General features: G+C 37.4%; 3 protein-coding genes and 1 long non-coding RNA gene across 14 annotated transcripts in view; 3 read left to right on the top strand and 1 right to left on the bottom strand.

Moving 5' to 3' along the window:
- Positions 1-538, top strand: part of LOC110350781 (uncharacterized) — a 6,261-nt gene extending 5,723 nt beyond the window's left edge. Inside the window, exon 4 of the long non-coding RNA XR_002397643.2 lies at positions 1-538. This exon is cut by the window's left edge and continues 2,207 nt beyond it. This is a non-coding gene — a long non-coding RNA (uncharacterized LOC110350781).
- A 50,434-nt stretch (positions 539-50,972) lies between these two features.
- On the bottom strand, positions 50,973-77,336 carry Gtpbp8 (GTP binding protein 8). 5 transcript variants are annotated; one of them, XR_002397131.2, is made up of 7 exons: positions 77,001-77,336; positions 75,366-75,464; positions 73,314-73,444; positions 72,274-72,373; positions 70,288-70,406; positions 61,270-61,372; positions 59,829-60,016 (listed from the first exon to the last, which is right to left on the bottom strand). XR_002397131.2 is itself a non-coding variant. In XM_013075351.3 (6 exons), the coding sequence occupies exons 1-6, from the start codon at positions 77,334-77,336 to the stop codon at positions 59,839-59,841; spliced, it is 963 nt and encodes a 320-aa protein (XP_012930805.1). In that variant the 3' UTR covers positions 50,973-59,838. The 5 variants fall into 5 exon arrangements, 3 of the variants coding, with proteins under 3 accessions (XP_012930805.1, XP_012930810.1, XP_004835778.1); XR_002397133.2 differs by lacking the exon at positions 61,270-61,372 and adding an exon at positions 66,656-66,715 and having other exon boundaries at positions 59,902-60,016; XM_013075351.3 differs by lacking the exon at positions 61,270-61,372 and having other exon boundaries at positions 50,973-60,016.
- Positions 51,340-65,441, top strand: Rmp64 (ribonuclease MRP subunit p64). 6 transcript variants are annotated; one of them, XM_087215474.1, is made up of 10 exons: positions 51,340-51,510; positions 53,356-53,510; positions 53,610-53,693; positions 56,647-56,726; positions 57,059-57,190; positions 57,811-57,888; positions 59,301-59,662; positions 59,976-60,037; positions 62,355-62,614; positions 64,810-65,441. In XM_087215474.1, exons 1-10 carry the CDS (start codon positions 51,405-51,407, stop codon positions 65,276-65,278), a joined length of 1,788 nt encoding a protein of 595 aa, XP_087071600.1. In that variant the 5' UTR covers positions 51,340-51,404; the 3' UTR covers positions 65,279-65,441. The 6 variants fall into 6 exon arrangements, with proteins under 6 accessions (XP_087071600.1, XP_004835773.2, XP_087071613.1 ...); XM_087215477.1 differs by lacking the exon at positions 51,340-51,510 and adding an exon at positions 51,800-51,925; XM_004835716.3 differs by lacking the exon at positions 53,610-53,693.
- On the top strand, positions 77,276-139,999 carry LOC101724227 (cell surface glycoprotein CD200 receptor 1). 2 transcript variants are annotated; one of them, XM_087215505.1, is made up of 9 exons: positions 77,276-77,391; positions 98,512-98,692; positions 109,284-109,592; positions 132,171-132,236; positions 133,845-134,162; positions 134,281-134,532; positions 137,594-137,699; positions 138,205-138,250; positions 138,898-139,999. In XM_087215505.1, exons 3-9 carry the CDS (start codon positions 109,526-109,528, stop codon positions 138,967-138,969), a joined length of 927 nt encoding a protein of 308 aa, XP_087071631.1. In that variant the 5' UTR covers positions 77,276-77,391; positions 98,512-98,692; positions 109,284-109,525; the 3' UTR covers positions 138,970-139,999. The 2 variants fall into 2 exon arrangements, with proteins under 2 accessions (XP_087071631.1, XP_087071639.1); XM_087215513.1 differs by lacking the exon at positions 137,594-137,699.
- Positions 140,000-144,179: the final 4,180 nt, after the last annotated feature.

The following is a 144,179-nucleotide window of genomic DNA, read 5'->3' as shown; positions in this document are numbered from 1 at the left end:
AGGAGGGGTAACTGCTTTTATTTTTATTTGAATAATCTTAACGACTACCTTCTTCAAAGATACGAATTTTTAAAATATAAAAATTCTTTGGAAGATAATTCACTGTGTGTGGAGAATCATTCTTTAAGATGTAATAATAGCTGTTTTCCTAATTTCTTATTTAGTGTAAGCAGCTTTAGTCCATAATATCATTAATAGAAGGAAAAAATAAATGTACCTTCTTATAAAAACATGAGACTACTCAATAAATAAAATGTGTCATAAAATTAAAATTGGATTTTAGCTCTGAGGATGAAGTTGTAGGAAGTTGGATACTTTTGATTCTGAAGTGGGCTTTTGTAGTAGTTTTCTGAACCCTTGAAATAAAGAGAGTTGATTTGCGATGGAATCTCCAGGCCCTGCAGTCATATATTACAATATGTTGTAAATCCAGAGGGTACAATATAGATTTCACAGGGGGCCCTGGGGTTAATTGAAATTCCATCTGTTTCTTCTGTGTGGTAGACATAGTATCGTAAGATATTCATTCAGGATAAAATATGAGATTTATAATTTTTTATTTTTAAACTCAAGTATAAGATTTCCTAAATCTTTCCTTTCTACTTTGACTTCCTACCTTTGATTAAAGAAAAAAAAGTTTAAGACAGCCTTTACTTTTCCCACAGCTGCCCCCAGGCAGCCCCCCTTTCTTGCAGTGCATGCTGGGTAATGCCATGTATTCTTAGGCTCCCAATGGCCCCCATTACTGTCAATTAGTTACGGAATGCTACAGAGATTCATGCCTGACAGCTCGGGTAAAGGCAGGAGAAATGGGCTCAGTAGGGAGCAAGGGGCCTGATTCTTTTTTGTCCACAAGAAATACCTTTCTCAGCAAGGCTTTTAATGGCTTTGCCTTCTTTCTTTCCCTCTGCCTAGGCACCCCACCACACCATATACACATAAACTCATATATTCATATACTGATGTGTTTGTGTGGATATTGCACAGGACTGTGAGAACTCTGAGGAGGAGACTCTGAAATGTCCTTATAGCCACTGAAGATAACAAGGGCTTTAAAGCTCCAACTTATAGCCTTGCTATAATTTGATTCCTAACTTCCTTTCTTCAGAAGGTTTCTTGTTACTAAGTGCCTCCTCAGCCTCTGGCTTCTTGGTATATTTTCCCTCAGGTGCTCTCTTCCCTCCAAAGGAGAAACACAGTGTCTTTGGCCATAGTCCCTGGGTAGCGAGCCCACTGCCCTGTGCCACGTGGTGGCTTGGACAGTGGACTGTGGTTGGCCATGCCTCCCACATCTATGTCCTTCTGACTTCTTTCTCTACCTCTTGTCTTTCTCTCCTGTATTTTCTAACATTTCCCCACTTCTCACCTCTCTGTGCCTAGGTCATTCCACTTGCTCTGAAGACTTGAGGCCAGGGATTTTGTTTTGGTCATTTGTCTTCTCTCTCTCTTTTCTAACCTATCCCAACATTATCACAATAGGACCTTCCTCATGTTCTTTGCACTCTCTGCCCCTCTCGCCTGGAACAACTGTTCTAGATATTTGGATAGCTGTCTCCCTCTCCTCATTTAAATCTGAGCTCAGATGCCACCAATATAGAATCCTTTCCTGACTTCCCAACTTAATGGAGTCTTAATTCATGCTCATCACTATATTTTATTCTCTTCATAGCCCAAATCATGATCTAAAGTTGTATTCTTCATATGTTGACATGCTTATTGACTGCCTCCTCCATTAAAATGGATTTTCTTTCATGAGGACAAAAGACTGTTGTGTTCACCAGTGAAGCTCCTCTTCACAGAATACTACCCACTGTGAGTAGGAACATGTGTGTTGAAAATGAATGAATTTAAAAACTGTAATGCAAGCTAGGCATGGCGGTACATGCTTGTAATCCCAGCACCCGGGAAGGCTGAAGCAGAAGAATCACAAATCTGAGTCCAGTGTTAGTGAGACTCTGTCTGAAGGCCCAAGTTCAATTCCCAGTACCTAAATGAATGAATGAATGAATGAATAAATAAATAAATAAATAAAAGGTAATGCCATTGATTGTTTTTAGGATTAAGGAAAGCCCATGATTTGTCTGGTTTTGATCTGTTGTCTTTTTTATATGAATGCCAGGTTTTTCTTAGGATCAAAACCAAGATGCACTCAGGAAAAGCCTAATAGGAAAATAACATAAGCTGATAGAAGCTGATACAATGCTTAAAGTGATCATACTCTTCCTGATAGGTTTGAGAAAGATGACAGGGTAATGACAGCAGAAGATGACACACTAGAGAAAAACAGTCTCAGACAACTTCTGACTGGGCTATTCATAGTTTTACTTCTTTCTCTATTGGAACTGGCCTAGTGAGGGAGTCATCCAAGGGTAGTAGCAGGAAAGGGTTCCCAGCCTGTCTCATCCAGCCATCTGTTGGAGAGCAGACGGAGGAGGCCCAAGAAGAGGGCAATGTGGTAGAGACAAGTGAAGGCTAGGGGCAGGAATGTGACTCTTGGAGCCCAAGGGTAAGGCTGCAGGCATGTATTTCCTGGCTCCTGTAGTTTGGGGAATAATTGGGGGTTTTTTTGGTACGGAGGATCAAACTCAGGTCCTTGGGCTTAGGAGGCAGGCGGCAGCACCACTGAGCTAAATCCCCTGACCAGTCTGGGGAATAATTGAGAAGATACTAGCCAGAGGAAGACTCTAGTCTGAAAACTGCAGCTAGTTTATATTTTCAACACATCACCATCCATATACTGCTTAAGGTTGCTACGGAATCATCAAGCTTTGGATTAATGCCATATGAGAGAAATTTTCAATGCTGTTTGGCCAGAAAATTGGCCTTACTTCAATGCTTTTTAAACTTTAATGTGCATGCAGATTACCTGGGAAGCTTGTTAAAATGCAGATTCTGAGGCAGGTCCTGAGATTCTGTATTTCTAACAAGCTCCCAGGGGATGTCCTATTGCTGGTCACCGACATATCCAGCAGCAAGGCATCAATTCACCATCTTGGCCAGAAATGGAGGCAGTTATGTAAAGATGAGCTGTCTCTAATCTGAACTGAATAAACAAATTACATTAGTAACTACTGTGGTTCTACAGATAAAGAAAAAAAAGCTGTATTTATATCTATGATTCTTATATCTTTCATTTTTGGTAAATGACTTTAGAAGGAGTTGGGAATAAATTAATTTCTGACCTAGATATATACTAATGCTATTTTGTCTAATGTAAATGTTTATTTTTTCCATACACATGAATCAAAAACTGTTACAAAGTTTCCATCTCTTCCTTCTCTCTCTCCTTCTCTCTCCTGTTTCTTTATCTTACAGTAATGGAACTACTTTGGCATGAAGAAAGACATTAATTATTGCATGGTAAATGAGGTTACTTGGAAGAAAACAGACTTGCTATCTACCTTGCTCCTGCTCTACTGATCTGATAAATACAGAATGTGATATATACACAGTTTCACACTGTTATGGTTTGAATATTTGTTCCCTCCAAAACTTATGTAGAGGGGCCGGGGATTTAGCTCGGTGGTTCTGCCGCCTGTCTTGCAAGCACAAAGTCCCAAGTTCAATCCCTGGTACCAAAAAAAAAAAAATTTACGTAGAAACTTAATTGTTATTGTGACAGTATTAGGTGGCACCTTTGATAGGTGATTTGAGCATAAGGACTCTGCCCTCATGGGTGGGATTAATGTCATTAGGAAAGGACTGGATATGGCTCCTTCTCTCTCTCTGTCTTCTGCCATGTGATGCTTTCCACCATGTTATAACACAACAAGAAATCTCTCAGCAGATGCTGGTACCTTGCTATGGAATGTCCCAGTCTCTAGAACTGTGAGCCAGGACATTTCTGTTTATTATCCATTACCTAGTCTCGGGCATTCTATTACAGCAGTGCAGTGGGACTAAGACACACAGGTGGTCAACAAAGATTTGATTTAGAAGGAAGTACAACAGAGTACCCAGACCTACAGACATATATATATAGCTAATACTCCTATAGTGTTTGCTGTCATAAACATACAAATTTAGACTCAATTTACAAAGGCAATTTATATTCATAAATCCATGGAAACTTGAAAGAGGACAGGTCATGTACTGAGTCTGAACTAGGTGTCATTTGGAATCCAAATCCAAAAGAAGAAAACAGTCTAGATAAGAAAATTATATAAGAAAAAATTTAAGCTTTAATTCAATGTATAAACTGCAATTTACATAATTTAATGTGATTTGAGAAGAAGAGATTAATTTTGACCCACATGGCCCAGGAAAGTTTCATGAAAGGTGGGATTTAAATTGCAATTTGAAGAAAATTAGACTAGGAGAGATGGGAATAAGTGGGATGGGTGTACCAGGAGGGTGAAAGGACATGAATAATTGTGTGACAATGAAGGAACACAAAATGTTTGGGAACTTTAAAATAAAAATTTCGCTGGAGTGATTTATTTGTTTAAGGAAATTTGACAGAGGGAGAAATGTTGAGACTGACTAATTTAAGATTAGATTAAAGAAATTTTTGAATATTAGGCTAAAGAGATTGGACTTGATTGAGTAAATAATAGAGAACTATTGGAAGTTTGATAAAAGAGTACATTTTATAGTACAAAAGTATTTTAACAGATTAATATGGCCATGGGGCCACACATCTGTAATCTCAGCACTTGGGAGGATAATGCAGAATGAACACCGTAAGTTCAAGGCCAGCATGGCTATATAGTGAGTACAAGGCCAGCTTGAACTACATAGTAAGATCCTGTCTCAAAACAAAACAAAACAGAAAAGAGTATTTTAACAGATTAATTTCAGTAGTCCATGGGCGGAGGATAAAGGCCAGAATTGGAATTGGAAGAAGGAACTGAAGAGATAGGATAGAGAACAGAGCTAAAAGAACTATAGACTTTCGTGACTGATGGAATATTATAATAAATGGTTAGGTAGAGATCAAGAGGCTTGAAGTTAGTAGATGAAAATAAATGTTTGGAGAAAATATATTCAATTTGAGATATTTGAATTTTAATTAATAATAAAATAGACATGGCAAAATCCAATGGAAAACTGCAAGAATGATTCTGCTTAGAAGTAGACCTAACTGAAGCCATAGACGGGAAAGTCATGTCTAGGGAAAACCATGCAGAGACTGAATCCTGGCAAATTCTTGGATGTGAAGCCTAGGTAAAGACACAGCAGAAGATAAAGGTACACAGAGTGCTAAAGAAGCAAAGGGAAGGAGTGTCAGGGGAGGGCGAGGCCTACGGCACCACAGGCTGCAGAGAAACCATGTAAGATAAGAACAAGGACAGGCTCTTGTAGGCCATGGGGGCCTTTCCCAGAGTGAGCAATACAGAGTGTAAGGGTAGAAACCATATGAAGAAATTAAAGAGTAACCAAATCATACCAACTTTGGAATTTGTGGACTTCCCTTTGGAAACAAGGAAAAATAGCATGGAAACCGGAGGTAAAGGGGGAAAATGTAGAATCTTTGAATTGATTACATTATTAGGAAACTGGCAAAAAGTGAAGAAAAAGTATTGCTAAGGAGGGCATAGTTGTGCACGCTTGTAATCCCAGCACTCCAAGAGGCTGAAGCAGCTGTCCAGTGAGGGCACATTTCAGTTGTGAAAATCTAGAAGCTATTGCATCTCACAAGACAAGGATGATTAAGAATGGTGACTAAGAACAACTGAGAATGTTTGAGCCCTGAGCATTCCAATTTAATAAATACCTGTGAACAAACTGAAGGACAATTCCTCACTGAGTGTCACATCAGCATTAGACTTGAATGTGTTGGGTAGAGAGAAGTCCGAACAGTGTTCATGTCTTCTCCTACCCTTGAAAAGCTGAAGTAGTAGGGGAGAGGAGAGGAGTACTCCTGGACCCCTCAGAGTATCTGCTGCATCCAGCAGAGGCAGAACTTGGATACTGTGAAGAGCTGACTAGTTCCATTGAACAGCACCTGGCTGGCTGAATGAGAATCAAATCACCTCCTCACATCCCAGATCCTCACAGCTGAGTCACAGCCAACTCACAGCCGTACCTTCAAGGGACTAGATATTTAATCAAGGAAATATTAACTGTGATTTTCTTATGCATGGGAGAGACCTGGAAGTTATACTCACTCTCCTGCTCCATGTCAGATAGGAAACCAATGCTCATTTTCCTTCTCTGCTTGCTGCGGGGCACTTTGCTCAGCCCAACAAGCTGGATTAGGAGGAAGAAACAAGATGATCTGTGAGAGATCAGGAGAAGTTTGAAGTCCTTGATGAGGAAAAAAATGCCAGGAACCACCCCATAGCTTGCTGACAAGAGTGCGGAAGCAACCTTGAGGAGTACCCCTATGAGAGAGAGGACAGACTGCTCCTGGGCTGTTCTCACTTTCATCCCTGTATGACCTGGGGTCTCCCTCTAGTTCAGGTCATTGAAGCCTATGGAGAAATTCTGGCTCCACTACTTATCAAGTGTGTGACCTTGAGCAAGCTGCTGAAGACAACCAGGTCTCATTTCTCCCCGCAATGGGGTAAAGATCTTTGTAGGAAAAGTGCTTGGCACTAAGCAATTATTTGATGTTATTTTCAATATCTCTTACCTTTCTCTTCATTTCTTGATAATAAAAAATAAGCAGAGATTTTTCCTTCATCCAGCCAGAGTGCTTGGTAGCAGAGATGGATCTGTCTCAAATAATGAGCCATTTGTCTAGCTCTGGACTGGTGACTATTACTTGACTACTGTCACTCTGATCTAACAGAGGGGGAACATCTTACTCAGTATTTGAGATTTGCAAATGGCTATGTGCACACAGATTGATCTCTGTCTCTCTTACACACACGCACATGCGCACGCGCGGACAAGCACACACATACACACACAGAGACTCATTCAGAGCTGCTGAATCAGAATCTCGGGGAGGTGAGCCCTGGAATATATTCTTAAAAGCTTCTACCCTTGGTTAAGTATGTTCTAACTATTCAGACTCAGGCACCCTATGAGAATATGTAAACAATATTGTTGGAAAACTGATGGATTATTTTCTTTAAAAAAATTTTTTTCCTGTACCGGGGATTAAACTCAGGACCTTATGTTTACCATGCAGGTGCGGCACAACTGAAGTACATCCCTGGCCCTAATTTTATTTGTATTAGTACATGTTTTCAGTACATAACATTTACACCCCTTGTGTAGAGTTGGTACATGTACATAACACATCTTTAATTCATTTTTTCATCCCGCCCTCACCCCCCATTTCTTGATCCCTGTCCCATTTGAGACAGTAAATTCAAAGGCTGTGGCTATTTCAATCTTAGACTTAGGAATGAATTGAAAGGGAATTGTCCTACTAGAGACTTAACATTTTGGAGGAGTCCATTATTAAAAAAATTTTTGTTGTTCTTTTCTATCCACGAACACAGTCAAAAAATCAAGCTTGGGCTTTCTCTAATCTTTTGTTTTTGCCTGTATTGGTTGCAAATCATGGATCTTTGCTTTACCTGTCACCATGTAGCTTTCGAAAAAGAGTCAAGAACCTCCTCACTCTCAGCCTCTCGAATTTCTGAGGTTTTCAGGGAAGGAGGGAGAAGGGGTGTGAAATGGAAAGGAGGGATCAGAAGGAAGAAGAGAGGCAGAATGGAGTGGTAGAGACTGGTGTGAAGTGAATGTAGGTATGTGGTGGGCAGAGGGATGGAAAGTGCAGCAAACCTCTGAAGAGACATCTTTTCAAACATTTCTAATGTTTTGGTCACTGTCCATATGTGTGTGTGTATGTAAGTGTTGGGGAGGTGGGGTGGCTGTATACTTAGTGTTGAAAATAAAAAGGCTCCCTCTATTGACTCCTGAACGGCTGAGATAAAGAGAACCACATGGGTCGAATTGTGAGAAAGGAGAGCTCAGAAGCTGGCCTCCTTTTCCCATTACTGTGCTCTTCTCCTTCCCCCTACCCCTCCCACCTAAAATGTTCCCCCAGCCCCCACCATTCCTTTCCCTCGCACAGCCCAAAGAACCTCTTTTCAAGCTCTCACCGCCGCCGAGGGCCCCTTAACGGAGCCCAAGACCTCCATTCAGAGTCACTGGTTTGGGTAAAATCCCTTATTCACCCCCTACTCACCCCTCAGCCCCATCAGCTGAGCCTCAGTTCAGACTCACAAAACAAAACAAAACCAGCCCATATAATTGATGGTGGCTGCTGGAGGAGCCCTCTGTGCTCTCCCCCCAGGGGCTCCTGTCCTGGCAGCTCCTATTCTCAATGTTTCCCTCCCTCCCTGCCCCCAGCTCCGGCGGGATTTTCCTAGTTAACAAGTGCGCACTGGTATTATTGTGCCCCCTATCATATTTATCCTCTTTCAGAGCTGATCTGTGCTTTTGTTGGCGGCAACTGGCACATCTTTGACATTTCAGCCTTTCTGTCTGCTGGGGGGCGGTGAGAGTGCGTGGCGGGCGGGGGGGGGGGGGGGGGGGGACAGGGGCAACCCCTGCTTCTGAGATGGAGCAAGCAAATGCAGAAATTAGGAAGAAGAGAACAAAACCCCAAAATAGGGGCGGGGGAAGGCAGGAGAAAAACATTGTAACTTGTTAGTGACCCAATGGGAAAGTGGTCAGGGGAGGAGGGCACTAATGAGTGTGATGGCCCTCGTATTTAAAAGATTTTACTCCTGCCTGCAAGGTGGCTAACTTTATTATGCTCTGCTAAACTTCTTTTTCGCAAGTTCACTAAACCTTAGGGAAATGAGAGAAACAGAAAAAGTGATAAAGAGTGAAAGCCAGAGAGATTATGAGAGCAACAGTAACAAAGAGTCAACTAGGAAGAAAGAGAGAGAGAGAGAGAAAGAGAGACAGAGAGAGAGAGAAAGACATTTTTTTGGTTTCATCTAGCCACAGTTTTTAATCGAAACACATAATTGAAAGGGGCCAAGAGATTGGGTAAGTTTCCTTGTGCCTTTTTAAAATACAAAGCTTAGGAAATGTCACTAGAATCCTCAAACTTTTTTAAACTTCCCAGATCCTTTCATGTTCATTTCTATTGAGAATTTCAAGGTCATGGGAGAGAAAGAACATTCACAAAGTGCCGTCCAATTAATGACTGCAGGGAGTGCTGAAATATCAATGGAGAAGAACTTAAAGAAAATACAGCTAATTAATTTTCACTTGACCTACCAGAGAGTGGCATTTTTATCCAGTTGTGTGGATGAGGAAATTGAACAGCTCCTTGATTTTCACAAGGGCCCAGGTGGAGAGAGGCATCAATCACATCTGGCTGTTGGGCCTGCAGCCAGCTTCTCTCCAAACTGAACTTTGGTCTTCCAGGGCCCCGTTTCTAGAGAAGAATGTGTGCTGATTAGGGAATCTGAGTGCCAAGATTCTAACTTCTCCTGTAGGAGAAGAGCATGCACCCAGAGATGTTAAGGGGAAAAGAAGAGCTCCCCAAATTAGTCATCTGACTTGGTTTTCTTCCCTTATATGACTAAAAGAGGAATCTCAGAAAAGGCTTCCTAGAGGGAGCTGCTCCAAGTCTTCTCTGATGGTGTTCTTTCACTTTTTAAAATACTATGTTGCATTCATAAAAGTTCTTGTCCTTCCAAATTTCTCAGAGCATTTACAAACATTAATTCAGGTTCAGGACCTTGGTAGGTGGTGTTTATTATTATCTTCAGCTTTCAAATGGAGAAATTTACTTAGAGAAATTAAATCTCTAGTGCAAGATTATTTAGCATGGTCAGATGAGGACCAGAATCCATCATTCCTAGGCTGAAATACACCATTGTTCTCTAAGTCAACATGTTCTTCAACAAAATTTCCAATAGTTCGTCCTTACTTTTATGCCCAAACTCTCTCTTTGTGTCTTTTTTTTTTTTTTTTTTGGTACTGGGGATCGAACTCGGAACCTTGTGATTTCGAGGCAGGCGCTGGACCCACTGAGTTAAATCCCTGGCCCATGTGTCTTTCTTCTGTAACCTTTAAAAGGGGCCAGTGATAGCTTTTATGATCTGCTCTGCAATATGAAATCTAAGATTTTTACAGGTTTCATTGCAGAATAAACCCTTCAACCATTATTTCAGTTTCAAATGATACAATTTCCACTCATAGTAGGTTTGACTTGCTTCTGCCCCAAATCTCCTTCCTGAAGATTATGGGGCTAGTATTAGCAAACACACACAGACACACAGGTACAGACACATACACACACCACACACACAAATGGAAACAAATAAAGCTACTACAAATAAGCAATAAAACACAACAACCATAATAATCGGAACAATAAAAAACAAAGATTACCTGGTGACAGCAGTGCATTGCTTCGTAGTTTATAAAAAGATTTCAGATAATCTTTCAGATGTACATCACTACCACCATAAAAGTTATACACGTGAGGAAAATGAACCTGGCTTAACAAGGTTATATGGAAAAACAACACAACAACAACAAGGTTATATGTCCAAAATCTCACCGCTAGGAAGAGTGGAATTGGGGGAGAGAGGTGAGAACCCAGGTCTTCTAGGCTTCAGGTGCAAAATATTTTGTGCTAGCGCTACAGAGAAGCGTTAGAAAACAATTTTTTTCTACTGGTAGCAGTGAATTTACCATCAGCAACATAATGTTTCAAAATAATTCAACCTCAAAGAAGATTTGTAGATTTGATAGAGTAAAACATTTCCCAAGCCTTGCTTAAAAAAAAAATAATACAACCTAATATTCAGAAACTGAAACAAATGTAAGGTTTACTATAACATAATTTTGATATGAGGACCAAAGATTTGGAAAAAAATGAAAATTCTCTGTTATTTTGTGGGCATAATTGTTTTCAAGTAAACTATACATTTTGGGGTCAGACACACCACTAATTTTAGAAAATACTGTGTGTTCTGTGCATGGAGGGTAAAAGTCTTAATATATTAATTAGCCCAGCTGTTAATATATTGTTCAAATCATTTATGTCTTTACTAGTCTTTTTGTGTAATTTTTATCAGTTGCTGAGGAAAGGATGTTAAAATGTCCAAATAGGACTGTGGACTTATCCATTTCTCCCTTTCATTCTGTCCATTGGAAGTTCTGTTATTAGATGCATACTCATTATTTTGTCTTTCTGATAAAGAGACTCCTTTATCATTATGAAATGTCCCTTTCTATCACTGGAATTACTCTGTCTGGAAGTCTAATTTATCTGATATTAATGTAGGTGGTCCACCCCTCTGTGCTTACTGTTTGCATGACTTATCTATTCTACCTGGTTACTTTCAACCTTTATCACCTACTCTGACTCAATACTTCTAAATTCTTGTTTATAGATCAATCTTTTGTGAATTTTAGAGTATAGTCATCTCTGAGTAAATCAGTAAGAGGAAGTCTCTGAACCTAAAAACATCAAGATCAGGTACAGGTGGCCCAGCTTACAGAAAGTGGCCAGCTCCTTTGATCTGTATTAAAATCTCATCTGAGCTCTCCATCTTTCTCCTCTCTTCCCACCCAGACTCAAGTTTTCTCACACTTCTTATTGTCACCTTTTTCTTTTCCTCCAGAAACTAAACCCTAGTCTGTGACTTGTCACCTCTACCCATGATAATTAAGGTTTTCTCCCCTCAGGTATACTTGTCCCTTCTCTCCACTCTCCAATCAAAAGGCACAAGCAGAAAATTTCATTGAGTTCTTTCTTTTTCTGGGGCTTTCTTCTCAATGCTCCTTTTGCTTTGCTTTTTTTAAAAATTTTGGTACCAGGGATCGAACTCGGGTCCTTGCGCTTGCGCAGCAGGCGCCGAAACCACTGAGCTAAATCCCTGGCCCAAACTGAGAGTTAGATCATTTTTTTTTTTTTTTTTTTTTGGTACCGGGGATTGAACTTGGGTCCTCGCACTTGTGAGGCAGGTGGCGGAACCACTGAGCTAAATCCCCAGCCCAGCTTTGCTTTTTTTTAAGCCCTTGATTTGGTAATTTTTCTTGAATTTCTCTTGAGAAATCCCACATTTTTCATGTTCCTTTTTTCTCCTTCAAATCCCTTCATAAAATTCATTTTTTTCCTTTTGGTGTTCCAGTTGTTTTCCTCCTTTCCATCCACATCAACTCAACTTGGATGTCTCATTGTTTATTCAATGTTTTGTTTATGTCTAAATCAGACAGTCAATGCCTTGAGGCTGGGATTTCATTCTCAGAGTTCCACTCTTTGCAAAATGCCATCTTCACTTACAACAATGGTATAAATAATAAATAATCAGATCCAAGAATCAGTAACCGGGTGCCAGATCACTGATTAACCTAAGTAGTCAACACATTGAAAGACTTGCTGCTCTTGCTGCTGAGACAAATACTTTTTCTCTAAGAAAAACAGAGAGGTGAGAAAGAACCTTGGAGAAGATACTTGGTCACAATTCAATCTAGACAAGGAAGAGGACAAACTGACTGGAGAGGAAGGCTCCCAGGGCTCCTTCTCATCCTGCCTCTTAAAGGAAACTTCATGAGGACTAAGACCTTTTTCTGTGTCTTATTCTTCCTCTGTACCCGGGCACAGTACATGGCAGGAAGTAGACATATAATAGATATATTTCTTGAACTGTTCCCCTGAACATAAAGAGTTAACATTCAGCTAATTTCAATGCCTAACTTTGGAATTATTCATGAGATGGATCTCACTCTTGATTAGCTTCTAGGCATACTTCAGTTGCCACAGGAACTTGTTTATTACCTTAAATCACATTTGGTATTCATAATTTGACACTTAAAACTGGAGCAAATTATGTGCAATAGGCTCTAGTTAAGGAGTCAGATATATATCTTGTTAGGAAGGGAGGGCTAGGAAGGTGATTTACAATATACAGTTTTGGCCATGAAGAGACAACTTTTGAAGATCACTCAATGCGTCTTTGCTCAAGAGGCTCTGGATCTGTGAACCAGCTTATATATAGGAATCAGTTGAGGGGGTCACATGACTTTATTGTGGCAATTCAGCTCAGACTGGTATTGAACAAACCTAGAGCTTTTCTTCATTTACAAACTAAGTAACACTTCAGCAGACTGTTTTTCTAGTAGGTTGTAGGATCACCAGGATTAATCACCTCACACTAGTGACCTTGAGTTCAAACCGTTCTGTGAACCATGACTGTACCACATCCACCTTGTTTTTGGTGATGAATTCTACCACTAGGTTGCTGCCATCTCTAAATCCAATCATTCACATTGAATTCGGGGGGACCAGTTAGATGGCAACACAGCAAAGATCAAGGCTGTTGGAGTTCATTTCATTAATATATTTCTTACAGACTTGCTAAAAGGAGTGTCCTCTGAATTTTCTTGGGAGAAATTTGGAGTGGATAGGTTTTAAACAGTAAATCTGCACTTCAAGTCTCATTAAACCTGTGGATACCTATCTCTGTGATAGTACATCTCAAATATTTTAGCTTCAGACTCCTTTGTATTCTTAAAAATTATGCAGAGTTCCAAAGAGTAGTTCGTTTATTTGGTTATATCTATTTTTATGCAAATTAAAAATTAAAGCTGAGAAGCTTAATAAATGTTCCTTTGATACAATACCAAAACCTGGTAAATAACATTTTCTTTTCTTTTCTTTTTTTTTGTGGTGCCGGAGATCGAACTTGGGACCTTGTGCTTCCAAGGCAGGTGGCAGAACCACTGAGTTAAATCCCCGGGGCAAATAACATTTTCTTAAAGGTTAATTACAACATGAAATTGAAACTTCATCCATGAAAATTATTTTACTCTGTTGAAATCCAATGATCTACCTTAAACTTTGAGTGGATCTTTTATGGCTTCTTAATATCATCCACTGAGCACTTGCAAAATATTGGATATGAGATACACAGATCTTCTCAATATTGACACATTTCACTGTAACAAGATTTGTTAATATCAAAAATAGAAAAGTTGTCAAAGCTTGTAGGGGCAGATGCAAGTTTTTCATGATGCAGTTTTACTTTAAATTTCAATTTTTTATTACCAAAAAATTTTATTAGTTCTAATAATTGAAATAAGATTCACTACATTCTTTTTCAGAAAAATGTCTATATTTTGTTTGTTAGTCATTCTTTCAAGTAAAATATGCTATTGCATGAGAAAAAATTGGATAGCTCAGCTCAAAACTCAAGTAATCACAGAAGTGTTAAAATTCACAGATGTTCTCAAGACAACCATAATCATACTTCAATACATAGCAAAAGTGCTTTACAAAAACTTTCCACTTTACTACACAGAATATTTAAGAGATACACCTTCAAGTGTTGAAATTTAATATAATTAATATTTTCATGACTTCATAAGGATATTCTTTTTTTTATATAAGGCTATTCTTAAGTGAAACTTGAATTCTCCTTTTTATTGTTAGCGTGTAGCAGGGCAGATTACAACGACTACCTGTACAATTTGGTAATGCTGCCTGGATTCTTGATGTTAATGCAATAGCAGCTTTACCCATTATTACTTTTGCGCCATCAGTGGAACTATCAATATAGTGCAAAAGGGCAAATAACATTTTATGAAAATAGTACCAATCTTATATACCATGTAAGATGGTGTTAGAAAAACCCACTCTCAGTGAACTACATTTTAATAACTGTTGCTTTACAGTGTATGAAGGAAATTTTGGCATTTTATAGGATAGGTCACCTTTGGCTCCAGGTTTCAATGAACCAACCACTATTAGAGGCATTCCCAGGCACTCTCAACTGTGTAGGCTAGTACTTTAAATCCAGAATTTCTGTGTAGCACACCCGTATCATTCGATTAGGCCATGCCCAACATTTCTTCCATCCTGATCTTCCACCTTTAGGATCCATCCCATATATTTCCCCAAGTTTCTATCCATAAAATGGGTAAAACTGCATTTTGGGGGTATATATTATATCTTCCAGTGTATCATCACCTCTATATTATCTTCTGGGCTTGTCAGGACTTGAGTCTTGTTAGAGGTTTAGAAACAATGAGAACATGTTAGGATAGGTTTAAAAAAGATCAGCAATCCCCAGCAAAACAACCACATCAGGACTGGATATAGTGGTTTCTTCAGACAGGGAAGAGTAATCTCAGATAGGAAAGGAAGAAATGCTTTTTCTTGTGAAAAATCGGCAGAATTGGGGGGATAAAGGTCCTATCTTTGTCAGAATTTACCCATATATCCCCATTACAATGTAAGCTGAACATTTAAGGCCTGAACTCATCATTTTCATTCTTTCAAGTCCTCTAGCACACTAAGAAGCACCCAACTGTCTCCTTTGTACCTATTTTTACTAGAAATGTTCTATGGCAACAGCTGCTTTGTCATGAAGAAGCCTTGACTTCTGAAAATTGACTGCATGTTTTTGTAAGTTGTAGATTATAATATAAATAATTTACCTCATCTTGCCAGTCGGTCAGTATTCCTTACCACTGGGAATAGAGTAATTAATGCCTTTAAATCTACTCAGATCAGAGTTACAATTCCAGAAAACCCAAAGTTAATTCAAAGGACCCATCACAAAGTTTTCTGTGAAACCAGAAATCTCGTATCAATTTCTATATTTGTTAGAGTTTGATCAGAGAAGCTGAATGATGAGTTATATAGGGTAAGGGATTTTTTTAACAGAGCTAGACTTTCAATAGGTATACAAGCTGGTTAAGCAATCTATTGAAGGCTATTGATTCTGTATCTAATGTTAGGCCCAAAATCATCAGGGCCAGGAGTAGGGAAGGAAGCCAGGCATAAGCAGAGGGAGAAGCAAGTATTTGTTAAGTGTTTACTATTGTGTTTCCTCTATTCTATGGGACCCATAGTAATGTGCTCTGTCTACCTGATCACCACTGGCCTTGCTGGCATTCATGTCTAAAGTCAGTGAGTTACTCAGGTCTTTTTTGGCTCCAGTGGGACAATAACCATTCCTAGCATATAGACTCATCTGAGGACCCCTCTGTAATTGTTCTTGATCCAGGCAGTCTTTTCTTCTCAAGGCCTTCTTTGGCAAATTCTCCAGAAAGATTATTAGGTAAACTTTAGTTGAGCAAGCAAAAACAGAATAGGGATACTAAATTTAAAGTAACACACCCCATGTTGATCTAAGAGGTGATATTCTTCCAGAGCTTCAACTAGAAATCAGAACAAAGATTTCTTTCTGTGGAATGCACTGCTTAATTAGGTGCATCTAAAACACTCTTGTCACTGTAGCACATAATTTATGTGTGTGTGCATGCACGCATGCGTGAGAGAGAGAAAGAGAGAGAGAGAGAGAGAGAGAGAGAGAGAGAGAGAATACGCAAATTAGTACTCTACAACCAGCAGTGTGCTGTGTGCTGGTAGCTACAGCTGTGGAAATAGAAGGTCCCGGTTTATAGGGTTGGCCTATTTCTGTGGTGTAAGCAGTCCCATTATAGGTGATTTCAAGCTATTAATGATTTAACAATCTGCTCAGAAATTTTCAGAATGTTTTACTAGAGATCTTGCTAACCAGTAGAAGCTGACTCTTGTATTCTGCTGCTTGGATCCTTCATCTGCCTTTATTTTCCTTTCACTTACTTGTCTCTTCTCACAACTAGTCAGGGAGAAAGAATGGACTTTCTTGTTTTTTTCAATGTGTCACATCCTTCTTCTATTATGGGGTGGTAAGCTTCTTGGCTTGGGGGACCATGTAACTTATCATTTAAACAGGACTTTTTTGAGAGTGAAAGGGAACATTAAATTATTTATTAAGACAATAAAAATAAACCAAGACTAGAAAACCAGAATGCATGCTTCCCCTGTTTATGAACTATTTCTTCACAATCAGAAAATTATGGCTTTTGTAAAATGTGAGATATACTATCATCTGAGTTCTCCATGCTTTCTTCCCAAAGAAGGTTGGGAAATCTTCTTTCTTACCCAAGCCTGGGTGGGTTTGTTGTTGTTGTTGTTTGTTTGTTTGTTTGTTTTTGAGACAGAATCTCTCTGTGTAGTCCAGGCTGCCCTTGAACTGCCTATGTAGGCCAAGCTGGCTTCAAACTCCCTTATCCTCCTGCCTCAGCTTCTCTAATGCTTGGATTACAAGCCTGCACCATCATGACCACCTCCAAGCCTGTTTTTAAAGGCTCTTTTCTTCTTAGTGCTCATCATGAAGGACTACAAAGAAATATCTACATGTTTAATATTTTCACACCTTTTTAAAAGGAAAGTTCCATCTTTGAAGTCTGACTGGAATACAAATTCAGGTCCTGCCATCAAATAGTATGTCATCTTGAGCAAGTTTCTTAATTTCTTGGAGCTTTAATTTCCTAGTTGATGAGTTGGGAGTTCAGGTTTAATGGCATTGTCAACCCTTCCCAGTTTACCCGGGACTACTCTGATCTCAAAACTAAGATTCTGCATCCCAAGAACCCTCTTGGTCCTGGGGAAGGTGGGACCCTTGAACCTAGCTGAGTTGTTACAAAGTGCACATGTGTGTAAGAGTCCAACTCATCTACACAGAGCTGCGGTCCTTACAATGATCTGAGGATAACAGTATAGTAAATGTTTCCAGTTTTACTTTGCTGTAGTTCCATTCAACTGTGTGGGGTGCACCATCTTAACCAAAAGGCCGAGAAGCAATAAGGACAGGTTCACCATCTGTGGACATATCTGTAGATGGCCCATTAAATCATCTCAGTTATATAATTATTAGACACAAAAATTTTTGAACATTAATCTGAGATAGTCCTTTTTCCTTCATATTAGTCTTCAAAAATGACCTTTTAAAGAAAACTTCTGTAATCTTCATGTGAAGGAAAGTCCACACTGCCCAAGGTGAACCTAATTCTCCTCTGCTGCTTTTTTTTGGTAACAGGGATCAAACTCAGGATCTTGTGCTTGTGAGGCAGGTGTGATGCCACTGAGCTAAATCCCCGGCCTCCTCTGCTGCTTTTGTGGGAATAATCACTGCAGAGAAGCAGCAGGACAGTTGAACTGTATAGTCCATCCATACCTCTAGGAACCAGCATGGAGTTGTTCTTTCACAAAGGCTTTATTTAACCAGGCTTAAAAAGAATCTTTCTTTTTAAAATATAACATGAGTTTAATGCTGATGTCAGGAGTTGGATAGCATGTACAAAACCAAATCTTCTATTCCCTGAGAAGACACAGCTGGTGTAGCCACAGCACAAGTCTCTCTCTTCAAAGTGAGAGGCACAACACTGACAGAAAATAACTCTAGAGGGGCCTGTTTGGGCTCAGAGACTCATTCCAACTCAGACACCTCTACCTTAGCTGCCCCATTATTCTAGGTAGAATGAAATGACTCTTACAGAGGCCAAGCTCAGGATGACATCAACATTTTTCCATCTGGAAGGAATTGCGATCACCAGCTCATTTTTTACTAGTCTCCCAGGGAGTAAAGGTTGTGATTTAAAATTACGACTTGGAACTCAGTTCAGAACAAATGACCCTTTATTTCAATTATACCATCTGGTACACACTCAGCATCTTCATTATTAGCTCTTCAGCTAGACATGGCCTTTCTAACTTGGTGGGTAGGTCCTTTGTAGTAGGAATCAATAAACCTGGGAGGGTGAGAATAAACAGCATTAGTTCTTTAAATTCCTTCCATCTCTCTCTGTGAGTAGCTAGAGGTAGCACCAGGAAGGGCTAGGATTAAGAACCAACAAAGCCCCTGGCATACAGTAGGGATAACAAGTGAGAGACCAGGTTTCTAGTTCTGTCAGTGCCACTTAACTAGCTATATGACTTTGGTCTCATTTTACTTCTTTGCAAGTAAGAGGGTTGTATTGAGTCATCTTTGAGACCCTTCTGCTCTCAAGAGCCAATGAATTCTGTGTATCAGCAGCTTTTCTACCATCCCTTCCTTGGCCTTCTTTGTGTTCCTCTCTGCCTTTTGCTAGAAACTGCATAGGCTGATGGGTCAGCCCTGACTGGGGAGGAGCATGATGATGGTTAAGTTTGGCTAGGGTAGAGAACAGATATTCCGTTCCTTCCCTATCCATAAGTGCTGTTTCCCATAGGAATCTTTCATTCTCTCTTGACACCTAATGGCTTTGCCCCCTTCTGGTGACTGCCTCCAGAGTGATCATACTGACCTTTCTTGTGCAGATCTTGTGTTTCTCATTGCCGACCTAGGGGTGTCTGTATGCTGTCAATGGGGTACTAGTGAACTGGCTGTCTGAAAACAAAGTTACGATTTGTAGCATTTGTCCATTTTCATGGTTTAAATATTCCTTTTGTGGTCAATTTCACGCTAACAATAGCTTAGCAACCTGCTCAAGAATTTTCTGAATATGTAAAAATCTCTCACAAACCAGTCTGAGCCAATTCCAGCACCCTGTTGGTCTGGCATAAGTTTTATGTCAGAACCAGACCCTATTTCCTTTATTAGGGCATGGTGCCAACAAAATGCAGTGTGCTTAGTGGGAATTCAAGGGAAGCCCCTTAATTGAGCTTCTTTATGTGCTGGCAAGTACAGTCTTTTTTACCTTCATGGTCTTTCTTATGGAAATCAATTGTAATAATTTTCCAGCTAAGTGGTGGTCCACAACTCCAGTTTTTTTCCCCCTATTTATTATGTCATTCTTTTCAGGTCACCAAATAGTCTGGTTTGTTCCTTCCTTTCTTCTCTGAATACTTGTTTTTTGATGTACAAATACACATATATGGAAACAAAATAACATCTGTGGTTCCCTGCTTCTATCTTAGAAAAAGGTAGACTCTAATTCTGCCTCACACTGGAGTCTTCTTGGGATCCATATTCATCTGTAATTTACTCAAGGACTTCTCTTGCAAGGCCCTGAATGGTGATTTCTGGGAACTGATAGGTTGGAGGAAGATCTCAGAGACCAACCTGCTGTTACTGGCAAACCAGATACTTCTGTAGACCTTTCTCAAAGCTTTAATAAATTAAAGAGTCTCCATCTGTTGGGGTTTTTCTCTTTTCAGTTCTTGTTTAACTTTCTCCTTAACTTTATTGTGCAAGTTTGCTTTTGAAGGCTGTACCAGTTATAGCTCTGGGACAAAGTGTTCCTTTTCCAGGCAGAGATGTTTCATTTGGAGCCAGCCCTGACTTTACTTTCAGTTATAATGTAAGCATGGAAATATGAAAATGAATAGCACAAATAAGGTTTTATGGCTTTTCCAGCAACATATGGAGCCAGGAAAGGCAATAACAGAATTCAATCATTCACCCTCCTTTCCTATTAACTTGATTTTAATTTCTCTTCCAGAATAAATATTTGACAAATTTCTTCATTCGTGTGGAGCTGGAGGAAATGCAATAACTTTGGCTTAGGTGGATTAATACTGCTCTGCTTAGGCAGTTCTGGCCTGTAGAGTTCAGAGTTAGGTTTATGATTCCTGCCAGGCCATACGTCAAAGAATAAAGAAAGACAGCGGTGAGGTTGCTGTGTAAGGGTCCGAGGTTAGGACAGCCGAGAGCAGAACTTATAGGTCAAAACTGAGGCATTGGCAGAGATAAGCTGAACACAAAGCTGCACATCCAGTGCTTATACTCATTCCCTAGAGTACAATCCTGTCCCTATGTGAAAAAGTACAAGACCTCTAGAAATGAAGGGAAGCCTTCAATAAATTAACATCAGTCATATTCTTCATGGACCTTAGGAGTCAAAGTTAGATTAGGGAACAGTGACTCATATGCACACTCCCAAAGGGGCATATGAGAATTCTGAGAGGGCACAGTCAGGGTCAGCTGGAAACAAAATTATGTTTTTCTTGGCATCAGCTGCTTTTGCTATTCTATCATCTATTATGGATTTAATGTTTTTTTCTCTCTCAAGTTCATATGTTGAAGTCTTAATCTCCAATGTGATGGTATTGAACAGGGGGCCTTTGGGAAATAGTTGGGTCATGAAGGTAGATCCTTATGAATAAGATTATGCCCTTTTAAGTAGAGACTCAAAGGCTGTCTCACTCTTCCTTTACCATGGCTCCTCCTCATCATGTGAGGATGCAACAAGAATATGTCCATCTACAAATCAGTAAGCAGGTCTTCACCAGATACTGTATCTGCTCACACCTTGGTTGGTCTTGGGCTTTCCAGCCTCCAGAAATAAATGCGTGTTCTTTAAGGCTTCTAGTATATGGTAATTTGTTATACCAGTCTGAACTGACTCAGATGGACGGACCATCATTTCCAGGGGCCTTCTCTCTCCATCCTTAACTGTGAAACACTGACTCCTTGCAAAACTATTGTGTTTCTAGGACAATGTCATATGATGAGTTTGATGGTTGGTCCTTATGTTTAGATACAAATATTGTCTTTGTACTGGTCCTCTAATCCAATAATGTGCAAACCTGCCTAGGTGCTTATATTCATTTGGGAAATCCTTTAAAATACAGATCCCTTCCTTCCTTTCCCATCTTTGTATAAAGAAGCAGGGCAGTGAGGAGGAGTATTTGTGATCACAATGTGGGAGGTAGCCAGATGGCTGGGGACAAAAGTGGGGAAGATGCAGAGGTGGCGTGGAGAAGCAGCAGCTAGAAGGTGGGGACTGGTTATATTCAGCAAGCAAGTCAATTAAGGAAATAGTTAGATGTACTCAGGATAGTCAGATCTGTGTTTCTTACTATCTGAGATAAGGTTTACAAAGATGGAAATAGGAAAGGCTAGAAATAGTCTAAGGGGTTGGATTAAAATTGAAAGTACTGATATGAACTTATGAATTTCAAAACACACACACACGTATATTAGAGAATAGTCATAGATCCATGTAGCAATAAATACATCTAGTATCCATATTTTGGCTTTTAAATATACCCTCCAGTAATATAAGCCAGTTTTACCTGGGTGTTTGTAAGGTCAGGGCAAAGAAAGAACAAGATGAGCCTGAATTATCTCAACAGAAAATAAAGAAGTGCTCAAAGAATGAATAGATAGGATCATGTCTGAAGGAGATAGAAGTCAATATGAAGAAGCTACCACTGACCCGAATTAGGACAACTAAAGTATCAAATTAAATAATGAAAATATTAGATTAAAATTAATGAATAAAATAAATATTCATGAGACCACATGGAGATAAATAAGTGAAAGTACAAACAAATGAAGAAGAAAATTTCTTTCTTACAATAGGATGTCAACTACTGAATAATAGCAATAAACAATCTCCATTTGACAGTCAACACAGTGGTAGCTGGTAAAGGCAGGAGTCATTAATGAGTAGTAAGCTGGTGGGTGGAAGTTTTATGATGAATAGTAGATAGGGATAATCTTGGAATATGTCCCCCAAAATGCTATTCATATGCAAAGTATAAATGATGGCTTCACAGGGGACAATTTGGCAGACAAAAATTGGGGCAAGTGATGAATGCTGATATGTCCAGTCATGGGGCAGATTGGTTAGAGTACTGCCTCCTGGTGACATGCTCACCAAAAAGCACAGCATCATTTCTCCAGCTTTTCTGCCATGAATCCAAAGCTGGAGCCTGAGAAAACATCCAGTGAATGCAAGTCTGGGCTCCTTAAGATTGCCAGGGACATAGAACCAGAGCCAGAGAAGGGAGCAGAAAGCACTCCAGACTGAAGGAGATCAGTGAGACAGTGGTGTTTCTGGAGAGGAGCAGGGAAGAAGAGATGGTACTGGGACAGTTGGGGGAAACTTGCATGGAGTCAGTGGATTGGAAGACAGTGTTGTGTTGATGCTGCTTTTCAGGCTGGTAAGTGGTATGATGGCACCACAGAAGAGTGTGTTGCTTTAGGGGGAGGACCTACAATCATGAACCACAATAACATTTTAGCCAAGGACAAGCTGCACAAGCTGAGGGCTGGGGCTGTAGCTCAGTGGTAGAGCCCTTGCCTACCATGTGAAAGGCCCTGAGTACTCCACACACAAAAAAACCCAATCCAACCCAAATCAAATCAAACCAAACCAATTTGTGAGGCACAGTGGTACATACCTGTAACACCAGCATTCTGGGGGGCTGGGACAGGAAGATCGTGAGTTCAACCCCAACATGTGCAACTTAATAACAGCAAGACAATGTCTTGAAATTAAAACAATAAAAAAGGACTGAGGATGTAGCTGAGTTGTGAAGGCTCTGGGTGCAATCCCCAGTACTGGGGTAAAAAAAAGAGCTGCAAATTCTTATCACCTAGTGATATCTATGATGTCTGCACAATGAAATCACCTAAAGATGAGTTTCTCAGAAGGTATCCCTACAGTTAAGTGATGCAGGAGTGTCCTGAGATCTTTAGGAGTGATGGTCATGATGTCAGAAAAACAGATTACATATATGAATTTGATTCATTCTTCTCTCTCTCTCTCTCTCTCTATATGTGTATATATATAAACACACATATGTGAACAAATAAAATATATAATTTATAAGTATATTTATAAATAAATTTAATAAACACCTAAATACATATCTATGTATATGCATATTTATGTATGTGTTTATATATATTCATCTATGCATATAGCTATATATATGCATAAAAGGGGAATATACTTTTTGTAATTTTCTGTTTAAAAATATTTCAAAGATATTCTTAAAATTAAGTAATAACACTTAAAGTCACAAGTAGTATTCATTCGCACGACAAGTACTTACTGTGTACCAGGCTCTGTTCAAGGTCCTTGGATCATGTCAATTCCCTTACAGGGGTCAATTTCCCTGCCCTGTAGTTCTTCTGTGTTAGGTGGTGACTATGTGTGTCTGTCCCTTCTTGCAAAGTTAAAATGGAAGATGCTCATACTCTTCCTACCTGTAAACCTTTCCACAATCCCAGGAAACCCAGATAAATGCTTTTAAAGCATAACCAGAGTTCCTTGTCATCTGTACATGCCACTCTCCTGTCTTTTTGACTGTGGTAGATGAATGTGGTCTTCAGAACTATCCAGTACATCTCATTACTGGCGCTCCACTGAGTACAGCCACCTACTCTGGTGTATCTGAGGCATGTACATGTTTTCTGGGCTGTAAAACAGAGCACTATGTCCTTATTATTATAAGCTCCAAGTATGTGGGCATGGAAAAGGTGAGAAGAAACTTACAAATACTTGGTTACCTATTTAATAACCTGAAGTGATTCTAAGAGGGCCCTTCTGATGGGGCTGGATGGGGCATCAATTTAGTAGATGTGAAATATCTATGCCTTGGGTCAATGTTCCCTCCTATCTGGGTCAGCTTTGGTAGGAGCCTGGCCTTGGCCTTGAGCCTGACCTTGTTCTGGCTGCTCTAGCAATGGACTCTGCCTGATCCTGGCTGAACCAACACCCCCAGCATAAGAAATACATGTAGGGGAGGGCTGGGCAGCAGAGAGAGGTGAGACACTCAGCGAAAGGTTTCTCTTACCACAGAGTAGTCATTGTGGTTTTCTGGAATCACATTCAGGTTTATGTGCATTTTGTTTTATAAAAAAGCCAGGACCATTTGCCCAGGAGTAAAATGAGTTGACCCAAGTCGACCACAAATGCTATTTTGGCTAGAGATAAGCTCCTGGAGTGAAGGGGGAAATTCTCATCTCCAACTGTCAAGGCTGTCAAAGGGACAGAGTGGTAAGAGAAGAAGCTCGGGGTCTCTGGGTTCTATTGCTGCTGTGCCACTCATGAGCTGTGTGACCAAAGGTGGCCGCTTTCCCTCTCTGTGCCTCAGGTTCCTCATCTTTAAGATGGATCAGCATGGAACAAATAACCTCTCAAAGTTCTTCCAGTTCCACCATGCTCTAATCCCATAAAGGACTACCTACATAATTTGTGGGACAGAATGTAAAATGAAAATGTGGGACCCCTTGTTAGAAAATTATTAAGAATTTCAAGACAGCAAGAGCAGAACATTAACCTAATCACCTGGACCTTCAAAACATGGGACCCCATTTGCCTTAACAGTTGGGGTGCCCATGAAGCCGGTCTCCATTCAGTGTGGCCCACCACTGCCTCTCTCTGATCACTCGTGGTAAAGTATCGCTTATCAGAGAAGGAAGGGCATAGGTTTTGCAGTCAGAAAGATTCAGTTTTTAACTTTGGGTTTCTCACTTCTTGGGTCCAATTTCCACATACATAAAACAGGGATACTCACACTCATCTAGCAGGAAGGTAGAAAAAATATAAAGAAAGACATACAGAGCATGTAGGAGGTGTACAGGAAACAATATTGCTGGTGTTGCTGGGTACCATGAATTCTCATTGAATTCAATGAACTCCCTCTGAAACAGAATTTCATGGAGCTGTGGCTCTTTAAGACAAGGTTATGCTAGAGAGATAGACAGATTCAAAACAGATTTTATTCCCCTCCAAAAAAAATATCACGAAGGTTTTTTTTTATATATATAATAAGTGCATCTGCAGTGCTCTGCTTCTGGACCACACACTCTACTATTTGGGAAATCAGGCCATTCCCAACCGAATATTATCTCTTGGCTTTTTTCACTCAGTCCCCATCCTCCCACTCCTTCCTCCTGCCATTCAGGACTGCATAGAGGTCTAGAGAAAACCATTTGCATTTCACATTTGGTTTGTGGCTATGATTGTTTAAATTTGCTTTTATTTCACATGCACCTACATGTGTGGCTTTTTTCAGATCTTATGTAGCTGGAGCAGAGGGCCAGCCTTTTCTGGTGACTTTCTGCTGTAGTCAAAGGTGCTATAAGCAAAGACAGCTTCCATCAGTGGGATAAATATCACTCACTCACATGCACTATTTGAGCACCTAATATGTGCTAGGCATGGTACAGGATGATGAGAATTCAGAGATGAATTGTGACCTTTGAGAAGCTCAGGAACTAGTAGGGGAGACAAATGAAGGAACAGAGAACTTCAAATACAACATGGTAAATATTTTCATAAAGACTGTGGAGGTGGGGAAGAGGGAATGACTCCCATGATTTAGATTCCACCTCCATGAGTCACAGAAGGAAACATTTGAGTTGAACGTTGAAGGACAAGTAGAAATTTTTTTTTAAAGAGATATGTCCATCCGAAAGGACTCCTGGGACCTAAATGTTGCTTTGCAATACTTTAAATCATCTCTGGTCAATCCCTGAGATCTTTGTCTCAGGATCATCTTGATGGAACTCTAGTTCAACAAACCCTGTGGCCTCAGCTCACAATCTAGCTTCTCGCTCAAGCAGGGTGAGAATGCCTAGAGGTGACCTTTCTTCTCTCTCTTTATGTAGTTACTTGATTTGTCACTCCTAACCCTTTCTTTCCTTCTCACTCATAGGAAGATGCCCTTACTCCTTTTGAAGGCAGCCCTTCCTCAGGGATCTCCATCTCATCCCATCTCCTCACCAGACTGCTTATTAAGTGTTCTGTCTCAGAACTTCAAAATCTTCTGCTTTCCAGTTATTTTCCCTCTGTCAACAAACAAATTTCACTCTTGCACAGCCAAAAAAACAAACAGAACCTTTTTGAACCCTGGCATCCCTTCAGGCTACTGAGGGACAGAATGCCTTCTTTTATGAATCCATTTGGGGAGAAAAGTGGTTTCTTCTATCTTACCCATTACATTCTCTCTATTCCTTTGCTCCTTTCCTTCTGACAGTTTGGCTTCCAGCCCCTCCTCTCTCCCACTCTCATCTCCCAAAATTCAACACACTTCCAGATCAACAAACCCACTCTGGCCTTCGCTCATACCACCTTCTGGATCATTTGTATCCTGAAACTAATGCTTGAACTGAGATTCCCTCTTGGCTTCTATAGCATTCTGCTCCCCAGCTCCTCTCTTTCCCCTGCTTGCCTTCCTCACCAGTCCCTCTAATCCCTTCTTATTCCAGCCCTCAGTCATCCACATTTTTCATTAGCCTCAGCTATAGGCTCCAATGCCTGTATCTGGGCTCTTCACAAGCCCATCTGCAACTGTTTCTTTGATCTTTTCACTGAGTTAAATCACTGGCATCTCAAATGCTGAAGTCATTACCACCACCCCCACACACACCTTTGTATTTTGGTGAGTGATACATCATCATCCTAGCACCTAGGCTCAGGACCTGATGATATTATTTACTCTTTTTTTTTTTTTTTTTTTTGTACTGGGGTTGATCTCAGGATCTTTTTCTTGAGAGGCAGTCAGCAGAACCACTGAGCTAAATCTCTGGCCCAATATTATTTATTCTTAACTCGTCTGTTGTCCTTGCCCCATTTCCAGTTAGGTACCAAAACTTGAATGGGGTTAGTCTGATATGATTCCTGTGATCCTTGTTACCATAAAAGTGCTATTTTTATTATGTATGGGCTACTGTGAATGCCTGAGAGTGTGTATTCATTTTTTCCAAGCTACATGAATTCATCTTTTCTCTGATGGTGTCATAGCCCTTACCTTTCTATACTGATCTAAATTTGTCTCTGAGTATTAACTCAGCGTTTTTAAGACAACAGCTAATTTTTCTACTAAATTCAACAAATTCATATTCAGTGCCTTGTAGTCACACTACAAGAAGCCACAGAAGTAAAAAGAGGAACATATAATCTTTTTAAAAAATTTTTTTACAGCAAAACATTTATTGATACATTTTAGGCATACATAATGATAACACTCATCATTGGGAGTTTGCACCTGTACATGGTACATCTCACTCTTTTTCTCCATTCCTCCCTCCATTTTGTACACTGTATTGTACAATGTATTGAAATACAGCACAGATAAATTGACTTTCACCTTGATGACACATTTATCCCATTTAAATGAGTAGTCAAATAAAAAAAAATGGCTGGGGATTTGGCTCAGTGGCACTGCACCTGCCTTGCAAGTACAAGATCCCGAATTCAATCCCTGGTACCAAAAAAAAATACAAAACTCTTGAGGAATTTTTCATCTTCAAATTCCTTGATTTCCATAAATGACAGTATCATTTCACAATTCACAAAATCTTTTCAGCATTTTACTCCAACTTGGCCACCTCACTTCAGCAAAATAAGTGATGTCCCCAAAATCAGCATCCTTACTCTTAAGGAACTCATGGAATTGGTGATGATTCGATCCCTAGGACCTCATGAAATTCACAGCTTTGAGGATGATTTGCATAACATCTTTTTGTTGTTGTTCTGGTACTGGGGATCAAACTCAAGACCTTAGGCTTGCAAGGCAGGTGAGGCACCACTGAGCTAACTCCCCAGCTGACTCACTGTTTCAACTCATGGTGATTTTCCTGCCTCAGCCTCCTGAGTACTGGGATTACAGGCATGCACCACCACACCTACCTCCCATAACATCCTTTTAAAAATTTTTTTTTTTGGTACTGGGATCGAACTCGGGTCCTTGAGCCTGCCCAGTAGGCGGCGAAACCACTGAGCCAAATCCCAAGCCCTAGTTGTATTTTAGTTTTGTTTTCCTTTTTTGGTACTGGGGATCGAACTCAGGTCCTTACGCTTGCGAGGCAAGCGCCGGAACCACTGAGCTAAATCCCCAGCCCCTAGCTGTACTTTAATGGCATCAAAGAAGCCGTTTCTTCAGTGATACTATATACATAATCTATAATACTGCTAATTAAAAACAGCAAGTTGAACCGTATCTATCACATCAGCACTTTCATCTATTGCCAAAGAATAAAGTTTGAAATTAGCAGCTTCACTCTTAAATCTTTTTCAGTAGCTTTTTCCCCATTTCCTCAATTGTCTGGTTATAGTCTGGTGAGACAAAGTGTCTTTACAAAATTAAGCAGGGTGGGGCTGGAGATTTAGCTCAGTAGTTTCGCCGCCTGCTGCGCAAGCGCAAGGACCCGAGTTACATCCCAGTACCAAAAACAAAAAAAACAAAATTAAGCAGGGTGCCTTATTTCTCTCAACAAAAAGCACTCATCCATTTTCCATTGAAGACTCTTCCTTCTTCCATTTTTCTTTTCTTGAGTTGTTTTCTTTTGAACTTGAACTTGTGATCCTCCTGCTTCAGCCTTTCAGCGTGCTCGAATCACAGGTATGGGCCATTGTGATGAAGCCATTCTGGGACTCCGAGTCTTTGAATCTTCACGCGCCCGCCTCACCCAGAGGTCTCTGGTGGCCCTCGGAGTCTCTGGGTGATTTGAAGCCCTGGCACTCAAGGTTGGTTTACAGTCACCAAGGAAACCACAGCAGGGTGTGCGGGGCGGGACGTCCGCCCTCACTCCTGGCAATTCCGGTCCCAGGCACCTGGAAGAGCAGCACGGTAGCCCCCCCTTACCCACCGCCATTGCCAGCCTGACCATGGGTAGCCTCCTTGGAATCCCATCTTCCCCTCAGGAACGTATAATCTTTGCCTTCTATCAGTAGAACCATCTTTAAGGGAGGACCATTGGGCATAAGACAGAGAATGAGGACAGCTAGAAAAGGAGAGAAGAAGGCAACAGTGCTTTCAAAAGGGAGAGATCATATGCACGCACACAATGTGTATGATGTGTGTCTAGGGTTGTGAATAGTAGAGGTGGTACTGAAGGAGTATTTTGGTAGGGAGAAATGAGAGCAGAACTTTCCAGGTGAAGGCACCTATTTCCACAATGGTGTAGAATGCTGTAGAGATGGGCAGGTACTGTGCCTATTCAGAAAAATACATAGTAAGAGAGCTGCCCTGAGCACCAAGGAGCAGAATTCTGGGCCGCCATACCACTGCCCCCAGTGCCAAGGAGCAGAGCTGTCCCCAGCACTGAGGAGGTGAGCTGCACAGGTGCTAGCAGCACAAACACCCCCAAACACCGTTGAAATGAGAAGACACACACACAAGTCTCAAAAACAGACTTCCAGATCACCTAAAGCAACTACAAGGGGAAACGAGATGGAACAATCTGATACTCAACCACCTGGACTCCCTGAACTGGCAACTAGAGGATCTGGAAAAAATAAAATCAGAAATAATTTCTCAGATGACAGCAGAGATCATTCCCATAGTGTAATACATGATTAATAAATCCAGAGAGGACACAGATAAAAAATAGAGGAGCTGAGGAACATAATGGTATCCCAACATAGGAAACAAATGGAATCCATAAAACAGATGCAAACAGATTTCCAGGAGATTAAAAACTCCACTGAAAGATTACCCAGCAGAATGAGCCAAGTGAGGAAAGAATGTCAGATATAGAAGATAAGATTGCAATTAGTGATCAAGAAAAAAAAATTTCTTAAAAATAGTAAGGAACTATTAGAAATCAATCCAGCAGCTGCTAGATGATACAAAGAAGAATAACATAAGATAGATCAGAGTCAATGAAGAAACAGGAGAGAGTGCACATGACATAAAAAAAACTGTTCACAGAAGTGAAAAATTCCCAAGCAGGGGAAAAGAACTTGACATACAGATAAGTGAGGCATATAAGATTCCAACTAGCTGTGATTAAAAAAAATCTACACCTAGGCATGCAATAGTTAAGATTCCAGGAACCCAACAGAAGAACAAAATTCTACAAGAAGTTAGAGAGAGAGAGAAAAAAATCACATACAAAGGAAAGCCCATCAGAATCACAGAAGACTTCTCAACACAAACCCTCAAGGCAAGAAGAGCTTGGAGTGATGTATTTCAAGCCCTAAAGGAAAACAGCCTCCAACCCAGATTGATGTACCCTGAAAAACTATCTTTCAAAATTGATGGAGAAATAAGATACTTTCATGACAAAGAGCACCTTAGGAACTTCATGAATACCAAAACAGCACTCCAAAATATTTTACACAATATCCTAGGAAAAGACAATGAGGATCACAACCCCAGGAAGCCCAGCAGAATGAATCCATCAGGCATGACAAGAAATTAAAGCAAAGGGGGAGAATCCAACAAAAAGAAAAAGTCATGACAATGATAAGTCAATACATATCAGCTATAACCATCAATGTTAATGGTCTCAATTTACCAGTCAAAAGAAATAGACTGGCAGAATGGGTCAAGAAGCAAGATCCAACAATATGCTGCATACAAGAGACACACTTAATTCAAAAGAAACGTATAGACTAAAAGTTAAAGTGTGGAAAACAATATTTCCTGTGACAGGAACCTGAAAAAGAGCAGGAGTAGCTATCCTCTTTGCAGATCAAGTGGATTTCAAACCAACACTGATTAAGAGAGACAAAAAAGGACACTACACACTTGTAAAGGGAACAATCTAAGAGGAAGAGATGACAATCATAAATATCTATGCACCAAACACTAGTGTGCCCAACTATATAAAACAAATACTAATGGACATGAAAAATCATATAAGCACTAATATAATAGTAGTGGGGGACCACAATACCCCACTGTCACAAATAGATAGATCAACTATACAAAAAAAAAGCAATGAAATACTAGAACTCAATCTAACGCTTGAATAAATGAACTTAACAGATGTTTACAGAGTGTTCCATCCCACAAAACCAGAATACACATTCTTTTCAGCTGCACATGGGTCGTTCTCCAAAATAGACCACATACTCACTCATAGAACATGTTTAAGTAAATGCAAAGGAATTGAAGTTATCCCCTGTATATTATCAGACCATAGTGTGATGAAATTGGAGATCAATAGCAAAAGAAACTGCAACAATTTCATAAACACATGGAAACTCAACAGCACACTTCTGAATAACCAATGGGTCACAGAGGAAATTAAAGAAGAAATCAGACAGTTCCTTCAATTAAATGACCATGACAACACAACATATTAGAATCTATGGGACACACTGAAAGCAGTCTTATGAGGGAAATTCATAGCAGTGAATACTCATATTAGGAAAACAGAGCAAGCCCAATTAAACAACCTGATGCTGAGCCTCAAGCTTCTAGAAAAAGAAGAACAGGAGAAACCCAAAGCTCATTCAAGGGAAGAAATTATAAAGATCAGAGCAGAAATCAGTGCAATGGAGACTAAGAGAACAATACAAAAAATCAATGAAGTCAAGAGTTGGTTCTTCAAAAGAATCAACAAAATTGACAAACCCTTAGCCAACCTTATCAGAAAAAGGAAAGAAAAGGCCCAAATCCATGCAATTAGGAGTGAAAAGGAGGACATTACAACAGACCCAGCAGAAATCTAGAGGATCATCAATACCTACTTTGAGACCTATACGCCAATAAGATGGAAAAGACAGAAGAAATGGACAGATTCCTAGATACATAAGAACTACCAAAGTTGAACGAAGATCTAAAAATTCTAAATAACCCAATATCAATCAATGAAATTGAAAGCCTAATTAAAAACTTACCACCTAAAAAAATTCCAGGTCCTGATGCTTCACTGCTGAATTCTACATGACATTTAGAGAGGAACTACTACCACTACTCTTTAAATTCGTCAATGAAATTGAAAGGGAAACAATACTCCTGAATTCATTCCTGGAAGCAAGCCTCACCTTGATCCACAAAGCAGAGAAAGACCCAACCAAAAAAGAGGACTATAGGCCAATCTCACTAATGAACATAGATGCAAAAATCCTTAATAAGATATGGCAAATAGAGTGCAGAAGATCATCAAGAAGATCATACACTCTAACCAAGTGGGATTCATCCCAGGGATGCAGGGATGGTTCAACATATGCAAACCAATCAATGTAATACACTCTATCAATAGAGCCAAGGACTAAAACCATATGATCATTGCAGAAAAAGTGTTTGACAAAATCCAACACACATTCATGATAAAAACCCTATAAAAAATTGGAATAGATGGTCCCTATTTCAATCTGATAAAAGCTATGAAAAACCATCAGCCAATTTCATACTAAATGGTCAAAAAGTGAAATCCTTCATACTAAAATCAGGAACAAGACAAGGTTGTCCACTGTCACCACTCTTGTTCATTGTAGTTTTGGAAACATTAGCCATGGCAATTAGACAAGAGAAAGAAATAAAAGGAATAAAGATAGGAAATGAAGAAGTCAAATTGTCATTATTTGCAGATGACATGATACTCTCTATAAAAGGCCCCAAGAGCTCCACCAAAAGTCTTCTTTTTTTTTTTTTTTTTTTTTTTTGGTACCGGGGATCAAACTTGGGTCCTTGCACTTGCGAGACAGGCGGCAGAACCACTGAGCTAAATCCCCAGACCCACCAAAAGTCTTCTAGACTTAATAACCAAATTCAGTAAAGTAGCTGGATACAAGTTCAACACACAAAAATCAGTAGCTTTCCTGTACATGAACAACATACTCCCTGAGAGAGAAATGGGGTGATTTCTTTCACAATAGCATCCAGAAAACTGAAATACCTAGGAATCAACCTAACAAAAGAAATCAAAGACCTCTTTGTGGGAAATTGTAGAATTCAGCTATCTAGTTGTAAGAATAGATCACAAGAAGTTTGTTAACTAAGAAAATTAAGTCGTTTCTGGGAAATTCCACAAGTCAGTTAAAAGAGTGCCAGAAAACTTTAAGAGACCTTGTAAAAGTCTCACAGGAGAAAAACAGGTTTTCCTAGTTTTCTTATTTACCAGTTTCTGGGATCAGAGGACCCAATGATTCTACGGGTGGTAAGAGAGATAAAACTCACTATGCACATCTGTGATGTTTATGGTGGGCCGGTGGGCTTGATTTTGGCTAAAGTCGTCCTGCTCTCTTGATACCATCTGATAAGAAGAGGGCTACTAAGGTGTGCTCTTTGATGTACGGGATTGGTGAACGGAAAACAGGGGACTTGTGAATTCGCCTGTAGCTTTTATGAGTCACTTAAAGTCACTGGTGATCATCAGAGGTTAAAAACAGAAAGACAATAGCCAGAATAACTAAGCTGCTTTCCTACATGTATAAAAGCCTTGCTTCTTCCCTTTGTGATTGTCAAATAGTGCCAGAGGAATTAAACTGCTGTTCATCCCCCAGGTTGTCTCCTTTTCTTTCTTTAAAAGTGGGTGCTTTCCAGGTTCTAGGTCTCACTCTAGAGAGACCATCAACACCTCTTCTCTGAAAACTATAGCACTCTGAAAAGAGAGATTGAAGACGATATCAGAAAATGGAAAGAGATCCCTTGCTCCTGGTTAGGAAGAACCAACATAGTGAAATGGCCATACTTCCAAAACTGCTATATAGTTTCAATGCAATCCCAATTGAAATTCCAGCAACATATTTCACGGACCTTGACAAGACAGTCCCAAAATTCATTTGGAACAAGAAGAGACCTAGAATAGCAAAAGCACTTCTAGGCAACCAAGACATGGCAGGGGTTATCACAACCCCCAACTTGAACCTATACTACAAGGCTATTGTAATAAAAACAGCATGGTACTGGCAAAGAAACAGGCCTGAGGACCAGAGAACAGATTAGAAGATGCAGAAACAACTCCAGAGACACTCAGCCACCTCATTTTTTTTTAAGCCACCTCATTTTTGACAAAGGAGCCAAATACCCTGACTGAAGGAAAGATAGCCTCTTTAATAAATGGTCCTGAAAAATTGGGTTTCAACTTGCCAAAGATTAAAACTAGATCTATATCTCTCACCATGCACTAAACTAAAATCAAGATGGATTAAAGATCTAAATATTAAAACAGAAACACTGAACTGGCTGGAACAGAGGTTAGGTAGAACTCTTGAAGACATTGGTGTAGAAAAAGATTTTAGGAACAAAACCACAGTTGCCTGTGAACTAGCACAAACAATCAACAAGTGGGATCTCTTCATATTAAAAAGCTTCTGCACAGCAAGAGAAACCACCAGCAGTGTGAAGAGACAACTCACAATGTGGGAAAAAATTTTCACCTGCTTTTCCTCAGACAAAGGTCTACTATCTAGAACCTATAAAGAACTTAAAAAAATCAGACTTCCCAAATTTAAAGGCCCAATCCAAAAATGGGCATCTGAAATGAACAGAAATTTCTGACAAATAGATATAGCAAATAAACATATGAAAAAATGTTCAACATCACTGGTCATTCGAGAGATGCAAATGAAAACAACGCTGAGATTCCACCTCACTCCAGAAAGAATGACTGCTATCATGAAATCACCCAATAACAAATGCTGGCGGGACTGTGGGGAAAGAGAAACACTGCTCCACTGCTGGTGGGAGTGTAGACTGGTGCAAGCGCTGTGGAAATCAGTATGGAGCTACCTGAAAGAACTAGGACTGGAAGTCCCATTTGACTCAGGTATTCCCCTTGTGGGTATCTTCTCCAAAGAATTAAAAGAATCATACCAGAGTGATATATGTGTACCCATGTTCATAGCAGCACAGTTTGTAATAGCTAAAACTTGGAAGCAGCTCTATTGCCCATCAACTGGAGACTGGATAAAGAAAATGTGTTTTTTTTCTAAAATGGTGTACTACTCAGCCTTAAAAAATGAGATATTAGAGACATTTATTGCTAAATGGATGCACATTGAGGTGATACTCTTCAATGAAATAAACAGGACACACATGTGTAAATACTGAATAGTTTCTCTAGTGTGAGAAACTGAAAGTGTAAATAAGGACTAAAAGGTATAATAGATAATGTGAAATAGGAAGAAAAGGGGCAAAGGAGAAGGGGAAATGGGAGGGGTAGGGGAAAGGAAAGAAGGGAATGGAATTAATCTGAGAAAATGGAAAAATGGAAACAAAGTCTTTGTAAATAGGGAGGCATGGAGGGGTCAAGGGAGGGCAGGGGAATGGGGAAAAAATAAGAACCAAGAGAGATTATGTAAAGGTGCAAATTTCCAATGATGAATGTCATTATATTGTATACCTAAAATGTACCAATAAAATTAATAAAACAAGAAAAATACCCAGTAATCTAGATTTGCTGGAGATAGAAGTCCAGTTGGGTCTAGAATAATTAAAATTAATCTAGCTAGTGGCTTCTATGATCCACATAGTACTCTAGAAAATGTAGTCAATTGCATAGCTTAAAGTTTTGGCTTATGCTTAATAAAAAACTTTACTTGAGTGTTGTGTATATTTTTTGGTTCTCTATTGCTGTCTGTCTATGTCTCTGTCTCTCACACACACACACACACACACACACACACACACATACCCCTGCACAAGGTCATGTGTAGAAGACCATCCTCGGCAGCATGGGTACATAGACCTTGCTTTTAAGGAATTTATAGCTTCTTGGGAGAAGGAAGGAAGGGTGAATAAGCAATTGTGACTTCATATGGTGAACAAGGCTTTAAAGAATCAGCACAATTTTGTCATTGGAAAGGGTAAAAGCAGAGTGTTTCAAATAAAGGGCACAAAAAGAAAGGTTGTGCATGTGTGTGCCTGTGTGTATTAGGAGGAAGGCATGTGGAATTGTGTCTATAGAAGGGAATGTTGTCTTATGGGCAAGAGAAGTTCTCAATGAGGGTGGTTTTATCTCCTAATGGCTCTTTCTTGGAGAGATTTTTCTCCCCAGGGGACATTTGGCAATTTCTCCATTTTTAAATTGTGGTGACTTCAGAGGGGGAGGAGGCATGCTACTGTGGGTAGAGACCAGATGTACTGATAAATGTTCTACAGTGTACAGGTCAACCTCCTAAGACACAAAATTATTCCATTCCAAATGTCAAAAGTACCAAGGTTCAGAAACCCTGGGGTACAGAACTGTAGTTTTAGAAAGAAGCAGCAGATAAGAAGGGAGAGGTCTTAAAAGCCACATAGTACCACGGAGATTTCTAGAAGGATGGGAATTTATGGTCATTAATTGGTCTTATTTGATTCAATGATACTCATTTATAGCATAATTCAATAGAATGATGATGCTTATGTTATAAAAGAGCATTTTCTTTGTAAGAGTCTTATAATTTAAGCATTGATATCATTTGAACAGAGATTTTCTAATGGAAAGGCATCTGTTTGTTGGTGCCTAGAGTCCTCTGCCCCTGGCCACTCCTCCACCACACTTATTCCTAAGGCACCAGGTTATCTGCCCACTGAGGTTTCAGGGCTGAGCTTAAGGTCAAGGTGGATCAGTCTTTTGGAGACTGTAACCTGGGGCTGATCACTTGTGTAGAGTCACATCTAGATGTAGATGCTCAGGAAAGACTGGCTGGGATCTGGGAGTAATTTTGGATGTTCATGAACAGAAGTCTGGGGATCATATCTGAGCCTTGTTGTAAAAGCTAGGTTCACCTAACCATCACTTAATGCAGTCTTCTTTTTCATACTCTTCCACTATCAACCCCTGCCCATCCCAGCACTGGGTGTTAGATCCACTCTGTGAAGTGACTGATGATTGACTAGTTGTTACTCAAGAAGCATGAGGCCTTCTGAGCCTATTTTCAATGTTCTACACAAAGATGTGTACACAGAAAATATTTCCCAATGTATCGGAGAGGAAGAAGATTATAGGACCCCAGGGGCCAGGGGCTAGTGGCTCCAGCCTTATAAACAGACCTCATCCAGAGACCTCCAAGAATAGAAGTTCCTGGTATTCTCCAGAAAAGGTCTGGGAGCCCACATGCCTCTGAGGAGGCCACCAGATCCTCCTCTCCAGGGGAGATCTGGACCCTGGGTAGATCTGGACTCACAGACATAGAACCTTACCAATGTCTCCCACCATCAGAGGCTCTAGAAGGCCCAGAACTTCCACAACTTGGCTAACAGCACTTTGTTCCAGCTCTGGAGGACTCATCCCCACCTGTCCCTTTGCTGCTGCCTCTTATCTCTGGGAAACCAGGCACATGGTCTTGGAAATTCTTAATTGAGGAGATCCTTAAACACAAAGACATAATGGCAGGTGTTCTAGCCAACTTGAGATTCACAATTCCACTCCACTCTAAGAACCTGTCTCTTAGGAAAGAGGGGAAGTCATGGTCATTCAGCCCCCGCCCCTCATTGTGGGTTTCCCAGCTGAAGTTGGCTATAGGAATCTGAATGTGCACAAGTAGAGAATGAGGAGCCAGCCTTGAGCATCACCAAGGTACCTAATACCTCAGGTGACAGGAAGCAGGAAATTCCACACAGAGGCTACCCTCTTAGCCAGAAACCTGGCCCAACCTTCTATGAAGGGCTGAGAAACCAGAGGACCATCCATAACATGAGCACCTGGCATTGAACCAGATGAGTCCTTAAAGCAAACACAGAAGGTTCATTCTCATGGAAACAAAAGCATACATTTAAAACAAAAACTTTGAGCTCAGGGAACATTTTCAAATACTGGAGTATTTAATGGTACATTTAAAATGATTCAATGAAATTCACTGTTACTGTCATATGACAATGACATTCAGACAGGGAAGTTAAAAAGGTACAGCCCCTCTGGCCAGAAAGAAGAGATCACAATTTAAAAAGTTGCATAATCCTCCCACCCTTAACCTCAGAGGGGGCATACCCCTTAGCTGGGTTGCCAGTTAAAATGCAGGATGTGGAGTTAGTTTTGAATTTCAGATACATAATGAATACTTTTTCAGTGTAAGATGTCTCATGCTAAATTCATTGATCTGAAATTCAAATTTAACTGAACAACCTGTATTTTTATTTGCTAAATTCAGCAACTCTATTCCAAAGACAGTGTGAGATGGGAAATTTCCATTCCTTTAGTCAGTATCAGTGCCCAGGAGCTTCTCTAGGGTGTCTTGCTGCTCTTGATGTAATTGTTGATAAGAGGGACACAACATGGCTCCTACACACAAGCATCTACTTTAGCCAGTGTCGATGGAGGAAACCATAGTCTGTTTTAAGGCTGGAGGGAGACAAAGACCATTGAAAATGGACTTACTAAGGGATAGTATGTGGATCTTCGATGTGGTGCATTTAAGTATTTTTTTTCATTTAACAAATATTAACTGAGCACCTGAAATGTTCTAGACATTTGGGGTAGAAAAAGGAACTTAATATTCCTATTCTCACAGTAGGAGGTTTTCAGGGGGAGATTTTCACTGCTAATTTTAATATTATTAATTTTTATCCCAGTATTGACCTGACTTAGCTGTGGCTCCATTTTATCACACTGGAGTATCTTGTCATGATTTGCATATAACTACTTATTGCTCTGCTCATGTTTTCCCATATACTTGTAAGGCATACCACATGTAGATTTTATGAAAATAGGTGGCAACAAATACTGAGAAAGAGAAAGCTTTTAGGAAGATGACTCTCCTGAGAATTTTGTTTCTTTGCATGTGTACATGTGTTTTGTGAGAGTACAGATAATGAATGTTTTAGAAATGTTGGGTGTACAGAGATGAGCTTTCTCTACCATTTAGCCCCTAAATGAAGTACTTTAAGGAACCCAGTACCAACTTTTTCTTCCAGCAGAAAAGATGGCTCCTGGGTTCAGCAGGGAACACTAAAATGTGGCTTGACTCTGCCCTTGGCATAGTTCTCGGGTGTTATGTTCCATTAGAGATCCTGGTGGGTGGAGGCCATGGTACCTTTTCAGAAACTTGCCAAATCAGGCACAGACTTGCTGGCAGCTGCAGAGGAGGGATCTTACTGATCCATGCCCAGCTCTCAGGAGGTAACTGGCAATAGAGAAGAAAGCAAAACAAGAAACTAAGTCCCTTATAAATTTGACTTGGAAATTTTGCCTTAAGGCTATGAAATTAGAAATAATGATTCCATTTCTCCAAGTCCAATTTTTGGGCATTTTGTCTTTAATGTAGAGAAAATACATCCAATTACCTATCAATTTTTTTTTTTTTTAAGTCTAGCCATTTCCAGGATCACATAAATAAATTTAGGCTACATCACTCTCATCCAAAACCAGGGATTCTCATCACATGATTTTCCTCTTCAGGGGCCAAGCTTTGAAATCATGTTTCTACTCTGCCTGTGAGACATTTCTTTGATTATTTGAATCTCCTCTGCCAAGGATAAATTGATTTGTCTCCATTCTGTCTGAGATTTGTGCAGCTGGGATTATTAGGTTCCTTCTAAGTGTAGCCATGAAGACCAACTGGGAGAAAGTAACATCGGTACAGCCTCTTGCTGCCCTCTGATGGAAAAAATGGGTATTGAACAAGCCGTTGATAATTACCTTTAAGGCTATTCACCTACACTGAAATGTGAATTTGAATGCTATAAACAAAGGATATATTAAATGAATGACATTTGAATGGTTATCCTATAAAAGTCTGATTTCTCAACTATGGGAGTTTTAATCTCACCTAGTTAAATTTTATTTGTTTACTGGGGACTTCTCATTTCTCTCTTCAACAATCATGTCATATATTTGGGGATAATTATAAGACTCTTGTGAAAGGGTTAGCTTTCAGCATTTAGGTTTAGCATTTGGCCCAGGAAATGCATTTTTATGTATTCCAAGTCTTAAACTAGGACTTAAACCTATCCATTCAGATCAAACTCCAAACAAAATTTACTTCAGGAATTCAAATAAAACATGTTAGTCCTATACACTCTGATCCTCAATGAAAGTGAAAGGCTGTCTCCTTAAGGCTTTGTGTGTAAATTACATTTTAAAAGAGAATTTTTTAAGGTCACAAAAGTGACAAAATTCTCAAATTTCAAGGTAGAAGAAAGCTTTTTAAGTAAAATCTACAGGAAGGATAATTTTTAGAATCAGTGAAAAGTTTGGAGACTAGTGTATGTGATATAAACACAGTAGGCATCAGTGTATGCTGAGCTCCTCAAATGTGTTCCAGTGAATTCTGATGCTATTGTGTGCTTTTTGTGCTTTGGGTTTTGTTTTAGTAAGAAATTCTTAGTGCCAGGCCAGTGCTGTGCTTGGTTTGCATTAGAAGACCTCTTTAATCAGGAGTCATTTGAACTACTGAATATTTATACGTCAAGTATTTGTTGAGCACCACATGCCAGCACTGTGGTGTTATGGAAATCTCGGAAAGAAATACACAGAGACATAGAATTTGGATAAAATAATAAAATTTCTTCTTGTGAGTGGGCGGGAAAGCCAGAAACCAGTCTGGTCAGTATCCCGCCCACTTTGTTCAGCATTTCCCTTTTTATATCCTTTTTAGCCATTATCTTATCCCTAGTGGTGTTTGATATGTAAATACAATTCCAGTTCCTATTTACAAGTCATAGACACAAGATAGGCCACATACATTGTAAATTCACCCTGGCATGGTAACTCTGTTAGGTTAATGAAGTTACCGGTTAGAGTCAGATAATCCTCACCTTAAACAAGGAGTTACGGGAAAAGCAAATCTTAAAAGAACACATTACTTATTTTGCTTCTACAACTACCTTAATATTCAATCTATTATCTAAAACTTTTCTGTATCAGTGGGAGAGAGCTTCACCTGCATAAAGGTGCTCTCAGTACTCAGAATTCCTCAAGAACAAGGCAGACTAGGGAGAATCGTGAGAGAAGAGGAGGTAAGCGAGATGGGGGTTCAGTTTTGGGGGGAGGTAAGACAAGGGGCCTCTGAACTAGGACTTAGAAGATGAGTATGACTTGGGCATAAAATCAGTCTGTATGGCAGAAATTTGGTAATTTCTTCCTAAGGAATAATTTTTTTTCAGGAAAATAAATTAGAGACAGCTCCTAAGTACCATATAAACAAGTATCATTTGAAATATGAACACTAAGGACTGTTCAGATATAGTCAATTCTTGATTAACTGCCGTCTTTTATATATGAAAAGATTTGTATGCTTTTCCTCAAAATACTCTTATCTCCCGCACCCTAAAGCAGTTAAAGAAGAGAGGAGAAATAACCGTTTTATTGACTTTGTCCCTATCTTTTCCTTTAGCCACCAATGCTATTCATTTGATGTCATACTCCATTCAGTTAGTTATAATACCATAAACTAGGTGGCTTATAAACATCAAATATGTACTTCTCACAGTTCTGGAGGCTGCAAGTCCAAAATCAAGAAGCCAGCAGATTGTGTGTGTGTGTGTGTGTGTGTGTGTGTGTGGTGGGGGAGTGTGTCCCATTTCCTGGTTTATAAATTCTCACTGACCTCATAAGGTAAAAGGGGAAAATGAGATCCCTTGCGGCTGTTGTAGAAGGCCACTAACCTTATTCATGAAAGCTCCTAACCTCATAAACTAATTGGCTCCCAAAAGGCTCCACTTCCTAATGTCACCTTTCAGGTTAAGATTTCAACATATGGCTGGGGATTTAGCTCAGTGGTTTCACAAGTGCAAGGACCTGAGTTCGATCCCCAGTACCAAAAAAAAAAAAAGATTTCAACATATGAATTTTAGGAGTCATGATATTCAGGGCACACAATTTGGTAAATATTTATATGTCACATGCTCTGCTAAGCACTAGGAAGGCAACAGTAGCAAACACACATGATCCTTTTTCTTAAAAAATGAAAATGAATTTTTTTTTTGGTACTGGGGATTGAACTCGGGACCCTGTGCTTGCAAAGCAGGAGGCAGCACCACTAAGCTAAATCTCTGGCCCAAAAATGAATCTTTTACTGGCTGGCAACATTTGACTAAGCACTAGAATAAAAGCTCTCAGGCTGAGGATTAAGCTAAGTGATTGAGTGCTTAATATGTGTGAGGCCCTGGGTTTGATCCCCAGCATTTCCAAAAACAAAACAACATGTAAATATGTAATAACAATATGTAAACAATATGTAATAAGTGTATATAAAACGAGAAAAATTCTCAATGTATAAGAAAGAAGAACATCACAAAAGTGTGTGGCCATCTGGTCCAGTGTGAGGCAGTCAAACCTGGGCTCCACTGAATACTTGCCATGTGACCTCGAGGTAGTGACCTAACTTCATTGTATCTCAGTTTTGGATAGAAATATATTCCTAGCTCACCTGCAGGCCTGATCAGGGTTCCTCCTCTGCCCTGGCTTTCCTCTAGCCCTTAATTCCATCCTGTGGTTTTGCCCTGCCTTGGGTTTTTCTCTTGCTGCCAAAGGGGAGTGTGGGAGAAGCACTGCTGCTTCTTAAAAGGACTTGTCCAAAAATGGCATCCTCAGGGATTTTGCCACAAAAATCCAAGAGAGGCTGGAAAACTATGCCAGCTATTTGCTTAGGAATAAGAGGAAAACATGAATCCAATTATATGGAGTATCTTGAGTAGGAAAGTTGAAAAATAGGAATCTGTAGTCAGAAGGAAATGTCTGGTGATTTCAGAGCTGAAACAACTCTGCTTGACAACAAGATTTGGGCCATGACTTGAGAATGGCATGACTGAAACGAAGTAGATGCGAAGGTTACCTGAGAAGAAGTCATGAGAAGTGACTCGGATAACAGAGGACTTGGGTTGCAGAGGAGATAGTCTACAAGATCTATAATCTCTTATGTTCATTAAATAAAATGTGAACATTTCTCTGTGCCATTCATTACAGATTTTTAAAAAACGGCAGAATCTGCTAGCTGTTCAACAAAATCTATTTTCTTCTTCTCGGATATGCAGCTAGACTACATTTCCAGGACCCCTTGCAATTAGGTGCAGTCAATGCTCTGGGTGTGATGAGTGCCATTCCTAAGTCAATGCTTTTAGGAGGCAAGTGTCTTCCCTGTAATCTGTTCCCCTTTCTATTGGTGGATACAGATGAGGACAAGGCCCTAGGAGATTCCAAAGTTACAGAATGGAAGGAGCCTATTTTTTTTTGAATAATTTTGTATTGTATACTATGTGGATGAGAACAAAACATCTATTGTGTTTGAGTCATGATATATTTTCAGACCTGTTAGAGCTATTTCACCTACCATAATTTATCTTGCATTCCATGGGCATACTACAGTTTTAAAGAGAAATGTTTCCTATTGCAGTGTAGTGATTGTTAAAAATGGCCTCCAGTGAGTGAGTCATATCTCCCTGTGTCTATGCCTCTTTGTCATGTGTCTTTCCCTTTTTCCCTGATAAGGCTAGAGTCTACCTTCCTAATGCTTGCACCTGGGCTGCCCTTATGACTTGTTTTGATCAGTGGGATACAATGGAAATGGCATCTGAGGATTCCTGAGCCCAGGTACCAAGAGGCCTTGTAGCATCTGCTTTTGGCCAGGGTGGATCCCAGCTACTACATTAAAAAAGTCTAGCTTATCCTATTGGAAGAAAGAGCCTATGTGGAGGTAGGTCCTAGAAAATGAATGTTGTCTAGGCAATCCTATTGGAAGAAAGGATGTATGTGGAAAAATGTCCTAGAAAAATGAAATGTTACGTAGAAGAGAGAAGCCACATGGGGGAGAACTGAAGCCCCACAGGTGGAAGACCAGCTAATATCACAAGAAAAGAGAGACCTAGACATCCGAACCTACCCTTAACTAACCACTGGAACCATTAGAGGAGAGACAAGAGTTGTGTGAAAAGAAGCCATATTGGATCCTCTAGAAGCACTCAAGTCACCTGGGCCAACAACACCATGTGGAGGAGAAATAAGCCATCTCTGCAGATCCTTGCCCAAATTCCTAACCCATTGTGGTGGTTAAGCTTAATTATGTCAACTTGCTTGGTGTGGGAGCCATGAAGGGCATTAGTAAAGCACACTTCTGGTGGGTGGGTCATGGAAGTTTGACTTTGGGTACTATACATGGTCCCTGACCCCTTCTTCTCCAGCCCTGCTTCCCTGGTCTACTTCCTGGCTGCCATGAACTAGTAGTTTTGTTGCCATGCCATGATGTGCCTGCCTCACAGCCAGGTAAGCACAAACTAAATCCTCTGAAACCATGAGACAAATTAGCCTCTCTTCATTTAAATTGGCTTAAAAGATGCAAAAGAGAAAAGAATCCTTGGGACACCTGCTTGAGTAGGGCCTCTGAGGAAATTGATTACCCAGAAATTATTTCACTGTGCCCTAGCCGTTCAGGTACACAGAGGCCACTGCAGCCTTGGTCCAAGGAGGCCTGGGTATTGCTTTCACTGAAAGCAGACCTTGACACTGTTCATGTGATGCTGGTTTTACTGGCATGCAGAATACAAGAGGTGTGGGGTCAAGAAGGCTTCCACCCAGATTTCAAAGAAAGACCTGAGAGGACACGAAAGAGCCCTGAAAGTGTGGTGCATGAAGCTGTGAGAATGAAGCTAAAGGTGCAGTGGAGACTCTAGGAAGTCAAACATGCCAGGAATGTGGAATGTCTGCTGAGGAAAGATGCAGGCTGTGAGGGGAACTAGACCAATAGAGAGGTTATATTGGTTGCAATGGGCAATGCCATTGGGCTGGAACCACCCAAGTCCTCTGGAACTCATGTCTCACTAGCAGATGCCACAGATTTCTGATATGGAGCTACAGGATTTAATGTTTGGCTTGCTGTGTTTCAGTCTTGCTTTGGTCCTATTCTTTTCTGTTTCCTTATTCCTCACTTTTGCAATGAGGGTGTTTATGCTGATGTGCCTTGGCATTATGTAACTTAAAAAAAACCACATTTATAGCTAAGAGTTTTTCCTTGAGAGTCAAAGGAGACTTTTGACTCAGACATTTTTGCAATGCTTGGGACTGTTAACACTTTGGGGAAGGTATTATTGTGTTTCAGTTGTATCATGTTAAGTGGAATTATGACCTTATGTTTGTTTGGAGATGAAGTACTGTTTAAGGAGAGGTGTTTGAGTGTCAAGTTGACAAGGAGGGGTGGAAGTGGTGTTTAGTCTTAATAGTGTCAACTTGATTAGCTTGGGAACCACACAGAAGATTAATAAAGCATACTTCTGGGTGGGTTATAGACGCGCGACTTTGGTTACTATATATGGCTCTTGGCTCTTTTTTCTCTAGCACTGCTCCCCCTAGCCAGTAGTCATGAACTACAGCTTTGTTACCCTGCCCTTCAGCCATAATGATCTTGCCTTGGTCGAGTGGACCAGTTGTGGGTGTGAGGTAATTTGTCCCAGAAATAGGAAAGCTAATACACCCACAGAATGGTAAGCATTAAACTCACTATGTTATTGATTATAACCAGTAATAGATAATGGATATGTGGATATGTAGGGAGAAAAAGGCAACATTTTTCTTTGCTCATTCTCAGGTTTATGGTTGACATTCACATAATAAAAGAAAAGATTAACAAGAGTCAAGCACAACAAATTTATTTACCCAAAGTTTTATGTGATATAGGAGCTTTAAGAAATGCTGACTCAAATACCAAGGGAAAATTGTGTAAGTTGGCTGAAAAAAGTAGATATGAGTATCTTTAGTTGCACTGTCATGGCTGCTGTGATGTCCTGAATCAGTTCAAAAGGTTTACCTTTCACGGTCATTTTGACTTTGCAGAAGAGCCAGAAGTCACATGGTACCAGATCTGAATAAGATGGATAAGGACATATCATAATGCTTTTACAAGCCTGCTTTTCCATTGGGAAGCAGTCAGCAGGCACATTTACCATTTTTGGATAACACACTGTGAAGACACTAAAAAGGACTTCCAGAACTGCTTCAGAAAGTGACAAGAATTATGAGATAAGTTTGTTCAAAGTAAGGGGGGCATATTCTGAAGGGAATTAACTACAATGTGTCTTTTACTGTAATAAATTTTTTAAAAAGTAAACATTCAGTGTAGTTTTTGATTACCCATTATATTTGTGGACAAAGGAGGTACAGATCCTGGTTAAAAAAAGAGGAACTTAGCAAGGTCTGTTTGTTCAGATTTTTCTCATGTCTCCATGTCTTCATTCCCCCTCTCCAGGTATAGGGAACAACCTGTCACATGAGCATCCTATGACCAACTTTCAGGGTAGTAGTCAGAGAATCATTTTGTAGCCAGATTTTGCATAAATGTGAGAAAAGGTCAGACAATGACTGTCTCACTTCCATGATTTTCTCTGGATTCCTATATTCCAACTACATTTATAAATTTAATGATTTTTTTTGCTTTCCCATGTTCCCCACTCATCAAAGGACTCTAAGTTGTTGAACTTGTTTAAGTCTGGAAATTAAGTAAGAGGCCATATCTTCCTTTTTAGTGCTTGAATCAATTTTATGGTTCCTATAATATAAAGTAGTATTTTAATTTGCTGTAATCTATTTCATTCCAGTTATTCCCTAATTAATGAGGCACCACTAATGGTCCCTGCTATCCAAAAAAATCTGATTGCCATCTTATTCTTATTGTTTATTACAGTAAATGTATTAACTGTGCCTCTTGTAGTTAATCACTGCCAATTGGTCTTTGTCACCATGGGACTGCATCATCCCACTGAAATCAGGGAGTCCATTTCAATGGCAGTATCTTATACCATCACAGTAACCCACAGAAAACAACTATCATGGAGAATACTGTGAAGAGACATTGGGAGCCTCTCCTTAAGGTATTTCTCAATGTGTTGGTGAAAGGAATGACTTCTGAGTCCTCTCAAAGGAAATGATTTTTGGGGCTGGGGTGAGTGTGCAAAATACAGACTATATCCCCACTACAACACTTCAATTTCCCCAAGCCTTTGGCTTCCTCCCTCTGCATTATGACAGGAAAATTCTAGTATCTTAACCTCACTAAATGTAGGCAACACAACTAGCTACACTTGTCGCTCCAAGACTCTCTAGTAATTCATAGGATGGCCCACAGTTTGTCATCATATCAGTATATATGTCCTGATTCAGAGTTTAATATTCTATCTCCTGTGGTCCTGTTCTTCTGTGACTTGAATTAGGAGGTAGAGACCCAAGCTTTTCTGAAGGCTCTCCAGTGATCTCAGAAGCATCATTGCTAGAATTAAAGGTCATCTGGTCCCTGGAGGACTTTAGAAATTTTTTCATCACAATTGCCCTTGGGTGATGAAGCATGATGATACACCACAGTATGATGCTAAGCATGGTATGGATTTCTCATATCCTATTTCCCTTGGGTGAAGAGATCATCACTGTACAAAAAACTACACCGACTATAGAATACCATATTCAAAACTATGTACTGGGACCTCTTCTGCTTCCAGATATATCAGTCAGACACCTTTAGTAAAACAGAACAAATAGGTGTATTTTATGTGATACAGCAAATTTAAAGAATACAGGTAATTGGTTAAATGGATTAAGAACTAAAATACAAAACTATAACACTGAGGTAACATAGAGATAACTGTAAAAGCATTTACTTCCCCGGAGCTTGGAAAACAAGGCAAAGAATTGGAGACTCTGATCTCTAAGGAGATAATACCATCAGGTGCTTCTATTGTCTCTTGAAAATAGTTCTGAGAAATGTCAAAAAAAGTCAGGGGCTGGAACTGGCCTTAGGGCAACAACACTGAGACAGTAAGGGAGCAAAGTAACTTCTCTTTTCCTCCTGCCTTCCACCTCCCTCTAGTGGCCTACACTGGTACAACCAGGTGGCAAAGATTAGTTTGTGGAGTCCCAGTCCCAGCATGATAGAGAAGCCCCAGATTGGAGCTGAAAGGTCATAAGTTAATAGGCCAAAAAGTATGTGTGACTATATTAACACATGTACTAATGCTCACAACACACACACATATCTTAGGATTTGGTGTACAATATTTTCATATTAAAATGAATTTTGTTCTCATTACAACAGCAAATAGTAAAGAAAAATAAGGTCATAGAAGAAAAAAGTCTATCCTACTGCTGAAAAATGACCATTGTTTATACTTTTGCTAGGATCCTTCTTGACTTTTCCCTCAATGTGTGTGTATATATATATATATATATATATATTTTTTTTTTTTTTCCCATGGAATCACAGTATACATACAGTTTTCTGAACTGCTTAAAAAATAAAAAACTTTCATTTAAAGAACTGGATACTTGAGGATCTCTGGGAGGGCCATGACACTGGTTGTTATTACTGGTTGTCCTGTTACCATCTTTCTAACATGAAAGTTCTGGAAGCTCAGCCAGGGGCAGAGCCTCTCACCAGAATTCTGAACTAACCTGATGGCTGAATGCCTAAGGTTTGGAATCCAGCCCTTCCAGACTGCTGGGGTCCCTAGGATGCCTAGGTAATGTTTCCTGATATTTCATTGTCAGGCTGTGACAAGTAGAGAGCAAGGCCTTTCTCTATGGTTGCTATGGATTTTGCTGACACAAAGCATGTTCTCTATCTGGTGCTGGGCAGATCCTAGGAGCTTACATTGTTCTGTATTAATCTATTATCAATAGCTGTCAATGCATTGGGCAAAAAGTTGACTGAAAATTTTAAGATACTTTTGTATTAAGTAGATATGGTTTACTTATATTTTGTTTTCTGCAAGTACCTGGTTTTATCAAAACAATCCAATAAAGTATTTTAAAACAACAACAAAACACCTTAATGTATCATCAAAAATTGCTCATATCATTCTAACTACTTAGAGGCTGAGGCAGGAGGATCACAAGTTTGAGGTCAACCTGGACAATGTAGTGAGGCCCTAAGTCAAAATAAAATAAAATAATAAATAAATAAGGCAGGGGATGTAGCTCAGTGTAACACCCTGGGTTCAATCCCCATTAATGAGAAACAAGGAAAACCTCCCAGAACTCATACTTATACATACTTATATTTACAACACTGTTTAAAATTGTAAACCACCTCTACAGGCTGGTGCAGGAAGCCTTAACACAGGGCGCAGTGCTTTTTACTATTTGATAGTACCTCAAAATTATTTTAACTCAGATTTCTTGGATTACTAATGAGATAGGCAAGGTTCTATGTATTTAATGGTCATTTGTGTCTGTGACAGTCTTTCATTTTTTATTTTTTTTTGAGTTTTACAATTTTAAGGCATGGTCCTAAAAACCCTACTTCTTGATTTACAAAGCCTGTATTCCTTCCATAGTCCCCAGGTCAAGAAGCTCCGACTTCAATATCAATTGCTCACTCAGAACTCCATCTCCTTGTCCTCCAGCTCTTGTTAACAATCTTAAACCCTCCTCCACTGAATACACAGAGCTCTTATTCTTGGGTTCCCTCATCTCTTTTCATTACTGCAGTCCAAACATATCCATATCTATAGCTATCTCTATGGCTCAGATAATAAGGCTTTTTTAACTTCAAGTCAAACCTTTTATATAAGCACTTGATTCCATCCTAGCTAGTGTCCTCTAGTATCTGAAAAGGAGAAAAGTGGGGGAAGAGACTGAGAGATGCTGTGCCACTGACTATGAAGATGGCAGGGAATAAACACAGTTGCCAAAAGCTGGGAAAAGCAAACAAACACACTGGGGTTGGTGGTGCAGGCCTGTAATTCCAGGACTCTGGGAGACTGAGGCAGGGGGACTGCAAGTTCAAGTACATTAATTTAGTAACTCAGGCAATTTAGTGACTCAGGGAGACTTTATCTTAAAAAAAAAAAACCATATATATATACATATATACATACACACACATATATATACATGTATATATATATATATGTGTATATATATATATATATGTATATATGTATATATATAGGGCCAAGGCCCAAGGTTCAATCTCCAGTACTGGGGAAAAACAAAACAAAACAAAACAAAACAAAACTGAAACCATAAAACAAGGAAACAAATTCTTCCCTAGAGTCTACCTAGACCTTTGGAGGGAAACAGCCACATCAACTTCATCTCAGTAAGTTTAATTTTGAACTTCTGACCGCCACAAACATAACTGTTATTTCCAGCTATTAAGGTTGTGATAATTGTTACTGCTGCAACACTAATACATATACAGGCCAACAGTGCACTGTGGACTCTAATATATTTAAGGAGTCTCTATATAAAGATATGGAGTGAGGATAAGGTGTTAAGGAAGAATTATCAAAGATGAAGACCCTAGGGATGAAAAAGGAAGATTGTTTTGTAGTGATAGTCCAGGTAAAGGGAGCAAAGGAAGAAAGGAAGGGAGAGGGAGAGAGAAAGAATGAGTTCAACAAGGCGAGACTACTTAACATTGAATACTACTTAAGGGTAAATGTTTTATGCCAGGCACTGTTCTAAAGCACATTACACTCCTGTGAGGTAGATGCTATTATTATCATCTTCGTTTTCCCCATAGGGATACAGAGATCTGGAGGAATGGAATAACTTTCCAGAGATCATAGAGCTAATAAATTGCAGAGCTAGAATTAAGAATCGTGGCTATCTCCAAAACTCACGAACTTCCCCTCTCCACATTATGGCGGGGGCATTAAGCAATGTTGTATCAGTACAGCTCAGATTAAATGAATTAGCAGAAAGATATTAATACGATAAGGATCAGCAGAACTTGGAATATCACCTTGTCTTGGACACTGATGGAGGGAGAATGGAAATGATGAATAGTCAGATGACCTCTAGATTTCTTTATTGTGATCCAAGTTTTGCTGTTATCTAAGATATGAAGGAGCCTTTCCTGACTACTCAAACTAAATCCCTTTTTCGATATAAACTCCACACCTTGCATAACCCTGTGAATCTCACTTCTTCCTTTTCTACTAATGGCTGAAGCGGAGTTGGTGGTTGGGCCTCAGTTTCCACATCTGTCAAACGCCTGAAGTAATTAAAACAGTTGAGAATACCTTTTGTGTGTGGGGGTTAAAATATTTTTTTTTTTTTTGGTACCGGGGATCAAACTCGGGTCCTTCCGCTTGCGCAGCAGGCGGCGAAACCACTGAGCTAAATCCCCGGCCCGGGGGTTAAAATATTGATCCCTCGCCCCAGTCACAGAGATTGTAATGCAGTAATACCAGCTTCCTCGCCAAGAAACTCTCCGCCGGGGTTTGGTTACTGGGGGGGTGGACTACTGGGTCTTCCCAGGCCCCTGTATTTGTCCAGGACTCCGCACCTCGGGTCACCCCGCCCCTCCGGCTCCGCCCTCCAGGCCCCTCCCCCTTCCCCCGGCCCCGTCCCTCGGCGCCTCCGGACTCCGTCCAATCTCCCCTCCTCTTCAGCCTCTCCACTTGGTCTCACCCAGCTCCGCCTACACCAGGTCCCTTGCCGTGCAAGATGGCTGCTGCCGTGCGGCCAGTCCCGGAGCCGTGGAACCGCGTGAGGATTCCTAAAGCCGGGAGCCGCAGCACTGTGACAGTAAGGGACCCTGACGCTGCCCTGGGTGAGTGAGGGTCCGGGGAGGAGGAGGAGGAGGAGGAGGGCCGACGTTTCCCGGGGCGCTAGAGGGCCAGGAAGCACGTGGGGGGCGGGACTTCCTGAGCCCGGGGGACGCTGGGAAGGGGAGCTGGACGCTGTGGGGCTTTGGCTCCGCTGGTGGTCCACGGATTACGCGCTGTCAAGGCAGGACCCGGCTGGTGGACACAGGACCAGGGTTAAAGGGCTGCCTGGGACCCTGTGGTGGGTCACGCTCCGCGAGCTTACCCTTCTGTCCGTTTCCCTTCTGCCTCCAGGGAACTGGGGGCGACACCCAAGCACTTTGGACTTTAATCACAATCTTATTTGGAGTGCTCTGTGAGCGAAAGTGCTTTACCAACCTATGATGAGTGCTGTTTTGAGCAGTGGGGCATACATAATAGGTAGGAGCTTGGGGGACAGATATTTAACCTTTCTGTGCCTCAGTGCACTTTTGAATGGGAATAAAAACAGTACCTGCCTCTTAGGTCTGATCTAGGGAATAAAAGAATTGATATAGGAAAAGCGTTTGAAACACTGCCTGGTATGGTAAATAAGCACTCAGATGATAGCAGTTATTTATTTATTTATTTATTTATTTATTTTTGGTACCGGTGATCGAACTCAGTACCTTGCTCTTTCGAGGCAGGCGATGGAACCACTGAGCTAAATCCCCGGCCCCATAGCAGTTATTAATATTAAATATTTTAGCACATTTATGTTTATAAAGTACAGCCAGTCAAATCATCACATCTCCCTTCCCATCTATCTTAGGAAAATTACAGATCCATCAGAAATTCATTAACAGATTCCAATTAGGTATGGGAAATTAATCAGCTCCTCAACCTCATGGTAGTGAGTCCTGTTTTCGTATAGTACTTGAGACAGTTAACAAATTCTCCACCTTATGTAGAAAATCTGCCTTTGTGTTACTTCCACCCACCTAATGAGATGATCTGATGCTTGCCTTAGAGCCATTATCTATCTCTTAGCATTTCAGGTTAGGAAACACCTAGGCACCTATGTTTAGTCAGACATTCAGCAAATACTGTAACTTGCAGTGGCCATAATGGTTTCTCTTTTCGAATATAGTTGAGCTTTGTGACTGTGAGGGATTGGTTCTAGGAACTCCTCCCTGCTTAAGTCCCTTGTATAAAATGGTGTAGTTTTTGTACTACACAATCCACTTGTATACTTTAAATTATCTCTAGATTACTTACAATACAACGTAAATGCTATGTGAATAAAGTTATATTGTGTTGTTTAGTGACAAGAATAATATCTACAGCGTACAGATGTAGTTTTTTCCAAGTGTTTTCCATCTGAGGTTTGTTGAATCTACAGATGTGGAACCTATAGATATGGAGCACAGGCTGCATATTCTTGTCTGTATTAAAGTGGTATCCAAATACAATTCCTTTTACTTTGAAAGCTGTGAATGTATTCATTCTGTCTTGCTTACTTGGGTAGCAAAATGGGGGATGGAGATACACACACGGCATGTGCCCAGCTTCATGTGTACCCACATGACTACAGAGTAGTCACAGGAAAGATTACTTAAGTCATGGTAAAGTGTGATGCAAAGAAATAAAATATATTCTTGTTTAAGTGATGTTCTGTTTTGATTTCTATTAATGATTTCCTGGAGTTTATATCATCTGTCACCATTTCCCAGCTTCTCAACATACTTAGAATCCTTTGTTATGTTTATGGAGGCTGATTAATTTTTAAAACTTCTAAAGCAATAAGAAAAGATGGTTTTGTTCATTGTATTTTTTCATATACACTTAATGTAGAAATACACACTAAGTCTTGTTAAACGTCTATGTTTCAGAACTTTGTATTACAGCTGTAATTAAAGAATGCCATCTCGTCACACAGACTCTGAGGAGCCAGACCTTAGATGCAGAAACAGATGTTTTATGTTCAGTCCTTTACAGCAACCACAACAGAATGGGCCATCACAAACCCCATTTGGCCCTCAAACAGGTGAGGAGGAAGCCTGCTAGTTTGTGAAGATATAGCTTACGCTGCCACTTACTATTTTGTAATTTATGGAAATCTCAGTAAATTACTTGTGTTTTATAGATCTGTAGACCACTCTTCCATGTGGGCTCTCTCTCTTGCACAATCTTCCCTAAAACTGTTTCGAAAAATAGTTTTTGTTCAAAAGTAAGTTTTTTTTAATAATTCTTTCCTGTTCATTTTTAGTGGGTTAAGTAAAAAGCTTTTCTATATGTATATAATAGTGAATTTGCCCAGTTCGAAGATAAAGTGATTTGATCAAGACAAAATGTTGGACATTAAGAAACAATTCTTTGAACATAACTAAAATCCTGAAACTGCAAAAAGAACAAAATTATGGACTTTATTATGGAATAAATAATCAGTAGTATGCTGGAATAATTGTGCATCTAGCAAGTTGTAAAAAGTGATTTTGTGTAATTTTTAGAGTGTAGACAAAATTGGGCCCTCCACCTTGGAGACTACACTATAGAGGAGAACCTCTTAAACTGAGTTTCTTAGGTGCTCATTTGTTTATTTACTTTATTAATTATGCAAGTAATGTTTGGAAGTCTGGTGTGCTATCCATTATATGACAGAGCTACTTTGCAAGTAGTTTTTACCACTTTCTCTGTGCCAGGTACTGTGCTTGATGCTGTGTGTACAGGAGTGAAAAGACATACATACTAACCTTACAGATATAACTCATAACCTAAGGCAAAAAGTATGAAGAGTTCTTCAGTAAGGAAAGATCTGGGATCATAGTCTTTCTCTAATCTTTCTTCCCTAAAGTAGCTTTTATCTGAGTCTTCTTACACCCAAGCAAACTGGTTAACTCTTAAGTTGAACATATTTCCTCTCCTTGCTTCCGAATTATAAATAATACAATTCATACAAGTCATACCAGTCATACAATTCAGTATTCTGTTGTCTGTTTCTTCCTTTTTTTTTTATGTGTTTCTTCCTTTTACGTAGCTCATTTGGTAAGTCAATTGGTAAGTCAAAACTTCTCTCCATCTAATCTCTGCATCTGCCTTTTTCTTGTTTTAGAACTTGTCAACTTGGAGTGGTCTTATTATCTTGATTTATGTTTCTTCCTGTAGTATTTCCTACATTGTTGCATATTTTATACACCAAAACCAGGTTAATCATCTTTAAGCAACTTTAATTTTTAATACTTCTTCATTGTGTCCTGAATAAAGACCAGTCTCTTCAGCTTGGCTTATGAGACCTGCTATGGTCTGGCATCTTCAGCCTTCTTATCTCAGGCTTTGCTTTTGCCTTTGGTAGGTTGTATTTCAACTAACCTGAACTCTTTAATGAATCTACATGCTCATTGTGTTTGTTTCCTCTTGTGAGTCCTTGCTCTTCTGGTCCTGTGTGTTTAGAATGCCCAGCCTCTCTGTGCCTAACTGTGAGAAGCTTTCTCATCCTCTAAGCTCCATTTTAAGGCTTCCTGGTAGTGATAATCTTCTGTCCAAGGTGTAACATTGAGTGTATGTTATGGTAATCCTATTTCAAGTTGCATTTTTCTGATTGTTAATGAAGTTGACTTCATTTTTTTTTTTTTCCTGCTTGGTTATCTGGAACTCTTCTTTGTAATTCTCTTACAGCATTTGCTACAGTCTGTATTTTGGTACAGTGACTTCTTTTAGTGTTTTAGTTCCCCAGGATCCCTCAATATGTCTCATGCTCCTCTTGCTGCTGCACCTGCTGTTGTCACTACTACTACTACTTTATATCTGCTTAACATTTCACAGTTTACAAAAAACTTTTATATCCTTTTTTTATTTTGGTACCGGGGATTGAACTTGGGTCCTTGTGCATCCGCAGAAGGCAGCAAAACCACTGAGCTAAATCCCCAGGCCAAAACTTTTATATCCTTTAAAGCTAATTTTTTCAGTCTTCAAAGGCTAGACACTAGAATTAGCCTCTCTCTATCCATCCCCCAAGTGAAGGACAGAAAATATTCTTGATTCTTCTTGTGTGTGAAAACTGTTCTTATTTTTCTCCATGTCCTCTCATCCTTGCTAAAGTTCTTATTTTCTTTTTTCTTTTGAAGCATAGTTTACTTATTATGTTCCAAGAACCTTACTGTCTTTGTCAATCCCTTTTCTCAAAGAACGGCATCCAGATTTAAAACTCGAAAAAGTTAGGAGTTGACCCCAGACAATTTAAGGATTATTGCTGCCATTATTCCAAAAACTATGTTAAGACAAAAATCCACAACTGATTGGATTTTTAGTATTATATATATAGCTCTAGCAAGATAGTGTTGCCAGTATAGTACTTTCCAGGTCTTTACAACCTTCAGAATGGAGATGGAGTCCCAGGCGTGCCTTTTGTGTGATACTTCCTGGCAACTATAGAATTCTTACAGGATTTTGCATGGCTTTGCCTTTTTTTTTTAAAATAAAAAATAGTATTGAATCCCTACTGACACTGTTCTAAGAACTGTCCATTTGGAGTTTATAGTATAGTTTGGAGAGAAAGGCAGTTAGTGGTATGAATGACAGGTGGTGGTAAGTACTGTGGAGAAAAAGACTAGGGTATTGTAATCTTAAAGTATACCTATTTTTTTAGAATTAAATATTTTGCATATCATCTTATGTTTACTACTAGAACTTGGGAAATGTCCCATATACCAGTTTATTTCCCAGTATATCTTCCATGGAGTAGGTGTTCATACATTTTTTAGTGACTGAATCACTTTCTTCATCTCTGAAATAGTTCTTACAGACTGTTGAAATTTAGTTATCAGTAACTTACTCTTGTTTTCATAGTGCAGTATTATAAATCATGTTACCTCAGCAAAATTATAATCTTGAGAATTAACTTTATACTTATTTTGCTCCCTGTTACAGCATGTGGCACGTTTTGGCATATCATAATTCTGAAGCATTACCTGATCTTAGAAATTTGTTGGGCTGAATACATTCCATATTTGTAACCAGAATCAATTATTTTGGCATTTGTATTTCTTTACTCTTAAAATAATGAATCCTATGATATTTAGCATGTTTTCATACTTTGAAAGTCTGGTTTCTTTGCTTTCCAGGTTCTATCAGTGATCCTGCCTGTGTCCTGTACATATTAATTTGAGCTGCTCTTCCTCTTTCAGGTTGAGCAATGTTTAAAACGTTTGAAAAAGATGAATTTGGAGGGCTCGATTGAAGACCTGCTTGAGTTGTTTTCTTCCAAGTAGGTGGTTCACTGCTTTGTGATGTGATGGGCTGGGAACCTGATGTCCTGTTGTGATCTCCTTTGGATTTTTTTCTGCTTGATTTTGGGATATAACCAATTATACCTCAGCTGTACAAATTTTGTTTTAATAAGGGACACTTGGTTTTTGTGGTAGTGTATCTACTTCTGTTGGTGTGTGGGAGTGACTAGCGTGACATTGAAATTTGGGTTACAGTAGGTTATATTGAAATATTGGTGGGTTGTTAGCAAGCAAATCTTCACTCGAAAACTGCTGTAGAAATGCTTTGTATTTAAAAATGAATGAAATGTACTTTTCTGTTTTTGTCCAGTGAAAATCAGATTATTACTACCAAAGTGTGTGTTATCCCCAGCCAACCAGTGGTGGAGTTGGTGTTAATGAAGGTTTTGGGAGCCTGCAAGTTGTTACTGCGCTTGTTAGATTGCTGTTGCAAGGCATTTCTGTATCCTTGAACATAGTGAAATACTTTCTTGTGAGTGAGAACTGTTTGGATATATTTGGCAGTATTTCTGATTGTATAAAAGTGTTCTAATCTGGGAATTCTTAAAATTTAGTCTTGATCTCCTTTTCCCAGTAAATGCTGAATATGGCCATGGATATGGCTCCTGTTTCTTTCTAGCACATATCCTAAGAGTATTGACAGGTATAAATTCTTGATCTTTGAAACTAAATTTAATAATAAATCTATAGCAGGTTGTATATATTTTCAAGTCTACATTTTGGACTGAATATTTTTTTTTTAAAGCATCACTGGGATTTGAACCCAGGGTCTTCACACTGAGCCACATCCCTGGCCCTCTTTTAATTTTTTTTTTTTCTTTTGAGACAGTTCTTGCTAAGTTGCCTAGATAGAGCTCAAACTTGAGATCCTCCTGCCTCAGACTCCCAGAGTGCTGAAAATAAAGCATGTGCTACTGCATCCAGCTAGCAGAACATGTTTTAAGGCTTTAATTGCCTTCAAAAAGATTCTTTTTACTTCCAGTCTGTTTCTTCTCTCATAATTGTAATTTGCAAAATCCAATTAGTTTGGTTTTGTTTTCCCACCTTAAACTGATTCTCCAGTTTGACTGTGAAACACCTAGGATTACAAGAGTTCATTATTTTAAACCTTGTCATGGTTGGGCTGGTGAGCAGATTATGGTATGTATATACTTTTGATGTCCTTCATTTGTTCTTCATTTTTCTGCCTCAGCCTAGCTTTCTTATTAGCATTTCATATAGTTTCATGTCATATGTTGAAGGTGTGGGAGTTCCCTTTCTTCATCTTACCACTTTACTTGGGGTAGATTGGGAAAGTAAGTGCTGATGGTTATGACAAAGGAGTAGGCTTCCTATTTGAAGCCCATGAGATTGACCCAACACTAAATGGGTAAGCAAATTAATTCCTAAGATATAGGAACTGTAATAATAAAAAATTATTAGCAGTAATTATATTGTTATGGGCTGTTTAAATGATTCCTGGGCTGGCTATACTCGATTCTTTGTGCCACTTGATTTCTGCTTTTTAATGGCAATGAAAAATACAGTTTGACTTTCTATATGCATTCTAGACTTTTCTTCCACCTGAAACACCACCACTTTTTGAGGTGTATTATTGATATAAAGCACAGTAATAATACTTGTAAACTAAAGAGGCATACTGTTGCATTTCTCAATATATATTGTGAAAATGATGGCTAATTAGACTCATAATTGAATCATTAGCTCTAATTTGAATTTAACAAAACTGAAAAAAAGTAGGAAATATTTTGTCTTCTGTGATTGAAAACCTTGCTTTAATGGCTTAACCTGATTGTCTCACATCCTGTTTTTAATATTGTTTTTTATCCTGTTTATTCTTAGAAGTAATAACATTTCAATTACCAATCTTTTTTTTTATAATGTTTAACCTTTGTTATTCTTCTTTTTTTTTCGTACCAGGGATCGATCTCAGGTCCTTGAGCTTGCGCAGCAGGCAGCGAAACCACTGAGCTAAATCCCCAGCCCCTGTTATTCTTTTTTTGTAGTGAAAAGAGATTTAATTTTTGCTGAGTACAATAATGGTGTATGCTTCTCTTAAGGAATTCACAAATAACTAGATGTTGACCTGAAATCTCATCATCTAGATCAGTGGTGGTGAACCAGTGGCAAGTGTGTTGTTTTTCGTTTAAGACAAAGGATGTTAATGTCTGAGTTGTTTTTTCTAAACTGAAACCTCAGTATTTAGGTTTAATTGCAGTGTTGGCATTTTGCGATAAATAAGTGGATTTGGAGTTGTAGTTTGGGCACGCATCTCTAAAAGGTTTGCTATCACTGATCTAGATAAAACTACCCACAGCGTTTTCATTTGCATCCTTCGACACATCTCTAGTTAGTTGTTTGTTTTTGAGTAACTTTTATGCTTGGATTTTTCCGTTTGGATTGGATTAATCTGCGTAGTTAAAAATACTCAGTATTTTTATCTACAGCGGCAGAGCTTGATAGCCATATATTTTCAGTTTTGAATCTTGCAATTTATTATGTATTGTGCAAATTATTGCTAGGCAATTTATGAATCCCTTTTTTCTTTCTAGGGTTCTCTATAAAGATGTTTTAAGAAGGTTGATTTCTTTATATGAGCCATTATTTGGATTGCTTCAAGAGGTCTCTAGGATTCAACCCATGCCTTACTTCAAAGATTATACCTTTCCTTCTGATATTACCGAATTTCTAGGACAGCCCTATCTTGAAATCTTTAAGAAAAAAAAGCCTACAGCTTTTGCAGCTAAAGGAGTAACTAAGTTGCTAAATAAACTATTTTTAAAAAAAGAACAATCACCAGGATCCAGTGAAGATACTTTACTTCGAATTTCCCAAAAGGCTAAACAAATGAAGATCATTGTACAGAATAACGTGGATCTTGGACAGCCAGTAAAGAATAAGAGAGTCCTCAAAGGTAATTTGCTTTGATATAGCACATATTCTAATTAAATAAACCCTTTGAAAGCATGCATTGTATAGAAAGAAATTCAGTATCTCTTCTTAATGTTAACCTATACTGATTATCTTTAGAAGGGTATGGTTACCTGTGTTTTCTGAGCTTGAACACTTAAAGTTCTTTATCTTATGTCTTCATAGTTTTTTGCTTGCTTCATTTCCTTTATTTCTTTTGTGGTAACCCAGCAAAACAATTAACTCACTTAAAAATGTGTTTGTGATTTGAAAATAGTATACTTGAGATTTTGTATCTGTGATTTTCCTCTTCACAGAAAAGTCATCAGGACTTGATGTGAGAGCTTTCTGTGAACAGCTGAAACACAAAGATATTCAGGTTAGTCTCGCTAAATTTAATTCAGCTTATGATTTCTGCTAATTTGCAAAGGATGTTACTTATGAAGGAAAGGATCGAATCTTCCTTCTCTTTTTTATTCCCAGCTAAGCTTGGTGTCTTTAGTTCTCAGTGTCTTTTTCTTATTTCCCCTGCCCTCCCCTCTCTTCTTGTCCCCCTCCCCTTCTTTTCTTTTGTGTGATAGTGGGGATTAAACCCAGGGAGTGCCGAGCTATATCCCCAACATTGTTTATTTAGATAGTCTTGCTAGGTTGCCCAGGCTAGCCTTGAACTGTGATCTTTCTGTCTCAGCTTCTGGAGCAGCTGAGATTATAGGAGTGTGCCACAACTCCTGGATCGGTGTGTACTTTTGAATGAATAGAGTCAAAGGATTATTAAAAAATGCATCCAGTTAACTCAGTTACTAGAGTGCCTTCAGGAATGTTTTAGGAGTTTCTCTAAAGTTTTAAAGTGACCATAAATTTCATCATAAGTATGGATTGTACTGCAGTTAAGAGTTTGGAATTTGCAGTTAGACAGATAGTTTGAATCTGGCTCTGGTTTGTACAGCTGTGTGACCTGTAAGTACTTTGACCTTTACATCTCTCTATTTTGTAATAATAGCATATACCTTATAGGGTTGGGTTAGTTTTAGTGCATGTAAAGTGTTCAACTGAGTCTGGCGTATATGGTAAACATTTAATTGGTGTTAGATGTTATTAGCAACTGTCAGTATTTTTGTCATCATTGTCATTTGAATGAAGCTCCTATTTTCCTCTTATTGAGGCTCAAGCTTGAACATGAGTCTTCATATTAGTGTCTATAAATTGTTTGTTCTGAACTTAATGGATAAATAATAAATCAGTGTCACTCTTAGCACCCAGTGACTACTTGACTTTTGTCTTCCTTTGGGGATTAGTTCTTCCATTCTCCTTAAGAATTCTTAATCATTTCTAATAAGTATTTCTTTCTTGAACTTTTTACAGACTTCAGCCTGCATCTAACTCTGCCCAATTCATGAGTTCAGAGGGAGAGATAATAGTAATAGCGAATACTTTCTGTGCCTGACATTGCTGCTCTATATGGGTTAACTTATACAATCCTCAGAAAAGCCCTGTGACGTAGATGTTTTTATTACTGTTTTCATATTTCATGAGAAAATTGTGGCATAGAAAGGCTGATAAGTTTGTATAGGCCGCACAATACAAGCCTTGGTTTCAGTCTGTGTTCTTTACCATTACACCAGTCTCCAAAGTAGTTTTTTCACTTCTGTGTCTCAGAGAGAACCATGGTGGTTTGTGACCCTTGAAAGTGGTTTTGAACATGGTTGGTCAGCATCTGTAATTCAAGAGTAATCACTGCAGTATTTTTAGCAATTGGCACCAGTATGCTCAGTTTGCTTTTAGGGGAAACTTCTCTTATTGGTCACCAAACAAAATATTGATGGGCCACTATAAATTTCTACTGGGTGTGAGAAATTTGGAAAGAAGATAAATTTTGAATGGAGAATAGAAGCAGACTTGGTAGGTGGCATATTTTCATTAAGGAATAGTAAAAGTAAAATCTAAATTTGATACAGAAAAAGATGACTGAATAAAGGTGCCTTGTTAGAAATGGTTTAAGTAGAATTGAAAGTGCTGCTCAGTTAACCATTTTTTTTTTTTTTTTTTTTTTGGTACCAGGGATCGAACTCGGGTCCTTGCGCTTGCAAAGCAAGCGACGGAACCACTAAGCTAAATCCCTGGCCCTCAGTTAAACATTTTTAACATGTTTGGTAAATGTTCATTAACTGATTGATAGGCTTACCCTGCCGAGCACTTTGCAGGGCCCTACGTACCCCGACTCCTTGGGTGTATTTAGTAACATTTATGACCCATTATTGAGGATTACTCAGGATAGAATACATTAAAAATAAGTGTGACAGTCCAGTGATATAGAGGTGAAGGGCTCACCAATCATTTTTTTTTTTCACTATTAGGCTTTGAGAAGTATTTAATCATGTGGAATTTTATTCTTGTGTGTGTGTTGGGTATGTATGCCAATGTTTGTATTGAGTTTCCTGTGTCCATTTAATTCTGTAGTAGATGGGCCTTGTCTTAGTGTGGGGCACAGGAGTGAGGGGAAACCAAGTTGTATTAGGAGCAGTGGATAAAAAGTTAAGACAAAAGGAAAGCACAATAAGTAAAAATGTCTTCCTTCACTAAGTGAAAAATCTTCCTTTTAAAAATTCTATTTTAAAATTCTGATTGAGTCAGATTTCCTTCTTATATTTGTTGAGTTAGTAGCAGTCAATATATTTTCATATGTTTTCACATTTCAGGAGACCAGCTTTGAATCTAAATGTTCTCAATCCAAACTAAAGACAACCAAACACTCTTCTCAGAAAGTGATAGGAACTCTCCATGCCAAAAGTTTTGTGCAAAGATTCCAACAGGCCAAGACTTTCATACAACTTTCTGAAGAAATCCAAATGGCAATTGTATGGTGCAGGACCAAAAAACTCAAGGCTCAGGTCACCTTTCTGGGTAACAAACTTCTTAAAAGTAACCGTCTTAAACATGTAGAAGCTCAAGGTTATAGGTAAGTATATTTTAAAAATTATATATATTCAGGTTTCTTTAAAAAGATGTCTAGCAGGCCTTCAGGGACTAAATCTGGGATCTACTCAAAGTGTAATTTCATATGTTGTTTTTATTATGGGGTCAAAGATAATCCTTGAGAGGAAGAAAGTAAATTTAGGTGAATTGGACTTTCTCATTTATACTCTTTTATCATTGCCATTTGTTCATTCAGAAAGCATTAAGAATGTCTGTGGTGTGCTAAGCCTGGGGATACAACTACAGGAGACAGACTAGGTCCTTGGGAAGCTCATGCTCTAGTGGGAGAGGTGGTTCTTCTGCACCATGTCATTGTGGGTGCAGGCCTACTGTGCTACCAGGATCAACGTTGGGTTTGATGTTTGTAAGAGCTGAACTTTTGATGTACTGACATCTCCCTTTTCCTGTGATTCTTAAATTAAGAGGATTAATTAGGGTTGTGAACCAATACTGCATGAAGCATTCCATGAAGTTAAGATACTTCAGGGCTTTATATTTTTATTGAAAAAGTAATAGATGCCAATGGTAATTTCAGGTGGAAACATAAAGATCCTTCTTCCCCCTTTACAGAGGTAGTCATTTGCTTGACTTTTTCATGTGTTCATCAAACAATAGTCCATACATGTACCATAATCTCTTATTGGTAGTTATTTAACTTTTTTTTTTTGGTACCGGGGATCGAACTTGGGACCTTGTGCTTGCGAGGCAGGTGGTGGAACCACTGAGCTAAATCCCCGGCCCTCTAAAATTTAATTTTTAAAAACTATGAAAAATATATTTTTGTTTCAGAAAAATATCTAGCACACAACAAAGGTTTTGTTACAGGTTTTACCTAAGAGCTGTGGGAAAAGCTGTGGAATATTCCTAAGGAATGAATTGCTAGAGGGGTTTGTGATCCCCTGGAGGCCTATAAAACAGATCTAAAAGGGATCTGTCCTAAGGTTAGAAATTTAGGTATTTGTTCAAAGGTACATGAGGCAGAGATGCTAATGATTAAAAGTCTGTGAAGGGGTAAAAACTTGTGTTTATTGGTTAAACCATTAGTCTGTATCTCCTAAAATATAGTGCTCTTTCATTAATACATTTTTTTTCTTTTTTTTTTTTGGTACCGGGGATCAAACTCGGGACCTTGTGCTTTCAAGGCAGGCGGTGGAACCACTCCCGGCCCTCATTAATATTTTTTTGTAGTACACTCTACAATGTATTTAATGTCCTCATTAACCTTGTGAGGCAGGCAGTATTCCTGTTTTATAGATGAGAAAATGCCGGATTTTTCTCTAGGTGTTTGAACCGGAGATCTGAAACTCAAGTCATCTGTTTACTGTTTTCATTCATTCTCTTTCCATTTCAACTCAGATGTGCACACCTACCTTTTCCCCACTTAAAGGTCACTACTTACAGTAAGACAAGAAAATGGTTTGGAAACAGAGATTATGTATTGCTTCATTATAATGGGCCACCTCATATTTTTATTTTTGTTTTAAAAAAGGGGAGGGAGGTGAGATAGGGAGCACAGACCTACATTAATCTTTTAAAATTGCACTCACAGTATGAGGCAGTTTCAGCAAGTCACCAGGGAACTATGTGCCAGTATACTGTTTAGGAAAAAAAATACCTAGGACAATCAGCCTTTTGAGTTTTGAATTTCCCACACTTGAAGATGATGTATGAATCATACTGTGTAGCTAAAAGCTGGCAGTTTGTCTGTGTCCCTGTCTTCTGTTTTATAAACTCCCTCTTCACTCATATTTTTTTCTTTGTTCATTCCTGTCACAAGAAGTTGCTTATCAAGATATGAATTATTACATACTGGCAGTTTTAAAAATTTTTGATGTTTCTCCATTTCTACTTCTGTTACATTATGAACAGATGATCAGGTATGAGGGAAAACTGGTATTAAAGAACGGGGGTATCTTACTTTAGAAGTTGCTTAACTTTGAGGGAAAAATGCAGACATTTCTACCTTCAACCTGAGTCAGGGCGAAATTATGCTCTGAGTACAGAGATGTAGTTTGAAACTATTTCTTTATTTTTTATTATGATCCTTGAATTATACACAGGCTCAGGACCTGTAAGTAAATTGTGTATTTTCTGTTGGGTGTTGGTTAAAAAAAAATCAGATACAGTGATGGAGAATTTTTTGGCATTTTAACAAGCTCTGGTTTTTCTATCCTTTAGTTTGCCAAAGAAACTAGAATGCATAAAAACATCTATTTGCAACTGCCTTCTTCATGGTTCAGGTATCAAAACATCAAAGCATCATCTGAGACGAAGAAGATCACAAAATAAATTTTTACTAAGAAAAAGGAAACCACAGAGAAAGTTGCAGTCAACTCTTTTAAAGGAAATTCAGCAGTTTCCTCAAGAACCTCTCAAGAGGGCTATGGCTACCAGTACTAAGTGGAGACTCTCACACTGCACAGTTCAGAGAACCGATCACTGCCCTAACAGTAAGCAGCTGTTGAGTAGCAGACTTATAAATCCTGCCACACAAGCTAAGGACAATCAGATTCATGGAAATCTTATAGGAAGCAGTGAAAGTCAAACTGATTCATGGACAGAGATGCAAATACACAAACAAAATACGCCAGGACCTGTTAAAGAGACAGATGACATTGATGACATTTTTGCTTTAATGGGAGTGTAGATGTTCATTTACTTTTAAGCAGTTAACAAGCTGGTCCATTGTTGTGCTGTTTTAAGTGGAGCTGCTGAGATCTTGAAATACTACTGCTTAGGCTCAGAGAGGAGCTGCTTCCATGTAACATCCCACAAGAGTTCATTTCAGTTTAATAAAGATTTGAAGTTTTTGTTTGGGGTTTTTTTGGCAGTACTGGGGATTGAACTCAGGACCTTGCGCTTGTTAGGCAGGCACAACGCCACTGAGCTACATCCCTGGCCCTTAAAATAGTTTTGTATCATTTAATCACCAAGTATTTATTTGGCTTTGGCTATGTATCAGGTGTTAAGATATAGTCTGTCACAGTGTCTTTAGAAATAGATGTAATTCCTTAACTGGGACTGGTAGGTCCCTGAAAAATGGAATAATTTTATAATTTATCAGGGAATTAAGACCTGAATAATTAAGTTTGTCAAAAGCCTCTGTGCCTTAAACAGGGAGTGAGGTGGGGGAGTAGCAAGGAGACATCCCATAGGGTGCCTTTGGCTTCACTGGCACCATCACAGTAGGTCCACTTCAGAATACCAATGTTTGTAGTTTCTGTTGGGCGCTATCATCAAAATGACTCAAATTTTGCTACTAATTACATTACCAGACTGGTTACAACCACTTTCTCTTAATTTTGTTCACCTTATGTTATAGGAGGGTATATTTAACATGTTTCCAAATAATGATGTGAAGTTTGAAGTATATTTTCAGTGTTCAAACTTAACTAGAATTATGTAACTAAGTTTCTATTAGTTGTCTTAAATTTTGTTACATACGGACTTACAGGAAACAGTACTCTAATATATAATGCATTCTTTTCTTTGGCAATCTTTATTCACCCTTTGCCCTTTCTGCCTGCTTTTTGTATTTTCCCACCTATCTATCCCAGTGGTTCTTGAACTGGTAGAGAATCACTTGGTCAGTTGTTGATTCCTAGTCTCTTCCCAGAGATTGGTAAATATGGACTAGGGGATGGAAATGAAATCTGCATGTTTAACGAGGGAGTCCAGATGATTTTGATGAAAGTGGCTCAAGAACCTTCGAAGAGTACTAAATCAGAATTAATGTAAAAAGTGGGTTAGCTTCTCTCCTGAAGCCTTGTTAAACATCCTGTTTCAACAGTTCTTATCTCCAGATCTAAAATCTGAAACTTTTTGAGCATAGACATAATGCTCAAAAAGTTACAGATTTTAGAACATTTCAGATTTCAGAGTTTGAGATTTGGGATGCTCATCCAGTAAATCATATCCTGATATTTATTCCAAAATTTGAAACACTTCTGGTCCCAAGCATCTTAGATAAAGGATGAAAATAGTATTAGGTGCTCAGATTATTTAAAACAGCAGTGTATATGACCTGTTTTTAAAATCTTGGTCTTCCTACTTCTGATCTTCCTGCTCCAAATCTTGTGTTCACCTGAAGGTGAATGATTCCAGTGTGAAATGAATGGTATTTCCAACAAACAACCAATATGTTGATTTACAGACTAAAGTTTATCAAAAATAATTCTTTTAATATTCAAGGACTCAAAAAAGATTAATTACAGGCATACATATGAGCTTTTATTCTTCAACTTACCTATCTCAACAGAAAAACAGCTGTTTTGTCTATTTTAATATCTTAAAAAAATACATGATAGACATTTTCAAGATAAAAGGCCAATAAATAACATGGCAAACCTTTCTCTACATAGTAGTAATAGGTTTTGTTTTGTTTCTATGTGTTGTCAGTTTATTAAGACAGGAAAACCAGCTAGTATCTGTTACAATGAACAGCACAATTCAGTTACTTATACTCTCCCCGCACCCAGGCACAAATTCATCTTGCTTTGGGAAGATGCAGGTCTTAAAGCTGAAGTGATCCTTGTGCAAATTTTAGAAGCACAACATTTAAAATAATAGTGAAACTCTTCCAGGTGTTTGGCTCCAGTTGGTACAAAGAACTTTGAAACTTCATCTAAAGTGGGAACCATTAAGATTTCCTGTTACATTTACTATAAAGCATTTCAACAGATGGATTCCAGAATAGGTCACAGTACTGTGCAAAAAGAAAAACAATTTTTTTTTCTTATCTTAGAGGTAGTAGCAGATTTGAATTCATCTACATTAAAGTTATTTGCAAACACTTACAATTCCATGTATGAAGCAGAGTGTCTTACTTTGTTCTACCTTTCCTCCTTTCCCCAACCTCTTGTAATATTTAAAAATCTGATGATTCATAATATCTGATTTTCTTCATAATTCTAAAAATTTACCTTATCTTTTACCTTCTTTCTCCCAGATTAGGTCTTGATGTTGTCAGTTGTGACAAAAATTCAATTTTGATAATTAGCACTTTTTTCAGATTAAAAAAGTCACTGTTGTGACTTTTATTTATCCATGTGTATATTCTTATGTCTGCCTGCCTGCCCACCCACCCACCTATCTATGCACTCTTCCATCCATCCATCCATTTGGAGTTCGACCACCTGGTCTCTCAGGCATGAATTATAGCTTTCAGGTAAAATATCTTCTGTTGTATTGCTAATTCTCTTCTTAATAAAGTACAGCATTTTAGACTTTTTCTGGCCAAAGCCAAAATAAAAACCAAATAAAGAACAGCCAATAATGATTCTTACAACTGAAGTCATAAAATTTAAAGGAGATACAAATTGAATGGTTCACACACTAACTGGCACTGTGAATCTGTGCAACATTTTTTCTCAAGTTTCTCTGTCCTCGCCTACTTGGAATTCTACTACATTGAAAAAAAAATTATACTGTGCTATTTCTTACATACCATTTATAAAATAGACTCATTCCAGCATCAATCCTTCAGGGCCCTTCATCATTTGTACTTTCCTAACTTGCTAGACATGAAGTTCAGACATGAAGATCAAAGATCGACACAACTTCTGCCTAAAGACTTGAAAAATAAACTTCACTTGTCTCCTTCCATAAGCAGCATACAGAAGAGGAGACAAAACTTACAGTAACCATTTGTGAATAAGTCAAGCTCCTTTTAGGAGAGATGACCTAGAATAGTGATGGTGAACCTTTTAGAACTTTCAAGAACAAATAGCCCACTGTGACATGCATGCCGTAGGTTCATCACCACTGGCCTAGGGTTTGGTCATGCAAGTAACAGCAAGAAATATATCTCACTATTTTCTGCATGGAGTTTTAAGAGCTAACAGTGTATTTCTATATTGACTTTGTTATAATGAACGCTGAAGCTCTTGAATGGAAGTATGTTTCCCATCTGTAGTTCTTAGATTTTTTTTAATGCTATGTGGCCTGCAGTGCCTTGGTCACCACTAGTGAATATGGTGACAGCAGTGACTCCAGGGTCACCTAGCACAGAAAGCTGGCATATCCAAAGAAGGAAATGTCCCTAAAAAGCACCAGCCAATTGATAACCTGGGTCACAGGTCTTACCCTACCATTTACTGACAGTGACCAGTGGAAAGGAAGGAAATTGTTTTAACATTTTGTGCCTGTGTGTGCATTACCAGTCACAATACATTTTCCTTGATCCTTCTGATCACATTTTTACCAGTGAGAAAATAGACTCAGGGAAAATAAAATAAGTTACTTTAAATTGGTAGCCAGGAAATAGAGAAGCTAGCTATGAAAACCATGGCTGTCTAACCTACTGCTCTTTCCATTTCAGCAAATACCTCTCTGCAACTCAGTTTCTCCAACCTGTAATCTTACCTGTGAACATGTTTATCATGAAGATCAATTAAGTGTTTTGAATGATCTAGTGCAATACTGTGAGACCACTGCTTTATCATTCCCTGGTTATGAACACCTATTTCTACTGACATAGCCCAAGAAAAGACTTTCTTCCCCAGCCATATACCATTAATTCAAACTCAGCAGACGGTCAATTAAACTTAATTTTTGCAACAAATCCTGCTGGTTAGCCATACCCTGCTACCATATGTTTGTGTTACCTTTTTATAGCTGAACTCTTACACTTCCTCTTCATTAAACAGTTTAAAGAAATAGCTTTTATATGACTATTAAAAACTACTGAAGAATAACTTTTATATGGATAGTGCTCAGGGCCCTAAGAATGAGAATTTTAGTTCCATCTCTAGAAATTTCTACTGTATATGTGGGACAAAGAAAAACAAGAAGGATAGATACTCAAATTTAAGTCAAAGGAGAAGAGTGTTTTGTAGGAATAAAGAGGGATTTTGATACTCAGAATTACAATTTAAGTTTGATAGAGATTGCTAGGACCTAAAATAACTGTTTAGGGGACAGTTATATATACAAGAAAGTGTTTTTTTTTTTTTTCCTGCTCATGGCAACTAGCATAGTCCTTTCCACACAGAAGTCTGAGTGAGGAAATCAGAGAGGAGTAGGGCTGTACCTGTTCTTACTGTACTCAAGATACACAATGAAAGTACACACCTATGCTTTGTTATAAAAACCTGATCATAATATCTCAAAGATTACCAACTCAGGAAAAACCCATTCTGTCTGCTACCACTATTTAATCTGAACATAAACATTTTTTCTTCCTGTAAGGTTCTTTAAAAAGAAATTAAAAAAAAATCTCATATGCTGAATGAACTTTATACCATACAGATAAGTTGTTTTTCTTTGAAATTAAAAAGTGATGACAGCATCTTTATTGTAGCTTTTTTTTTTTTTTTGGTACTGGGGATCGAACTCGGGTCCTTGTGCTTGCGCAGCAGGCAGCATAACCACTGAGCTAAATCCCCAGCCTATTGTAGCTATTTTTAAAAGTTTTCATTTCTGCATTGGTCTAGGATTGAGCTAGCCTGAGACAGAATGAAGTACTTACAGAGAAGAGTAAGACTAGAAAGGAAAGAACAGAAGGAAGAAAAAAATCAGAAGTACTAATGGATTATATCAACAAATCATGGCTACTGCATAGTTGTCCAAATTTTGAGTGATACCTCAATTTAGAAACATTGATTTAATATTAAAGGTTTTTAGTACATAAAGTCATTTTAACAATTCAAGTCTTACCTTACAGGAAACAACTGAGGAAAACATCCTTGTGTTTTTGTGTTAACAAATTTTTGGATCTGAAGTATTTGTTTTAAAAGATGTCCTTTGGAAGATTTATCAATTTTTGTTAATACCATCTATAAGAAAACAGAATTTTAAGTATTAGAATTAAAACACATTTTAATCTCTCTGAATCTAGTTCTTCATCTATAAAAACACTCCAGAACGAAGCTACTCTGAATAGTAAATGACTTCCTGTGTATAATAAAGTGTACACTATGTATTTACTCTTTAACAGTGCTTTAAGTACACAAGGGTATAACGTCTTAAGATGAATGAGAAGAGCCCTCCAGCCATATTTGTAACTGCCATCAACTGTTTCATATGATTACAATATATCCTGTGCTCTAAGATAAAGAAACATTGTTAGGTTGATCCATATAAGACTAATAACATAAACATTTTGATGGTTCAGCCTTATAAAATTTAAAAGGAAAAATTAGAAACTGGGTGTTTTGTAGGTTATATCTCTTATAGTTAATATTTCAGTAAATCTATTATTTTACTTGTCCAAATACAAATACATACTGGAGGAAGGTCAAGGCATGGGTAATTACAAAATTAAAAGTAAAATCTCAATCCATCAGGCTTCCCTGGCTATAAAATTAAATTTCCTAATGAATCACTTATACTTTTAGTCATAAGAAATGCTAATGGCAAGAATGGAAAGCAGAAAGTATGTGGTTTCTAACAACCTGTGAATCACCTCACATGGGAGTCTTTCCTCAATGGCAAATGTGCTGATAAATATATGGATTATTTTTTTTTGTGGTGTTGAAGTTTGAACTCAGAGCCCTTGTACATACTAGACAAGCATTCTACCTACCAATGAACTATATCCCCAGCCCAAAGTTTAATGTTATCTGTTTTATAGGAGCATGAGTGTGTGTGTGTGTGGTGCTGAAGACTCAATCCATGATATGTTGATATTTAAAAGGAGATATAATTCCTCTATCCTAATTCATGAAAAAAGTAATTATTTTCCCTTAAGTTAAAACAGGAAAATTTATGATTTCAAATTGGTACTTATGCTACACCAGGAACACTAGTATTTAATAAAAGCAGTTTGACAATATTTAGGTACTTTTGCTATGTAGATTATCAATCCTTTGATGGCTTATAAGTTATTCCTAATGTTTCAAAGGTCTTTTTTGCAAACCCTCAGAATTTTGTTAACTTCAAAGATACAACAAAAGTGGCTCACGAGTAGCATGGTTTGATAACACTAAACTCTACTCATATTTTAGTGGTTTTCTTACACTTTTTGCAAACTAAAGTCATTGAGTTTTCTTCTTCGTATTTTTTTTTTTGGTACTGGGGATTGAACTCGGGACCTTGCGCTTTTGAGGCAGGCGGCAGAACCACTGAGCTAAATCTCCCGCCCGAGTTTTCTTCTTTAAAAAGAGTGCTATTTTTTCTGGAAGTATTACAAAGCAAAATTAAATGTGGATACCAACCTACTAATATGTACTAATATGTTTTTTATTCTCAGTCACATGACAAAAGAACACTGGTAAGATATTTCCAGAAGAAATTCTCTCTTTATAAATATAAAAATCCTACTCATGTTTCTTAGAGCTTGTTATGTTCTTGGAATAATCTTTAAATTCCAATTAGGTAGAAAATTTTTAAAGTTTTATTTATATTATGATAAATACTATCTGCTAAGCTGCTATTAGGAGTTATTAACATGTTTTGGACAAATGTTTATATTTCCATTAAAAAACGGAAATGAAAAGTACTTAGGAACACTAAACAGCTTAAGAAACTTTGGTTATAATTTTGAAAACTTAAGACTCAGACAAGAATAAAAATGACACAGAACTTAAAGATACTTTCTCTTCTGAAGAAGGAAATCTTGCTCATTCATTAAAGTGTGCACATATTCTTAAGTACAAAGAACTAGTATTCTAACTACAGCCAATAGTCAAAAGAAACACTTACCACATATGGTAATGCAAATTCTTCACACATTTCTACAGCAATTTTGTCATTTTCTGTAATTCCAACAACACTATCCACTAGTAAAAATGTTCTCTTCAAACTACAGAATGTAGAAAAGAAGATTAATGGAAATGTAAGATATAATCATTCTTCCCACCCACATTTACTATATTAAGAAATCTTCCTTTGAATAACTGTCAATTCAAACTTTAAAAATTTAGGTAAAAGGAATTCTCAATCCACCAGTAAATTCATCCTACAGTCCAGTGAGTCTCAATGCTGTTTATTTTCATAAGCAAATTTGTTAAATATTTTAATTTATTTCAGTAAGCATGTATTTAACTGCTGTGGACTTTGTATAAAGATGAGTGAACCCCTTTCTCTAAGACCTTAAAATCCAATTTATCGTAATTATCATAGAAATGTTTAACTTTTTAAATATTACTTTAGGACTAGCATAACAGAAACTTGACACATTTTGCATTTTCTTTTGCAGATATTTCATCTCAGTTTTATGTAAAGCTACAAGAGCAAGACACTTATATAAACACTTTTAACATTTTTCCCTATATTGTACAATTCTTGAAGTAGAACCTTCCTTATGTCACTTGACTACATAGGGAGATAAAAACATAAAGACATTTTCAGAGGCTGTGATGACTGAGGTATTTCAAGAATTATCACAATTTGCTGAAGTTTATTTAAATCTAGTATCCCATTAATCAACAATTTTCATTTTCAAAATTATCCAGCTAAGACTGTGCTTTAAAAAATTAACAAACTAACCCTGCTGAAGTATTCTTTATCTTTTCAGTGTAGGAAAACCCTTGATGTTAAAATCAGGCTCACAGGTGGAAACCAAAAAACAATACATCATACCTTGGTCCTAAATACTGTACTGCAGAATATTATAAGAATAAAATAAAACTAAAATAAATCATTTGGTAAAATTGAAGTGTTCACCACATGTAGAATACTCAATTGATAAAAACACGCTTTGGTGTTAAACATGTAACTCTTATAAGAAAATTTTTCCTTACTTCCTTCGTTCTTTTAGATAGGCCTCTACCATGTCAACAAAATCTTCAGGTGCTCTATAGCCATAACCTGGCATATCCACCAATATGAAATATTTTCCAACTTTGAAAAAATTCATTTTCTTTGTGTGTCCCTGATAAATAAAAAAATAGAAGCAGACTTACAACACATCCTTTCTATATTTCATGACTTGAAATGTTTTCTATTCAATCAACAAATATTCATTAAAAGACTCAGTATATAATCAGTATAGTATATATTAAATATATATATGTAGTATATATTAAAAGTCAGTATATAATATTTTGATCATGACACAGGAAAAGAAGATAGAAGGAAAGGGCTGGAGATAAGCTTAGATCATACTACTTTTCCCCTCCAATTCATCTTTCTTAAAATAGAATGACTTAACTCTAGTTTCTGTATTAGAAATATATGGGCAAAATATTTTGGATTCTACACTATTTCATGCTCCATGAAAAAGTCACCCTTTCCTAAAATGCATGATTATCACTAGTTAATATTCTCTGGTGAATTATTTATCTCTACTTCAAAGAGAAATGAATTATGGCACTGATAAGTTAAAATGCTTACCATTAGTCATAGAGGTTTCTATAATACCTAGATTCAAAGCCTGATAGCTACTTATACCTAGATTATTGCTTCCATAAAATCAGGATGTTTTGTATGGTTTATGTGGATTTTAATGCTCTTATTAAACAATTTTTAAAAAGCATCTACAATACTTTAGTTGTAAAATATCTGTATAACTAAAATGGACATAAATGAAAAGGTGGTTTACCACATTTTTGTGGCCATGGGACATTTATTATAATCAGAACAAGAATTTAAAAAGTCAGTTGTCTGAATCTTAGAATAAATATTGTCAAAGAAAAGATTTTTATAAAATCTTATAAATAAGCTAAGTTCTTAGCTTATTTATCCATCTATTAGAAAATGATTTTAGAATTAGAGATCAGAAATGATTTTAAACTTACAGATTAGGAATGTAAAGAATAAACTTCAACCATCTCTTCTTACATAGGAAGAGGATTCACCCTGCCTAGAAGTGATAGTTTAGCTGGTTCCCTAGGTGAGTCAGGGGAGGAATGAGGCTGGAAGGGTTAGGCAATGCAAAGAATGATTAGGGATAAAGCCAGAGAATCAACTACATGAAGAAGTAGGGAGGAAGAAACTAGAGAAGAGACATGGAAGGGTTCCAACTCAATGAAAGGGGTGGGGGATAGTGAGTGATAAGGTTTTGCTATGTATAGATACTAAGGTAAGGGCTAGTGGGGGTGAGTTTTGAGGAAAGGTTATCTTAGTACACGGTAGAATCTACACCATTGAGAAGAGAAGGAAATAGAAGGAACTGGAAGATGACAAAAAGCTAGTGCACCAATGTAAGGCTGGGTAACAAGCACATGATCTGGCCTGGGTAAACAAAATATGCTTGACAGTTTTATGTGTAAGAATGCCTGTGTGTATATAAGTTGGTATGATTTAAAGATTATAAGAAAACTAAAGTAAAAAACTTTAAAGCTGTTTCCCTTAAAAATCAATGTACAACTAGATGATCGCTCTTATAGAAGGAAATACAGAATGACAATAAAACAATTTATTTGGTAACTCTGGAAGATTTGGACAAAGGAAGCTTTTCTCAAGATACAGCGGACCCTCAAGTTAGGAACAACTTGGGTTAATTAGGTTAATGGAAGATTCATCTGTCTCTTGTTATCTATAGTGTGTACCCAGGTAAACATCCAGATCTCAGCTGTATTGACTTAGTTACAATCAGCCCTTGGGAATGGACTGAGTTTGTAAGACATGGATCCACTGTACTGGCAAGACTACTAAAATAAATCCAGCCATACTTCCTCCCCGCCTCCCCGAGAAATACACATGCATTAATGAAGTATCTTTATTACCTGTTTAAAAGAAATCTCTAGGTACTTAGCAATTATAATTTCCTGTACTTTCCAGTATTTATTACTCATATTAGTCATTTGAAGAGATAGTCCAGACATCTGGACTGTTAAAAAAATTCAACATACCGGTTTTTTGGAGACTCTGACTTCAACCTCTGGGGCTAGTGAAAATAAAGCCTTTATTAATGAGGATTTTCCAACATTGCTTCTGCCTATAAAACACACCTTATACAAGAAAAAAAGAAGAGAACTGAGCAACAAGAGCTCCAAATACTTATTTAATATTGTATTTGCATTATTATGTCACCCAGCTACATAAAGAGTGGTCTATGGCTAGTCAAATCTCAAATCCTAACACATGGCTAATATTTAATGATTTCAAAGTGGCAAGTATAGCATTACTTTCTAATTTTTTAAAACAACATCCCTATTTTTTATGTATTTTTAACAACATCTCTATGAGGTAGGTAATATTACTGCCATTTTATGGATGTGAAAAAACACTGGTCCAAAAATTATACAGCTAGAGAGCAGACATACTGGGATTTGAAATTTACATTTATACATTTATCCTGGACGTTTATATCCATAGCCTTTATGTAACTTTAATTACACTATGCTATTAAAAAATATCTGTAAATGTTCCACATTTATAAAGGTTTTTCAAGTAAAAATATAAATGTTACTTCAATACAACTGGCTCAAAAATACAAACACGTGTTTGGAAGCACATTTTCTCAAGAACTCCCACAGTACTTTGTACTAACAGTGCAATTTAAGAGGTGGTTTTGCCCTTGATCTTCTTTTTCCAATTAAGCATTTCTCATCTGTATTGTGAAATGCAATAAAATATTCTCAGTAATAACCATCAGTACACAAGACTCTGCTTTTTAACAAAGCTGTGTACTAAAAGGGTAGCAACTTCAACCAGTTGTTCTAATGTGATCAGAACAGCCCACTGGGGGGCATTTTGGAAATCTGTAAGGGTATTTTTGGTTATCAATACATTTGCGGGACAGTTTTTTGAAACCCGGCTCAGTCCCTCAAAATAAATCGATCTGAGTCTTGCTCAGATTCCAAATGGTCTACCTACATTAGATCCGTTAATATATAAATAAAACTGAATTAAAAAAATAAGTTTTACTTCACAAAGAGTCCATTATATCACTTCAAAAAATTGCAGGGCAAAGCTCTTGGAGGTGCCTTTAGCAGAACTGGAACAAAATACTGCATTATGAAATTGAAGAACATGCCTAAAATGCATCCATGGAATTTCACTGATAAAAGCTGTTTAAATCTTCCACATTTTTGCCATCAATAAGTAATTATTATTTCTGCACATGACAGGAAATTTGGATTGGGTGAAAATTACAAATTGAGAAGTATCATCTCATTCATGAAATTGTTATGTTTTCTATTCACTGTCTAAATTCTAATTTGACTCAGCATGTTTTCCCGAATTCAAATAGAAAAAAGGACAGAATTAACTTTTTGAATGGTTAGTGTCTGAAAGCTTTCCACATTATAATAATTAAAACCACATATATGCTTATTTTTAAAATAAATTTTATATTATATATGCTTATTTAAAATAATATATGCGTGCACACCAAGCTAGAAACTATCTCTTGCTAGGTAACAAGAAATACATACGTGACAGCAAAACCCCCGCACGAGCCTTCACCGTCTGCTGGCAGGCGAGAATCTGTCAGCGCGCTAACACTTTGCTAGTGATGAACCGTGGGCAGCCGAAGCTCTCACCTCTGGCCGGGGGAACTCCGGGGCGTGGCTGAGACGGACCGCAGAGCTGAGGTACTCGATGCGGTTCGCGGCGGTGGCAGCGAAGAAGTTCTCCGATCTCGCAATGTCCTCTAAGCTAGGGTCGAAGATCCTTAGGTGGAGGTCGGGTCTCGAGTCGGGGACGAGGTACTGTTCCAGTTCCTGCAGTGGGTACACTAGCTTCGTTAGCTGCCTCTTCGGCAGCCGTAGCACCTCTGCAAAGCTGGGGGAGGTGCTGTAAGTTCGACTCGGGCGCCCAAGCCCCGCTGACATCTCAAAGAGCCTTCCCATTGCCAACCTCACGCCAAGCATCGCCATACTTCTTTCCCAGAAGCCCCTCAAAGCTATTTCTTTGCCGGAGTCTGGGAGACACGTGAGTGAACACGTTGCCGCGGCGCCTGCTGGGAATTGTAGTTTCCGCCCCCCCCAGCTCTTTGTTTTTATCCGGTGGGAGGCAGTTAGTGACCCGCAAAGGAAAATCAGCTCAGTTCGGTCAACACTCTAGCCTTAGGCGTTTAACAGTTTTTAGAGGAGAAATTCATATCTGGCTATGTGGCTCTTGGTTCTCAAGGGAAGAAGTAATAGTGTGAAGCTCTGGTGGATTCCAAGCCTGTTTTATCTTCTTCACAGTTCTGGTTTGTGTTATGGATAATTGCCGTTTTCATACGTTTAGATCACTAAGAAAAATACTTTGCAAAAAAGAACTGGTGAAAAATGTGGTTGGAATACCACCTCATGGTGACTGTATGTTAGCTCTTTTCTACAATTGCAGGAGATGTCATTAAACTTTAGAAATTTCTTACAAAATAAGAGCAAAGCATTTCGGCACAGGTGTTACAGAATTGTTTCATGGAAATTCCATCATAACGCCATCTTATTTCAGAGATTCTTAAAGCAATTCAAATTGGTCAGTGGTGGAAAGGGATTACAGGTATTATTTGATGAAATGAGTGAGTGAAAGATATTTCTGTGTAAAAACCAAATGCCTTGTAAAACATCAGCAGAAAACAATGGAGTGGTAACATAGCTCTTAAACTATTTCCCAGGTTGTTCAGGAATTGAACAGGACGATTCTTGAATAAACATGATACAAGAATTAATGAAAAACAACCACTTTGGGAGTAGCCAGTACAGCAGCTGGATCTGCTGTTAGCCAGCTAATTTTTAATTGATTCTTGCATTAGGCTTTGAAGCTTCCCTCCATTTTCTAGTCTCACTCCTCCCCAAGAATAAAACACTTTGTTGTATATACATCCACAAACCAGAGCTAAATATATCTTTGTGTATCTGATACACTATCAAACGTGTCACTTTTTTTCCAAACATGGCAACTCTGGGTTTGGAAATAAACCAAAGTATGAAGGGCTTTGAGCAATTCTTAGAGACACTTTGGAGGTGTTCAGTGATTAATAGACGTCTCATTTTGTAATCGTTCATAGGTCTGACTCCTAAATCATTTTGGATTTCATTTGACAGGACAAATAATTTTGAAATCATTTGACAGGACAGTCTTTGCAAACTAGGGCAGTCTTTGCATTCTAAATTGTGTTGTCATGTAAAGATTAGAAACTCAAACAGATAATCCACTGGAAAAAATATGACTAGGAAAAACCACTTGACTAGTATTTTTTCCCTTCTTTCTTTTCATTCTTTTAAAGTTCCTATGTAAACTAGGCATATAAACTTCTAAAAGATGGTTTAGAGTCAATATATGTTACATTTTCCCTGGAGACATGATCAAACACTTCCCTGTTTTCCAATGTAGAAAGAATGTCATAGATAAAATGTATGTAGAGTTAAAACCTGAAGGAGGTAGAATTGGGTGGAAATAAGGGAACTATCCCCATCGTTGAGCTACAGTGGAAATCATAGTGAGTACAGGGAGTTATCAAAGTCCAGGAAAATCAAGCTAAAATCAGTATTAAAGGGAATCATGTATGGATGGATATGAGTTGTTGCAATAGGACCCTTGCTTCTGGCAATGCCCTAAATCTGTTTTTTTAGGCAGAATCTTGTTTCCCAGTGGTCTTATCTGTATTTTAATTAGGACCTTAGCCAATACCTATATAGTGGGAATCAGGATCTAGCCTCCTAAATGAAGGGCTTGGTCTTGGCTAAGATTCAAAATAAGGTTTAAGCCTAGTGGGAAAAAGGGGTACTGATCTCCAATTTACAATGTCTGAACCAGAATTCCTGATATTCTCTCCTTATATGCTCATTTTGTAATCATTCCCCTCACAATACTCAACAACCCATTTCTTCTGACTGATATAGTTAAACTTGGGAGAAATTCTTGATTTCTTTCTTTTCTATCCCACCTTCAATCTGTTAGCAATCTTCTTAGTTTACCTTCAAAACTTAACCTGAATTTGAAACTTTTTAGTGTATCCACTGCTACCATCTCAACACAAGCCCCCATTATTTCCTTCATGGATTATTGCAATAGCTTCCAAACTAGTGCCACGTTTGCCTTCCACTCCCTTCAGTGTATTCTCACTACAGCAGCAAGCATGATCCTGCTAAAATATAAGCTAACACCTCCAATGCCTTCATCTCATTCAAAGAAAAGCTAAAATTCTTGCACTAACCTAAAAGGCCATACATGAACTTCTTTCTCTTCTTTCTACTCTTACTTGTCTGACTTTGTCTGATACTCCATTCCAAGTAATCTGGCTTCCTTGCTGTTTTTCAGACAAGCTGTATATAGTCCTTCCTCTAACTCTTTGCATTCCTGCCTGGAATGCTTAACCAAGATAATGCATGCTTTATTCCTTTATCATTCAGGATGAGTTTATGGTTCTCCTTCTGCGAAAAAGTGTCTTTTGTATTGAGAACTGAAGAGGACATTCACTGAAAAGTTAACATATTTTTTAAAGCAATATGACTTGGGCAGGCATTTATACTTTGTACACAGTCCTTCAAGTCAAGATTTATTACTAAAATTAATATGATCTAAATGCCATAGTTATGTACTGTCATGTTCAGCTACTAAGAGTGGGAGGAAAATAGAACTATGATGAGATCTTGCCTTTAGGAAGTTATTCTTTCCATGATGTCTGTCTCTGTTATGAATGGCTATTGGGTCCAGAATGGTGTCAATTTATGTGCAACTGCTATAGATGTCAAATTTAGGGAATCCACCTATGACAGGAAAAAGATAAGCATTGTAAGGTAGGTAGGAAGAATCATAGACATCAGAGAGTCAGCAAGCATAGGATACACGCATATTAACTTTCCTCCTAGCCTAGACATGCTTTGAATTCCCAGACAGAAGCAAAGGCAGAAACACTAGGAAAACTTCTAGATGTAGAGAGAGGTAATGGATTAGTTCTTGGTGTTTGATTTATACTAAAACTCTTTGTACCATCACTTTTCCCCTTCAGCATTTCTTGAATGCTTGCTATACCAGGGTCTGGATAAGAGGACCTAACTATGGGAAAGACCTGATCACATTCAGATCTGAACTTCAAACTCTTGTACTAGGAAGAAAATATGGGGAGAAAAGAAGGAAGAGGACTTAAATGAAGGAGAGTGACATGGGAGAACCTTTCACATGTAACTTAAATTACTTGAATTATAATAATTACAGTCTGAACAAATAACTAAAATTTGAAATGCCTTCAATTAAATTTTTCTCAAGCTTTCTGTGCAGTATTTTGATTTTAAAATTTGTATTAGATATCACCTAACCCATTGACACAAATTAGTGGCAAAACCTGCAACATGATGCTTGATTTTTCTACCTATTTTATTAATTATAGTGTGTACTGTTATTTTTGAATTTTATTGTTTTACTATCAATCAAGAAACAAGAGAAACATATCTCCCATGATCATCTTTGGATAGTTATCCAATCATTGAATTTCCTTATATCTCATTAATGTACCTGTAATGTAGAAAATATCTCTAATTTCAGAGTTTGTTTTCAAAAGCTTTTTGAGTTTTCTTTTAAGGTTGTCTGCTGCACTGACACGATTTCTCTAAAGAGATCTGGAGATTAAATACCAGACAGTACTCATGTGTAGGAGGTGAATTCTTAGAATGATCTGGGTACTGGAGAAGGAATAAAGTTTCATTTTCTTTTAGTATTTTTTAAATCAATAGAAAATCTGTGCTTTAAGTACTCTTAATTTTTCTTTTGGTAATTGTGTTTTTTACTCTAATATACTGGTTTTTAAAAAACATTAACACTTTTTGTCATATTTAATTTGTTTTTATATTACTAACAAGCTCAGGTATTTTTTTGTTGTTGTTGTTGAAAAAATATGGATTTTGCTCTTCTCACTGATTAGTTCATTTAGTTCATTAATACTTTATTTTTATTACTTATTAGGCAGAGTTATTTGTGGGGCAATACTTTTTAGAATACTTGTAATTTAGACCTCATTGTCTTACTGGGTGTGAGTGATACCCTCTCTGGCACCTTGAGAAAATGAAGCAATATTTATAGACAGATATGTTCATGAATATTCTAGTTTTAAACTCATTCACAGATAGAGTGTGCCAAGTGTTCCCAAGACTAGCTCCCAAATTTGATGACCTACTAGAAGGACTCACAAAACTCAGCATACAGTTGTGCTCATGGTTATCATTTATTTCAATAAAAGAGTACAAAGCAAAACAGGCAAAGGGAAAAGACACTCAAGGTGAAGTCTGGAGAAAAATAGGCACAGTCTTCTCAGAGTCTTTTCCCACTGGAGTTGCACAGAATGCATTTAATTCTCCCAGCAAGGAGTTGTAATATGTAAATGGTGTTCACCAGGAAAGCTCACCTGAGGCTAGGATTCTAGGACTTTCTAATTTTTTTAATCAAGGGTTGGTCATATATATATAAGCACCTTGTGCCTGTGTTATTGTCTAAAGTTACTAGAATTTCAGATTCTCAGAAGGAAATCAGGTGTTCAATATTGCTATAGCGTGAATCTCAAATAGCCCCCAAAGGCACATATGTTAAAGGCTTGCTCAGTCTCCAGGCAGGTGCTATTGGAAGGTTGTGGAAACTTTAAGAAGTGGGGACTAGTGGGAGGTCTTTAGGTCACCGGATGTGTGCCCTTGAAAAGGATGGTGGGGCCTCTTGCCACATGTTCATGCCCACGATATACTGTTTCACGTGGGCCTGAAAGACAATAGGGCCAAATGATCATGGACCAAAACACTGCACTATCAGCCAAATTAGGCCATTTCTCTTTGTAAGTTCATTATTTCAGGTACTTGTTATAGGGATTAAAAAGCTAACACAAGTATAAACTACAGTGTTTATACAGTTTAAGTACAGTGAACCACTCTTAAAATTTATGGGAAGTTTTCCATCATTGTAGGGAACTAACTGTTCATCAGTCAAGTTCTCAGATGCTAACCCAGGGCCAATCTTGTAAGTGAACCTTTCTGCGGAGACAAGTTAGAGTCCTGCTACATCAACTCTTTTTTGCACTTAGACTGAAAAGTGAAATATTTCAAAATGAGAAGTTTTTCGTCTGTACTTATTGTGAGATTGTACACTTGTAGGAAAGTTACACTCCATGTTCTTTAAATTCAAATTATTTTGGGGGAGATTTTGAGAAATATGGGACTGACCTGCCCTAGTAATTTTAACAGAACATGATAAAATGAGAATTCTTCATGTTGAGTAAGTTATAATAAAAGCTGCAATCTCAGCAACCTTCATGAAGTATGAGGTCTCTATAGAGCAGTGCAATGAACATTAGGGATTAAACTAATGGTATGAACAGCAGATCTTTTGCTGATACAGTGAGCCTTAGAGTATTTAACTGGAGCTGAGTGCAGTGGGGTCATTGGACATTCATTCCCTCTACCCTCCTTGGGCACCATCTTTCACGCACTGAACAATCAGTTTACCAAAGGATTCTTTGTGGTTACTCTCTAAAAAGACACAGCATCTGGGGTAGAGTTACTAGGGAGTTGTCTGATGGGCAGATCTCTTGTGTGGAGAAAATGTGAATAAAATTCAGAGTGCAAGGCCAAATGTACCCGTCCACTGCCTAGACTATTACATGTTAGAGCCTAGACTTTCGCTGTCCTCTCCAGGTATCTGTTACTTTCCAAGGTAGGTGTTTTACTATTATAACAGTCCTTTGCAAACTCACATTATGAACCCACTACTGCTGAAAGGGAAAGACAAAAACAAAACAAAACAAAACAAAACTCTTCAAAACTGTAGAAGTTATCATGGTAAATAGACTCAATGGCCGAAGAATTTAAAACAAAAACAGTAAATATCCTTAGAGAGATAAAAGCATATATGGCAAAAATGAAATGAGAAGCTTCTAAGTAAGCTTCTAGGCTTTCTGAAGTTGAGATCTCAATGGATGGGTTAAATAGCTAAGCAGCAGAATTAATTTAGCCACAGAAAAAAGTAGTCTGCTAAATGATTAGGCTGTAGAACATTCCAAGGAAGTTAGAAAGAGAGAGGAGAACCAAAATATTATGTATTACACCATTAACATGAAAGATTTTATGTTTTCTTTTCATTTTTTATTAGTACGTCATTTGCAGTACATGATGATAACATTCCTTGTGGGAAGTCGGTACATATACATGACGCATCTTAATTCTTTTTTCATTCCCTTCCCCTCCTTTTCATACCTTCTCCCTCCATCTCTTGATCCTCTTCTCTTTTGTAAAAGATCTACTGTGCTACCTGAGTATATTTCCAGCCCTTTTTATTTTTCTATTTTGAGATGGAGTCTAGCTAAGTTGCCCAGGGTGTCCTCAAGCTTGTGATCTTCCTGCTTCATTCTTGAGTAGCTGTCATTAATTTTGGTTTTTGATTGACATGTAATATCTCTACATATTTATGAGATACAGCCTGATGTTTTGATTCATGAGATATACAATATATCATTACCTATGTTTATCCTGCCAGTCCACAAAATTTCAGAATGCTTTCCTCCTCTGTAACTGTAACATTGTACTCATTAATTAAGCTCTTTTCCTCGCCCCTCATCTCTACTAGTAACTACTATTCAGCTCTCTCAACTTGTATCAACAATTCTTTTGATTAGTCTCACAACATATATACACCAGTTTGAGAATAACAATACCAAACACTACCACTAGTGTGATTTTTTTTTTTTTTAGTTACCAGGGATCGAACTCAGGACCATGCGCTTGCGAGGCAGGCGGCAGCACCACTGAGCTAAATCCCCGGCCCTACGCCAATGTGATTTTTGAAAACAGTTGAAGATTTTTTAATAGTTTTTTCTGTCATTAAGTTATTATATTTTACTAGTGGTGTATAGTCAAGGTACTATATTTTAAAAGTTGCTTGCTGTGTATATGATTCTGGAATCAACTTTACACTTAATTTTGTTTTGTTTTGCTTTATAGTTTTGGGGATTATACATAATTTAAAAATCATATGAATATGTTTTATAATTATATAAAATGGTTACATGGTTACACATCCAGATCTACAAAATGAAACATATGAGAGACATTTCTATTCTTGTACCTATTTCTTCAAATTATTATTTTTTATTTGTACATGTTTGAGGTACATAATGATTACATGCCTCTTGAGAGGTTAGTACAGGCATGTGACACATCTTAATTCTTTTTTCATTCATTCCCCTCTTCTCCCCACCTCTCCATCTCTTGGTCCTTTTCCCTTTTGCAAAAGTTTTATCTCCCTATTTCCTATTATCTTTTATTTTGCTCTTTATCTTTTTTTCTTCCATTAACTTTATTGGTACGTTTTAGGTATACAGTGCAGTTACATTCATCACTGGGATCTTGTACCTTTACATGATGTATCTTGGTTCTTATTTTTTCACCATTCCCCTGTCCTCCCTTCACCCCCTCCAACCTTCATATTTACAAAGACTTTGTTTCCATTTTTTCCCTTTTCTCGTATTTTTTCTTTTCCCTTCTTTTCCTTCCCTACCCCTCCCACTTCCCCTACTCCTTTAGACCTTTTCTTCCTATTTCACAATATCAGTTATACATTTTGATCCTTATTTACAGTTTTAGTTTTTCATACCAGAGAAACTATTTGGTATTTACACATGTGTCCTATTTATTTCACTCAAGAGTATGGCCTCAATATGCATCCACTTAGCTATAAATGTCTCTGGTTTCTCATTCTTTATGGCTGAGTAGTACTCCATTTCATTAAAAAAAACCACATTCTTTATCCAGTCTCCAGTTGATGGGAAATTGGTCTGTTTCCAAGTTTTAGCTATTACAAAACTGTGCTACTATAAACATGGGTGAACATATATCACTGTAGTATGATTCTTTTAATTCTTTGGGGAAGATACCCAGCAGAGGGATAGCTGGGTCAAATGGGACTTCGAATCCTAGTTATTTGACATATCTCCGTATTGATTTCCACAGTGGTTGCACCATTTTGCACTCCCACCAGCAATGAAGAAGGGTTTCTTTCTCACAAACAACCCTGTGAGCATTTGTTATTGGTTGATTTCTTCATAGCAGCCATTCTTACTGGGGTGAGGTGGAATCTCAGTGTTGTTTTCATCTGCATCTCTCGAATGACCAGTGATGTTGAACATTTTTTCATATATTTATTTGCTATTTCTACTTCTTTGTCTGAGAAATGTCTGTGCTTTTGAATTGGGTCTTTATATTTGGGGGGTATGATTTTTTTGAGTTCTTTATATATTGTAGATAGTAGACCTTTGTCTGAGGAACAGCTGGTAAAAATTTTTTCCCACATTGTAGATTGTCTCTTAGCTCTGTTGATGGTTTCTCTTGGAGTGCAGAAGCTTTTTAATAATATGAGATCCCACTTGTTGATTGTTTGTGCTAGTTCATGGGCAACAGAGGTTTTGTTCATAAAGTCTTTTCCTATGCCAATGTCTTCAAGAGTTCTACCCAACTTATCTTCCACAAGCTTAGTGTTTGTGTTTTAATATTTAGATGTTTAATCCACTTCGATCATAGTTTAGTGCATGATGATAAATATGGGTCTAGTTTTATTCTTTGGCATGTTGAAATCCAATTTTTCCAATACCATTTATTAAATAGGCTATCTTTCCTCCAGTGAGGATGGTTGGCTCCATTGTCAAAGGTGAGGTAGCTGAGTATGTCTGGAGTTGTTTCTGTATCTTCTACTCTATTCCACTGATCCTCGGGTCTGTTTCTTTCCCAGTACCATGCTGTTTTTATCACAGTGGCAGTATAGTTTCAAGTTGGGGGTTGTGATTCCCCTTGCCATGTCTCTGTTGCCTAGAATTGCTTTTGCTATTCTAGGTCTCTTCTGGTTCCAAATGAATTTTTTTTTTTTTTTTTTTTTGGTACCGGGGATCGAACTTGGGTCCTTGGGCCTGCACAGCAGGAGGCGAAACCACTGAGCTAAATCTCCAGCCCCCAAATGAATTTTTGGATTGTTTTATCTAGTTCTGTGAAATATATTGTTGGAATTTCAATTGGCATTGGATTAAATCTATGTAGCAGTTTTGGAAGTATGGCCATTTTCACTATATTGGTTCTTCCTACCCAGGAACAAGGGATGTCTTTCTGTTTTCTTATATCCTCTTTGATCTCTTTTTTCAGAGTGCTGTAGTTTTCAGTGTAGAGGTCTTTTGCTTCCTTTGTTAGATTGATTCCTGGATATTTCATTTTCTGGGATGCTATTGTAAAAGAAATTGTTTCTCGAATTTCTCTCTCAGTGAGTCTGTTATTTGGGTACAAGAAGGCTATTTTTTTTTTAGTGTTGACCTTATATCCGGCTACCCTACTGAATCTGTCAATTAAGTCTAGAAGTCTTTTGGCAGAGTTTTTTTGGTTCTTCTATGTAAAGTATCATATCATCAGCAAATAATGACAGTGTAACTTCTTCCTTTCCTATCATTATTCCTTTTATTTCTTTCTCTTTTCTAATTGCTCTGGCTAATGTTTCCAGAAGTATATTGAACAGGAGTGGTGATAGTGGGCATCCTTGTCTTGTTCCTGATTTTAGTGTGAAGGTTTTTAGTTTTTGACCATTTAGTATGATGTTGGCTGTTGGTTTTTCATAGGTAGTCTTAATCAGCTTGAGATAAAGACCATCTATTCCAATTTCCTGTAGGGTTTTTATCACGAATGGGTGTTGGATTTGTCAAATGCTTTTTTTGCATCTGTTGAGATGATCATATTGTTTTTGTCCTTGACTCTGTTAATATAGTGTATTACATTTATTGATTTATGGATGTTGAACCATCCTTGCATCCATGGGATGAATCTGACTTAGTCAGGGTGTATGATCTTCTTGATGACCCTCTGTATTCTGTTTGCCAGTATCTTGTTGAGGATTTTTGCATCTATGTTCATTAGGGAGATTGGTCTGTAGCTCTCTTTTTGGGTTGGGTCTTTCCCTCGTTTTGGAATCAAAGTAACACTTGCTTCCAGGAATGAATTTGGAAGTATTGCTTCCCTTTCAATTTCATTGATGAGTTTAAAGAATAATGGCGATAGTTCTTCTTTAAATGTCTTGTAGAATTCAGCAGTGAAGCCATCAGGACCTGGACTTTTCTTTGTTGGTAAATTTTTTATTACATTTTCAATTTCACTCATTGTGTTTGGGGTATTTAGAATTTCTGTATCTTCTTCATCTAACTTTGGCAGTTCATATGTATCTAGGAATCTGTCCATTTCTTCTGTGTTTTCCATTTTATTAGAGTACAGGTTCTCAAAGTAGGTATTGATGATCCTCTGGATTTCTGCTGGATCTTCATGACTTCACCTTTTTCATTCTTAATTGCATGGATTTGAGCCTTTTCTTTCTCTTTTTTGTTAAGTTTGGCTAAAGGTTTATCGATTTTATTTATTTTGAAAAACCAACTGTTTGATTGATTGATTTTTTGTGTCATTCTCTTAGTCTCCATCGCATTGATTTCTGCTTTGATCTTTATAATTTCCTCTCTTGTATGAGCTTTGGGTTTGTCATGCTCTTCTTTTTCTAGGAGCTTGAGGTTCAGCATTAGCTTGTTTATTTGAGCTCTGTTTGTTTTCCTAATATAGTCATTCACTGCTATAAATTTCCCTCATAGAACTGGTTTCATTGTGTCCCATAGATTCCTGTATGTTGTACTGGCATTATCATTTACTTGTAGAAACTCTCTAATTTCTTCTTTAATTTCCTCTGTGACCCATTGGCTGTTCAGGAGAGTGTTATTCAATTTCCATGTGTTTTGGGGGGTTTTGCGGTTTCTTATGGTGTTGATCTCCAGTTTGATTACACTATGGTCTGATAATATACAGGGGGTAACTTCGATTCTTTTACATTTACTTAGACATGTCCTATGAGCTAGCATGTGGTCTATTTTGGAGAATGACCTGTGTGCAGCCAAAAAGAATGTATATTCTGATTTTGTGGGGTGGAACACTCTGTAAACATCTATTAAGTCCAATTGTTCAATAGCTTGGTTCAGTTCTATAATTTCATTGTTGAATTTTTGTCTAGATGATCTGTGTATTTGTGATAGTGGGGTATTGAGGTCCCCTACTACAATTGTATTAGTGCTTATTTGGTTTTTCATGTCCATTAATATTTGTTTTGTAGTTGGGGGCATTCGTATTTGGTGCATATATATTTGTGATTGTCATCCCTTCCTCTTGGATTGTTCCCTTCACAAGGATATAATGACCATCTTTGTTTCTCTTAATTAGTTTTGGTTTGAAATCTACTTTGTCTGCAAATATGATTGCTACCCCTGCTTTTTTCCAGGTTCCTGTCACATGGAGAATTGTTTTCCATCCTTTTACTTTCAGTCTATGAATTTCTTTTTGAGTTAGGTGTGTTTCTTGTATATAGCAGATTGTTGGATTTTGCTTCTTAATCCATTCTGCCAGTCTATTTCTTTTGATTGGTGAATTGAGGCCATTAACATTGATGGTTATAATTGATAGATATTGACTCATCCTTGTCATGATGTTTTACTGTTGTTGGCTCTTTTATTTTTTATTTTTCCCCCTTTCCCTTTAATTTCTTACCTTGCCTGGTAGGTTCCCTATGTTGGGCCTCATGGAGTTGTGACCTTCACTTTCTTTTTCTAGGATATTACTTAGAATAGTTTAGAGTGCTGGTATGGTGTTCATGAAATTTCTCAGGTGTTCTTTGTCATGGAAGTATCTCATTTCCCTATCGATTTTGAAAGATAATTTTCCAGGATACAACAGTCTAGGTTGGAAGTTATTTTCTTTTAGGGCTTGAAATACTTCTCTCCAGGCTCTCCTTAACTTGAGGGTTTGTGTTGAGAAGTCTGCTGTGATTCTGGTGGGCTTTCCTTTATAGGTGATTTGTTTCTTTCTCTAACTGCTTGTAAGATTTTGTTTTTCTGTTGAATTTCTGGGATCTTGACTATTATATATCTAGGTGTAGCTTTTTTTAAAATCATGGCTAGTTGGAGTTCTATATGCCTCGCTTATCTGTGTCTCCAATTCTCTACTTCTGTCTGGGAAGTTTTCTACTCTAACTTCTTTGAACAGTTTTTTATGTCAATTGTACTTTCTCCTGTTTTTTCGTGGACTCCTGTCAGTCTTATGTTGTTCTTCTTTGCATCATCTAGCAGCTGCTGGATTGATTTCTCATGGTCTCTTACTATTTTTAAGAAATCTCTGTTTTCACGGTTACTAACTCCAATCCTGTCTTCTATATCTGATATTCTATCATCGCATTCCTTTAGTCTGCTGTGAATACTTTTAATGGAGTTTTAAATCTCCTGAATATCTGTTTGAATCCGTTTCATGGATTCCATTTCTTTCTTATGTTGGGTGATCATGGTTTCCATTTATTTCTTATGCTGGGCATTCATGGCTTCCAGCATGGTTCTGAGCTCATTTTTTTTTTTATCTTTTTCTGTTCTAGAGCCTCTAATCATGTCTTTCACTCTGCTCACCATCTCTGTAGTTATCTGGGAGATTATTTCTGCTTTGAAGTTTTCTAGAGCCTCATTCATCTGTTTTGTTGCTTCCTGTGCTATCAGTTCTGGATATCCAGGTGGTTGATTATCAGACTTTCCCACCTTGTTTCCCCTAGAGTTTGTCTTTGGTGAGCTGGAAGTCTGGGATTGAACCTTGCTTAAATGTCTTCTCATTTCTATTTTTGTTTTTGGTACTGTCCTTGGTTTAGTTCCTGGGTTGATACTTCAATATTGGTTATTGTAGGTATCTTTGTTGCTTGTGTTTAGAACCCTTATGGAATTATTGCTTCTCAGAGGTGTCTTCCACATATAGCTGGTCTTAAGATTTTGAGTCTCTAATGACTCTGGGGCAATCTCATTTTCATTATACCAGAAGGATAACTGATTAGATCAATCACAACACCTTAGCCCAAGTGATACAATCAGCAATAATAATAATAATAGTAATATAAAGTACAGCTTAGAAAATAACTGTTTGTTGTAGTTATTAATCTATCACCTTTAACCATGTAAAGTAAATCAAAATTGAGGACCAGCCCAAAATATGTTTATAGTGAACAGACTCTTCAATATAACAACTTTACCCGTTGGGATGGGGACGTAGGAATTGGGGGAGGGAAGGATAGATAGGTAGAAGGAAAGGGAAAGATTACAAGTGAGGCCAGAGGACACAGGAAGATCATGCAAACTCTAGGGAACTGTTGAAGACAAGAGGAAAAGACAGAATGAAAGCACAAAGACAAGAACAGAACAACCTTTCAGTAGTAGGGAAGCTAGAAACTGTATTCACTTTCCATTGAAACTAATGACAATTAAAAGTAGGAAAAAACGAGAAGAAAAGTAAAAGAAAGAAGAAATCTGAATTAGGGCAGGGACAGTAACAAAAAGGGAGATGAAGAACAATGTGGGAGAGCAAGAGAGTGAGAGAGTGAAATAGAGAAAGAAAAGAAAAAAAGAAAAAAGAGAATGGAAAAAATTTGAGAAGAGTAAAAAAACCAAAAATTAAAAATTAAAAATGAGATAAAAATATAATTTTGAAAATAACAAATAAAAAATAAAAATGCAAGGCCTCCTTCAACGTATGTCTCTGCTGTCACAATAGACAACATGGGCCACAGTATTCAGGTCTAAGTCAATTAGTTTCAGCAAGTCAGCAGCAGACCCCTGAGACTCAGGCTGATTTCTAGCTACAAGGACCAAGTTGTACTCCCTGACCTCCTGCAGGTTTGAACTCTGGGAGGTTCTGCTGCAGGTTCCAGCTGCCCTTCCTGAAGATAGTCCAAGTTGGGATGGGAGGTGATGATCCCTCCAACTTACCAAGTAAGGTGGTCTGGTGTACGTTTATTGCAGAGATTCTCTTCACTTTTCCAGTGGGCTTCAGTTTTCATCAAGGAGCCTGAGAGAGGCCCTCTTTCTGTTGTTCACTTCTGCTCTATCTTCTGGAGCTTAGGACAATGGCGTTTATGACCCCCTGTGCCTCTGTGGTGTGGATCGAGGTACAGGCTCAACCAGGAGGTCAGAGGCAGGGGGTTGGGGTGAGGCTGGGGTGGTGCTGTAGTTGCCCTCACAGCTCCGCTCCTCACCTGTCCACTCCTGGCTGGGAGGCCCAGAACGGTGTGGTCTTTTTGCTCTTTATTTATATTTTGGGTTTCTCATATAAGAGAAACCACACAATATTTAAGCTTGTGTATCTGATTTGTTTCACTTAGTATTATAGTTTCAAAATGCATCCATTTTCCTATTTATGACTCATGGTTATTCTTATTTATGGTAGAGTAGTTCTCTATTGTGTATAAATACCACATTTTCTTTAACTATTCATTTTTTGATGGACATATATAAATTGTGCTACTGTGAATATGAGTATGCATAGATCACTGTAATATGAAGTCCTTAACTCTTTTGGAAAGATATCTAGAAGGAGAAAAGCTGGGGCAAATGGAATTTTGATTTTTAGCTTCTGAGGAATTTCCATACTGATTTCCATAGGTGTTATATTATTTTACATCCCCATTACTAATATAGAAGGGCTTTTTCCTGTGCAGCCTTGCCAGCATTGGATATTGTTTGAATCCTTGATGATATTCTTTCTGGACTAAGATGGAGTCTCAGTGTTGTTTTATCTAATGGCCAGAGATGTTAAACATTTTAAAATGTATTTATTGGCCATTTGTACTTGTTCTGAGAAGTGTATATTCACTGTAGTTGCACACTTTTGCTTGGTCTTTTATTGTAGGGATCTAATTTTTTTTTAGTTCCTTATATATTCTAAATATTATTCCTCTATCCAAGGAATAGCTGGCAAAATTTTTTCTCATTCTGTAGATTGTCTCTTCACTGAGTTGGTTGTTTTTTTTTGTTGTTCAGAAACTTTTAAATTGGATGTAATTCCATTTGTTGATTCTTGATGTTATTTATTGTGAAAATGGGGTTCTGTTCAGAAAATCCATGCATAGGCCTATGTCTTCAGAGTTTTACCTATTTTATCTTTCATCAGATTGTGTTTCTGTTTAAACATTTAGAGCTTTGATCTATTTTGATTTTAGTTTAGTACATGGTAAGAAATATGGGTCTAGATCTAATCTTCTCCATATGTGTAGCCAGATTTCCCAGCACCATTTGTTAAAGAGGCTGTCTTTCCTCCAGTTTAAGTTTTTGGTTCCTTTATCAAAGATCAGATAGCTAAATGTGCCTGGAGTTGCTTCTGCATTGTCCTTTGTTTCACTGATCCACATGTCTGTTTTTTTGTGTGTTTGTTTGTTTTTGCCAATATCATGTTGTTTTTATCACTGTAGTTTTGTAGTATCAATTGAAGGCTTGAATTGTGATGCCTTCCTCTTTCTTCTCATTGCTCAACATTACTTTTCCCTCTCTGAGTCTCTTCTTGCTCTACATGAATTGTTTTCTCTAGTTCTGAAGGAATGCTGTTGGTATTTTGATTGGGATTGTGTTAAATCTGTAAATCAGTTTTGGAAATATGACCATTTTTTTCAATTTGACTATTCTTTCTTATTTTATTTATTTATTTATTTATTTTTGGTACCAGGCATTGAACTCAGGACCTTGTGTGTGTGAGGCAGGTGGCAGCACCACTGAGCTAAATCCTCCATCCTTCTTTCTTATTTTATGAAAAAATAAAACAAAATTTCATAACAAAATTATAGAATAACAATAGTCAATACACTGTCATCATTATCCTCAAAGTAGTTACTCAGAGTACAAAACATAAACCAAAAAGATTCTTTTAAAAAAGAAACAAACAGTAACACAAAATACTGGTTCTACTTATCCAGGAACAGAGCATATCTTTCCATTTCCTTTTTTTTTTTTTTGAAGTACATGCAATACTTTTATTTTAGACATGCAAGAAAAGCTATTTCAGAATCTACTAATTTAAAGCAAGCAGCTGTATATGGATAACAAAAGAAGCAACATTTTGTTACAACTTAGCACGTAGCATCCAAAGCAAACAGGCATGAGACAATGCATATTTATGCAGCATTAAAACCAAATGAACAACATAATGCAGGGCAGGGGGAGGGATGGAGGGGGAAAAAAGGAAATGAAAGACCCATGTTTCCCAGTGCTTCGAATGTAGTGTCTTACAAGCAAGAATGGTAAGAATGGAAATAACTGATTTGTATACCTGCCTAACCCTAAGTTTGTTCACAACGCATTTTTGTAGGTCTTCCAGTGGCAAACCAGTTTGGGTAATTTCTGAAGCTACTGTTTAATGACAACTTACTCAGGTCTTAAATTCTGTAGATACAAACAATTAATTATTTGGTACTTTTTCTTTTACAATAAAATATGCTATAAGTTTTATTAAAAGCATACACAATAGTGATCAATGTTAAAGGTTTTAGATTCAGAAATATAAAACTATAGTTAACAAAGCATTAAATAACATCAACTTATATAGACTATAAGATAATCACACTAAATATAGTTGTTTTCTTCAACAGTTGAACAACAAGGCACTCTCAATATTATGGCATTGCTTATTTTGATGGAACACTTCAGCCATGTTTTCTTTGGTAACATTAATGATAGCTGTGTTTTTCTCTTATAAGATTAATCACAGATGTGTGTGTATGTGTCTGAGATAAAAGTACATAGGACATATTTTGTCAAGAAGAAATTAAACCAGTTGTGGACAGGAATAAGCTATATCAAGATCACATATAGACTGAAAAAAGGCTGGGAGGATGCAATGTGATTGGTCCAGCACCTAGTTCTCTGGCATTGAACTGCAGTATTATGAATGAAACAAAGACAATCCAGATATTGGCATACAGAGAAAGCCAGTTAATACCAACAACTATTCCACATTGTCAATAGCAACAAAATCAGCAACAATAATTGCATCAAAGAAAAGCAGCATATTGACATACCATAAGAGCCATTATTGTACCATTCTTATCCATAGACAAGAAATATATAATTATGCGCAAAGAAAAAAAGAAGAAACAAAATTGTGCATTAAGATAAACCAGGCATTGACATACAGTAAATGTCTACTAAATGCAACAACTATATCTCTACTAATAGTAGAAAGGAATTAAACAGTGACAATATAGAGTTAGCTATCTAAAGATTAATAAAGCTTAATGGTTATACTAGTAAAGATAGAGGGCATGGGTAATGGAAAAATGGGAAAAGTAAAATTAGAAAATTACACAATGGAAATGAGAGGGAGGAGAGAAAACTGAGATTAAGTATCCTATTAAGGGGTGAAAGGAAACTGATACAATTTGATAAAAATAACAGTGGAGAATAAGAAACAGAAGGAAAAAAGCAGAGAGCAAAATAAAAAGAGTAAAACAGAAATAATAAGAAGGACAAGGAAGAGGAGGAAGAAGAAGATGAGGAGAAAATTAAATCTTGAAAGAAAGAAGAAAAAAGAGGAATGGAAAAATATCCTAAACCCCAAAAGTCCAGTGGAGAAAAGAAAACAATGAATCAAAAATATTCTTCTGTATTTTTGAATGCATGATTCCTTTCCAGGATCTTCAGTCTTTTGAGTCCAGAAAGTTATGATTTTCTTTGCATAGCTTTACAGCCTGTGGGTTAGTGGGTTGTAGCCCCCTGCTGCAGAAGCCCCTCTGTCTACACATTCCAGGCTGTGGCAACTGTCCAACCATAGGTGTGTGCTCCTCCCAGGGCTGCCACCATGGTTGTGTCAGCTGGCCAGGGTCCAGCTGAACCCAAGTGGATGATGGAGGAGCTTGGCGTTAACTAGGTGTGTGGTTGATTTAATTCTTAAGTGATGGATGATGATGTTTCTTTTTTGGGGGTTGGCGGCACATTTAGTGATGAATGAATCAGAGGCTTTCTATAAACAAAGATTTCAGCTGGTTTTCAACCACATGGTTTGTTATACACATTAGAATCTGTAGTCTAAAGCAAGATATTTTTATGTTGATTCCATAATTGTTGATTGCACAGCATTTTTATACCTCTTCACTTCATAGAATTGTCCTGCAATGTTTGTAGTTATCTACAATTTTGTGGTCCTGCCATGTTTTTTCTGATAGCCACTACATTGCCAAAGATTTCCCACATCACATCTCAGTATAGCTTCTTTTGGAAAGGATCCAGAAAATCCCAGTTCTCCACAGTGAAGTTCACAGCCACATCCTCAAATGTCTCTGCTTTTAGAGTTGAAGACTGTGGCGAAGGGGTACATGGATGTCTATAGTCTGCATTCATTCCAGACAGTAACCCGATGAGCAGATTCTCCAGCAGTGTGAACAAGTACATTGGCAGGTACAGCAAGAAGAAAGCTGGCATGTACAGCAAGAAGAGCTGAGTGGATCTGCCATTAGAAAGCCAAAAAGCCAAACAAGATAAACTGAGACCAGGTGCAATGTTCTGAGCAAGAACGGTGCTGTATCTTGAACTTTCAATCCACTTGCATCAGCCTCCTGAATGATGGGATTATAGATGCATACCACTGCACCTGGCTATGTATAGTTTGAGGGTCTCCCCCAGTCCTTCCTTCATAGCCCACAGCTGGTGGGAGTCACAAAGCAATGTGGTTTAGCCACTGGAGCTGCTCTCAGCTACTTCAATATCCAACTTTTGTCAGTGATTTGCTTTTGAAGACTGAGGCATGGCTCCTTATGGTGCCTCTGTCACTGGTTCTGGGGTTCTTATTTTGAACAATCAGAGTTTATATAACAACTTGTGGCACTAGCTTACCCTGGTTCATTTTCCCAAAGTTGATACATCACCAGAAGAAGCAGTCATAGTTGGCTTATGTACTCCAAGGACAAATTCATTAAAAGGAGGACACCATTTATTATAGGTTTAGTTGCTTTATTATGTTCAGCCAAGTAAAATATAGAAACACTAAGTGAAAAAAAGATGTTATCTACTTCCTTTTCTTGATATAGAACATGCAACACCTAAACATTTTTAACAGTCTCATAATCCTTACTTCTTCTTTTCCCAAGCTGACATAATCATAACAGTATTTTAAATGAAAATTCCCCTAGATGCACTTTCAAATCACATTAAGCCACTCAAAAATTATCAATAGTAAATATTAAGTAAATGAATAAGAACATGCAACAAAGAAAGATAAATAGTAGGAAAATAGTCATAGAAACAGATGTTAATGTAGCATAAATTATTTTAAGGAAAAATATCTTAATATAGGACTTCAGGTTTTAAAAATTCTTACACTGCATGTATGGAATATCTGATCATGTGTATTCCAGTTCCATAATCAATGCTACAATTGATCAAAATAAATAAATATTTCAGTATAACAGAGCAAAGAAAATTATGATAAAATAGAATGGCCACCAAACATAAGTGTTCTTCAGTTTCTGGTATCTGTTTGCTATTGTCCACAAGTAAAATGACTCAGTGAATTATTTTTAAAAATCATGCTTTTGGATTTGTTACTTTAGCCATCCTTTATTTTCCTAATCTAATATAGTGGAGATTGTGTGAAATGTTCACAAAGAAAGAAAAAAAATTGCTGATTCATTTTGAGAAATAGGAAAAGTTGAAGAATCAAAGGGAAGGACTTGTATATCAGATGATGACACACCAAGAAGTTTAGACCAGCTTTCCATTGAGTACAAATAGAAAAGCTGGATGTAATAATAAAATATAATACTAAAACCTGCCAGCAGTATGTGAGAGTTAGCAAAGTAAAGGGGAATTACTTGGCTAAGATCCAGAAAAAGAAATACAAATGGATGAGCCTGGCATCGAAACTACTTTTACCCTGGTGATGTTTGCTGATTTGTTTACAAGATCGAGACGAGAGTTTAGCTATGCTTTTTTTTCCCATTAAGTTTATTGGTACATTTTAGGTATACAATACCATTACATTCATCACTGGGATCTTTCTTGTACCTTTACATGATGTATCTTGGTTCTTATTTTTTTCCCCATTCCCCTGCCTAGCTGTGCTTTTGACAGTCCTGTAGATTGGGTAGGGTGGACCAAAAAATCTAATATTTAGATTACACTGTAGCTTTGAGTCACCTGATGGCTTCCCAAATCCTATTCCCTTAACTTGGATGAAGGTGATCTCAGATTGCTAGTATTCACAGATTCCTAACAGAAGTAAGTGAAAATCCTCTGCAGAGGAAAATAAAATCATACAGAGGATTAAATTATTTTTAAATTTTCTACAATTTGAAAAACAAATACAGTGCCTGGCTCCTGAGGAGACCAGACTTCACAGAACAGACATTTCCCCACAGAGACTTTAAATATTCTTTTATATTCCAGGAGACCAAAGGCAAAAACGTATTTATGCAGAAGTGGAAATTATAAAAATGACATAAGATATTTATGAGAGTAAAAAAGATACTTTAGAACAGATAAAAAATACAATAACCAAAGTCTAAGTTGTAGAAGTAGAGTTTGAACGGAGGTTATAGTCTTAATTACCCTTAAAATTAGGAAAAATTATTATTTTTCTTAACATATTTAACATATTGAAGTTCCACCAATTTAAACTATTTTTCATTTATTCACTGAAAACATTCTATCATCTTATAAAAGATAGACAACTTGGTCAAAACTTATTTGGGGAAAAAATTTTTAAGCCACTGATATAATAAAATTGTGATGGTTCAACAGAACATTTGTCATTCCCCTGAGAAATTTTGGCCCAATTAAATCTGAATGAGATTTCAGGCAAATGTCAGCTTGTAGGATAGACAATCTTCATGCTGCGTATTATTTGACTAGAAAGATGTATAGAACACCATTCATTCATTCATTTTTGTGGTACTGTAGATTGAACCCAAGATCTAGCCCATGCTAGACAAGTGTTCTACCACCGAGCTACATTCTCTGCCCTTTTATTGTTTTTTTTAAATTTCAAGATAAAGTTTTGGTAAGTTGCCCAGGCTGGATTTGAACTTGAAATCCTCTGTCTTAGTCTCCAAAATAGCTGGGTGTGATAGTTAACTGATTGTGTCAGTTCGAGTGAGAAATGCCCAATTAAATTGGATCAGCATAGTTTTGGGTGTTGCTGAGGGGATTTACTGAAGACAGAAGACCCACCCTGGGTAGATTTGTTGCCTAAATGGTAAAAAAAGGTAAATGAAGAAGGAAGGCTTGTTTCTGTTTCTTTGGAGGAGCTCCAGTCTTCACCTTCACCCCAGACGTCATCTCCTGGCTTCCAGTGCAGACTATTCAGCCTCCTGGTATGGACTCACAAGAGACAGTACAGGGAGCTCCGGGCCTTTGACTGGATCCTTCAGATCTCCAGCACACAGACAGCCCTTTTGCACTTTTCCACCCGTGTGGGTGGCCATTGTAAGTCAATCTTATAAATTCTTATATATTTGTATATTTTGCATTAAATCTGTTTCTGCAGTGGCACTAACTTATACCCTGAGGTACAGGCATGTGCCACCACATCTGACTCATTTATTTGTTAAAGTTATTCTTCCTGAGACATTTAAGGTACCCCTCTTTAATGGAATATTCACTTTTTATAAATACTGCTATTCAAAATTTTTGAACATCAGATGATACTTGTCTTTCTTTAGAATGGTGTGCCATATTAGTTTTTAACCAAGACATATAACTAAGATTTCTCTCTCTTCTCTTCTTTCTTTCTCTTTCTCTTTCTTTCTTTCTTTCTTTCTTTCTTTCTTTCTTTCTTTCTTTCTTTCTTTCTTTCTTTTTCTTTCTTTCTTTCTTTCTCTCTCTCTTTCTTTCTTTCTTTCTCTTTCTTTCTTTCTTTCTTTCTTTCTTTCTTTCTTTCTTTCTTTCTCTCTCTCTCCCCCCCCTCCCTCTCTCTCCTTCCTTCCTCCCTCCCTCCCTTTCTTCTTTCTCTTTTGAGAGAGAGTCTCACTATGCAATTCAGGCTGGCCTGAACTCACTATGTAGCCCATCCTGGCTTTGAACTCACAGTGATCCTCCTGCCTCTGCCTTCCGAGTTCCAGGATTACAGGTGTGTGCCACCACACCCGGCAAAGCTTATATTTTAAAAACATTTTTTCTGTATTTTTCTAGACTTCTCAGGTGCCACTCATAATGAAAATAACAAAATTGCCTCAAATAGGAAACATCATAATGCTGAATTACTTCTGAGTTATAGTTCTAACAAAATTTGCCTTAATTTGGTTTCTTGGGAATGGACAGGATTGGCTGAGTGGAATACCCCTGTACTTGAGATAGAATCAGAGCAGATTATTTTCCAGTATTTATCTACATGGCAGATAATCAGAAGCCCTTCAGTGAAGGACTTTATTGCTCTAGTACTGATAGTGTTGTCCACAGTTCAGCTCCCTGATGGGCGATCTCACCAAAATTCTAGTTCTTCTTGTGCCTATCTCCAAAAACTGACAGATGCAGGACCACAAAAGCCTGCCCATTTTTGGGCCAATACAGGACAATTCTGGAAGGTAGTTTAAGCTCCAGAGCTCTGCATGGGGTAGCTGAGTCTGGTGTGTACCTACATTACAATTTTACTTCTTTCCCTGCTCATACCAATTTTTGTCCCTTTATTTCTACAAGTGAGAATCTGAAGTTTCTCCTCAAAAATATTCTTCACACTAAAACTCCATCTCAGAGTTAGCTTCCAGGGGTAACCAATGATGACAATTTTCAAATTTTCCTGGAATGAGGCATGGAATCTACCATTGGTCCATTCTTCCATCCATCCATCCATCCATCCATCCATCCATCCATCCATCCATCCTTTATGCTATTGTTTGTATGAAACCACCCTGGCATTCATTATTTTTGTCCTTTTTAATAATACTTTTCAGGTTATAATATCAATACTATTCATTAGGTAGTCATTAGTTGTGTTTAATATCCAAAAGATGTAAATTAAATGTGCAGTGTACAGTGTTTAGGCATGTTAGTATGCTCTGTGATGAAAATCTCAAAGCCCAGCTTTTACTCAATTTGTTAAGTTCATGAAAACCTTGGCATTGGTTTTTTTTCAAATTATCTGCAGGGGGCAGCAGAGGGTAATCTTAACGTAAATAGATGATCAGAGACAGAGCATAAAGTTTGTTTATTTAAACAAAGTAGACCAATCATGAAATTATAAAGCTGCCCAATTGGAAGAAAAGTGAGTGACTAGGTAAATAGATCTATTCATGGAAGACATACTGGAGATAAAATAGACAATTAAAAACTAGGTTATAAAAGTCTAATTAGCCATGTAATAAGAGATAAACTTCAGAGTGATATTCTTAGGCTTGAATCCTTTGTGTTTTTGGAAAATTTATTCACCCTTTCTGGGTTCAATTTCTTTTTCTTTTTTTTGTTAAATTCTTTTATTGGTACATTTTAGGTATACAATACAATTACATTTCTCATTGGGAATTGTACCTTTACATGATGCATCTTGGTTCTTAATTTTTCCCCATTCCTAGCCCTCCCTTCACCCCCTCCACCCTTCACTATTTACAAAGACTTTATTTCCATTTTTTCCATTTCTCATCATTTTTCCTTTCCCTTCTTTCCTTTCCCCTGCCCCTCCCACTACCCAGACCCTTTTGGACCTTTTCTTCCTATTTTGCATTATCGATTATTCATTCTAATAATTGGTACATTTTAGGTATACAATATAATGACATTCATCATTGGAAATTTGTACCTTTACATAATCTCTCTTGGTTCTTATTTTTCACCTTTGCCCAGCCCTCCCTTCAAACCCTCCATTCCTCCCTATTTACAAAGATTTTGTTCCTATTTTTCCATTTTCTCATATTAATCCCATTCCCTTCTATCCTTTGCCCTAGCCCTCCCACTTCCTTCCCCTTTGCCCCTTTTCTTCCTATTTCACATCACCTATTATACATTTTAGTCCTTATTTACACTTTCAGTTTCTCACATCAGAGAAACTATTCGGTATTTATACATGTGTGTCCTATTTATTTCACTTAAGAGTGTCACCTCAATGTGCATCCACTTAGCTATAAATGTCTCTAATTTCTCATTTTTTATGACTGAGTTGTACTCCATTTTATAAAAAACCCACATTTTCTTTATCCAGTCTCCAGTTGATGTGCATTTGGGCTGTTTCCAAGTTTTAGCTATGACAAACTGTGCTGCTATGAACATGGGCGCACATATGTCACTGTGGTATGATTCTTTTAATTCTTTGGGGAAGATCCCCAGCAGTGGAATAGCGGGGTCAAATGGGACTTCCAGTCCTAGTTCTTTGAGGTATCTCCATACTGATTTCCACAGTGGTTGCACCAGTCTACACTCCCACCAGCAGTGGAGCAGGGTTCCTCTTTCCCCACAGCCCTGCCAGCATTGGTTATTGGTTGATTTCATGATAGCAGCCATTCTTTCTGGAGTGAAGTGGAATCTCAGCGTTGTTTTCATTTGCATCTCTTGAATGACCAGTGATGTTGAACATTTTTTCATGTAATCCTCAATGTCTGTTCCTAGGATATTGTGTAAAATTTTTTGGAGTGCTGGTTTGGTATTCGTGAAATTCCTAAGGTGCTCTTTGTCATGAAAGTATCTTATTTCTCTATCAATTTTGAAAGATAGTTTTGCAGGGTACATCAATCTGAGTTGGAGACTGTTTTCTTTTAGGGCTTGGAATATGTCACTCCAAGCTGTTCTTGCCTTGATGGTTTGCGTTGAGAAGTCTGCTGTGATTCTGATGAGCTTTCCTTTGTATGTGATTTGTTTCTTTTATCTCACTGCTTGTAGAACTTTGTTCTTCTGTTGAGTTTCTGGAATCTTAACAATTATATGCCTATGTGTAGATTTTTTTTTTGATCAAGGCTATTTGGAGTCCTATATGCCTCACTTATCTGTATGTCAAGTTCTTTTCCCCTCCTTGGGAAGCTTTCTGCCATCACTTCTGTGAACAGTTTTTTTTATGTCATCTGCACTCTCTCTTCTTTCTTCATTGACTCCAGTCAGTCTTATGTTATTCTTCTTTGCATTGTCTAGCAGCTTCTGGATTGATTTCTCATGTTCCCTTATAATTTTGAAGCAATTTTTCTTTTCCTGGTCATTAATTGCAATCTTATCTTCTATATCTGAAATTCTGTCCTCATATTGGCTCATTCTGCTGTGTAGACTTTCAATGGAGTTTTTCATCTCCTGGAAATCTGTATGTACCTGTTTTATGGATTCCATTTGTTTCCTATGTTGGGATTCCATCATGTTCCTCAGCTCCTCTCTAGATTTATTAATCATGTCTTGCACTAGGAGCACAATCTCTCCTGTTATCTGAGAAATTATTTCTGATTTCATTTTTTCCAGATCCCCTTTTGTTGCCAGTTCAGTGGGTCCAGGTGGTTGAGTATCAGAGTGTTTCATCTCATTTCCCTTTGGGGTTGCTGTAGGTGATCTGGAAGTCTGGTTTTGAGACTTATTTATGTGTTTTCTCATTTCAATTGGGGGGTGGGGGGGTGCTGTTGGCACCCGTTAGGATCACCTCCTCTGAGCTGGGAGAGGTGGGACAGGGGCTGGTAGTGGCAGTAGGGATGGTGGCCCAGAAGCCTCTTCCTCTGGGCTGGGAGCAGCGGGAGGGATGGTGGCCCGGAAGCCCCTTCCTCTGGGCTGAGAGCGGTGGGACAGTAGGTGGCCCAAAAGCCCTTTCCCCTGGGATGGGAGCAGCGGAAGGTATTGTGGCCAGGAAGCCCCTTCCTCTGGACCAGGAGCAGTGGGACAGCATCTGCAGCAGGCCGACCCAGCATGTTTCTCGTGACTCAGGACCTCGGCAGGGCGTCCGCAGACCTCCCTGTCTGCAGCAGTCCGACCAGGCGCGTTCCGCGGGACTCTTGACCTTGGTAGGGCGTCCACAGACCTGCCTTTCTGCAGCGGGCGGACCTGGCGCATTCCATGGGACTCGTCACCTTGGTAGGGCATCCGCATACCTGCCTGTCTGCAGTGGGCTGATTCAGCGTGTTCTGCCCAACTGGCGATCTCGGTAGGGTGTCCGCAGACCTGCCTGTCTGCAGCGGGCCGACCTGTCGCATTCCGTGGGACTCGCGACCTCAGTAGGGCGTCCTCAGACCTCCCTGTCTGCAGCGGGCTGATTCCCTGTGTTCTGAGTGACTTGGGACCTCGGTAGGGCACCCGCAGACCTGCCTGTCTGCAGCGGGCCGACCCAGCGTGTTCCGTAGGACTTGCGACCTCAGTAGGGTGTATGCAGACCTCCCTGTCTGCAGCGGGCTGATTCAGTGTGTTCGGTGCAACTCCCGACCTTGGTAGGGCATCCCTGGGTTCAATTTTTTTTTCCCCATTAACTTTATTGGTACATTTTAGGTATAAAATACAGTTACATTCATTATTGGGATCTTGTACCATTACATGAGTCTCTTGGTTCTTATTTTTTTCCCTTTCCCTTACCCTCCCTTCACCCCCTCCACCCTTCCCTATTTGCAAAGACCTTGTTTCCATTTTTTTCCTCTTCTCATATTTTTTCCTTTCCCTTTTTTTCCCTTCCCCTACCCCTCCCAATTCCCCTGCTCTTTTAGACCTCTTCTTCCTGTTACACAGTATCAGTTATACATTTTTTAAATTACAATATTAAGATCTAGGAGACATTACCACAGCTTTTACAGAATTTAAAAGGATGTAGAAAGCATATTACAAAAATCTTTTTTGAAATAAATTTGACAACTTCTAAGAAGTAACTTAGAAGACAAATTAATGAAACTAACTCTGGAGAAAATATAAAATTTGAATAGCACCTATTAAAGAAAGTATATTTCTAGCTTGAAAACCTATCTATATGACAACAGCAGGCTCATAAACATTTTAACTGATAAATTATATTAAACATTTAAAGCAGAAAAAAGAAGGAACACTTCTCCCCTCATGTTAGGAACTCAACATTGTGCTAATCCTAAAACTGGATAAAGATAATAGAAGAAAAAAGTATGAACATAGATAGAAATTTGTTTAACAAAATGAACTCTTAGAAGTCAGATCTGGCAGGACGTAGAAAGTAGTTTTATTATAGGGATGGCAGTGTTGGTTCAGCATTGGAAAATCCATCCCCAAAAGTAATCATTTTAACAGAGGAAAGGAGAAAGCCATATGATCCTGTCACTAGTTGGAGAAAGAGTATTGGACTAAATTCTACAGCTGTTCATGGTAAAAGCTATCAGGAGACTAGATATAGAACAGAACCTTCTCAAAAGATCAAAGACATGTACTCCATACTTCCAACAAAAACTCCTTCTATGAACGGAGACGATACAATGCTTTCTCCCTAAAGTGGGGAACAAGGGCAGATATGCCTACTCTTCATCTGTTCATTAGACTTTGAAACATAGGTCTAAACCAAAATAGTCTGGCAATAAAATGACACAACTAGGATAAGATTGGCACGGCAGAAGCAAAATCTTTATATGTGGATGAAATGATCATCTACAGAGAAAATACTAAGAAATCTCTAGGAGGCCCTAGAACTTGTACTTGAATTTAGCAGGATTAGAAAACACAAGGTATATATAAAAATTCAGGTCTGTGTATACTTGCTATAAATGAAGAACTGGATATTGAAATTTAAAAGTTATGTAGGAGTACAAAGGACCCAGAAAAGCCAAAAACAAAAACAAAAACAGTGTTAGAAGATGTTTAGCACCCAATTTTAAGACTTCTTCTAAAGCTACAGTAATCAAGGCAGTGTTGGTGTAAGGAAAGACATATAGATCATTTGAATAAAACAGAGAATCTAGAAATAGAACCACACATATATGGTCCACTGAGTTTTGAAAGAGTATTTAACATTAGCATTTTATAGACTATAAACTCAATTCAAGAGCCGAGGAAGAGACAGTGTCTTCAGCACATGGCACTAGAACACCTGCTATCCGTATATAAAAAATTAACCTCAACCCTTTATTTCCATACATGAAAATAACTTGAAGGGATCTATGAACCTAAATAAGAAAGCCTAAAAGTATAAAACTTTAAGAAGAAATTATAAGGGAAAATATTTATGAATTCAGTGTAGGCAAGAACTACCTAGGATACAAAAAAACATGATGTATAAAAGAAAAAAAATTGATAAATGAGATTCCATCAAAATTTGGAACTTTAAATGACATCATTAAAGTGGAAAGTAGTCCTGAAACAGACCATATTTACAATGCATATAACCTATGACCAGAATATATAAAGAATCCTTAGAGCTCATTAATAGACAACCCAATTAAAATGTAGACATAATAAGATGATAAATAGCCAGTATAGCAAAAGGAATGGTGTGCAACTCTAGAATCAGAAAAACACTAATCAGTACAATAATAAGATTGAATTATACACTCATTAGGGAGATGAAGTCAAAAGTTTTAAAAGCCTTGTCATGACTTTTTCTTTTTGTTGGATTCTCCCCCTTTGCATTTAATTTGTCATGCCCCATGGATTCATTCTGCTGGGCTTCCTGGGGTTGTGATCCTCATTGTCTTTCCCTAGGGTATTGTCTAAAATTTTTTGGAGTGCCAGTTTGGTATTCATGAAGTTCCTGAGGTGCTGTTTATCATGAAAGTATCCTATTTCTCCATCTATTTTGAAAGATAGTTTTGCAGGGTCCATCAACCTGGGTTGGGGGCTGTTTTCCTTTAGGGCTTGGAATATGTCACTCCAAGCTGTTCTTGCCTTGAGGGTTTGCATTGAGAAGTCTGCTGTGATTCTGATGGGCTTTCCTTTGTATGTGATTTGTTTCTTTTCTCTCACTGCTTGTAGAATTTTATTTTTCTGTTGGATTTCTGGAATCCTAGCTATTATATGCCTATGTGTAGATTTCTTTTGATTAAGGCTAGCTGGAGTCCTCTATGCCTCACTTATCTGTATGTCAAGTTCTTTTCCCCTCCTTGGGAAGTTTTCTGCCATCACTTCTGTGAACAGTTTTTTTTTATGTCATCTGCACTCTCTCCTCTTTCTTCATTGACTTCAATCAGTCTTATGTTATTCTTCTTTGCATCGTCTAGCAGCTTCTGGATTGATTTCTCATGTTCCCTTTCAATTTTAAAGCAATTTTTCTTTTCCTCCTCACTAATTGCAATCTTATCTTCTATATGTGAAATTCTGTCCTCACATTGGCTCATTCTGCTGTGTACACTTTCAGTGGAGTTTTTCGTCTCCTGGAAATCTGTTTGTTTCTGTTTTATGGATTCCATTTGTTTTCTATGTTGGGATTCCATCATGTTCCTCAGATACTCTATTTTTTTATCTGTATCCTCTCTAGATTTATTAATCATGTCTTGCACCATGAGCAAAATCTTTGCTGTTATCTGAGTAATTATTTCTGATTTCATTTTTAAAAGATCGTCTTTTGTTGCCAGTTCAGAGAGTCCATGTGGTTGAGTATCAGGTTGTTCCATCTCATTTCCCTTTGAGGTTGCTGTAGGTGATCTGGAAGTCTGTTTTTGAGGCTTGTTTATGTGTCTTCTCATTTCCACGGTGGGGGGAGGGTGCTTGTGGCACCCATGTGGCTAACCTTCCCTGCCCTAGGAGCCTGGGATGGAGGTGGGGAGCTTCCTTCTGGGTGCTGGGACCGGCTCACCTTCTTGGCCCTAGGAGCCTGGGATGGCAGTGGGAGAGCTTTCTTCCAGGTGCTGGGACCAGCTGAGCTTCACTCATTCAATTTCTTAAATTGTAAAATGGGATCATAACAATTGTTATTGTATAGGGTTGTTGAGAGAATTAAACGAAGCAATAAAGTACGTAAAACAAGGCCTAGGTGATAAGCTTAGGGCTTGACAAATGTTATTTACAACAAATATGATCAGTGTGGCCTAGCATTGATATTTAGCAATAAATGAAATGTGAGAATTAATTTCTCTGCTGTGGTTTTGATTTGACTTTTTCTTTTGGTACTGGGGATTGAACTCAGGACCTTATACTTGAGAGGCAGGCGGTGGCACCACTGAGCTAAATCCCCAGCTATTTTGATTGCTTATTTGATATTGCAAACATTTTCAAACTTCTATTCCTAAGTTTTTCTTTTTGCAGAGTATATACAATTTTAATGAAAAAAATAATTAACTCTTATGTGACATATATTTTTCCTAACAATCTAAGGATAATTTTATTAGGTGACATAGATCAATTGTAAATCAGAAGTGAAAATATTAAGATATCAGTATAACAATATGACATAAAACAGAAATATGCACTTTGTAAGGCTCTTTTAAGTTACCAATTAGTACATTTAATGACTATGCATGTGGGAAGGTCCATTAATTTGGTTGTACCTTGCAGAGAAGTGAATTGGAAAACAGAAAATGGGGTATGGGCAGAAGAGCAATCATTTTATTTTTTATACTACCTCATTTGTTATAGTACCTCTGCAATAATTAATTTGTTAGATTCAAAAAACTTATGGCTAGCAAACATGAAATGTTTGGCTTTCAGCTGTGCTACCAAGTCACTCTGAGACTTTAAGGAGGCCATTTAGCCATTCTGTGCTTTAGTTTTGGCTGTGTCACTGAGCAAGCTTTAAAATAAATGATCATCACAATTTTTGATGCTATGTGGAAAAGCTCATATCAATATAAATTAAGGAGGAAAAAGGCCAGATTTGATTGAGAAATTCCCAGTATCATTGTATTTGTAATTGGCTAACCTTAGGTTTGTCTGTTCTCAAAACCATCTTCTTGACCCCTCATGTGGTGGGAAACCAGAGTGTTATATTTTAAATGACATTTCCTTGCTGATTTTTTGACACCTAATTAAACACTGGACAGAAGAGAAGGTTGCTATAGCCTACTCATTGTCAGAACTAATATCCTGACGTCTTCCATGCCAAATTCACTCACTAGAAAAAAGACTTGAGAAGGGGAAGGAGGAAAAATATTTATAGTTTAATGTTTGGCAAAAAGGAAGATGGAACTGCTAACTTAGGGGAAAAATGCATGCTCTTTAATCTTCTTCTTGTTTGCAAAGCTTTCTTCCCTTTCCGGGAGAATATTGTTTTGGGGAATTCTTACCACATAGACTTTTTCTCCCTCTCAAATGTAACCCAGCATTAACTAGCAACATTAGGCAGAGGTCTTCTAAAATGTAGAAGTTCCAGATGTGTAGCAACTAAAAAATGAGTATTCATTTGATACTTTGTTAAATGATCAGTCTGTCTTCAGAGATGAAAGTATATGCCTATGATCACTGAATTATGATATAGAATAGTGACCCCTCAAGATAAATGGCTATGTCTGAATTCATGAAGTCTGTGAATATGTTACTTTACATGGAAAAATGGACTTTGCAGGTAAGATTAAATTAAGGATCCTGAGATGGAGAGATTATCCTGGATTATCTCAGTGGGCCCAATATAACCACAAAGGGTCCTAATGAGTGGGATAGGAGGGTCACAATCAGAGGAGATGAGCCAGTATAGTTACAGGCAGAGTAATGTGTCCAGAAGCCAAAGAATGCACATTCCCAAGGTGTTGGAAAAGGCAAGGAAGAGATTCTTTCCATGAATTCCCAGAAAAAATGCAGTCCTGTCCATTCCTTGATTTTAACTCGTGAGATCTGTTTCAGTCTTTGATTTACAGACAGTAAGATACTCAGTTTGTGTTACTAAGTTTGTGGTTGTTTGAGTAGTGATAAAAATTGATACATTTACGATACTTCCAGAGTTTTGTGTGGACTCCTCCTATTCTAGTCACCAGTTTCACCCAAAAAATGTCAGGGGGAAAAGATTTATTCCACACTTGAATACTAAGGCTGGATGCCTCTTTAACCTAAAAGTTACCATGATTAGGAAATTTACAGGCACGGGTCCCAAATAGATGAATGTCCTGTTTTACTTTTTAATGCAAGATTTGACAAATCCGTTTATCTTGGCATGTTCATCACCTTACTCTAAAGTTTATCTGTGAGCAGCAGAAGTGAGAGAAGAACCAATGAGCTGAAAGATAACTCAATCAACCTGCTTCCTCCGTCTTTGCTTCAGGGCTTCATACAGGAAATATATTGCTGTGTCAAGTTTCAGAGAAGAGTTTCTTCTTTTCCAAATTACTAATCAGACTACAACACGTCAAGTTGAAGGAAAAGACTAGGAGGAAAGGAGTGCCCTGCTGCCCATGAGCAGGAAAATCCAGCACCAAGAAGTTGCTGAAAGCCTGGCCGCGCTCACAGCTGTTGCTTGACTTGTGAGGAGGAAACACACTGAGTGAAGGGCAGAAAACAAGAGAAATGCTCTGCCCTTGGAGAACTTCTGACCTAGGGCTACTCCTGCTGTTTACAGTTTTCTCAGTGGCGGGTGAGTCTGACTTCTCTTTGGGAGAAAGACTGATGAGAGACTTGGTCTTAGCTCTTCTTAAGCTTTCTTTGCCTTTTTTATTATACAATGTGAGCCAATTGCAATTACAAATATAGGGGTTAGGTTGGCTTTATTATCTTTACTTTCTGCTTTGTCTTATTTATTTTATTTTGTATTCTATTATGGATTTTTGTTTTTGGTATTTTTTTTTTTTTTGTATTTTTTTTGGTACCGAGGATCGAACTTAGGACCTTGCCCTCGCGTGGCAGGCGCCAGAACCACTGAGCTAAATCCCCGGCTGTATTCCATTATAATATAGGCATCTCTGCAATTTTCCTGTCACTTCCTCCTCCCCCTTCCCCAGTTTTTGGACAAGGCAGGATAAATAAAATACAATAGTTAGCAATGAAAGTTTTCTGAGTTCTCTTTATCTTTTTTTCCCCCTTTTAGAAAAAAATTTAAATAACTATCCTATCCTATCCTATCTGGGCCCATGAAGTCAATAGAATAAATTAGAAAAGTATTACTTTCCATTACTTTCAATGACTAGGTGCTTTTAAAATACAATATGCATACAGTTATGCTGGCGTCTGTGATATGTGTCTGTATTTATCTTGAGGTTGTGTGGGCTGTTGCAGACACTTTCTGAATCAGAATACATAGTCCTCAACGTCTAGTTTTCTGTAGGAGTTAAAGAGAACTTGGGGCTACTGTGGGGGTGTCCTGGTTTCATTATAGAGGGTTGGTGGGAGTTGATGTAGGAAGAAGTTTTCAGGTTTCACTTTTAGTAATGGGGCAGCTGCAAGGATACAGTGTAGTCCGTTTTAATTTTTTTAATTTGATAATTTAAAGAAAAAAAGATTTCCCCCTCATTTGAATGACTTCAAAATTATTTTTGTCTATCTTCCAGCAAAAAAAAAAATCACATATTGATCTTACTGGTGAGCACATGTAAAATAACCTCTACTACTGTACCTTTCTGTTGAGAATTTTCATACACTTTTTCTTTGATGTGCACAGCAACTCTGTGCAGTAGGCATGGAAGACAGCTCTCCATTTTACAAAGAGAGAAACCAAGGCTTAGAGAACTGAAATGGTTTGTCCAGGTTAGATGTGACTAGAATGTGGCAGAATCACACTCAGTTATAATACATGTCAGTAAGCATCACAAAACATTTGGGTGGGTAATTTTCATCAATATTTAACCTTATGCTTTTCACTAAAGAACACCTATAATCATTACACCTCTGGAGAAAGTTAAAGCAATAGTTATAATCTTAGTGCACTATTACTTGAGAAAAGTGATCTGAATACTTTGATAGTTGGGATCTTGTTGTGGAAAACTCTTCTAGAAACCTGTGCAACACTGCACTAGGTAGGAGAAGCAAAGTAGTCAAGGACTGTTTATTTCTAATTGAACTCTCACTTGTGGGAACAAAGAAAAAAATTTACAAGACTAAAACAAAATAAATAATTTGAATATTAAATATTAAATGTTATAAATTTTAGAACAACTAGGTATACATTAAATCTCCTAAATCTATGCTTGTATCAATAAAGTTATCAGATTATTGAGGTTTAAGATAGACAAAAGACAAATTTACTTTATGTATAGTGATTTGGTGTGGCAAATTCATCAAGAAATGATTTAGAATAATGAGAAGCACCACTTGGGGCAGTCACTTTATATCTTTCTTACTGATACTGTTTTGGTAGCAATACTGCCAAATAATTCACCACATACAAAGTATATTCACAAGGAGGAACACAGATAACTTCAATGTAAGCAATAGGATTTAAAATTTACATATTTACTTTATGTTTTACTTATTTGCTTATAGATTCAAGCCATATTGAAGTTAGTAGACAATATTCAATTAGAAAATGCTATAGGGAAAAGCTAAGAATAAATTAACTCATTTCCCGTAGAGACAAGTAGTTCCTAACCTTGTATGTGGTCCCCTTCTTTTTCAAACCTCATACCCTGTGCTATTGCCTCCTTTTGTTCTCTCTATAGGTTTTGAGAGTTCTTTACTTGTGTCTATCTGGATTATAATGTTTTAACCTTTTATAAAAGTTTTTCCAATATGAGTTGCTGTAAAGGAACTTTTTTTTTTTCTTCTTTGGTTAAAGTTTTACTTTTTTGTCATTACCTTCCACTAGAGGGCAGGCAGCAACATTGAAGAGATAAACATCAGGACCAGGTTGGCAGTTTCAGCAGATTTGCAAAAGAGTGAAGGAGATTAAAATAAGTGTGAAAAAGAAGGGATTTGTTCTCACTGGTGACAGTCCCATCTTCCTTTTTTTCTTTTAAATTCTTTTATTGGTACATTTTAGGTATACAATACATTTACATATATCATTGGGTGTTTGTACCTGTACATGATGTATCTTAGTTCTTATTTTTTTCCCCATTACCTGTGCGCCCTTCACCCCCTCCACCCTTCCCTTTTTACATAGACTTTGTTTCCATTTTTTTTTCTTTTCTCATAATTTTTCCTTTCCTTTCTTCCCTTTCCCCTTCCCCTCCCACCACCCTTACACCTTTGGACCTTTTCCTATTTCAAATTATCAATTATTCGTTTTAATCATTTTAATCCTTATTTACACTTTCAGTTCCTCACACTAGAGAAACTATTTGGTTTCCTATTTCACTTAAGAGTGTGGCCTTAATATGCATCCATTTAGTTATAAATGTCTCTAGTTTCTTGTTCTTTATGCCTGAGTAGTACTCCATTTTATAAAAACCCCACATCTTCTTTATTCAATTTCCAGTTGATGGGCACTTGGGCTGTTTCCAAGCTTTAGCTATTATAAACCGTGCTGCTATAAATATGGGTGCACATATATCACTGTGGTATGATTCTTTTAATTCTTTGGGGAAGATACCCAGCAGGGGAATAGCTGGGTCAAATGGGGACAGTCCCATCTTTCTAACCTAGTTTGTGATAGTGTGAATTTATATGTTATAATAATTTATAGGTGTGTTTTCCTGTAAATATCTGTGCTGAAGTAATTAGTAAAAGTCCTTTTTAAGAGCACTGAATGTGTATAGAGTATGTATGTGAAAAATAGTGCCTACAAATTATTAGAAATTTAAATTAGGAAGACAAAGCTGAGATGAAGCCATTGGGAACATTTAAAATCAATATCGTGCAATTGATATGAACTTAGTAAAAGTCTGAAAAAATGTGTAATTATGCTGGGTTGGCCTTGTTGAAGTCTTCATGGAGGAGAAGGGTCTTAAATTGGGCCTTGAATGACGGGCTTGAATAGATGGGGAAAAGCAGAGGAACACATTCAGAGAGATGTGTAATGTGAACAGAAGCAAGGTAGTTAAGGGAAGAAAGGAATGTAGCTTGATGGAACAGAGACTATGTGTTATATGATAGTGGGAAAAAAGACTGGATTTCAAGTGTCCTTGACCACTAAACAGAGGAAGTCGGTTATTGGGCAGTAGCCAGTGAAGGGCCATCTGTTGTTTTGTGAACCAGAAAATAATATAAGACAACATTTTCAGAGAATAATGTGGCAGTAGTTTCTCTTTGAGTCGTTGTGGTGCTTAGTAAAAGATTTATTTTGAAGCAGGAGTCAAGAATTTCTACCCCAAGATTCCTATTTTAGAAAGTTCCATGATGTCACATTAGTGGCTGAGAAGGGAGTTCATTGAATGATGTTAAATTCAGTTTAGGGAAGGAGGAGGCAAAGGAGGAGAATTCCTAAAAGTACTTGTAAGTATAGCAAAATCCAGGGTTTTTGAACCATTTATGGAGTGGGTAATCCCACAAGGGAAATGCATAAAGCTAAAAGTAATATAATAAGTGCTAGACATTTTTGAATTTGGGTCTTAGGAACCATAATTATTCTGTAACAGAAAATATAGATACAAGAAAAAATAGGAAGAGAGACAATATGAGCTATAAATTTTGTGCTTAACCTTAAAAAAGGAGGAAAGAAACTTGTGAAATTGAAGAATGAATTGAGAATAGATACAGGGAGGCTAGTAGGTCAAGGATGGCAATAGAGAGATGGGAAGAAATGAAAATGTTCACTGTAAATAAACTGCTTCCTATTAGGGTTATGAGTATTTCATTAGCTAATAAATTCACCCAAGGATCATTTGGTTTTATGTTGTATTGGAAAACTTAATCTATAGAGTGATTAAAATATTGTAACTAACACTGTATTTATGCTTCTTCTGTTCTTGGCGCTACTGACACACATTTGCCAATTCCTGACTACAGATCTACAGGGCAGATCTGTGATTATGAAATAGTTTAGGACTTTATGATGCTAACAACTTCTAAGAAGAAAATCAACACCTATTACTTTTAAAGTAATGATAATAATAAATATTACAAATTCATATAGTATTCACAGTTACAGTCTGCTCATTTTCCTTTTTCCCCAGAAGAAATGACATTGTTCAGGCATTAAAACTAACTAGTTTCAAAGGTTTCCTAGCTATAATTTATGTCTTGAATATCTGAAAACCTAGACTCCATCCTAAGAACAAAATATTATTTGTATTTAAGAAAAACACACTAGAAAAGTCTAGTATTGAAGCATAACCTTTTTCTGTTTCTAAAGAAATAATTTTCTTTAAAAAGCTGTGGCACTTGAGTTATTGGTACTATTCCAGTTCTCTTAGACTCAGACTCTGAGATACAGTTTTGTGCACAAAATGTTGGTAGAGGAAGAAGTCCACCTGCAGTCTCAATCAACTGTCAAATTCATCTGATCCCACAGTGAGGTCTGGAGCTAGAATGGCCCTGGAGAGCCTTTGCATTGATCAGTGTGCTTCATCCTTTTGAGCTCTGTCTTGCTCAGTCTGGTGGAGGTGGACTGTCCTACAAGGGTCTGACCTTGGGCAAAGTAACTGAAGCAATCTCTGAAGATGCTAAAAATCAAAGGCCGTTTGCAGACAGTGCTCCTAGTAATAGACACAAAGATTCATTACTTGATAGAGATTGTGGGTGGTACATGCTATATCTACTATCATGGACATTTCCTATATTCTTCATTTCTTCATTTCTTCTTAAATTACTAAGTTCTGTCTGGTATCATTTCCCTTTATCCTGAATTATTTCTAGTAGTGAAAGTTTGCTGGTGAAGAGTTCTAAGTTTTCTTTCATATGAAAAAGTATTTAGCTTTAATTGTTGAAGCATATTTTTCCATATATATATAGTTCTGAGCTGACCTTTTTTCTTCTAGCATCTTAATTTTGTTTTACCATCTCTGATGAGAAGTCAGCTGGCCACTCACATCACTGTTTCCAGCATATAATTTGCTGTTTACTCTGGCTGCTTCCAGTGTTTTCTCTTTATTGTTGGTTTTCAGCACCATGGTCTACATGTGGTTATTTTCATCTTTTAGAAATTATTTAGCCATCTTTTAGAAATTATTTGTGAAATGAAGATGTATGATACTACTAAAAAGTATAAAATTTTCAGACAAGAAGGGCTTTAGAAACTTTTAAACTAAATTCTTTCACTTTATATGTGGGCAAATAAAGCCCAAACATGTTCAAGGAATTGCTGAGGATGTCACCCCACTTTTTGGTGGACAAGCTGAGTTTGAAACCCCTCCGCAGCACCAAAAATAGAAGCCAAAGAGAAGTGACAGGGGCTTGTGGGAAATCTATGATTTTTAGATTTGATGCACTTGAAATGATAGGAAGCATTTAAGAGGGAAAAAATAGTAACTAAAGGCTTGGAATTCTTGCTTGGGAAAAATAAGTCACAGTTAAAGTGTGAATTGGTTATTCTGTCAAACTATAAGTAAAGGAGTATCAGTCACTGTGCTTTGTGCTAGGGACACTTGGTCAGAACAGACACAGATCCCACTGTCATGGAGTTCAGCCTCAGGTAGGAAAGGTAAGTATTAAATAATTATTGCAAATAATTAAATAGTATAAGTGTATAAGGAAAAATTGAAATGTATCATTGGTGAGTCTGATATGGTCTGAGGGACAGGGAAGGGATATTTAAGATGAAGATGAACAGAAAAATGTAGGCATGAACTGTTGTGAGAGGAACATTCCAGGGGACAAACAACCTGTAAGAAGCTATGACCAGAGTGCTAAAAACAAGGTCAATTGTGTAGAGGTCTAGTTGAAGTTCTGAGGGTTGGGGAGGATGATCAGAGAAGATGCAAAAAGAAAGATCAGGTGTAGCTTTGGGAAGATACCCATGCTAAGGTGCCTTAGGAAGTAGGTAGCTTGCAGAGATGATACAGGAATGGACAGTGCAGGTAGGGAAGGAGACAGAGGGAAACACATAGGTGTCTCTGCAGAGGCTAATAAAGGGATTTGATAAGGAAAAAGTGATCAATTATGTTGTCAACTTAGATAATAAACAGAGATTCTCCAAAGAGTTAGTAAATGTATTTGGGAGTTGCATTGCAAAGGGAATATGCATATCATATGAACTCTATTTGTATTCAAAGACCTTGAGGCCAGGGCAACTTTGTAAAGGCAAAAATGTTGATGATTACTTCATATAGATTGAAGCAATAATCCTTGGCTACAAAGATCAGTAATAAGGGTGGGGTCAGTCCAATATTAAACAGACAATAGTTGAACAGATATCCTTATAGGAGTATTTTCTGTATAAGATTATAGTGGTTTTTATACAAGGTTATGGTTCTGACATGGTCATTTATAATAGTTTTTATTATTAAACATAAACATGAGATTTCCTTCCTTCACAATTTCCTGGCTTTATTTAGTTCATTCTGTTTTTCAATTTTTATGCTTTGTGGCACTGGGAATAGAACCCAGGCCTTCACACATGCTAGGCAAGTGTTTTTACCACTGAGCTACATTTGCAGCCCCTGTTCTATTTTATAAAGTTAGGCCTTTAATGCAAGCAGCTCCATTGTAACTCTGACAGCTTTCACACTATCAAAATCTGTCAAGCAACCCAAGAGCACAGGCACTGCAGAAAGACCAAAAGTTTGGCTATAAAGACACTGGTGCCCTTCGAAACTGCAGTTTGAGTAGAGGGTGTGGGAGCAGCCAGAGTGCTGTGTTTGCTGGGTGTGTGGGAAGGAAGTTGAGGCTGCAAGCACACACCACTCATTCTAGAAGTTGGGTAGCAAAGCAGGGAAAAGATCAGAGCTAGAAGGGGAAAGCAGCATTTATGTTTTTCTTTCTATCAACACTGGGGAAACCTGGGTGTGTTTCAAGAGTATTATTTGAGAAAATTCAGTGACACAGTAAAAGTCTTTTGCCAATCTGTGTGTGTTTATGTAGTTTTAAAGTATTTAGTAATTTCTTTTCTGTTTTCTTGACATTTTCTTACTGAAATGTTAGTTTTTCCAAAGTTTTATCCATTGCATACTATGAAAATAGCTGGTTATGTGATCCATTTTGTGGTATTAACTCTTTTTTTGGTACTGGGGATAGAACTCAGGACCTTGCGCTTGTGAGGCAGGCACAGTGCCATTAAGCTAAATCCCTGGCCCAACAACTTTTTGAAATGAATGTTCAAGTGGTAAATCTTGGCAGATTCCAAATAATGAAATGTAATTATTTTTATTCTAAAAAAAATCATTCTATCTGTCCCTAATTGGCTCCCTTCTAGAAGTTTCCTAGGGCTTGTTCTAAGGTAGTAATTTTAAAATGGTTGCCAGAAAGAATCTTCTATAGACCCTAAATATTAAAGATATTGGGGTACTATCTCAAGACTACTTAATCAGATTTTTCCAGGCATCTGAACTTTCATGAATCTCTGAAGGCAATTTTGATGGGAGCTGGGGTTAAGAGCACTATCCTGGCCTTCTTTTGGTTTATGTATCATACAAACTGCCCCCGCTGTCTCTCCTATTCAGCAGGTGGTGGGAGGCATCCTGATTTACCCATCACCGGTTGTGAACTTCTATAATGCACCTGATGGTAAGGCTTCTGAGTGCCAGGCCCTTGGCTCATGTATCCTGTCATATCCAGAGCTCTGCCCAGCTGCTTGTCACTAAGCAGCCACTCAAATAGGATTTACTAACTTGAATATCTTCAAAATGTCTTGTGTCTATAATCACTTACCTTTTTTGTTCCTCTCTTAGAGAAAAAGCAAACCTCCACTTTGTTATCTGTCTCATGCTTTCCCACTTATCCTCCCTCCCTTCCCCCCCCCCTTTCTTTTTTCTGGTGTTGGGAATTGAACCTAGGACCTTTGCATCTCCAGCCCTTTTTAAAACAATTTTTACTTTGAGATATGATTTTACTAGGCACTAAGTTGCCCAGGCTGGGTACAAACTTGTAATCTTCCTGTCTTGGCCTGCCAGAGTGCTGAGGTTACAGGCCTGTGGTGCTCTCCATTCTTATAATGTCATCCTCTCCTTTTTTTGCCTTTCTCCAAACTTGCAGGGCCTTCCTTGTAAATACCTTCTCAGTTCTCATGGTTCCAGGTATTATTCCATTTCTCTCTTGCAAATTTGATATGACCAGATAAAACCGCTGTCTCATTTCTTCCCTTCTTTTGAGGTCAGAATTCTTGAGACACTAAGTCTACATTTGTTTACTGGATTACCTCTTCTTGGGCCCTTTTGACCTGGTTTTCATTCCTACTGTACAGAAACTACTCTTTTACCTATCTTAAAGATCATTGGTGACATTCGGATACCAATCATAGAGCATCTTAGTTCTTACTTTAAGACTTTTCTTCACATAACAAGTGGCAAACATTTACTTTTCTTTTCTGTTATCTTTTCATAGGAAAATACATTTATCTGTGGAAAAACAAATTCTGAAATCTGAGACTAGTATAATAGCAAAACCTGAAAAATAATCACTCTGTTCTTTCATCAGATACTAGTATTTTCTGTAGTCATTTGTACATAATATTATTTTTCTTTGAAATGCTAATTTCTCCATTTTTGCTTTTCATTCATTGGTTATTGTATTAGTGACCTAATACCATACAACGAGTTTACCCAAAGCAAATATTTATTATCTTGCAGTGTTCCAAGATGAATGACAAAGAGAACATGAGTACAGGAGCCCAGTCATTTCATAATTAACCTCAGCAGCATCATCCCATCACTTCTGCTGTATTCCATTTGTTAGAAATGAGTTAGTAGGTCCAGCTCATACTTAAGACAGGACTAGACAAAGACATGAGTATCAGGTGGAAGAACACTGGGGACCATTTGACAGGCTGCCTACCCCAGAGCTCAATACTGGGATCAGTAGCTCAAGGTACATTTTCCATACTTTATTGCTATTGCAGTGTCACTAATTGTATAATTGATTAGTTAATGTTTGTTGTGCCCATTAGGTTAAAAAGTTTCTTGGCAAATGATGTGTCTTGCTATGAATTATAATTATTAAATGAATATTTATAAAGCCTCCAGTCTCTCTCTGTCAGCCCCAAAACATCACTATTCCTGACAAGTGGCCACTCAGGTGCCATCTCAAAAAAACTGATCATAGAATGATATCTTATCTATCATAAAATTAATACATCAATCTTCAGGTAGCTTTGATAGAGAAAAAGATCACATAGATCTCTTATTTCAATCATTTTTGTTTGCTAGTTAGAAATAATAGCATTTGGGGAAAAGCTGGTCTTGCTTTTAATTATACTTGCAGGGTGATACTGCTTTCATGTTCTATCACAGATATAAAATTGTATGACGGCATCCCTCCTCCAAAAACTATAAGTTTCCTAAACTTCTTGGCATGCTGACATGGATTTCCATTCGTCCTCAGTGAAACTGTGAAAACCATTAGATTAAAGGCAGAACTATAATTAACCCATTTGGATAACAATAATCTTATTTTCAAGATTTCTTTAAAAAAGGCAATTTCATAACTTCTTCAACTCATTTATAACTCCAAAATCTCTCATGAAATATCACTTTTCTAAGTACAATTATAATATTATAATACAAATATAATAGTAGTTTATAAAATGTGGTAAAGAGATTCCCTAACTAAAATATTACATTGATATGTAAGCTTTTTTTTTGAGCTAGGCAATTCATAGTAAAATGTTTCTGTACTTTTTTGATATTACCATACTGGGGGTTAGAAAATGTCATGTGCTTAATATAGCTAAATAAAGGTTGCTTTGGTGATATCACTTGAATTTCTAAATCCTTGTGTGACTAATGTCTCAGTTACAAATTTGTCTTCATTTTAAATGAAAACTTGAGTCTATGAGAAATGTATTCTTGGTTACAATAAACTTAATAGCTTAGTTTGCAATGTACTTTGATATTCTACTTATCCCTTACTTGTTCAGTAAATAAAAATAATAGTCTATGTTTTGCAGAGGGGAAAATGGGGGCATATAAATTCATTTAATTACTTACATATTCAGTAAGGAATAAAGAAGTAAAATCCATCCCTCACATTTTCTGGCCATATGAATGGCCTAGTGTTTATCCCAATTCACAATGGCTCAGTTCTATATTTATTCAAAAAAGTTTTAAAGAGTTACTGAAGTTTGAAAGTAAACAGTTTCTAAGTTTGAGCCACTAAATGAAGAGTGAAATTTTATTTGATCCTCATGTAAAATGTCAGGATATTTTTATAGATTGCAATATGTATTTATTCTGTGTTCTGCTTTTCAGAAGTAGTAAATTTATTAAATGTTTAATAACAAGTGAAGATAATAATAAGCAATAAGAATAAATTCTTTTTAGCTCAATAGAGGTCTTTAGTCCTTTAAAGAAATGTGAATAGAAATATAAAAATAAAATTATTATATATTATTCTCTTTTGTAGCTGTCTTATGAGATCATAGATTCATTTTTTAGTGTACACTTTGGCCCCAATCTGAGGGTTTTAATTTAAAATTAATTTATAAGAACCCTAATTGCAATGTTTGTATTCCTCCAAATGACCTACAAATGAATGAAAAGTCAAGAAACCTCAACTTTAAAAAATTTTCTACCCCAGAACATTAGAAATATTGAATAATAACAAGAGCATTAATTATATATGTATGACATAATCTATGCTTGATTTTGGCTAATAACAATTGCTGAATCAGAGGTTGTTAATGGCAGTGGTGAAATTTTAGAAATACGCATCTCTCGGGTTTCTTTTTCTTTTTTCTTTTTTTTCTTACACAGTAGAGGGTGAGAAAGTAAGATTTTGTCATCCAAATGAGTTAATTTAATTTCTGCCTTTAATGTCATGGCTTTCATAGCATTATATGGGTTCTATTGGAAGTCCATGATAGTGCTCCAGAAAGTCCAGGAAACTTGTAATTTTACGGGGGAGGGGGCTTGGCTTACCGTTTTATTTCTGATACAGTATTGAAATGTTCAGCATTTTACAGTAGGTAAAACTGGCATTGCAAGAAAGTCATGTGCTGTTTCCCTCAGTGGAGGAAGCCCTCCATGGTCTGTCGGTTTGCAGAGTCATGACTATGCAACGCCAGCTCAAGCACATGACAGTGACGATCTGGGACAGGAAACTTCTGGTGCTTACAGTTACTAAGAGATTTCACTCATAGTAAAATCACAAATATTTTTATTTCTGTTGACAATTTTGATTTAGAGAGAAAAATACCTTTATAAAAGAAATCATTATTTTCAGTGCCAAGGGTTTTGGCCCTCCCTCTTTTCCCTCCCTCCCTTCCTTCCTTCCTTTTTACTTTTCCAGTCCTTCCCTCCCTCCCTCCCTCCTCCTCTTCCTCCTCCTCCTTCTCTCAATCTCTCTCTCTCTCTCTCTCTCTCTCTCTCTCTCTCTCTCTCTCTCGATAGTATTGAGAGTATTGGGGATTGAATCTGGGAAGCACTGAGCTACAGCCCCAGATCTTCATTTCATTTTTTTTCTCAGTGGGGGGGGGGATCAAACTCAGGACCTTGCGCTTGCGAGGCAGGCGCTTCTTCATTTCATTTTGAGATAGAGTATCACTAAGTTGTCTAGGTGGCCTTATAGTTTCATAACTCTTGCCTCAGCCTCCTAAGTAGCAGGGATTACAGGCAGGCACCACAATGCCTGGCAGTTCCAGGGTTTTTGCTTATTATTTTGTTTTGTGTTTATTTGTAAGCATGTATGTTCTAATGTGTTAAAATGATGTTGTAGTACCACTTTTGATTATTACCTCTTTTCAATTTATTATATATTATTAATTTATTATTATTGAGGAATAATTTATAAGCAATTAACTGCATCCATGTAAAAATGTACAATTTGATGAGCTTAGACAATTAATACCTGTGAATCATCACCACAAACAAGATACAAAATCAATTCATCATTTCTAAAATATTCCTCATGAACCTTTCCAGCCCATCCTTGCTTTTGCGCCCCCCCCGCCCCAGCAGGCAACCACTGGTCTGCTTTGTGTTACCACAGTACATTTATTTTCTATTAGTTTAGTATTTTATGTCGTTCTGTATGTGTTCTTTTGTATCATCTTGTTTCACTCAGAACAAGTTTTAGATTCATCAGTGTTGTGTTTTCCTTTTTGTTGTTGAATCGCACTCCATTGTGTGGATAATGTAACTATATTTACCTGTTAATAAATTGTTTCCTGTTTTTGGTTGTTGTGAATAAATATCTGTGAGTAAGGCCACTGGGAACATTCTTGTATATGTCATATGTGGATAGCCATTTTAATTTCTCTTGTATTCTTACTACTGGAATAGCCACATTCCATGGTGGGCACACGTTTAATTTTGAAAAACATTAGCAGAAGTTTTCCAGGGTAATTATATTATTTTACATTTCCATTAATATGATATGTATTTCATTTGCTCTACTTTCTTTCCAGAATTTATTAGCATTTTAGTTTTTGCTATGCTCATAGTGTTGAAATCATTATCTTACAACTTTTAATCTGCATTTCCTTTATTGTTACTGTTAGGGTTTAGATTTGGAATGTCTCCCAGAAGACTCATGTATTGAGAGGCTGTGGCTTTTGAAATGTGATTGAATTATGGGGTGCTATAGCTGACTTGCTGTTAGGAGGTGGGGTCTGGTTGAAGGTGGGTCACTGGACATGTGACCTAGAAGGCTTTCTCTCCCTCTGTGTATATTTCCTTCACTCTCTGCTTCCTGGCTGCCATCATGTGCGCAGCTTTCCTACACCATACCCTTCATTGTGTTCTTCCTACCTTGGAGCTAGCTGACTATGAACTCAATCTTCCAAAAACCATGATCCAAAATAAACCTCTCTTCCTTTAAGTTGTGGGTAAATGTTGTCCCAGTGAGGAAAAGTGGGCAAGACATAAATTGGTAGCAGGAGTGGGTTTGTTGCCTTGACCATTCCTGACCATGTGATTCAGAAGCCCTTGGAACTGGTTTGTGGGTGGAGTTTGGAAAGCTTGGAATTGCTGGCTGGAAAAAGCCCTGGGATGGTGTAAGCTGAGCTTGATATAGATTCTGGTCAGAGCTCAGAAAACCAGAATGATAAGGAAAATGTAGGCTCAGGAGGTTTCAGTTGGGAAGAAGGACTCCATTGAAAGGAAGACCATGTGAATTAAGCTCTGGCAGAAAATTTATCTACATTTTGCTCATATCACAAGACTCTGCAAGAGACTGACATTAAGGGCAGCAGACTAATCTGGCAGAAGAAATTTCAAGGCAAGGTTTAGGTTGTGGCACAGGTACTGCTGGCTGCCTTGAGCCATACCTACCATTAGAATCAGGAGCAAAACACAGAGCTAAATAATTGGAAAAATGTTTCTGGTGGCCAGAAAGGAAGCACCTGTAAAGTTGGGGCCAAGGAGAGCTTGGTTGCTGAAAAGAGTAGTATTAAAAAACCATCAAGAGTATAGAAAAGTTGCCTTGAGGATATCTCAGTAATCAGCAAGACTTCACCCTCCTCTAGAGGCCAAAGAATGCAAAATTATGAAGGTTTCATTTGGGAAGAGAGCTCCTGGGCCTCCTGCTTGAGAATGGATGCCTATGAAATTGATTTCCTATGATCCGCTTCATTGTGCTCAGTCATCCAAATACTCAGAGGCCTCTTCAGTGGTGGCCCAAGGGTACCCAGATACTGCTCAAGCACTGTTAGATCTTGGCATGGTGCTGGTTTTGTGGGCATGCAGAATGCAAGAGTGGTGGGGTCAAGGAGGCTTCCACTTAAATTTCAGAAGGACTGGGAGGCTAGAGAGTGTATCTCTGAGAGGGCAGTGCATGAAGCTGTGAGAGTGAAGCCAAAAGGGCAACGGAGACACCAGGAATCTCAGGATGCTAGTAATGTGAAATATCTGCTAAGGAAAGCTGTAGGCAGTGCATAGAGTACCCCCAACCCCACAAAGCGAGTCCAGGAGAGGGCCACCCACATGTCCGGTGTGCCTGATAAGGGGCTGTGGGCTTTAATGTTTGCTCTGCTAGGTTTTAGTCTTGTTGCAGTCCAATTTCTTTCTTTCTCCCCATTTCTTCCTTTTGGAATGGGAATGATTATCCTGAGTCATTTTATGTTGCAAGTGATTAACTGCCTTTTCGCTATCTATAGGGTGTCATAGCTAAGAGTTTACCTTGAGTTTCAGAGGAGATATTGGACTTGGACTTTTCAACAATGCTAGAATTGTTAAAATGTAGGCGACACTTAGAGATGGACTAAATGCATTTTGCATGAAAAGATGCATGTAAGTGTGCAGACCAGGGTTGGAATGTCATGGTTTGGACCTAAAACATCTCTCCAAAACCTTATGTGTTCAGAGGCAGGCTTTTGGAAGGTGACTGGATTATGTACAATAACTACATTTAAGCCAATTATGCAGTTGAAGGTAATTTTTGTGCATATGTGAAGGGTTAAACATTTTTTTCTTTATGTGATAAGCATTTGTTACATCAGCAGTTGTTGAAAAAGACATTTATTCTACTTTAAATTGCCTTAACCTCTTTATTTAACATCAGCAGATCATGTCAGTGTATTTCTGGGCTGTCTGTTCTCTTCAACTGATTAACCAATACACTTTTAACCAATACCAGACTGTCTTGATTAGTGTAGTTTCAGAGTGGACCTTCAAATTAGGTAATTTTTTCCTTTTTTACAAAAAGTTACATTGGCTAAGCTAGGGTTGCATTTTATATTGGTAAAAGTTCTTAGAGGAGCAGAATCAATAGAAACACACACATACATATAGTTACACAAGAGGATTTATTAGGTAGTCTTATAGGATCAGAGGCAAGAGAGTACACAGTGGCTGTCTATATGTCAGGGAGCCAGAAGATTCAGGAGCTACTCAGTCCAAGAAGCTGGAAGTTGCAGAATGAGAGGGATCAAGGATACAGTGCTAGTCTAAGATTGGAAGTCTAGAAAGTAGCTGGCATGAGCCTGCATCAAAAGGCTGAAGAAACTGGAGTCTGATATTGACAAGTGGTGGCAGTACCAAAATATGTACCAGGTTAAGGACAATGGAGCTTTCTAAATGCAGGCCAACTTCCTTCTTTCCCTTTCATTCCATCCAGGCTGCAAGTCTGTTGGTTGGTGCCACCCAAATCAGGGTGGGTCTTTTCCCCTCAGGTTGCTGGGCTACATGTCACTCTCTGGAAACATCCCACAGACACACCTTGAATTGTGCTTTAATCTGGTAGGTTTGTTAATCTAGTCCAATGGAGATAGGAAGATTAATGGTCACATATTACCATATAAACTTTAGGAATCATTTTTCAATTTCTGCAGGAAAGATGAACTCATTTTGACTAAGATTGTGTTGAATTTGTGTATCAATTTGAGGAGAATTGACAACAATATTGAGTCTTTCCATGCAACAAGGTATTTTGTTCTATTTGTTTAGGGTTTCTTTATCTCAGCATAGTATTTTACAGTTTTCAGTGTACCACGCTTGCCCATGTTTTGTTAAGTTTTTTTCCCATGTTTTCTTTTGTACTATTTGCAAATAAAATTGATTTTAGATTTTCTTTTTAAATTATGCTAGTATAGAAAAATATTGTTTAAAATATTATTAATGTTTTATATTAGACTTTGCTGAATTAATTTAGATCTAGGAGTTCTTTTATAGATCACTGACAGTAATAGCTACAGATAAAGACAGCTTGACACTTTTGTTTTTATATATATCCTTTATTTTTTCTCCTTGCTTTTGATAAATAGGTAATTCTATCCTCATAAAGTGAGTTGGGAAGTATGACCTCCTTGTTGATTTGCTGTGTTTGTATATAATTGGCATTAACTTCTTCCTTAAATGTTTGCTTAAATTTGCCAGTGTAGCAATTTTGATGTGAAGATTTTTTATCAACAAATTTAATTTCTTCAATTATAGTGTATCATTATTTCTTTCTTGAGTGCAGGTCTGTATTAGTGGCTCTTCTTTTTCAGAGTAGTTATTGGTTTGTAAATGTTGATCTTTTCAAAGAACCAGTTTTCTTTTCTTAAATTTTTATACACCTTGTTTCATATTTATTGATTTCTTTTCTTACACACTATCTGGGCTCAACTGGAATCACATATTGTTTTTCTCTCTTATTGGCAACACTGAACTATCTATGGCCCTTTGAAATTCCCATTTGGCCTCATGCTTTCTTTACATGCCAATATTTTCCTCTCTCTCTCTCTCTCTCTCTCTCTCTCTCTCTCTCTCTCTCTCTCTCTCTCTCTCTCTCTCTCTTCTTTTGAGACAGGGTCTTGCTCTGTAGTTCAGGCTGGCCTTGAACTCACTGTGTAGCCCAGGTTGGCCTCCTTGAACTTTCTGTGATACTTCTCAACTTAACCTCATGAAGAGAAGAGGTTACTATTTATTTTGATGTGTTTATGGCTTTTCACTTTGGCAATAAATTTTTTTTAAAAGATGAGTACCAACAATTGCCAGTAAGAGCTTGCCTTATAAAATGTTACTTTAGTCTGCAGTCTATGAGAGGTGATTTTGGCAAAGCTAAGGAAACCCCTGTTTGTTTCATACCAGCCTTTGATAATCACATCATTATAATCCTTACTTACTCATTGGTGCTTGCAGTAAAATCTTTTCCACACTTTGATATATACTAAGTACATATAAGTCTCAAAGAAGAAATATCTGTTTTGAAATGTAAAGTGAGAGACTGTAGGGGCAGCTTGGATCTAAAGCAGGAGAATGCCAAACAGGAGAGCAGGTTCAAAGTTCATTCTGGAGCAGTGCTTTTGCTGTTTTTTGCTTGACTGTCACAATTCATATGTTCATTAGCAATTGCAATCCAAAGATGGCCTGAAGAATATGACCAAAAAGTTGTTAAACTAGGAGTCAGATTTAGCAGTGCATATTCCTTCTTCTGCCACAGATCTCTTTCCAGAACGGTAAAGTTCAGAAGTGGAAGGTCCTGTTGTCACTGAGCAACTCAATAATGCAACAAAGGAGCAAAGACAATGGCACTTGCTGTAATGTTTATCCTGTAGTGATAACTTTAAAAGGACAATGCTTGATGTTTATATAGTTTTTGTGTTTCAGGATCTTGCATTGCCCTATATGTATTTATAGACTATTATCTAAATGATATTCCTTATGTTTTTGAGTGTTGGTAAGTTTTTTATTCTGAAATTATTTCTGTGAGTATTTAGTACCTATTTCAACATACATAGTTTTTTTTCAGTTTTTCAAACATAGATTATTTTCCCAGAATAATCTTAAATAACTCAGCCTTAATAGGTGTTAGTGGCTTATTTCTGTATTCTATTGTCTCCAAAATTTTATTTGCCATTATTGTTAACTTTGAAATAAGAAAATTATTAGACTTTTGTTAGAGCAGTTTTAGATTCCTGGTGGAATGTATGGAGAATTCCCATATGCTCTCTGCCCCTGCACATGAAAAATATCCATCTTTATCGACATCTTCCACTAGAATGGTACATTTGTTACAGTCGAGGGATCTACACATTTGACACATCATCTTCACCTACAGTCTACAGTGTGAGTTAGAGTTCACTCTTGGTGTTACATATTCCATGGATTTAGACAAATGTTTAATGACGTGTATGTACTATTATAGTATCATAAGGAGTAGTTTCACTGTCCTCTAAATCTTCTTTGCTTCACCTGTTAATCCTTCCTCTCCCCTAGCCTCTGGAAACCCCTGATATTAACTATTTTAATAGTTATACTTTTGCAGAATGTAATATAGTTGGAATGATACCATAAATAACCTTTTCAGATTTTTTTTTCACTTTCTAATATGCTTTTTATTTTTCCTCCATGTCTTTTCATGGTTTGATAGCTCATTTCTTTTAAGCATGGAGTAATATTCCATTTTCTAAATGTATCATATTTCATTTACCCATTTACCCATTAAAGCACATCTTACTGCTTCCAAGTTTTGACAATTATGGGTCAAGTTATTATCGCCTATGATAGGTTTTGGTGTGGATATAAGTTTTCAACCCCTTTGGGTAAATACTGAGTGATGTGATTGCTGGATTGTATGAGTGTGTTTATTTATTTTTTTATTTGTAGAAGCAGACTATTTTGCTTTTTATTTGCATTCATTGTACCTTTCCCCAGTTCACCTTCTTCATAATTTGTGATCTTCTATATATTTTTGGTTGTTTCACTGAAGTCAGTGTAAATATAATACACAAATATCACAGATAATAAGCATATAGTGGAGGACTGTGTTTGGTTTTTTTTTTTTGGTACCAGGGATCAAACTCGGGACCTTGCACTTGCGAGGCAGGCTGTCGAACCACTGAGCTAAATCCCTGGCCATGTGTTTGGTTTTTTAAAAAAGTCACCAAACTGTCTTTCAGTCTTTCACCTGGCTTTACCATTTTTTATTCCCTCCAGCAGTGAATGAGAGTTCCTGTTTCTTCATTTCCTCCCCAGATTTCAGTGTGTAGTGGGTTCTCATTGCTGTTTTACTTTGCATTTCCTTGCAGACATGTGGTGTAGAGCATATTTCATATCCTTATTGCCATCTATACATATCTTTGCTGAGCTGTCAAAGTTTTGGACCCATTTTTTGATGTGGTTATTTTCTTGCTATTAGTAATTATGTTCTGGTAATAATCCTTTATCAAATATATATGTCTTTGGCAAATACTTGCTCCCAGTCTGTGGCTTGTCTTTCATTCACTTGATTGTCATTATAATGGGGTTGAAGCCAGAGCGTTTGCACTCAGTGACATCTCTAGGCCTCCCTTTTTAAATTTTGAGAAAGGGACTTGCTAAGTCACTAAGTTGCCTAGCTGTGTGAAACTTGTGATCCTCCTGCCTCAACCTCCCAGAGTTCTGGATTACAGGTGTGCACCACTATGCACAGCTAATGTCATTCTTAAACAAATAATTTTTAAAATCTCTTTTGCATTCTTTTCTTGTCTAATATCATTGTTAGAGTTTTAAGTTGAGAAACAGTGATGAAAGTGGTCTTCCTTACTTTGTGTTTGGTCTTAGAGGGAAACTTTGGTGTCTCACCACTAAGTATAATATAAGCTATAGGGGTCAGTTTTGTAGATTATCTTTATCAAGTTGAGAAAATTCACTTCTCTTTTCAATTTATGAGATTTAAAAAAAATACCATGAAAGTACTAGATTCAGTCAAATGCTTCTTCTACATTTATTGATAATAGTATTTTTTTTCTCCTTTAGTCTGTTGATGTGATAGATTACACTGATTTTTGAGTGTTGAACCAGCCCTGTGTACCTGGGATTAATTCCATTTGGCCATGGAGTATAATCCTTTTTACATTCTTTGATTTGACTTCTGCTAATTTTTTTTTCTAGTACTGGGGATCGAACTCAGGACCTTGCGCTTGCAAGGAATGTGCAGTGCCACCGAGCTAAATCCCCGGCCCTTCTGCTAATATTTTGTAGAGGCTTTTTAAAATGTGTACTCAAGACAGATATTTGTTTATGGTTTTTTTTCTTATAATGTCTTTGTCTGGTTTTTGTATTAAGGTAACCCCCCTTCAGAGAGTGAATTAGGAAGTACTTCCTGTGCTTGTATCTTCTGAAAGACTGTACACAATTAGTTTAATTTCTTCTTCAATGATTTGGTAGAATTTAACAATGAATGCATCTGAGTTTGGTGCTTTTCTTTTGGAAGATTATTAGTTACTGATTGAATTTCCTTGATAAATATAGACCCATTCAAATTGCCTATTTCTTCCTGAGATGAGGCAGATTGTATCTTTCAAGGAATTTATGTGTTTCACCTGTGTTTTAATATTTGTGGGCATGGAGTTATTCATAGTATTTCTGTGAGCCTTTTAATGTCCATGGAATCTTTAATGATATTCCTTATTTTATTAAAATATTATAAGCTTTCGCCCTCTCTTTTTTTTTCTTAACTAGTCTGCCTATTGGCCTATTAGATTTTTCTTTCCAAACAACCATATGAGATTTTGTTGATTTTCTTTATTGATTTCCTGTTATATTTCATTGATATCTGCTCTGATTTTATTAATTATTTCCTGCTTATTTGAATTTAATCGGCTCTTCTACTTCACATGTTCTAAGCTGGGGTTTCAAGGATGGATTTTAAATCTTTCTTCTTCTCTGATATATACATTCAATACTCTAAATTTCCCTGTAAGTAATACATTTTTACTTAGCCTAAAATTTGTATTATATTTCCATTTTTATTTAGTTCAGAGTTTTTAAGGTTTCTTCTTTTACCCATGCATTATTTATATGTGTGTTATAATCTGCTTTTTCAGTCACCTTTATGTTATTGATTTCTAATTTAACTCCATGAAGTCTGAAAGCAAATATTGTGTTGTGATTTCTGTTCTCTTAAATTTGCTAAGATGTGTTTCATGGCTTAAAATGTGGTTTATTTTGGGCAGAGAAAAGTTCAGAGCAAGGAATGATATGAGAGATAAAGAAAGCAACTATCCTCATGAACTCTCTGTCCAAAATTGACATAATGACTCCTGCTTTATTTTGGCACAAATTCATGTAAACCTGAGAGTTATTTATGTATGTTCTGCTGATGTAGGAAAGAGAAGTCCATAGATGTCAATTACATCCAGTTCATTGAAGATTTTATTGAATTCAGCTATGCCTTGTCTGATTCTGTGCATTCTGGATTTGCCCATTTCTGATAGACGAGATCGGGCGCATTCAGTGTGGTATGGCCGTAGACTGCCCATTTCTGATAGAGTGCTGAACTCTCCATCTATATCAGTGAATCATTCTATTGGTCCTTATATTTATGCTGAATTTTTATAGATAACATATAGGCAGATCTTGCTTTTTGATCCATCCTGATACCCTGAAAAATTGATGCTTTGATGTTCAAGTGATTGCTTGTGTACTTGATTAATATGTTATAGCTATTACTGTTTTCTGCTTGTTGCCCATGTTTTTGTTCTTTTCTGCTTTTTTATACATCTTTCACTCTTTTCTGCTTTTTTATAGTTTTATTTTCTTCTTATAATTATTGAGATACATTAATTTTACAGATTACTGGGGTTCATTGTTATATTTTCATGTATGTGTACATCAAGCTCATGTCCATCCATGCTTCTTCCAACTTAGTCGACCGACCCCTGTTCCCCCAGCACTAATACTATCATTTCTAACTTTCAGGTCATCTTTTCACTCACATATCACAGAGGACAAGCAGTATTTCTCTTTCTGTGCCTTATTTTGCTTAAGACGATGTTTTCCAGTTCCATCCCACTCTCTGCGAATCACAGGATTTTATTTTTTACAGTTGGACAATACACCATTGTGTAATTTTTGTGATTGTAACTGAACATTTTTATATTATTGCATTTTATTTCTTTATGTTTAGCATATCAGTTATACTTATTTTTTACTTTCATGCTTTTGCAACACACATTTATGCTTAGTTCAACTCCACTTTCAAATAAAACTATACTATGTCATGGGTAGTTTGAGTACCTTATAATGACAAAATAATCCTATTTCTTCTTATTCGTTGTATAATAGCTTTAAAGAAACCTAAATAAGGCAAAGGATGTAGCTCAGTAGTGCCACCCCTGCCTGGCAAGTACAAGGTCCTGAGTTAGGAAAAAAAAAATCCTAAAGTATAGCAGTTTTTATAGAAACCAAGTTTGAAGGTGGCTAGGGCTATCCTGATTATAAGAAACTCTATAAAACCGGAGAGAAAGAATGCATGTCAGTCTCAGGAACTATGGAACAAGGAAGTTAGAATAGGTAAGACTCCTCGTCTTTGTTCCTCAGATTCTACATATTTTTTCTTTTCTTTTTCAAAGTATGAAAAATAAGGAAGGAAGGGCGATGCATGCCTTCTTCTCAGTCTGATTATAACATGCTTGAGAAAAGGCAGTATTTTGTTCATCTGGAGGAGGTGAGGTGCCCACCCTTGCTCCAAACAACTTTCATGAGGGAGTGGCAGCTGGAGAAAGGAGTTTAATCAGGACCAACTCAGAACAGAAGCTTCTCCTCAGCAGACCTTCCTGGCTGGGGAAGGGGGTGGGAAGGAGGGAAAGAGGCAAGTTTACCTTGTTGATGAAATTAGATGTTTCATAAATGGGATATCACTGATCAATACTTTATGAATTTAGTTTTCAAGACATTAACATATTTTATCCTTGAATAGCATAACTTCTAAATTTTTTGCTGTCATTTTTGCTAATTTTAGTTAACTCATTGTCTTGATGAATAAGACTTTGCGGAGCAGCAGTGGCTTCCACTCACTCTATTTGAGTATTAAAAATTAACTTCCTTGTTCTTTCCTAAATATTTTCTAGCTTCAGCTAATTCGTGTATGGATGGAAAGCAGATGACGGAGAACAATTCCTCCGCCCTTACAGAAGGTAATACACTTTCATATTTAGTGACCAGCACCAAAGGGACGGAGGGTTGAACCTTGTTAGAAACAGTAGCTGATGCCCTGTCTGAAGTCCAGCCCTCTGACTACTTGAGGAATATGTTGGTCTGAGTATTTGGTATAAGGGTTTCTGAATGACCCACTCTCCAGATGTTCCCCATACAAGGCATGGTCTTACTTGCCTCTAGACATTTGCCTAGTTGGGATAGTGGAAAGCTCTATTAAAGTCCGACTTCTTTCTTCATCTAGTCATGTGATCTTTCTCTGCCATGAAATACCAGGGCTTGGTACCCAGAAGAGATAAGTGACACTAAAACAGGAAAGGAGAAATATTCAATAAAGCATTTAACAAAAACAAGATTCATCACCAAATGTCTGTCCCACTATAGGTGGTCTTGCTCACATTAAAGTGACAACATCACTGATACTCACCTTTGTCACAGAGGAGTTGTGACAGGTGCTTGGTTCAGTAATCACCTGAAGCAAACCCCTGTCAGTCAGAGACACCTTATGTCAGTTTGTGGGCAGTGTGAGGTTCTGTGTCGGATAATGGTTTTAAGTTACAGGGTTTAATCATTATTTTAAAAGTTGAACACAAATGCTCCATTTGTAAATTTACTTCAAATAATTAGATTGAATGTAGGAACAAAATTGATGTGCAATTCACAGATAAACTCTTTTGTAATATATGTGTGACTAAACAAAGAGAAATATCTAAAAGCTATTTGATAGTATCACACTTTTTCTACAAAATTATTTCTATGAAAAAATTACAAAGGAAAATAAATCTGGTCTTTCCTTGTTTTAAAATTTATACACCATGCAAGTGTTCCACCAGAAAAAAATATTTTTAGGCATCATCAGTTTTTATTTACATGGTATAGCTAAATTGATGAAATTATAACTTATTTAAAGATCTGTTAATATCATTCATTATTCTCTTAAAAAGTTTGAATTTTAAACTAGTTCAACCTGAATTCCATAGTAGTTACTTTTGACGAAAGTACCATATACTTTCCACATATATGTTTGGCTGAAAAGTCACCCTTAGTGATAGGCATTTAGTTTTGATGTTACTGATTTTTTTTGTACTTATTAAAACTAGGGGGAGACACCACATAACTATTGCACTTTGTTTTCTGGGGAGCATTTTATTTTCTGAGGAGCTTGAATTGTGTGATAAATACAATATTGCAAATTATCAAAATATATTTTAGAGCATTTAATTTAGAATTCTATATTTGTATCTATTTCTATATATTTTTATCTATTTCTATATATCAAAATTCCTAACAATTTCAGTATATAATACATGTTGATTCCATTGTAATGTAAAATATGGAAGATATCGCCTAATATTTGAATTTCATTTTTATATATAATATACATTATGTATCTTTATGAACATTAATTTCTTATATAAGCCTAGTATTTCTGATATGAGCACCAACAAAGCAATGTTGTAATGCAATTTTGTGTTACCTATTGTGGATGAACGTTAACATACAAAGTTCTTTATGAAGTTGTTTTTCTCATTTCTTCCTCTGTGTGTGTGTGTGTGTGTGTGTGTGTGTGTGTGTGTGTGTGTGTCCAGTTAACATTTTAGAGTCTGTACCCACGGGCACAAAGGCTGTGCTCTGTTGCCCTCCTGTCCTACTGGCAAAAGTAATGTTAATGACATGGAAAATAACCCTCAGAGGCCAGTCTCTCTGCACAAGAGCATATAAAAAAGAAACAAATAAGACCATTGACACCAACTGCACTGATGGGAGAATAACCTGGGCCTCCAGACCTGACCTGAGTCCTGACCTTCAGATTAATGGAGTGGCTGTCACTCATGATGGAATTTACATCTGTGAAACAGTAACATCCAATGGGAATTTCCATAATGTGTATCAACTCCAAGTGCTAGGTAAGAGCTGCCACATATTGTGATATACCACATCACCATATTGGTGACTGAAAAAAAAAACTCTAAATTTCATCTCTGATCTTAAGGCTGAAGTATAATTTTCCTCACGTCTCTGTAGTGCCCCCTGAAGCAAACATCTTTCTCAGTGAGAATAAAACTTTGGTAGTGTGTGAGGCAGCTGCCGGCAAGCCAGCTGCGCAGATCTCCTGGACTCCAGAGGGGCACTGTGTGACTAAGGACGAAGAGAACAGCGATGGCACTGTGACGGTCAGAAGTACCTGCAGCTACTCAGACAGTAATGTATCCACTGTGACCTGCTTGGTCTCCCATTTGACTGGCAACAGGAGTCTCTCCCAAGGTCTGCCTTCTGGTTAGTAATTCTTCTAGTTTTTTGTTGATGCCCTCCCCCTTTTTATTGGAGTTAAGAAAGAAAATAAGTGCAGGGAAGTTTCATTCAAAGATTCTTTCTCAGCCTCCATTTTATCTTCCTCCCTTTCCAAAATAGAGGGATAATATTACAAAGAATATTACAGATCTTTTTTTGTAAAAAATCATATTTTAGAATTCAGTTTGTTCCACTCATATTGGTTGTTTCTATGATAGTATTAAATTGACTTATGTAGTGTGTTTTAAAATACTCATGGCTTTAATTGAAGTATGAAGTGTGACTTTAAACAGATACTTCTGATTTTATGAGAAAGATAAAGTCATTCATAAATTTTCTTTATGGATTGTTAGTCTGGGGCACTTTTTTCTTCCAGATTCTTCCTGGTGGAATTTCTTAAATATCTTATAATAACATCTGTGACTTGGTTTTTCCATTGTCTGCTTCTATCCTACTCCCATGTCTTGTCATTTAAAAATATTTAAATATTACTTCAATCAATATAACACAGTCAATATAACATTTAAAGTCAAATTGCTCTGGGGCCCCAACTGAAAAACACCAGCCTAATCTCTGCATTTGCAAATCCCTTTTTCTGTCCTCATTCAATTCCCAGAGACAAGTAGTTTTAAATCTTCAAGTGTTTCTTTAGTATTTAACTCTATTTTGCTAAACCACATGCTCATAGCGCTATTTCTTATTTATCAAATTTAGACCTTATGCCGCCACTTTTTCTGATAGTAGATGAGCACTTAACATTATCTTCTTCCTTCTCTCATCCTACATATGAGTGATATAGCAATTGCTATTCAATCAAATAGCTACTGTTTACATTAACTTGAATATGCAAATATGATTATTAAATTTATCAACATATGCTCCTCTGTTTTACTTTTTTTCATAGTCTTCATGATTGCTTTACTTTTTAAAACTTCCAGTGTATGTATTTGTTGTAAATTAACATGAAACTCAGTGACAAAATCAAAGAACTCCTAGTAATGCATTCTACAGGTCTGATTTAGGTAATCTATTAGTTCCATGTTTTTTCTAAAGATATCCCTTCTTGAGTTTTCCCATGGTCTTGAACTCATCAGTCCTGGTTGGTCACTTGAACTGTTGCACAGCTATTGGCCTCGATGATCTCTTTGCCTTGATCCTCTGTTTGATCCTGTGTATACTTCATCTGAGTTTTTTCTGCCTTCTACCTTTTGTTTGTCTTAATCTCTTTCTTTTCTTTGCACTCATTGGTAATCCTTGACTGACAACTGATTTCCAAGTGAACATTGAAGAGCTGATTACAAGCCTGAGGGGACCACCATTAAAAAATTTTAATTCCCAGCTTAGCATGGCAACGTACTGAAGAGGCTGAGGATCAGAAGTTCAAACCCAGCCTGGGCTACTTAGTGAGACCTTGTCTCTAAACAAATAAGCAAACAACTAAATATGCCAAAGATGTGTATAGAGTAAGCTAGGATTTGATCTCCAGTATTGAAAAGGAAAAAAATGATTCCTAAAGCAGTTTTTTATTGTTTATTTTATTTTATTTATTTATTTTTGGTACCAAGGATTGAACTCAGGACTCTTGGTTGCCAGGCAGGTGTGGCACCACTGAGCTACATCCCCAGTCCAGAAAGAGATTTTTAAAATAAAGCTTTACTGAGAATATTAATTGTGCCTTGCACCTGTATGAACTCCCACCATCCAGTTACAATATGATGTCCTATTTATAGACTGCTGGACTCAAAGACCATGCAGTCCAGACTCCCACTGAGTGTAGGGATTTCTTCTGTCTTCCTTGCACATCTGATGAGAGACACCTCATTAGTTTGACAGTTTCAAAACAATGTTGTTGATGTTTTTAGGAGTAAAGCCAAGCTTTTTAAAATAAAATACTGAGAAATCCAGGATTTAAAAATAGGTGAAAAGACTGGACACCAGCTTGCTCAGCCTTCCCTTTACTTCCTTCTGCTGCCCTTCAGCCACATTCAAGGAAAACCAGGAGCACAGTTTTGAAAGCTCTTCTCACTTTGGCAATTCATTGTTGATTTGTGCACTTAGACTGAGGTTTGTACTGTGGTCAGCAGCTTATAGATAATTTAAATTTGGTGCCATGAGTTCATTTTAGTTTCAGTGTCTTAGCAGAAAGGTAATTTCAGAATTAGAGTTATTTTTCCAATTACCGTCCCTGTGATAACCTATTTATTTCTGAATGTTAGAGGTGAGAAAACCATTTGTTCTTACTGTAAGAATTGGGTCTGAGTTTCACATCTCTTCCACAGGAATTTACCAATCATGAATCCTTCAAGAAGAAAGACAAGAGTGATATGATGTCTTGTTGGAAACTCTAGGATCTGAACTGATAAAACAATTCAGAAGTGTTTAAAATAAAATAATAGAAATGGATTTCATGTACTTGAGACATCCTTGAACCACATATATTTTGAGTTTTGAATAGATTTTATTTTTTAGAAGAGTTTTAGGTTCACGGTAAAATTGAGTGGAAAGTACAGAAAGTCCTTATAGAAGCCTTGGCCCTACCCAGGCACAACCTCCCCACAATGAACATCCTGCACCTCAGTGTCACATTTATTACAATCCCTGAACTCACGTGGACTCATAATTCTCACCCAAAGTGCATAGTTTACGTTAGGGTTGACTCTTGCTGATGTTAATTCTATGGGTTTGGACAATTATAACATGTATCCCCCTTCATGGTATCACACAAAAGTGTATCAGCTCCATGAAAATTCTTTGTGCTCCTCCTTTTTATCTATCCCTCCCTCCTACCCTTGGCACTGATCTTACCCACTGATCCTACCCATCAATCTTTTAATATCCTCCTAGTGTTGCTTTTCTCAGAGTGTCATATAGTTGCAGTCATGGATTATGTCACCCTTGCAGATTGGCTTTTTCACTTAATAGGAAGCATTTAAATTTCATCCATCTCTTTTCATGGGTTGATATTTATTTCTTTTTGTGCTGAATAATATTCCATTGTCTTGATTTGTCACATCTGAACCATATATTTTTATGTCTATGATTACAGATACCTCAAAATCAAATGAATTATATATTAAATACATCATTCCTCCTATTAGTATTATTTTGATCATCGTGGGATCAGTTTGGCTTTTGAAAATCAGGGCCTTCAGGTATTGAGTGATTATTGTCTTTTCTCTTTAGCTTTATTGCACTAGAAGAATAAGAAATATGGAAGTAACTGGGTAAATTAGGATGTTAACATCAATTCTCTCATACTCAAAAAGCATCTTTGTTTTGGACTGGACTACTTTGAATGAGGAGAGATTTTTCTGGGTTGATATGACAGGCAACCAAGCACAGTCAATTAAGCCAGTTAGGTCAGAATCTTGGAAAAACAGCACATGCTAGTATTTTTATTTGGGAAATAATTACAATAATTTATTTCATGAGACATATATTCTATTGCATCAAGCTCCTGTTGCATAATTTTACTTCTCTTCCCAAAATCCAGAATTCTTCAAGCAGCATTCTTCACTCATTGCTGGTAGTTCATTTCTAACTTATTATGGCTTCTATAAAAATGAACCTTAATTTTCAACAATACAGTGTTTTTTCTATTTTTAGTCTAAACAATGATGTTTCCTATATTAATTCCAGCTTATTTTATTTTTATAGGAAATGTAAGCTTAAAAAATCAGCAGCTACTTCTGTCATTGAGGAGGTAAGATAAGATAAAAAAAGAATATTTATAAACTTTAAACATACAGTTGGAAAATCTAGCATCAATATTAGTGTTTTAGTTGAAAAATTTAAAAAGTCTGGTATTAGAATGCTAATAGGTATACTTATTTTGTTAATTATCTATGAAATGCTATTTATGTATTACCTCAAGTTCACATTTTCATCTCAAATTTTATCCTAATGACATAACATTTGCATTATTTGGACTGTAATCTTTGGAAAAACTGAATCGGCATTTCTTCTTCCATGAAAGCCACCTCTAATTCTTAACTTTGCCTTTACAATTCCATTTTCATTTTCCTCTTAGTCAATCTTAAAACATACCCTGCTCCTTAATCTATCGTAACTAGTTACTCTGACTCTGTCCTTTGAAATTCTCCTGTCACTTCATTCCTCTCCATTTCTACTTTCACACAATCATCATCTCATAAACAGATATAAGTGATCAGCAAATATTTTTTGGTAAGTTATTAAGACAAAGCCTTGTTCTATGTTTATATAAGCCCAGAGACACAAATATAAGCATTACTGGTAGATGCTAAACCTGTATGTACTGATAGAAAACTACAGGTGGTTTCTGTAATTTCTGTCCTTTTTGACTGCTTTTGACTTTGGATTCTTTCTTAGGATGAAATGCAGCCCTATGCTTGCTACACAGAGAAGAACAACCCACTCTATGAAGCTACAAGCAAGGTTTAGGTGTTTCAAGTATCACAAAGTGAAGCTGATGGCATAGACCTCCATACTTTATAAGTTATTGGGATCTAGCACCAGGAAAAATTAATCAAGATACATTATACTTACTGTTTTGAGTTCTCTTACAGATCTAGAATGGAAAACCTATTTTGAAGTCAGTTTTGGAAAACTTCTTGGAAGAAAAAGATGTTCTAATGGATTTGTATTTATGTCCTTTTACAATGGGAATTTTAGAATCTTAGCTGCTATTAGCTAGTTCTTTGAAGAACTTGTTATTGTGCAAAGAAAACACATGCTCATAAAATATTCAAATTGTGCAATACAGTGAATAATGAAAACTAAGTTTCTTCAAGAAATAATTTTGTCAAAGGGGCAATCATCAACAGTTTCTCATGTATTCTTTAAGATTTCTACATACATTTGATATGTTTATGTGGCTATGGTATATATATGCATTTATGTATCTATTTACATTTGTGTTTGTGTGTATATATATATGTGTGTATGTGTGTGTCAAGACACAAATAGGAACATATTGTAATGCTATCCAGTTCTTATAAAAAAGCTAATAATGTAAGTCTTGGAGATATTTTCATGTCAGCACAAGAAAATCTACCTCATTCTTTTCTAATGGCTACATAAGATTCCATTGTATGATTATATCATAATTTAATTAACTACAGCCCCAGTGATGGACATTTAGATTAAGTTTTGTTTATGGTATAAATAATAACAGTATAATGCTTCTTGTGGATATATTTCTTCCCACTATTTGAATGTATCAGTAGGATAATTTCCTTGAGTGAAATTTCCAGGTCAATTTGTATGCACTTTTATTATTGATAGGTATGTCACATTGTGTCAATTTACATTCCCCCAACAGTGTAAGTTGTGCCTTGTATTGATATCTGCAAGATTCTCACTTCCTTGATTCCCATTTTCTCTTTTAAATTAAACAGTTGGCTAATATGATGCAAGATTATAAGAACTGTACTATTTAATAAAACTGGATTTATATTTTTTGTTGTATTTTAAAGAGAGAATATATGTGTAAAAATGTTTGATTTCTTCTGAGACCCTCCTGCCTCTATGGAAGTGTTAATATTCAATATGTAACAGTTTTGCAGATGATACAGGTTGGAATTGTGTATTTTTGTAGTATACATTGTATTCTGGTGTATTTCTCAAGTAGTAGATATTTATGGGGTATATATGTAGCTAAATATGCACTACAGATGATTTGGAGTTTCTGCATGCTAAGAGAACAACCATAGGATGACATGACCCTCCCCTACATTTTTCTATGGAGTAAAATATTGGGAATATGTATATTGAAAATTTTTAATAACATAAAAATCTTGTTAGATGTGAAAAGTATGAAAAAATAAGACTACTGTATAGTAGGAAATATATTAAAATATTTTTTATTGTGACAGAAATTAAAACAAAACACATTTATTCTTCAATTGTACCATCAAAGAAATTTAAGACAATAATTTTGTCTTACTAATACATTTTCCTCTCTCCAGCTATTTTAATTATTTTAGGCTTTGTTCTTAAGGGGAGTTCTTAAGTCTATGTTAGAGGCAAAATTAATACGTTGACGTGGCATATGATATTTTAATTGTATATTTTCACATGGGCTCTTAACCCCTTAAAACCCCACTTCAATCGATTAAGTTTCTTCACTTGAGTATTATTGAAGGAATGATGTGCACAGTGGACATCATAACCCTGTCCTTGAAATTTTATTAATTCTTCACCATCCTTAGTTGGGATGAACTCCATAGTTAATAGGACCAAGACTATATGTTTAAATATTACTTAAAAAATACAACTGTCAGGTCCGACTTAGGTGAGTTCTTCACAAACAAATGGGCCAAAGCAAACAGGCTGTTTTAGCAAACAACAGCATCTTCTCAGTAAATAGAGCAAATGGACTCAAAACAAAGTATACAACCCCCCTAGCTCCATAAAGTCTAGTAATTGTATAAACATCTGAGGAGGCCGTCCTTAGGCATCCTAGTCATAAATATTTCACCCCAGATTCCTTAGCCCCTTCAATACCTGTATAAGCCGAATTCCTTTCCCAGTTAGTTGCTAATCTCTCTCTCTCCTGGTGTTAGCCTATCCACTCACAGATGAAATCTCTCCCAGGTAGCTACACTATCTCTTTCCCAATCTCAGCCGATTCACACATGGATGTGATAAACAACTTTTCCAAGCTAGCTCCTAGAATCTCCTGATTTTAGTCTCTGTTTATTGGAATAGACTTTCCTTTCAAAAGCCTGTTTTGACAAGTGGATTCTTTATGACAACAACAAAATGTACTTACAACTTAACTTAATAATGTCTAAGGAGCACATAATATCATAGTAAAGACTTTAAGATAGTTTAGAAACTAGGCATGGTTTTGCATATCTGTAATCCCAGAACTCTGGAAGGCTGAGACAAGAACATCCCAAGTTCAAGCTAAGCTGGGTAACTTAGTGGCTTAGCAAAACCTTGTCTCAGAATTTAAAGAAAACATAATAATTAAAAATAAAGTCTGAGGACATAGCTCAGTGCAAAGGCTCTAGGTTCAGTCCTCAGTACTGCTAAAGATACTTTGTAAATCTGAAATTATAACCATTATACTATACATAAAAATAATTGTATGAAAATGGCTTGTTATGGAAGTGAAACATGGCTGAATATTTGAATCATGTGGAGAAATAAAAAATTTATACAGATTCCTCAAATTCACTCTACGTCTGCTGAATCAGAAAAATTAGAGAGTGGACCAATGCCTTAGTCACTTTCTCCTCACTGAGACAAAATACCCAACACAATTTAAAGGAGGAGAGGTTTCTTTTGGTGTACGCCATTCAGAAAATCTGCCTTAACAGCGAAAGACTCAATGCCCTTCAAGACCCAGAACCAAGTAAAGTTTAATGTCCAGGAGCACACAAGATGAAAGCAAGGGGAGTGCCATGAAACAACAAACTCATACCTTTTTCCAAAGATCTCAGTCGGACCTCCAAGAAGTCACAGGGAAGTAACTCCAAGCCTATTAGGCGTCATATGCACCAAGTTCATGTCTCTCAATATGGAAGAATGGATTCGCGGACATAGGAGGTTAAGAGTAGGAAAGGTTATTGAGAGAAAGCTCCTGATAGAAAGTGGGTTACCACTGAGGCATTTTGTCAAGGATATTTTATTTTATTTTTAAAAAATTCCTTTATTGGTACATTTTAGGTATACAATACATTTACATTTATCATTGGGTACTTGTACCTGTACATGATGTATCTTAGTTCTTATTTTTTCCCCCATTACCTGTGCTCCCTTCACCCCCTCCACCCTTCCCTATTTACATAATTTCATTTCCATTTTTTTTCTTTTCTCATAATTTTTCCTTTCCGTTCTTTCCTTTCCCTTTCCCCTCCCACCACGCCTATATCTTTGAACCTTTTCCTATTTCAAATTATCAATTATTCATTTTAATCATTTTTATCCTTATTTACACTTTCAGTTTCTCACACTAGAGAAACTTTGGTATTTACATATGTGTGTCCTATTTATTTCACTTAAGAGTATGGCCTCAGTGAAATAGGAAGAAAAGGGACAAAGGGGAAGGAAGTGGGAGGGCTAAGGGAAAGGATAGAAGGGAATGGGATTAATATGAGAAAATGGAAAAATAGGAACAAAATCTTTATAAATAGGGAGGAATGGAGGGGTTGAAGGGAGGGCTGGGCTAGGGTGAAAAATAAGAACCAAGAGAGACTATGTAAAGGTGTAAATTTCCAATGATGAATGTCATTATATTGTATACCTAAAATGTACCAATTATTAGAATGAATAATCGATAATGCAAAATAGGAAGAAAAGGTCCAAAGGGGTAGGGGTAGTGGGAGGGGCAGGGGAAAGGAAAGAAGGGAAAGGAAAAATGCTGAGAAATGGAAAAAATGGAAATAAAGTATTTGTAAATAGGGAAGGGTGGAGGGGTTGAAGGGAGGGCTAGGAATGGGGGAAAAAATAAGAACCAAGATGCATTATATAAAGGTACAATTCCCAATGAGAAATGTCATTGTGTTGTATACCTACAATGTACCAATAAAAGAATTTAATAAAAAAAAGTGTTTATTACAGGAATGAAAGGATCATGAGAAATAAAAAAAGGCACAAACACTTAAAAGAGTATGGCCTCAATATGCATCCATTTAGCTACAAATGTCTCTAGTTTCTCATTCTTCATGGCTGAATAGTACTCCATTTTATAAAAAAACTCACATCTTCTTTATCCAGTTTCCAGTTGATGGGCACTTGGGCTGTTTCCAAGCTTTAGCTGCTACAAACTATGCCACTATAAACATGGGTGCACATATACCATTGTGGTATGATTCTTTTAATTCTTTGGGGAAGATACCCAGCAGGGGAATAGTTGGGTCAAATGGGACCTCTAACCCTAGTTCTTTGAGGTATCTCCATACTGATTTCCACAGTGGTTGCACCAGTTTGCACTCCCACCAACAATAGAGATGGCTTCCTTTCTCCCTACATCCCCACCAGCATTTGTTATTGGTTGATTTCTTGATAGCAGCCATTCTTTCTGGGGTGAGATGGAATCTCAGCATGGTTTTCATTTGCATCTCTTGAATGACCAGTGATGTTGAACATTTTTTCATATGTTTATATGCTGCTTTTACTTCTTTGTCTGAGAAATGTCTGTTCATTTCAGATGTCCATTTTTGAATTGGGTCTTTGAATTTGGAGGTCTGATTTTTTTCAGTTCTTTATATATTCCAGATAGTAGTCCTTTGTCTAAGGTACAGCTGCTAAAATTTTTTTCCCACATTGTATGTTGTCTCTTAGGTCTATTGGTGGTTTCTCTTGCAGTGCAGAAGCTTTTTAATAAGATGAGATCCCTGTGGTTGATTTGTTGTGCTATTTCCCATGCTACTGAGGTTTTGTTCATAAAGTCTTTTCCTATGCCAATGTCTTCAAGAGTTCTACCTAACTTATATTCCAGCAAGTTTAGTGTTTCTGTCTTAATATTTAGATCTTTAATCCACTTCGATCTTAGTTTAGTGCTTGGTGATAGGTATGGGTCTAGTTTTAATCTTTGGCAGGTAGAAATCCAGTTTTTCCAACACCACTTATTAAATAGGCTATCTTTCCTCCAATGAGGGTGGTTGGCTCCTTTGTCAAAGATGAGGTGGCTGAGTATGTCT

The sequence above is a fragment of the Heterocephalus glaber genome, unplaced genomic scaffold (assembly GCF_053883595.1).
Source record: "Heterocephalus glaber isolate CG9 unplaced genomic scaffold, H.glaber_assembly_v1.0 deba00000122, whole genome shotgun sequence".
NCBI lineage: Eukaryota > Metazoa > Chordata > Mammalia > Rodentia > Bathyergidae > Heterocephalus > Heterocephalus glaber.
The sequence above is the reverse complement of the archived record's forward strand: the minus strand, read 5'-3'. Positions and strand labels throughout refer to the sequence as shown.

What these genes read in the sequence shown, in the direction of transcription:
- Rmp64 (XM_087215474.1), top strand. Translation starts at nt 51,405, where the DNA reads ATGGCTGCTGCCGTGCGGCCAGTCCCGGAGCCGTGGAACCGCGTGAGG. An exon ending in AAAATAGTTTTTGTTCAAAA is followed by an intron (nt 53,694 to 56,646) that starts GTAAGTTTTTTT and finishes TTCCTCTTTCAG; the next exon opens with GTTGAGCAATGTTTAAAACG. An exon ending in CTTGAGTTGTTTTCTTCCAA is followed by an intron (nt 56,727 to 57,058) that starts GTAGGTGGTTCA and finishes GTTTTTGTCCAG; the next exon opens with TGAAAATCAGATTATTACTA.
- Gtpbp8 (XM_013075351.3), bottom strand. Translation starts at nt 77,336, where the DNA reads ATGGCGATGCTTGGCGTGAGGTTGGCAATGGGAAGGCTCTTTGAGATG. An exon ending in CGGAGTTCCCCCGGCCAGAG is followed by an intron (nt 75,465 to 77,000) that starts GTGAGAGCTTCG and finishes TTCTTGTATAAG; the next exon opens with GTGTGTTTTATAGGCAGAAG. An exon ending in CCTCAGTTGTTTCCTGTAAG is followed by an intron (nt 60,017 to 70,287) that starts GTAAGACTTGAA and finishes TTTGTGTTTCAG; the next exon opens with CTGTTCACAGAAAGCTCTCA.
- LOC101724227 (XM_087215505.1), top strand. Translation starts at nt 109,526, where the DNA reads ATGCTCTGCCCTTGGAGAACTTCTGACCTAGGGCTACTCCTGCTGTTT. An exon ending in TTCCTCCGCCCTTACAGAAG is followed by an intron (nt 132,237 to 133,844) that starts GTAATACACTTT and finishes GTGTGTGTCCAG; the next exon opens with TTAACATTTTAGAGTCTGTA. An exon ending in CTACTTCTGTCATTGAGGAG is followed by an intron (nt 138,251 to 138,897) that starts GTAAGATAAGAT and finishes ATTCTTTCTTAG; the next exon opens with GATGAAATGCAGCCCTATGC.